At 33.8% G+C, this 139,121-nt stretch overlaps 8 protein-coding genes, 1 long non-coding RNA gene, 2 other non-coding genes and 1 pseudogene across 17 annotated transcripts; 8 read left to right on the top strand and 4 right to left on the bottom strand.

Annotated features, from left to right (window-relative positions):
* Nucleotides 1-40,637: 40,637 nt before the first annotated feature.
* On the top strand, nt 40,638-41,260 carry LOC148554596 (uncharacterized). Its single transcript, XM_088490394.1, has 2 exons — nt 40,638-40,741; nt 41,002-41,260. The coding sequence occupies exons 1-2, from the start codon at nt 40,638-40,640 to the stop codon at nt 41,258-41,260; spliced, it is 363 nt and encodes a 120-aa protein (XP_088346520.1).
* A 3,112-nt stretch (nt 41,261-44,372) lies between these two features.
* LOC107648043 (transcription factor JAMYB-like) lies at nt 44,373-46,018 on the top strand. Its single transcript, XM_016352069.3, has 3 exons — nt 44,373-44,657; nt 44,745-44,874; nt 45,265-46,018. The coding sequence occupies exons 1-3, from the start codon at nt 44,474-44,476 to the stop codon at nt 45,740-45,742; spliced, it is 792 nt and encodes a 263-aa protein (XP_016207555.1). The 5' UTR covers nt 44,373-44,473; the 3' UTR covers nt 45,743-46,018.
* A 6,581-nt stretch (nt 46,019-52,599) lies between these two features.
* On the top strand, nt 52,600-56,298 carry LOC148554595 (protein FAR1-RELATED SEQUENCE 5-like; annotated as a pseudogene).
* A 10,464-nt stretch (nt 56,299-66,762) lies between these two features.
* On the top strand, nt 66,763-68,756 carry LOC107646050 (uncharacterized). 2 transcript variants are annotated; one of them, XR_001621614.3, is made up of 2 exons: nt 66,763-67,848; nt 67,930-68,756. It is a non-coding gene; the product is annotated as an uncharacterized LOC107646050 (long non-coding RNA). The 2 variants fall into 2 exon arrangements; XR_015886045.1 differs by having other exon boundaries at nt 68,019-68,658.
* Nucleotides 68,757-69,608: 852 nt separating this feature from the next.
* Nucleotides 69,609-69,718, top strand: LOC148554594 (small nucleolar RNA Z107/R87). The gene has a single exon (XR_015888443.1). It is a non-coding gene; the product is annotated as a small nucleolar RNA Z107/R87 (small nucleolar RNA).
* An 85-nt stretch (nt 69,719-69,803) lies between these two features.
* LOC148554593 (small nucleolar RNA R30/Z108) lies at nt 69,804-69,906 on the top strand. Its single transcript, XR_015888438.1, has one exon. It is a non-coding gene; the product is annotated as a small nucleolar RNA R30/Z108 (small nucleolar RNA).
* Nucleotides 69,907-71,325: 1,419 nt separating this feature from the next.
* Nucleotides 71,326-77,609, bottom strand: LOC107646591 (gibberellin 2-beta-dioxygenase 2-like). Its single transcript, XM_021103918.2, has 3 exons — nt 77,097-77,609; nt 72,180-72,582; nt 71,326-71,586 (listed from the first exon to the last, which is right to left on the bottom strand). The coding sequence occupies exons 1-3, from the start codon at nt 77,513-77,515 to the stop codon at nt 71,326-71,328; spliced, it is 1,083 nt and encodes a 360-aa protein (XP_020959577.2). The 5' UTR covers nt 77,516-77,609.
* An 18,715-nt stretch (nt 77,610-96,324) lies between these two features.
* On the top strand, nt 96,325-101,154 carry LOC107646051 (SWR1-complex protein 4). Its single transcript, XM_016350241.3, has 16 exons — nt 96,325-96,747; nt 96,827-96,892; nt 96,966-97,025; nt 97,129-97,185; nt 97,356-97,485; nt 97,602-97,669; nt 97,841-97,933; nt 98,040-98,087; nt 98,515-98,664; nt 98,974-99,084; nt 99,663-99,758; nt 99,978-100,049; nt 100,197-100,233; nt 100,330-100,364; nt 100,481-100,558; nt 100,722-101,154. Exons 1-15 carry the CDS (start codon nt 96,550-96,552, stop codon nt 100,541-100,543), a joined length of 1,284 nt encoding a protein of 427 aa, XP_016205727.1. The 5' UTR covers nt 96,325-96,549; the 3' UTR covers nt 100,544-100,558; nt 100,722-101,154.
* A 9,670-nt stretch (nt 101,155-110,824) lies between these two features.
* LOC107646052 (patatin-like protein 2) lies at nt 110,825-113,554 on the bottom strand. Of its 3 annotated transcripts, XM_016350243.3 has the most exons (7): nt 113,266-113,553; nt 112,645-112,862; nt 112,248-112,500; nt 112,015-112,158; nt 111,608-111,931; nt 111,315-111,511; nt 110,825-111,139 (listed from the first exon to the last, which is right to left on the bottom strand). In XM_016350243.3, exons 1-7 carry the CDS (start codon nt 113,419-113,421, stop codon nt 111,091-111,093), a joined length of 1,341 nt encoding a protein of 446 aa, XP_016205729.1. In that variant the 5' UTR covers nt 113,422-113,553; the 3' UTR covers nt 110,825-111,090. The 3 variants fall into 3 exon arrangements, with proteins under 3 accessions (XP_016205729.1, XP_088348242.1, XP_088348243.1); XM_088492116.1 differs by having other exon boundaries at nt 111,097-111,511; nt 113,266-113,554; XM_088492117.1 differs by having other exon boundaries at nt 111,097-111,511; nt 111,608-111,895.
* Nucleotides 113,241-120,909, top strand: LOC107646055 (long chain acyl-CoA synthetase 1). 3 transcript variants are annotated; one of them, XM_088492114.1, is made up of 19 exons: nt 113,241-113,372; nt 116,600-116,746; nt 116,821-116,884; nt 116,960-117,049; nt 117,130-117,186; nt 117,302-117,350; nt 117,449-117,525; nt 117,615-117,654; nt 117,729-117,823; nt 117,900-118,067; nt 118,143-118,253; nt 118,332-118,419; nt 118,509-118,575; nt 118,668-118,743; nt 118,888-119,005; nt 119,380-119,765; nt 119,858-120,040; nt 120,463-120,591; nt 120,689-120,909. In XM_088492114.1, exons 2-19 carry the CDS (start codon nt 116,601-116,603, stop codon nt 120,734-120,736), a joined length of 1,992 nt encoding a protein of 663 aa, XP_088348240.1. In that variant the 5' UTR covers nt 113,241-113,372; nt 116,600; the 3' UTR covers nt 120,737-120,909. The 3 variants fall into 3 exon arrangements, with proteins under 3 accessions (XP_088348240.1, XP_020959571.2, XP_088348241.1); XM_021103912.2 differs by lacking the exon at nt 113,241-113,372 and having other exon boundaries at nt 116,480-116,746; nt 120,463-120,582; XM_088492115.1 differs by lacking the exon at nt 113,241-113,372 and having other exon boundaries at nt 116,486-116,746.
* On the bottom strand, nt 114,126-115,305 carry NFU1 (NFU domain protein 1). The gene is made up of 2 exons (XM_088492118.1): nt 114,693-115,305; nt 114,126-114,595 (listed from the first exon to the last, which is right to left on the bottom strand). Exons 1-2 carry the CDS (start codon nt 115,146-115,148, stop codon nt 114,392-114,394), a joined length of 660 nt encoding a protein of 219 aa, XP_088348244.1. The 5' UTR covers nt 115,149-115,305; the 3' UTR covers nt 114,126-114,391.
* A 560-nt stretch (nt 120,910-121,469) lies between the features above and the next one.
* LOC107646056 (putative pre-mRNA-splicing factor ATP-dependent RNA helicase DEAH2) lies at nt 121,470-125,444 on the bottom strand. 2 transcript variants are annotated; one of them, XM_016350247.3, is made up of 7 exons: nt 125,068-125,444; nt 124,364-124,566; nt 123,145-124,229; nt 122,602-122,727; nt 122,253-122,491; nt 122,009-122,127; nt 121,470-121,866 (listed from the first exon to the last, which is right to left on the bottom strand). In XM_016350247.3, the coding sequence occupies exons 1-7, from the start codon at nt 125,335-125,337 to the stop codon at nt 121,740-121,742; spliced, it is 2,169 nt and encodes a 722-aa protein (XP_016205733.1). In that variant the 5' UTR covers nt 125,338-125,444; the 3' UTR covers nt 121,470-121,739. The 2 variants fall into 2 exon arrangements, with proteins under 2 accessions (XP_016205733.1, XP_016205734.1); XM_016350248.3 differs by having other exon boundaries at nt 124,364-124,513; nt 125,068-125,418.
* Nucleotides 125,445-139,121: the final 13,677 nt, after the last annotated feature.

The following is a 139,121-nucleotide window of genomic DNA, read 5'->3' as shown; positions in this document are numbered from 1 at the left end:
AGAAAAATTATTTTTGAAAAGATTTTAGAAACAAAATTCCCAATTACCAAGAACATAAGCACACTGCTCTAGCCAATTGAGCTATAAATTTAAAGTGTTTTAATAAAGGTATTTAATGTATAATTTTTTTTTGAATACTGATAATTTGAAAATGCACAAGAAAAACAAGAAAAATCACAAAACAAGAAAAACTAAAGATCAAACAAGGAAAATAAACAAGAACAACTTGAAGATTAAGAAAGAACAATGAACACAAATTCAAAAATTTAAAAGGAAATAAAAACATGCAATTGACACCAAACTTAAAATATGAAACTAAATTCAAACAGAAAAACTCAATTATCAGTTTATAAAATTTTCGAAAAATTTAAAAAGAGAAAATAAGGATTTTAAAAAAAATTTCAACCAAAAACAATAATAAAAGACTCTAAACCCAAAAAGAAAAATTTTTCCTAATCGAAGCAACAAAATAAACCGTCAGTTGTCCAAACTCAAACAATCCCCGGCAACGGCGCCAAAAACTTGGTGCACGAAAATTATGATTCACACTTTTCACAACTCCGCACAACTAACCAGCAAGTGCACTGGGTCGTCCAAGTAATACCTTACGTGAGTAAGGGTCGATCCCACGGAGATTGTTGGCTTGAAGCAATCTATGGTTACCTTGTAAATCTTAGTCAGGAGATTAATTATGATTATCAGTTTGAATTGCGAAAAATAAAAGAGCATGAAATAAATACTTGTTATGCAGTAATGGAGAATATGTTGGAGTTTTGGAGATGCTTTGTCTTCTGAATCTCTGCTTTTCCCCTATCTTCTTCTTCACGCACGCAAGGTTCCTCCTATGGCAAGCTGTGTGTTGGTGGATCACCATTGTCAATGGCTACCATCCGTCCTCTTAGTGAAAATGGTCCAGGTGCGCTGTCACCGCACAGCTAATCATCTGTCAGTTCTCACTCATGCTGGAATAGGATTCATTGATCCTTTTGCGTCTGTCACTACGCCCAACCCTTGTGAGTTTGAAGCTCGTCACAGTCATTCAATCCCTGAATCCTACTCGGAATACCACAGACAAGGTTTAGACTTTCCGGATTCTCAAGAGTGCTGCCAATGGATTCTAGTTTATACCACGAAGATTCTGATTAAGGAATCCAAGAGATACTCATTCAATCAAAGGTATAACGGGAGTGGTTGTCAGGCACGCGTTCATAGATTGAGAATGGTGATGAGTGTCACGGATCATCACATTCATCATATTGAAGTGCGAATGAACATCTTAGATAGAAACAAGCGTGTTTGAATAGAAAACAGAAATAATTGCATTAATTCATCGAGACACAGCAGAGCTCCTCACCCCCAACAATGGAGTTTAGAGACTCATGCCGTCAAGAGTACAAAGTTCAGATCTAAAAATGTCATGAGGTCTAAAATAAATCTCTAAAAGTTGTTTAAATACTAAACTAGTAACCTAGGTTTACAGAAAATGAGTAGACTAAGATAGATAGTGCAGAAATCCACTTCTGGGGCCCACTTAGTATGTGCTGGGGCTGAGACTTGAGCTTTACACGTGCCTAGGCTATTTCTAGAGTTAAACGCCAGGTTGTAACCTGTTTCTGGCATTTAACTCCAACTTGTAACCTGTTTCTGGCGTTTAACGCCAGAATGCAACATGGAACTGGCGCTGAACGCCAGTTTACGTCGTCTATCCTTGAGCAAAGTATGGACTATTATATATTTCTGGAAAGCCCTGGATGTCTACTTTCCAACGCAATTGAGAGCATGCCATTTGCACTCTTGTAACTCCAGAAAATCTACTTTGAGTGCAGAGAGGTCAGAATCCAACAGCATCTGTAGTCCTTTTTCAGCCTCTAAATCAGATTTTTGCTCAGGTCCCTCAATTTTAGTCAGAAATTACCTGAAATCACAGAAAAACACACAAACTCATAGTAAAGTCCAGAAGTGTGATTTTTATTTAAAAACTAATAAAAATATAGTAAAAGTGACTAAAATATATTAAAAACTACCTAAAAATAATGCCAAAAAGCGTGTAAATTATCCGCTTATCAGCAACACTTTCTTTTTGTCGAATTATATTATCAAGTGCTAACATTCGCTCTGAGTCTAACTCATTTAACTTATCTAAAATTGCATTCCAATAATCATCGACTGGCAACTCATTCTGTTTCGATACTCTCAAAGTATTCAGATTAATTTCCAATGGTAATACTGCGTCATGACCATACACCAATTTATAAGGTAAAGTCCCTGTCGAACCTCTTGGTAAATTTCGATAGGCCCATAATACTTGACTTAAAGTCTCATGCCATGTTCGAGGCTTGTTCCCGATATGCTTTTTAATCAAGCCTATCAATATCTTATTTGCTACCTCTACTTTCCCATTAGCCTGTGCATAATAAGGAGTTGAAGTAACCATACTAATGTTCCTTGAAGCCACAAAATTTTTAATTCGCTGGCCAGTAAACATAGTTCCTTAGTCAGTACTTAACATTTGAGGAATTCCAAATCGATGAATAATATTTTCCTCGACAAAATCAATTATCTTTGTTTGACCAACCTCTACCAAAGGAACTGCTTCAACCCATTTCGTGAAATAATCAATAGCCACTAAGATAAATTTGTGCTGCTTCGATGAAGGGGGGTAAATCAATCCAATTAAATCTAAAGCCCAACCTGTAAATGGCCATGGCTTTATTATCGAATGCAGTTCAGCCGTTGGAATTTGTTGCATCGAACCATATTTCTGACATTCTTGACATGCCTTTGCATAATCAATACAATCTTTTATCATAGATGGCCAAAATACATGATTGCGATATAACACCCATCTCATTTTCTTTCCTGCCTGATGAGCACCACATATTCCATTATGAACTTCACCCAAAGCAATGTTTTGATCTTCTCGACTCAAACATCTCGACAAACTTCCATCGATCCCCTTTTTTGTATAACTCATCAGCCAATAAAACGAAGTTTATTGCTCATAACTTTAGTTTTCTATCAACTGCAATATTGGAATCTTTCAAATACCGAGCAATAGGTTTTCTCCAATCGGAATCCTCCCATTCATCCATGCATAACGCCTCTCTCTCTCATTTGCTGGTACCAAAATTTAATGGATACTAGATAATTTCTTAATAGTTTCCGGACCAACCCGATACTTCGAAGCAATTTGGGCTAACTCATTAGCAATCTCATTATGAATTCGAGGAATATGCACCAAAGAAACTTTTCGAAAAGACGTTAATAACTCCCAAGCAGTTACTAAATATTTTTGTAACGTCTCATTATTACACTTAAATTCCTTCGACAACTGCTTTAAAACTAACTGTGAATCCCCTAGAATTTGAACTTCTAAAGCTCCTTTGTCGATTAAAATCTCTAGACCCAAAATCAAAGCCTCATATTCGGCTACATTATTGGAACAAGGATACTTTAGTTCGAACAAGAATTCTGATGGAATGCCCTCTGGTGAGATAATGAGGATCCCAACCCCCGCACCATCTTTATGTTTAGATCCATCGAAATACAATTTCCAATAATTAACTTTTACATTTGCCCCTTGGTCATTCAGATCTTTCGAATTGTCCACAAGAAAATCTGCAATGACCTGTCCTTTTACAGCCTTAGCCGAGACATATTGTAAATCAAATTCTATTAATGCCAACATCCATTTTCCTAAACGTCCTCTCAACATAGGAAAACTTAGCATATATTTAATAAGATCGGTTTGTGCTATCACTTTCACCGACTTAGCCACCATGTAACATTTTAACTTCATACAAGCATGATATAATGACAAGCACAATTTTTCGATCGGGGAATACCTTGTTTCGATATCAGTTAAAACTTGACTAAGGTAATAAACTGCCCGTTCATGCCCATTTTCATCATCCTGGGCCAACATACACCCTATAGTGTTTTCAGATGCTGCAATATATAATTTCAAAGGTTCAGATGAACGCACATTTGCCATAATTGGAGCCTTTGATAAATATGACTTAATCGAATTAAACGCCGGTTGATGTTCTGTGGTCCGTTCAAATTTTGAACCATTTTTTAATTTCACCAAAGGCGCGAATACCCTAGTTCGATCTGAAAGATTCGAGATGAATCTCCGAAGGTAATTCACTTTTCCCAAAAACGATTGCACTTCTTTTTTCAATTTGGGTGGAGATAATGCCATTATCACATCTGCTTTATTTTATCAATAGCTATCCCCTTTTTATGAACAATAAAGCCTAAGAAGTTTCCAGCCGATACCCCGAAAACACATTTCAAAGGATTCATTTTTAATCCTTTCTTCCTCATAGCAATGAATGCTTTTCTTAAATGGTCTATATGCTGACTCACAGAAATCGATTTTACCATTACATCATCGATATATACCTCCATAAACTTCCCAATAAACTCATGAAAAATGACATTCATGGCACGTTGGTATGTTGCCCCAGGATTCCTCAAATCAAAAGGCATAACCACTCATTCATACGTACCTAACGCCCTAGGACAACGAAAGGCAGTTTTAGCCACGTCATCTTCCACGATAAAGATTTGGTTATATCCAGAATAACCGTCCATAAAACTAAGAATTTCATTTCCTGCTGCAGAATCGATTAACATGTCTGCAATTGGCATAAAATATTCATCTTTTTGGGTGGCATTATTTAAATCTCAAAAATTAATACACACCCTTAACTTCCCATTTTTCTTCATCACAGGGACAATATTCGATACCCACTCCACATAATGTGTAGTTCGAATAAATTTTGCTTTGATCAAACATTCTATTTCTTCTTTTATTTTCACATTGATTTCAGGAGCAAAACATCTTGGGGTTTGCTTCACAGATCGAGCGTTGGGATTTAATGCTAATCGATGCTCTATTAATGAACGATTGAGACCAGGCATCTCATGGTAATCCCACGCAAAGCAATCTTTAAACTCGTGTAACAAATTAAAAAGGTCAGTTCGAAAAGGATCAATAAGATCTTTACATATATATGTAATTCGAACATCATCATGAGTCCCCAAATTAATTTCTTCTAAAGGATCTTGAGATTCAAACCCTTTATAATGATCATCCTCTTTAATTGAATATTTTTCAAATCCCAAAGGCTCCAAATCATAAATACAATCGAAAGTAAAATCAATAGAATCATGAGAAATAGAAGAAACTTGACTTTCGACTAAATTATTACTATTTTTATTTTCTACACAATGGGTCTCTGCTATTAAATCGGCAGTCTGGCTCACATCATTAATTTCATTACAAGAAGTAGGGAAATCATAACTAAATTCGACTGGAAGCATCGAATCAAACACACTACCATTAACAATTTTATTAACCCTATCCGATTCAACTTCATCAGAAGAATCATATTTATTTTCTAAAAACTGAAAATTATTTAAATAATTATGTAATGTTACCAGGTAATCAGGAACTCCATCACCCTGACTCATGGTGCAGTCTTCAAAGTCTTCAAGAGAGACAGTCCCAACCAGTCGGTTCGAAACCCACGTCTGGATAACGCAACTTTATCGAAAGGCCTTCTGAAGTCAAATAACAACCTTCACAATTATAAGGATTTAGAGATCGATCAACATTTAAAGGCTTTACTTTTCGATTATAAATCCTAAAATCGACATGCATCTGTTCGACATACAGACTCGAATCTGCTTTGACAATTTCAGGTTTGCCTTCCTTAGTCCATAGAAGCACGCTCTGATGCACTGTTGAGGGTACAGCACCCACACCATGGATCCAATCTCTCCCCAGTAAGGCATTATAACTAGCCTTTGATGGTACCACCACAAAAACAGAGTGTCTCTCTGAAGATCCCACTTTTACAGTCAAAGTAACCAGCCCTCTCGCTGGTGTAAAAGCCCACTAAAGTCAGTCACAGCAATATTTGTAGGGACCAGATCATAAGGATGCTTTCCTACTTTTTCCAACATCCTCTCGGGCAAAAGACTAATTGCTGCCCCACCATTAATCAACACCTTATTTATTTTAAACCCATTCAATATTGCAATAACATGAAGGGGACGCAGATGAGACATCTGTCTTTCAGTAGGACGAGGAAAGAAACCTGGCTCATCCTCTATATGAATGAAAGAGAAAGCCCCTTCATCTTCCTGATCATAATCCTCATCTGGATTACTCTCGTATTCTCCAAGGTACTCAGTCGGAATATTCCTTCATCAACATCAAGTCTCTCCATTAGAAGGAAAAACTATCTGAGAATGCACAGAAGGCATTGCCCCCTTGCTCGTCTCTTTTCCTGTCTCCAATTGAAGTTTCTTATTTCGATTTAAACTTCTTCCTCCACCTCTGCCTCTTGGATAACCTCTGGCTCGACTCTGATAGAAAGCATACTGATTCCGAGAAGGTGCCCGATGCCCCCATTAAGGGTTACGTCGATACAGATGATCACGCCTTTGGAATTCTTGACAGTTTCTAATCCACTGAACACCTACAGCTTGGGATCGACTTAAAGGTGGAGTGACATCATGCTGAGGGATTTTTGAACTAGAACCCTCCACACGTCGAATTGGCTGTCTCTGACATGCTTGCTCCTCCCTATGAGAAAATTCTTTTTTCATTCTTTCTTTTTCAAAGATTGCTACCGCTTCAGCATCTAACACAGCATTACACCTTAGACACAGAGATACGTCCCGGTCTTTTATCTTCTGTTGAACCAAGAAATCCAGCAAGCCATCTCCTGTTCTGGGGTATACAGTACTTACCTGTGATTCAAAATCATCAAGAGCCACATTGAAATCATAAGCCATGCCAACCATATTCACCCCCAAGTAGGGTTCGACACAACTGGCATCAACTTCAAAAGGATCTACATCAACCTTCATCTCCTTTTTGCCATCATCAAATTTCAAACGTCCTTCCATGATTGCCTCTTGAATCAAATCCCTGAAACGTACACAACTGTTAGTCGAATGACTAGTTGCTTGATGAAATTTACAATAAGGCTTTCCTTTCAAATCTTTTACGGAACGTAAAGTTCTACCCTCAGGCAAAACTAATTGTTTATCCTTAAGCAACACATCGAAAATCTGATCAGATTTCGAGATATCAAAACTATACTTCTTTCCACTTTTAAGTTTTGAATCATTCAACTTTTCATTACTAGGAAGCTTTTTCAATAAAGAGCAAACATATGGAGGACCTTTCTTAAGTTCAGCCAAATCAACTTCTGTTTCGAAATCAAATTCCTCCTCTGAGGATTCCATAGTTACATATGCCACCTTTTCTTTACGAGTAAATGGTTTACTCTTCGACCTCTGCTCACTCCTATATTTTTCTTTTTCTTTTTTCATAAGTTCGGTCTGTCGAACTTTTTCAGCCAAATGGGCCAAATCGGGAATATGCACATTAAGCAATTTTCTGCACATATAAAATTCCAACCCCATAGTTGCTATTTTCACTATCTCATTCTCAGGTAATGACACATATCATCTACTTCTAGCATTTTTTAAATGTATTAAATAATCATCAATGGTTTCACCATCTTCACATTTCAAAGCCACCAGATCAGTAATTGCCACATTCATCTCACCTCGATAGAATTGAGCGTGTAAAGCAGTTTCCAACTGATTCCATGTTGTAATCGAATTTGGTCTAAGATTCGAAAACCAGGTAAATGCATTCTTCGTAAACGACGAAGGAAAAAACTTCATTTTTAAATTTTCATCATTAGCTAAATTCCCGATCTCGACCAAATAACGAGCAACATTTTCAGTAGTTGATTCTCCAACTTCTCCAGCAAATTTTGTGGTTATTTTCGGATTTTTCATCCCTCTTGGCACTTCTACCATTTGAACTACTTGGGGAAAAGCAGACACAAAATGAGGTTGATTTATAAAACCAACATTTAGCCCAACCCGATTTAAAACCTCTTCGACAATTCTAGTGACCTGATAACGATCACCACGCAATCTGGCTACAACATCATCAGCATTTTGATCTCGACGAACCACACGAGGATTTTCTCGATTCGGAATATCATTTTCATTTTGAAAAATATTTTCTATCCTCTCGTTGTTTCCTCGGGCATTGTGCCTCTCACCATCATCATAATCGACGATTCGAGCAATCCTCTCGACTTGTCTAGCAAGACGCACGAACCTCGATTCATGATCAGCCATCATGGGATTCAGAATTGTAGTCATTTGCTGAGTCAATAAATTGACCAAGTCATGGTGACTTTCCTCCACTTGTTGTCGATATACTGCCATTGAATTCATAGCATTCAAACTGGAACCCACATGATAATCACGAGAATACTCGGATTGTTGTGGGTTTTGAACATTGTTTGCTCCATTTATATTCCCAAAACAGATAGGCGGCATAAAACCACCCACCGGTGGGGTATAACCGGGAGGAAGACCGTAGGGGGGCCAACCAACGGTTAATGGAGGTTGATATGGTGGTACAGGACCACGTGGATGAGTATTACGTCCAACATTTCCAGTTTGAATAGTTGTAACGACTATACTTTCAATCCCGACTGCGCCTTCTGAACGTGAAGACATATCGGCCTGTTGCATGGATACTGGTACGCTATCATTGGTGGATGAACCACCATTCACATTCGATAATTCAACAACCATGTGAATGATCTTTCCACTTCGTAATCGCATACACTAGACAAATACTGGAAAAAACAGTTATTTTGACACACTTCAATTTAAAACTGTCCCATCGGGAGTGCCAATTTGTTTTGTCGATTTTTAGCAAATCGATGGTGGTTCGATTCTAATGGTCTGGGAGCGAAACCTACTCCTCTGTGCGAGTACTAGTTTTCTAGAAGTGCATCAAAAGCGTCTTCAATTAGACCAAATTTGAAAATTAAAATAAAGTAAATCTGTAAATTAATAATTGAAACTTAGAAATTGAAAGTTTTGAAAACTAAATAAATAATAAATGGAAAGATTTGCAATGAAATTAAAAGAAGACAATAAAATGCCCTTGATTGGATCGAAAGGACTTCAACATAAAAGATTCAAATTCAGAAGGATAAATTTAACAAACAAAAGTGAAGGACATTTAGTAAATAAAATTAATTGAAATGATAAGTTTACAGAAAGAATAAATTAAAAGAAAGGAGAAGGTGGAAGGAACCCTACAAAAAATGTAACTTGAATGCAAACTCAGGAATTCGCTGGGATGTGAGAGTGCTAGAGTGTTTTTCTGAATAAAAGTTCCCACCCCTCTTCACTAAGATTTTCTAATATTTATAGGCTAATTTTTACATAACTGACGATTAATTGGTAATTAATTAAAATTAAATACAACATTTCAATTTTGAAGTGCAGTCTCCCTTGGTAACCGTTCCCGCCGTATGATTGTAGATATTCCCCATGATCTCCTCGTGCAATAAAAGCTATTAACTTCCCACTTTCACAACTATTCGACCGGCTCTTTCAAAGGCCTTACTCGATTTTCCGAATCGAATCTTCTCCTTGATTTGACTTACTCGATCAACAAAACAATCGAAAATCAAATCGGCACCAATCACTTCCAACTTTATACTTACGCGTGTGTCTTCTCGAGAAACCATACTTGACTCGTTTCGATTCCACTTACTTTTATCGAAAATATTTTTTCGATCAACAATATTATTTTATTATATTCGGTTCAATTTTAGTTGAACATTTAAACCTTTAGTCTCTAATTTTTCGATTTAATGACCAATTCAATTTTCAAAACTTTGCTTTTGAGATTAAAGTAAATATTCAATTCAATTTGTCTATTTATATAAAGGATAACATGACTCTTAGTAAAAAATGAGACAACGTGACTCTTAATCTTATTATTTTGAGATAACACGATCTTTCCATAAAAATATCCGTCAAAACTAATAGAAATTGAATTTGTGATAGTTTTATTTGTAATATTTGGAGTTTTAAGTTATTAACAAATAATCTGTCAGTTATAATTCGACTAAAATCATCCTAAAAATCGGCAATGTAACAAACTAACAAAATGGATTTATTCTGTTACAAAGTATAGCACATAAAAGGTAGTTACGCATCTTAAGTTAAACTTTTCTACCACAAGAATAGCTCAAATTGCATAACCGCACTATAGGATGTTTGAAATTAAACGCTCTGTAAAAGGAAAAAAAAATCCTAGAAGGATGAGGTACGATATTCACTCATAATATTCTTGAACTCGCCTTTTAATCTCATTATTTACTTGAGTATCGGAGTGCCTTTACAAATATCTAACGCCGCTTGTTTTGTCAGAGTCGATGTATACCTAATCCACCACCCCAGGAGAAAGCGAGCTTACACTTAGACATGACGAGTTATACATCATCAGCAAGGCTACACATACAAGAACATTTGGCGCCCACCATAGGGTTGACCTTAACGTAACCCCACAGTTTTCATTCCCATTTGTTTTTCTCCTCTTTTGCATTGATTCGACAAAGGCAGGCGAGTATACTCCACCTCCTCCTCCACCAACTTACGCCGAGTTGCTAGCTATGAATGTGGCGCTGCAAGCCAAAGTTCAAAGAGTGAGCAAATTATTGGCCCAACGACAGAACAGTCGAGATGATGATGAGCATCGGAAGAACATAAAAAATAGCGATAATCGTGAGACCATATCTTTAAAGCCAGCACTGGGGTGGAGGTCACCCCCGGTAAGAGGGACAAAAAGAACAAATCCACCACCGACAACAACTTATTAGAAAAAGTATTATTCCTCAAATATTTTCAAAAATATATTCTTCTGCCTCGCCCATCTTTTCCATGCCCAATATCTGCCTAGGCCGAGGATTCTAACACAATTGAAATATCATCATTAAAAACTCATCAAGGTAAAAATGATAGTTATCCTCAGCCAACCTCATTTTTACAAACATCTCCTTAAAACCCTTGTGAGATAATTTGTAAAGGCTAAAAATGGCTCGGCCAGAAGTACTATTGATATTTACCCATGTGCCTTTCTTAACCTTTTCGCTTGAAAAATAGCAAAAAACACCTCTAACGAAGAATCTAATTCTAAAAACTCCATCAAAATTTTAAAACCCCTTACAAATGTCCAAGCATTAGGGCGCATTTGGGTGGGTGTACACCTCAACTGTGTTAACACACCACGCTCAAAGTTTGTGAAAAAAAATTTACTTTCAATTGCACAAAAAAATCACACAAATACATATAAAAATACTTGAAACCCTTTGCTTTGTGACACACTCTATTAGTAGCATTAATTTTCAAATTTTCTTCTTCCCTCACTCAACCCTGATGACCCAACTGATCTAGGCTTTACTTATCATATAAAAGAAAAGCACAAGACTTGACACTACTATTTACCCAAGAATAAGGGTTAGCTTCATCCAAGACAAGCTCTTTTTCTTCTTCCAACTCTTCTCCCTTATCCTTATCTTTCTTTTTACCCATCCTCAAAATCTTAGAATAACTAAGTAAAAGAGAAACACAAATTAATAGAAGTGGCAAAAATATTAACCTCTGTTTCTCATTTTTAATTTTTCTCTTTGAAACTTGATATAAACTCTAAAGAGAAAAACGAAAATCACAAAAAGACTTATACTATTTTTTGGTCAAGTAACTATGTATACTAGTTATCAAAGGAATGCTCTTGACCGAAGATCTTTCAAATACAAACCCACACAAGCTATTGGTCAAGGCAACCCACTACACACATCTTGAAAATTGGCCATGATGACCTCCTAGATAACGGTAAAAGTAACTACTGACATTTATGATCATCACTCGCTTTCTCCCTCTTTCATGTCACAATTTTAAACCTATTTTAGTTTATTTTTGGCTTTGTTTGTATGCCCTTTTAACTAATTTTAAGTTTTGTGAAGCAAGTTGTCATGACATTTACAATGTAGTCAAATTGAGCTTGTGTGCTACTCCTCATTATTACAATGTCGATTTATAGGTCAAAAAATCATCTAAATTCAATTTGTCTTATTGAAAAATACCACAGGTCAAGTTTGGGCGCTATGATTCGTCAATATAGCTTGAACCAAACCACCCTATAAACCGACAACATGACAAATTAACAAAATGAATTGATTCTATTACGAAGTATAGGACATAAAAGGTAATTATGCAGTATAACGTTAAACTCAGTTACCACAAGAATAGGTCAAATCACATAACTGCAATATAGCACAATCGAACTTAAACCCTCTATAAAGAGAAAAAATCCATAGGAAAGAAGTACGCTATTCACTTAGAATATTCTTAAACTCACTTTTTACTCTCACTAACTTGAGCGTCAGGGTGTCTTTGTAGGTACCCAACGCCGCTTGTTCTCTCGAAGTCGACGTATACCTGATCCACCCTTAGATGAAGGCGATCTTACACCTGGACAGAACGAGTTATACATCATCAACAAGAATAAGTTTATTTTTTAAAATGTTCTGTCATTGGTGGTGCTCAGATGGAGAAGGACCCTTGTAGGAAGAAAAAGTATAATACAAAATTATTTCGAATAGAAAAAAAATTGTGAGACTAGAAATAAAACTAAGGGATGGTGATGTTGGTATTAGTGCTGGTGGTGTGATATAGGATTTAATAACCATGATGAGATAGGATGGTACAACAGAAGTAATAGAGATAAAAATTATGATTATTGGAATGAGAGATGTGGTGGTGATTGATCCTTTTGTTACATAAAATTTTGTAGAATTTAAAATCCCACATATTGCAAAATAAATCATCATAAACTTAATTTCTGTCAATATTTGACAAAATTTTCAACAAAAAAATTTGCATTGTTGGTGCACGAAATCGCAATCACACTTTTGTAATTTCGCACAACTAATCAGCAAGTGCACTGGGTCGTCCAAGTAATACCTTACGTGAGTAAGGGTCGATCCCACGGAGATTGTCGGCTTGAAACAAGCTATGGTTATCTTGTAATTCTTAGTCAGGATATCAGTAATGATTCTTAGTTTTAATTGCAAAAAGTAAAAGAACATGAATTAAATACTTGTTATGCAGTAATGGAGAACAGGTTGAGCTTTTGGAGATGCTCTGTCTTCTGAATCTCTACTTTTCTACTGTCTTCTTCTTCACGCACGCAAGGCTCCTTCCATGGCAAGCTGTATGTTGGGAGATCACCGTTGTCAATGGCTACCGTCCGTCCTCTCAGTAAAAATGGTCCAAATGCGCTGTCATCGCACGGCTAATCATCTGTCGGTTCTCACTCATGTTGGAATAGGATCCATTGATCTTTTTGCGTCTGTTACTACGCCCAACACTCGTGAGTTTGAAGCTCGTCACAATCATCCCATCCCAGATCCTACTCGGAATACAACAGACAAGGTTTAGACTTTCCAGATCTCAAGAATGCTGCTAATTGATTCTAGCTTATACCACGAAGACTCCGATCTTTCGGAATGGAGGCTAAGAGATACACACTCAAGCTATTGCAGATAGAACAGAAGTGGTTGTCAGGCATGTGTTCATAGGTGAGAATGATGATGAGTGTCACAGATCATCACATTCATCAGGTTGAAGTGCGAGTGAATATCTTAGAATAGAAACAAGCGTGATTGAATGGAAAACAGTAGTAATTTCATTAATCCATCGAGACACAACAGAGCTCCTCACCCCCAACCATGGGTTTAGAGACTCATGCCGTAGAAAATACAAGTTCTGATATAAAATGTTATGAGGTACATAGTAAGTCTCTAAAAGTTGTTTTTATACTCAACTAGTAGCTAGGGTTACAGAAAATAAGTAACTAAGTACAGATAGTGTAGAAATCTACTTCTGGGGTCCACTTGGTGTGTGCTTGGGCTGAGCATTGAGCTTTACACGTGTAGAGGCTTCTCTTGGAGTTAAACGCCAGGTTGTAGCCTGTTTCTGGCATTTAACTCTGGTTTGCAACCTGTTTCTGGCGTTTAACGCCAGAATAGGGTAAAGACTTGGCATTAAACGCCAATTTGCGTCGTCAAAACTTGGGAAAAGTATGGACTATTATATATTTCTAGAAAGCCCTGGATGTCTACTTTCCAACGCAATTGAGAGCGCACCAATTCGTCTTCTGTAGCTCCAGAAAATCCATTTCGAGTGAAGGGAGGTCAGAATCCAACAGCATCTGCAGTCCTTTTTCAGCCTCTGAATAAGATTTTTGCTCAGGTCCCTCAATTTCAGTCAGAAAATACCTGAAATCATAGAAAAATACACAAACTCATAGAAAAGTCCAGAAATATGAATTTTGAATAAAAACTAATAGAAATATACTAAAAAGTAATTAAAACATGCTGAAAACTACTTAAAAACAATGCCAAAAAGCGTATAAATTATCCGCTCATCACAACACCAAACTTAAATTGTTGCTTGTCCCTAAGCAACTGAAAATCAAATAGGATAAAAAGAAGAGAATATACTACAAATTCCAAAATATCAATGAAACTTAGTTCCAATTAAATAAGCGGGACTAGTAGCTTTTTGCCTCTGAACAGTTTTGGCATCTCACTTTATCCTTTGAAGCTCAGAATGACTGGCATCTATAAGAACTCAGAATTTAGATAGTGTTATTGATTCTCCTAGTTCAGTATGTTGATTCTTGAACACAGCTACTTTATGAGTCTTAGTCGTGGCCCTAAGCACTTTGTTTTCCAGTATTACCACCGGATACATAAATGCCACAGACACATAACTGGGTGAACTTTTTTAGATTATGACTCAGCTTTGCTAAAGTCCCCAATTAGAGGTATCCAGAGTTCTTAAGCACACTCTTTTTGCTTTGGACCTCGACTTTAACCGCTCAGTCTCAAGCTTTTCACTTGACACCTTTACGCCACAAGCACATGGTTAGGGACAGCTTGGTTTAGCCGCTTAGGCCAGGATTTTATTCCTTCAGGCCCTCCTATCCATTAATTCTCAAAGCCTTGGATCCTTTTTACCCTTTCCTTTTGGTTTAAAGGGTTATTGGCTTTTTTGCTCTTGCCTTTTGGTTTAAAGAGCTATTGGCTTTTTCTGCTTGCTTTTTCTTTCTCTTTCTCTTTTTTTTCGCAAGCTTTGTTATTCACTGCTTTTTCTTGCTTCAAGAATCAATTTTATGATTTTTCAGATTATCAGATAACATTTCTCCTTTTTCATCATTCTTTCAAGAGCCAGCAAATTTAACATTCATAAACAACAAATTAAAAAATATGCACTGTTCAAGCATTCATTCAGAAAACAAAAAGTATTGTCACCACATCAATATAATTAAACTAATTTCAAGGATGAATTCGAAATCATGTACTTCTTGTTCTTTTGTGATTAAAACATTTTTCATTTAAGAAGGGTGATGGATTCATAGGACATTCATAGCTTTAAGGCATAGACACTAATCTTTATTTATTATTTAATAGAAATAATATAAAATAGGCATAGAAGCAGACAATTGGTAATAAAAGAAATGAAATTAATGACATAAAGACAAATGACTCTAATACTAATACTCATGTACTCTTAAAATGGATAAAAGGTTATCACAGAGTTAGGACTCAATAACCTTTATTTTGGGAGATGGATGCTCCTTTAGTCTGTGGGGTGCTTGGCCCTTCAAAAGATAGCTTCTGGCACTTCAGCTCTTGTAGCTCACGCCCCTGCTCCTCTTGTTATTTCAGCAGTTTGCAAAGCATGCTATTTTGAACTTGCTGTTCTTCTTTCAATTGATCCATAGCTTCTTGCAATTTGATGACAGATGCTTCTAAGCGGGTCCAATAGTCAATCTGAGGGATTTCTGGGAGGAACTCATGTGCCCTCCTTTTGATGGAGTTATCCTGCACTTGTCCTTCCATGAACTTTTTGGTGATTGGGTGCTCAACTGAGATATACTCATCCACTCCCATCTTCACCCCAGCATCTTTATATAGCAGAGAAATTAGGCTTGGGTAAGCCAATTTGGCGTCAGTGGAGTTCTTGTTTGCAATTGTGTAGAGCTCACAAGAAATCAGATGATGAATCTCCACTTCGTTACCCAGCATAATGCAGTGGATCATCACTACTCTTTTGACAGTGACTTCAGAGCGGTTGCTGGTGGGTAGTATAGAACGCCCAATGAAGTCCAGCCAACCCCTGGCAATTGGTTTGAGATCTCCTCTCTTGAGTTGATTTGGGACACCTTTTGTATTGGTTATCCACTTGGTTCCAGGGATGCATATGTCCTCTAGAACTTGGTCTAAGCGCTTATCAAATTTCACCATTCTCCTATTAAAGGATTTTGGATCATCTTGTAGTTGAGGCAGCTTGAAGACCTCTCTTATTCTGTCCTGGTGGAAGTACATAATCTTCCCTCTGACCAAGGTTCGAAAGGTATAGAAAGCGGCTCCAGTTAATCTCTGCTTATCTGTTTGCCATAGATTTGCATAGAATTCATGAACCATGTTTCTACCCACCTTTGTCTCAGGATTAGCCAGAATTTCCCAGCCTCTTTTTCGAATCTGCTCTTGGATCTCTGGATATTTGTCTTTTTTCAGATCGAATTTAACTTCCGGGATCACTGATCTTAGACCCATTATTCTGTAGTAATGGTCAGCATGTTCTTTGGTTAAAAACCTCTCTTGATTCCAAAGTGATTTTGGAATATTCTCTTTCTTGCCTCTTGAAGTGGTTTGTTTTCCTTTAGGAGCCATGATCTTAGTGAGTCTTAGCTCAGTGATCACGAAAAGCACACCAAACTTAGAGGTTTGCTTGTCCTCAAGCAAAAGAAAAGAAAGGAGAGGAAGAGAAGGAGAGACAGATTCGAAATGTGGAGGAGAGGGGGATGGCCGAATGTGAATTTAAAGAGGGGGGGTGGGTTCGAAATTTTTGAAAAATATATGCTAGAAGATATGATTTGTAAAAAGATAATTATGATATGCAAAAGATGTAGTTTTGAAGAAGATTTGAAAAGAAGTTGATGGAGAATGAAGAAAGGTTTTAAAAAATTTTATATATATATTTTTTGAAATTGAAATTGAAAGATGATGATATATAACATGTTTATGCAAGAAATTATGGATGAAATCATGAAAATTTGAAAAAAATTGAGTTGAAAAACAAAACTTCCTCCCCTCCACAATCCTGGTGTTAAACGCCCAACTGCTGCTTGTTTTGGGCGTTTAACGCCCATCTGTAGCCTCTTTTGGGCGTTTAACGCCCAGCTGTTGCTTCTGGCTGGCGTTAAACGCCATAAATCTTTTATCACTGGGCGTTTTTTTGAACGCACAGGATGCTGTATGTTTGGCGTTAAACGCCCAGAATGGTACCCATTCTGGCGTTTAACGCCCAAAAAGGTATCATTACTTGCGTTAAACACCCAGTAGAAGCTTCTTTTGGGCGTTTAACGCCCAAATGTACCTCTTACTGGCATTTTCTTGCCAGTGAGCTCCTTTTTCCTGTTTTGTACTCTGAATCCTTCTGTAACTCTGTGAACTTATGCAATTGATACTCTACCTTGAAGATTATTTATATTAAACTCGTATAATTATTATTTAAATAACAAATAAGCCCTGCTAATGGCTGGGTTGCCTCCCAGCAAGCGCTTCTTTATTGTCTTTAGCTGGACCTTGCGGAGCTTTTAATCTAGCCTCAGCTTTGAGCACTCTTGCTCGACATTGCCTTCAAGATAATGCTTGATTCTCTGTCCATTAATAATGAACTTCTTATTAGAATCAATGTCTTGAAGCTCCACATAGCGATATGGTGACACACTTGTAATCACATATAGTCCCGTCCACCGGGATTTCAGTTTCCCGGGGAATAGTCTGAGCCTAGAGTTAAACAGCAAAACCTTCTGTCCTGGTTCAAAGACTCTAGATGACAGCTTTCTGTCATGCCACCTTTTGGCTTTCTCTTTGTAAAGCTTGGCATTTTTGAAAGTAGTGAGTCTGAATTCCTCTAACTCATTCAGCTGGAGCAATCTTTTTTCTCTAGCTAATTTAGCATCAAAGTTTAGGAATCTGGTTGCCCAGTAGGCCTTATGCTCCAGTTCCACGGGCAGATGACAGGCCTTACCATACACAAGCTGGTATGGAGAGGTCCCTATAGGAGTCTTGAATGCTGTTCTGTATGCCCACAGAACGTCATCCAAGCTTCTTGCCCAATCCTTTCTACGGGTACTTACAGTTCGTTCCAGGATTCTTTTTATTTCTCTATTAGAGACTTCAGCTTGCCCATTTGTCTGTGGATGATACGGAGTTGCCACCTTGTGGCTAATTCCATATCGGACCATACCAGAGTAAAGTTGTTTGTTGCAGAAGTGAGTGCCCCCATCACTGATTAGTGCTCTAGGGACACCAAATCTGCTGAAGATATGCTTCTGGAGGAACTTCAGTACTGTCTTAGTATCATTAGTGGGTGTTGCAATGGCCTCTACCCATTTGGATACATAGTCGACTGCCACCAGAATGTAAGTGTTTGAATACGATGGTGGAAAAGGTCCCATGAAGTCAATACCCCATACGTCAAACAACTCAATCTCTAAGATTCCTTGCTGCGGCATGGCGTAACTGTGAGGCAGATTACCAGCTCTCTGATAGCTATCACAGTTACCCACAAACTCTCGGGAGTCTTTATAGAGAGTGGGCCAGTAGAAGCCACATTGGAGGACTTTTGTGGCTGTTCGCTCACCTCCGAAATGTCCTCCATATTGTGATCCATGATAATGCCATAGGATCTTCTGTGTTTCTTCTCTAGGCACACACCTACAGATTATGTCGTCTGCACATCTCTTAAAGAGATATGGTTCATCCCACAGGTAGTACTTTGCATCAGTAATTAATTTTTTCTTTTGTTGCTTGCTGTACTCCTTGGGTATGAATCTTGCAGCCTTATAGTTTGCAATGTCAGCAAACCATGGTACCTCCTGAATGGCAAAGAGTTGCTCATCCGGAAAGGTTTTGGAGATCTCAGTAAGGGGGGGGGGGGAGGAACGCCCCTTCTACTGGTTCTATCCGAGACAGGTGATCTGCTACTTGGTTTTCTGTCCCTTTTCTGTCTCTTATCTTTATATCAAACTCTTGCAGGAGCAACACCCACCTTATGAGCCTGGGTTTTGATTCCTGCTTTGTGAGTAGATATTTAAGAGCAGCATGGTCAGTGTACACAATCACCTTTGATCCTACTAAATAGGATCTGAACTTGTCAATGGCATAAACCACTGCAAGCAATTCCTTTTCTGTAGTTGTGTAATTCTTCTGTGCATCATTTAGAACACGGCTGGCATAGTAGATGACATATAGAAGTTTATCATGCCTTTGTCCCAATATTGCACCAATGGCATGGTCACTGGCATCACACATCAGTTCGAATGGTAATGTCCAGTTTGGTGTAGAAATGACTAGTGCTGTGACCAGCTTAGCTTTCAGAGTCTCAAACGCCTGTAGGCACTCTGTGTCAAATATAAATGGCATGTCAGCAGCTAGTAGATTACTTAGAGGTTTTGCGATTTTTGAAAAATCCTTTATAAACTTCCTATAGAATCCTGCATGCCCCAGAAAGCTTCTGATTGCCTTAACATTGGCAGGTGGTGGTAATTTTTCAATTACCTCTACCTTAGCTTGATCCACCTCTATTCCTTTGTCCAAAATCTTGTGCCCAAGGACTATCCCTTCAGTCACCATAAAGTGACATTTTTCCCAGTTTAAAACCAGGTTAGTCTCTTGGCACCTTTTCAGAACAAGTGTCAGGTGACCAAGACAGGAGCTGAATGAGTCTCCATATACCGAGAAGTCATCCATGAAAACTTCCAGAAATTTTTTCACCATATCAGAGAAAATAGAGAGCATGCATCTCTGAAAGGTTGCAGGTGCATTACACAGCCCAAATGGCATCCTTCTGTAGGCAAATACTCCAGATGGACATGTGAATGCTGTTTTTTCTTGATCCTGGGGATCTACTACAATTTGGTTGTAGCCTAAATAGCCATCCAAAAAGCAGTAATAATCATGACCTGCTAGTCTTTCTAGCATCTGGTCTATGAATGGTAAAGGAAAATGATCCTTTCTGGTAGCTGTATTGAGTCTTCTGTAGTCAATACACATGCGCCACCCTATAACTGTTCTTGTAGGAACTAGTTCATTCTTTTCATTATGAACTACTGTCATGCCTCCCTTCTTAGGGATGACTTGGACAGGGCTCACCCAGGGGCTATCAGAAATAGGATAAATAATCTCAGCCTCTAGTAGTTTAGTGACCTCTTTCTGTACCACTTCCTTCATGGCTGGATTCAGCCGCCTTTGTGGTTGAACCACTGGCTTAGCATTATCCTCCAAGAGGATTTTGTGCATACATCTGGCTGGGCTAATGCCTTTAAGATCACTTATGGACCACCCAAGAGCTGTCTTGTGTGTCCTTAGCACTTGAATCAGTGCTTCCTCTTCTTGTGGCTTCAAGGTAGAGCTTATGATCACAGGAAAAGTGTTGTCTTCTCCCAGAAATGCATATTTTAGGGATGGTGGTAGTGGTTTGAGCTCGGGCTTGGGAGGCTTTTCCTCCTCCTGAGGCATTTTCAGAGGTTCTTCTGTTTCCTCTGATTCCTCTAGATCAAGCTGAACATCTTTAAAGATGTCCTCTAGCTCTAATTCGAGACTCTCAGTCATATTGACTTCCTCTACCAAAGAGTCAATAATATCAACTCTCATGCAGTCCTTCGGTGTGTCTGGATGCTGCATAGCTTTGATAGTATTCAACTTAAACTCATCCTCATTGACTCTCAGGGTCACTTTCCCTTTTTGAACATCAATGAGAGTTCGTCCAGTTGCTAGGAAAGGTCTTCCTAGAATGAAAGTTGCACTCTTGTGCTCCTCTATTTCCAGCACTACAAAGTCAGTGGGAAAGGCAAATGGCCCAACCTTGACAATCATGTCTTCAATTATACCTGATGGGTATTTTATGGAGCCATCAGCAAGTTGAAGACAAATCTGGGTTGGTTTGATCTCTTCATTCAAACCAAGCTTTCTGATAGTGGATGCAGGAATTACGTTGATACTTGCACCAAGATCACATAGAGCTGTCTTGGTACAAATTCTCTCTAATGTGCATGGTATCATAAAGCTTCCGGGATCCTTAAGCTTCTCTGGTAAGCTTTTCAGAATGACTGCACTGCATTCCTCAGTGAGAAAAACTTTTTCAGTTTCTCTCTAATCCTTCTTATGGCTTAAGATTTCTTTCATGAACTTAGCATAAGAGGGTATTTGCTCAAGTACTTCTGCAAACAGAATCTTTATTTCAAGGGTCCTGATATAGTCTGCAAAGCGGGCAAATTGTTTATCCTGTTTCGCTTGGCAGAGTTTCTGAGGATAAGGTATTTTGGCTTTATATTCTTCAACCTTGGTTGCTGCAGGTTTATTTCCTACAGAAGCAGGCTGATAAGCCTTCTTGAGGGAGTTATTATCAGCACTTGCAGGTGTCTGATCTCTTACTGGCATTTGAACGCCAAAATTGAACATGGAATTGGCGTTTGACGCCAACTTTTCACCCTTTTCTGGTGTTTGAACGCCAGAATCATTCCTCTCTGGGCTCTTACTGTCCTCAGAGGGATTTTGGGTAGCATTCTGCTCATCCTCTGTCAGTTGTTCTTTCCTTGGCTTTCTGCTGCTTTGAGTTGATGTATTTAATGTTTTTCCACTCCTTAATTGAACAGCTTGACACTCCTCTGTTATCTGTTTTGATAACTGCTGTTTTGTCTGATTCAATTGGGATTCCATATCCTTGTTAGCAATTTTGGATTCTTGTAACATCTCCGTAAATTCTGCCAACTGCCTTGTTATAGAAGATAGTTGCTGATTGAGTTCAGCAACTTGCTCCTGAGGACTAAAGTCAGTTAATACTACCTTAGCTTCTTCTTTCATGGAGGACTCATTACTTATGTATAGATGATGATTTCTAGCAACTACATCAATAAGCTCTTGAGCCTCTTTAATAGTCTTTCTCATGTGTATAGATCCACCAGCTGAGTGGTCTAGAGATATCTGAGCTTTTTCTGTAAGCCCATAGTAGAAGATGTCTAGTTGCACCCACTCTGAAAATATTTCAGAGGGGCATTTCCTTAGCATCCCTCTGTACCTCTCCCAGGCGTTATAAAGGGATTCATCATCCTCTTGTTTAAAGCCTTGGATGTCCAGCCTTAGCTGTGTCATCCTTTTTGGAGGGAAATATTGATTCAGGAATTTGTCTGATAACTGCTTCCATGTTCTTATGCTTGCTGTAGGTTGGTTATTTAACAACCTCTTAGCTTGATCTTTTACAGTAAATGGAAACAGTAATAATCTGTAGACATCCTGATCTACTTCCTTGTTACGTACTGTGTCAGCAATTTGCAAGAACTGTGCCAGAAACTCAGTAGGTTCTTCCTGTGAAAGACCAGAATACTGGCAGTTTTGCTGCACCATGACAATGAGCTGAGGATTTAGCTCAAAACTGCCTACTTTGATGGGAGGTATACAGATACTACTCCCATATGCAGTAGTAGTGGGATTACCATACGACCCCAGAGTCTTTTTGGACTGTTCATTTCCACTTAGATCCATGATGGAGAAAGGGAGATGATGTGGATTGTAATAAAAAAATTTATTTATTTATTTATTTTTGAATACCGAAAATTAAAAGGAAAATAAAATAAAATAAAATAAAAAAATTAAATATAATTTTGAAAATTAGAAAAAAAGATAAAAAGGAAATTGAAAATTAAAATAAATAATTAATTAAAAAGATTTGAAAAAGGTATGATTTTAAAATTCGAGATTGGAAAAGATAAGATAAGATTTTGAAAAAGATATGATTTTAAAAATTTTGACCAAATCAACCTAATAAATTTGAAAATTATGAGCAATTAAAGGAAAGGATATTTTTTTTATGAAGAAAGAGAAGAACACACAAAAGACACAAGACTTAAAATTTTTAGATCTAATGCTCCTTGTTTTTCGAAAATTTTGAAGGGAAAACACCAAGGAACACCAAACTTAAAAATTTTAAGATCAAAATATAAAGAAGACTCAAGAACACCTTGAAGACTCACAAGAACAACAAGAATAAAATTCAAAGACTCAAGAACATAAAAAGAACACCAAACTTAAAACTTTTAGAAAACTAAAAATAAATTTTCGAAAATTAAAGAAAAATAACAAGAGAACACCAAACTTAAAAGTTTGACACAAGATTTAATCAAAGAAAAATTATTTTTGAAAAAGTTTTAAAAGGAAGATACCCAATTACCAAGAACATAAGCACAACGCTCTAGTCAACTGAGCTATAAATTTAACGTATTTTTTTAAAAAAATGGTATTTAATGTATATAAAATTTTTTGAATACTGATAATTTGAAAACGCACAAGAAAAACAAGAAAAGATACAGAACAAGAAAAACTAAAGATCAAACAAGAAAAATAGCAAGAACAACTTGAAGATCAAGAAAGAACAATAAACACAAATTTCGAAAATTTAAAGGAAAATAAAAACATGCAATTGACACCAAACTTAAAATATGAATCTAAACTCAAACAGAAGACTCAAAGAAAAATTAAAAATTAATAAAGAAAAATAGTATTTTTGAAAGGAAAATAGCAGATGCAATTCTAGTGACTCTAAACTAACAAAAATAATTTATTCCTAATCTAAGCAACAAAATAAACCTTTCAGTTGTCCAAACTCGAACAATCCCCGGCAACGGCGCCAAAAACTCGGTGCACGAAATCGCAATCACACTTTTGCAATTCCGCACAACTAACCAGCAAGTGCACTGGGTCGTCCAAGTAATACCTTACGTGAGTAAGGGTCGATCCCACGGAAATTGTCGGCTTGAAGCAAGCTATGGTTATCTTGTAATTCTTAGTCAGGATATCAGTAATGATTCTTAGTTTTAATTACAAAAAGTAAAAGAACATGAATTAAATACTTGTTATGCAGTAATGGAGAACAGGTTGAGATTTTGGAGATGTTCTGTCTTCTGAATCTCTGTTTTCCTACTGTCTTCTTCTTCACGCACGCAAGGCTCCTTCCATGGAAAGCTGTATGTTGGGGGATCACCGTTGTCAATGGCTACCATCCGTCCTCTTAGTGAAAATGGTCCAAATGCGCTGTCACTGCACGGCTAATCATCTGTCGGTTCTCACTCATGTTGGAATAAGATCCATTGATCCTTTTGCGTCTGTCACTACGCCCAACACTCGCGAGTTTGAAGCTCGTCATAATCATCCCATCCCAGATCCTACTCGGAATACCACAGACAAGGTTTAGACTTTCTGGATCTCAAGAATGCTGCCAATTGATTCTAGCTTATACCACGAAGACTCCGATCTTTCGGAATTGAGGCTAAGAGTTACACACTCAAGCTATTGCAGATAGAATAGAAGTGGTTGTCAGGCACGCGTTCATAGGTGAGAATGATGATGAGTGTCTTGGATCATCACATTCATCAGGTTGAAGTGCGAGTGAATATCTTAGAATAGAAACAAGCATGATTGAATGGAAAACAGTAGTAATTTCATTAATCCATCGAGACACAGCAGAGCTCCTCACCCCCAACCATGGGGTTTAGAGACTCATGCCGTAGAAAATACAAGTTCTGATGTAAAATGTCATGAGGTACATAGTAAGTCTCTAAAAGTTGTTTTTATACTCAACTAGTAGCTAGAGTTACAGAAAATAAGTAACTAAGTGCAGATAGTGTATAAATCCACTTCCGGGGCCCACTTGGTGTGTGCTTGGGCTGAGCATTGAGCTTTACACATGTAGAGGCTTCTCTTGGAGTTAAACGCCAGGTTGTAGCCTATTTCTGGCATTTAACTCTGGTTTGCAACCTGTTTCTGGCGTTTAACGCCAGAATAGGATAAAGACTTGGCGTTAAATGCCAATTTGCATCGTCAAAACTTGGGCAAAGTATGAACTATTATATATTGCTGGAAAGCCCTGGATGTCTACTTTCCAACGCAATTGAGAGCATGCCAGTTGGTCTTCTTTAGCTCCAGAAAATCCATTTTGAGTGCAGAGAGGTCAGAATCCAACAGCATCTGCAGTCCTTTTTCAGCCTCTGAATCAGATTTTTGCTCAGGTCCCTCAATTTCAGCCAGAAAATACCTGAAATTACAGAAAAATACACAAACTCATAGTAAAGTCCAGAAATATGAATTTTGAATAAAAACTAATAGAAATATACTAAAAAGTAATTAAAACATGCTGAAAACTACTTAAAAATAATGCCAAAAAGCGTATAAATTATCCGTTCATCAATTGTTTTAAAATAATATCAAGAGTTGTATTGTCTCTTTTTATAAGAGTCGTATTGTTTTTATATGAATAGACAAAGACCAAATTAACATTACAAGAAAAATGCTGAGTACTGTCAGGTTTATCGTCAGAAAAACTAATAAAATTCGACGGTAATTTAAATATCGTCGGATCTACCATCAGAAATAATTAGCCGGCATAAACTTCATCGGTAAATATTTACCATTAGATTTTTTTGTCCAACAGTAATTACCATCAGATTGAGCAACGGAATATAGCAATCGTGAAAACAGATCGTGTTGGACTTTATCGTCGAAAATTTCTAACGGTAACATTAGCGCTACCTCATTTATTTTCCCGTCAATCTTTAGTATATCCCTATTAATTAAAAATTAAAATAGTGCTTCAAACCTGATGTGAAGTACAAGAAATATAAATTACAAATACCAAGTGATGGTAACTGAAGTATTTGAAACAATGGTAACTATTTTAAAATCACAGAACTATGTTTACAGTCACTGAAATATATATTACAAATACAATTAGGTTTTTAAAGAAATACATATTACAGAACAATATTTATATTAACCTTAATCAGATTCATCATCTTATTCCTTTGGTTCATCATCCACCTCTTTCGATGTAGTTACCTGATTATCATCGAATTCATCTTTCCCTTCTTTGTTGCCATCGTCCCTATCTTCTTCTTGAAGATCGCCATCGTGTGGTGTAAGTGTGTCGGCATCTAGTCCAAGGTCAATGATGTCATCATCCATAATCGTAGACCTAAGGGTGATGGGCTCACTGGTATCAACCACCGTTCTCATAAAAGTAGGGTAGTCAATCTGGTAAGGTTGTTGACCCTCTGTCCTATCATCAGACTCGATACGACCTCTTGGTTTAGTCTTAATCACAACCACCCAACAAGACTTGCATGAACCCAGATAAGGCAAATAGTTACCTGTCGTGCATTTTGAGGTGGAATAAAATGATTGTAGTGCCTATATTTTCTAGTTACATTAACTTCAGTAATATCGTAATCCTTGTGCTTTCGGATTCCTTGTCGCGAACTGTGTTCATACCATTCACATTTAAATATGCATACCTTGTACGTAGTGCGACAGAAATACTCTAACTCAACTATGTTGTGCAAGACACCAAAGTAATCAGAGTGACCCCCGCCTGAATCCTCACGAACCCAAATTTCGGTGTTATCTGTTTTCTTTCTGATCGACCACTGTAAGGTATGGAACCGATATTCATTAATAGTGTACATCGGGTAGCTAGTGCCCTTATTCATTGGATCTCAAATAAGTGCAACTAGTTCTAAATCTGTTGTGTTAGTTAGCTACACCCTGACGTATTAGGATCTGCCTCTTGGAATAACCTATATGATTCATCAGAGGATAAAAAAGTTTTAATTAGATTAAGAAGTTAGTATCTTACTAATTGCAGTATTTGTCAAGACTTAAAAAAATCACATGAGGTATGGTAAAATTTTGTCACAGTTAAGCAACACATGCAGATGTGCAGCATCGATTTTCTTCTGACTTTTTAACCCAGCAAGCCTACCCTATGACACGTTTACAAACCTGCCCAAGTTGGAGGTGTAACCATCAGGAAACCTTAACCCTCTAATCTACTTACAAATATTTTGTCTCTGCTCCTTTATTAGAGAGGACACCGCCTTTGGTTTAGCCCACCACCTGTTATCAGGTCTCCTTAAGTTCAGATCTGGTCGCCTGCAAATTTCTTTCAAGTCTAACCTATCCTTATCGTTGTCCTTTGTTCGCTCATCGTCCATTACTGTGTGCATGATATTATCAAACACATTTTTCTCAATGTGCATCACATCAAGACAATGTCGCACCAAGTTGTCTTTCCAATAAGGCAACTCCCAAAATATACTTTGTTTAGTCCAATTATGCTCTCGGCCATATCCCAAATCAGTTAATTCCATGCTCGTTCACTTTTCCATACTCCGTCCACATTCAATACCCATCCTTAAACCCGTTACGGTAGAGGTGAAGCGTTGTGTCCGCCGATCCTAACCACTTAGTCAGTCGACACTTTTGACACAGACACCTAAAATCCCTTTAGACATAAACGGTTCCATGTTGAAAACATGCGTGACAAACGCGTCAACCCCCTCAAAAAATTCTGGTTTTAAACCCCCCGGCTGTCGTTATCCCTCACATACATCTATAGACGATAACTCGGAATCATATCGAAACACACACCCTAGAATTCAATGAACAACAAAAATATTTAAGTGTTTAGAAAATTTAGCAGAGTATCCCCTATAATTAGAATCTCTCGCCGAATACAATTATCAGTTTCTGACATACCAAAGACATAGCAAACAATTTAAACGATAATTCATAGACCTTCTCGTTAATTTAGCAACATTCGTTAAATAAAGACAACAGTATTTACATAGGAAACATCTGCAGGCATAAATCACTGACATACAGGCATTCAGTAAAACATCAAATCCTAACCGTTCTAGTGTGCAACTCCTTATAACTCCACAATTTTCTAGCAAACAAGGGTTTCTAGAAGGTTCCACTATGCGACCTTCTCCCACTTCTGTCTTAAAACTCTATTCTAGGAAAAGTAAGTCTAACATAAAATTTAAACAATTCATTATATTCAGATATAGAAAACTAACGTGAAATATTACTACACAGACAACAAAAGAAGAAAACTCCAATTGAGCTCAGAGGCAATGGCACCGTCCTAACAAAAAAGATTACTTATTAAATTCACAAGCCGAAACTAATTCAAAAACTAATTTAAAAAATACATAAAATTCACTATTCTAATGAATTAAAACTTAATTCTTAATTCAACCAAACTTACAAGAGGCATGACTATTTTATTGTTTACTTACATTAAATTAGCACAACAACTCCTAATAACATACTTCATTAAGCAAATTTAACCACTGATTTAACAGCCACTAACCCTAACAAAATGTTAAGCTCACAAAATAATATGAAAAACTATAATAATCATACCAACAAACTAATCTGATGATAGTGGTTGCAGGCTCTCTTTAATATCGTCGTGACAGAGGCAGCGACGACGGCAACGTGAACCTCAACTGCGACAGAAGATGAGACGGGAACAGCAGCAGTAGATTCGTCAAGCACGTGTAGCGATGGTGATAGCGGGTGCTTCCTCTTCGCTGGTGACATTGGCGGCAAGCTCCGGCGATGGCCACATTGACTACTGCTGTCGGAGGTGTGAGCAGATGAGGGAGAGAGAGAGAGAGAGAGAGAGAGAGAGCACCTTTGTAAAGTGAGGGGAATGGACTTCGCATTTGAATTTATCCCCAAATTTACTGTTGGATTTACCGTCAGATTAATTCGACTGTAACATCCTTCACGTGCCCAAAGCGCAACATTTCGCTAAACAACATTACCGTCGGATCTAGCCCCCGGTACCGACGGTAGTGAGGCGCACCGAAATTTATTTTTTTCCCACCAAATATTACCATCGATGTTACTATCGAAAATAATGTTTCCACAGTAAATATGACTGATACTAAATCCGATGGTACTCTGCATTTTTCTTGTAGTGTAAGTGTTCACTTTTTAAGGTAATTAATTTAATACTACATTTCGGGCAAATAACCTAAAGAAATGAAATGAAAATCAAATTTACATGGATCCCCTAAAATAAAAAAGGTTACATGCATGCCCTCATACACAAATTCATGTAAATCAAATTGAGCAAATTCGATTTATCCATTCCAGTGGTAAATTGAGTCAACAGGATTCGAACTACTAGGGATTTAAGTAAATCAAATGAGCTTGTTTCGATTTAATAGGGTTTGAAGTCCACCCATGATAAATCGAATATGTGGACGTCGAATTATATCCATGGTTTTTACCCATAGTAATCTGAATTGAGTGGATTCGAATTGGACTTTAGCAAATCGAAATAGGTCATTTCGATTTACTTAAACGACAGTATTGGTAAATCAAAGTAGGGTGCTTTGATTTATTGTGTGTATTCCTATATAAAGAGTTCGAATTCACATGCTTTTAATTACATTTCACCTTATTCCAGAGAAAGTTTTCACCCGAAAACACCCTGAAATTCAGACTGTGAAAATGGAAGACGATCCGAATCGTATCTATCGGTTAGACGGCAACGCCTATATTGCTGGTTCTATCCATGAAGAGGTTAGTTTCTAAAATTGAATATCTTTAAAAAATAAATAGTAGTTTGTGATATTAAGTCGTTTAGAATTTTATTATGTGCGCTGTTGAGATTTTTAAACTATAAATGGTAGTTTGAGTAGTGATTTGGTGGTTGTTAGAATTTTAAAAGTACAAATGTAAGGTGAAAAAGTTTTAAACGATGCTTAGTTAGAGTAGTGATTAACTAGATTAGAAATTTTTTGGGAGTTTAGGGTTTACTAATGTAAGTTTTGAATATTAAATTAAATGGATAGCAAAATTTCGGCAAGAATTTAAATTAGTTTAATTTTTTTTAATTTAATTTAATTCCTAAACATTAGGTTAACGGGCAGTAATTTAATTTATTTTTATTTTATTAGTTAAAATTAATTTAGTTTGGGTTTAGAAATTTTTTTGGCGAATTTAATTTATTTAATTTATTTAAAATTAATGTAATTTAATACTTAAATGTTAGTGTTTAAATTAATATAATTTAGTTTAGTTTGTTTTTATAGTTTACGTATTGAATATTAGATTAATTACGTGCTGTTAGAATTTAATTTAATTTGGTTTAATGCAAGTTAATTAAATTATTTATCGTTAGGTTATCTATGTCCAGTGATGCAACATAATTTACATTAAAGTTTATTTTTAGTAGAATTATCCATTTTAGGGTATTAGAAATTAAAGTTGGATATGATTTTGTTGAGAACGGCCTGTATTCTGTGATGATCTTTTGGTGAATTTTGGTTTGTTAATTGTGATTGTTCTAAAAAATTTTTTTATTGTTGTGCAGTCACATCAATGTATACTAGTATGAAGACGCAACATGGTATGCCCCTAGACGACAGGATCATACCGTACCTGCAGATGTTCGGCTTAGCCCATCTTACGAGGCTCAATGATCGCTGGTTTAGGTTGGATGAGCCGCTGGTCAGTGCATTTATTGAGCGGTGGTGGCCCGAGACTCATACCTTCCACATGCCATTTGAGGAGTGCATGATTACGCTTTAGGATGTTGCGTGCTATTTTGGCCTCTCCATCGATGGATAGTACGTCAGTAGATGCCTAACGGACTTCGAGCGGTTCATTGATGGCGGGCGACTTGCATGTGATTGGTTCCAAGAATTGTTGGGTGTGTTGCCTCCAGCGGACTACATTGACAAGTTCAATGTGAAGTGCACTTGGATGTAGGAGACATTCAGTCACCTCGCTCACGACACAGACGAGGAGATAGTTAGGAGGTACGCGAGGGCGTACACTATGATGCTATTATCTACCCAGCTTTTCGATGACAAGTTTGATACACGCATGCATATCCAGTGGCTATCGTACGTAGTGAGATTAGAGGACATGGGTGGATACAGCTGGGGATCCGCCGCTCTGTCGTGGTTATATCGGTGCTAGTGTCGTGTAGCTAACAAGAATGTGGTTAAGTTGGCCAGTCCGCTGTAGCTCCTCCAGTCATGGATCCTTTGGCGCTTCTCGAGTTTCAGGCCCAATGGTTTTGAGGCCTTTCATTGGCTGTTGGTGACAAAGTACTCACAGTTTATAGTTGTCATGTTTAATAATATATATTACAGATTATTGCCATTGTTAATAACAAGTTTTGGGTCAGGTGGTCCGGTTATCAAGCCACATCGAGTGAGAAGGGGCCTAGAGTTGGGTATTGGGGCTCAAGATAGATTTACTCCGACCAAAGGACATGAGTGTTTTAGCTTTCAAATATTCATTGTTGGTGTTTCTTTAAACTACTTATTGGATATAAATTGACTTGTAATACTCTTTATTTTTTACCAGTTCATGTAGATTCCATATAGCATATCGGATGTGGTTCAGGTAGTTCATTTCGAGATTTTGGAGCTCCGATATATAACACTATGGAAAACTTTTACGACATTAATCTACTTTGTCGTGATAGAGTGGCACTATCGAATCCCGATATATGGCACTATGAAGGGCTGTCATAGTATCAAATTATATTATTTCGATTTACATTAACTAAAGATAAATCCAAATAAATTACTTCAATTTATATAAATTTATGACACTCACGTAACATTTTTTATTTTAGAGGATGTATATAATTTTCTACTTCAATTCATTTCTTTATGTGATTTGCCTCTACATTTCTTTCGGTATAAACCAATGAAAGGAAGTAAATTGGCTAAAGAGCATCAATTCAACGTCCAAAGGAATATGATCCCTTACCCTTATAATACATGGAAATATTATTATTAAGTATAGCATCAAACTATGACTTAGTTTAATAAAATTAAATTTGATTTATTCTCACTCGAAAGATGTGGTTGAATGAAAAGGACTCATAATTTTTTTGACTAAATATTAAGAATTCAATCTTCATATGGAATACAAAAAAATATAATCCAACAAAAAATTAGTTATTGTATTCGATAGTAAATATACTCTGATCCTCGACACCAAAAAAAAAAAGAATTTATTCAAAATATAATTAACATATTTTGTTAAGATTATAAGTTTTAAAATATATATATATATATATATATATATATATTTGACCAACATTTCTTTTTCTTATTTTTATCTTATACTTAAACCACTATTAACTATTTTCTCAAATTTTTCTCCTAAAAATATTGGTCCTAACTAAGGTTGTCAAACTCGCGAGTCTAAGTAAACTTGTGGAGCTGACCTAGACTCGACTCGCGAGTTAACTTGTAGACTCGTACGAGTTCACCTGTTATGAAGTTATATATATATATATATATATATATATATATATATATATATATATATATATATATATATATATATATATATATATATATATATATATATATATATATATATTCAATTCTAACCCTTAAAATTAATAATATCAATCTAAAAGCACATAATAAATTAAAATAATAGCATACATTATAACAAATACTTTAAAATACACATTCAAATCCTCTATAACTATTCTTATATAAATACAACATAGAACACACAAAATTAAAAATTCTAAATCTGTAATACTAAATCTTTAATTGAACATTGAACAATATCAAATAATCAAATTAACTCTAATCAAAATAATTAATTACTAATCAGCCATGAATGGATGAACTATCTGGCCATTTAACATAAATGATAAGCAATAGACTAAAACTAGAAGCAATAAAATTAAAAAAAAAAAACTAAATCAAGAAGCAAAGGCTAAAAGAAAGGGCAAAAAGCATACACAAAATAGAGAATACAGAAGAAAAGAAGGGGCAAAGTCCCAGCAACAGCATATCGAAGACAAGGCTGCAACAGCAGCATGAAACGATGGCGACAAAGAGTCATGGATTTTACGACGGCACAAATCAGAGCAGAGATAGGATTGTAGGAGAAGTAGTCAAACTCATGAACGGTGATAGCACGATGGAGTTGCGGATAGTGGAGATGTGAAAAATATAAAGCAGAGGGCAACATAGGCAAAATTCACAAAGAAAATGGCGCAAATCGGAGCAGAGGTAGCAGACGCAAGCGAACAGCAGCAACTCGACGGGGAACGGCGACTGCGGCAGAACATGAAAAAAGTGAGACTTAAGAGAAACAACGCAGATGAGTGAGTTGTGAGTGAGTTTTCTTTCATTCTTTGGGAGTGTTATCGTAACCCTAATAAAAAAAAGTGTTTTTTTGGTTTCAAAATGACGTTTTTTTGAACAAAAATGAAGAAAAACACAAACTCGCTAACTCGGTCCTAAACTCATGAGTTTGTCCAAGTTTGACTGAGTCTATAGCCGAGTCAATTCGATTCTATATCTAAACTCGTACGAGTTTACGAGTTAACTCGAGAGTTTGACAACAATGGTCCTAACATTAATATTGGTTTCTATTGGCTTCCTTACAAAACCGCCGCTTGAAGAATTATACATCCAATTCTAAGATTAAGACCGGAAAGACCTACAAGTCATAGCTCATCTAAAATCTACATAGACGCACGAACATGAAGCGAATTTAGTTTGCAAACGTCAATGCAAATTCCTTTCATACAATTACTGGTTCCACTTATAAAGTTGCCTTCATGTACAACGTACACTTTTCGCATTTTGGTAAACAAAGGTCCTACCATCTCTGTTTCTCACAACTGGGAACTTAAAATGTCAGCGCTCAAGCTTCATATATATCTATATCCATGAACATACTTTGCAAATTAAAGGGTGTTATTACGTTACACATGGCTGGCGTTTATTAATTGGTGTGTGTGTGTCATGCATCGAACATTCAAATCAGTGATATATATGTGATCAATCTCTTTTGTCAAGCACAAACAATGGATATTAAGAATATAATCATGAATATACAAATCATCTTACAGTAATCATATGTTCGTATGATGGGAAGTACATTTAACCACAAATAGACACCAAAACGTATTCGTAGGTCCACTTATTTCGAATATCCTAAAATAATGGTTCCTTTTGTTCTAAAACAAACCCAACTTTTAATTTAAAATTAAAGTTTAACAACAATAAACAGTGTTTTTGTTATTATTATTCCAGTGCCGGCCGGCCACTACAATATCTATGTGCAATTCTTTCTGTTTTCACTTTTCACTCTGATCATCACCACAATTACATATTCTCTCTGTTTTATTTTCATATATAATTTAGAAGTTTTTCTTTTTTATTTTCTCATATCTTTATTTGTTTGGAAAAATGGCCAAAATAAAAGAAAACTACGACATGAAAATGTGGCAAATCATCACTAAACAAAGAAATAAACTCTCTAAAGAATAAACATGAAGACCCAAATTTGAAAAACAAAAATGCTACTTATCCTTTAAAATTCAGTCTTTGATAAATTTTTTAAAAATTTATTATTATTTAATTAATTTGAATATCCACTTTCAGATATCAGTTATTTAAAAAATTAAGAAAGTTACTTGTTTTTTATTTTTTTCTCTAAAAATTAAATAAATGACAATATTTAAAGAATACTTAGTTACACTGTTTTAAAAATATCTCTTGTTACCATCTGTTACTATATATGTTAACTTCTCAATAAATTTCTGATATCTGAATTTTTCAATCACAACTTAATGGGAGTCTAATTTTTTTATTTAAACAATAAATTTAATATTAATTCGTCTCAAAACACTAATATTTTTTAATTAATTTTTTCCAATAATATATAAATTAAATGAATCTTTAATCGTTATTATATTCGTTACTTACATAATTCTGTAAAATGTGAAACCCATATAAATTAATTCGATTTTATCAGAATACAAAAGATGCATGTACTAATGAATAATAAAAATATTATATTAAAATTAATTATCGAAATTAGTCATCATATATTTATATATAAATATATGTATAATTTAATTTATTTTTAATATAAAATATATATTTTATATTAATCACTGATTTTAGTATACAATAAGTGCAATTGCTCCAAAAGAATCAAAGGGAATACAAGAACAATTTGCGACCAAAAGGATAGCATGATAATGTGAGGTAAGACTAATGACTATAACAAAAGGGAGGAAGAGTATCAAATTAAAAACAAGCATGGTGTAGAAAAACATAAGAGACCAGGGGAAAAATATAGGAATATATGTATAGTGATTTACTTTTAGATATAATGTTATGTTATTTGGGATTAGGAAAAAATTATTCGCCAACTTTGTGCAAGTAATTAGTGATGTATTTTTTGAAGGGAAGAAAAAACATTATTCAACAACGTTAAGCTATGATAATGACAAAAATAATGCAAAAGTGAATTATGTTCAAAGAATTGAAAATTGTGTATAGTATTTTCGTTGTATTAACAATATTGTAAAAACTCACGTAGAAGATTAGTTTTTGTACGAAATTGGTAGTTGAAAAAATAAAATAATCATTAATTTATTATACAAAATAAAATTAAGTAATTTTATAGGTATACGTTTTACAAATCAATTCTATTAGAGAATTAACTAAAAATATAATTAACTAGAATTAATTAGTTAAAAAATAAAATGTCTAAACTTTTCTTTACCCAATAAAATACTACATACACGCAATTTTCAATTCTTTGCACGGATTCACTTTTGCATTATATATTTTTGAAATGGTCATCGCCGAAGCAGGGTCATCAACTACTTTTCCTTGGATCATAAATTTATAATCCAAAAAATGATATTGATCTGTTACTAACAAATCGGCCTAAAACAAATTAACAACTTCGGACTGGGATTGGAAACTACCAAACTCAACAATCTTTTCGAAGATGTCTCTAAACGAATTACTAAGGTTCAGTCACTACTGGAAGATTTGCAAAAAAAAACTCAGAAAAACAAGCAAGAGATACGAATAACTCCCTCAAATAAAAAACAACTCAATATATATAAGTAACTCACTAAGTTACTGGTATGTGATTTATTTTATATTCTTTTTGAAAAACTCACACTCTTTTTTATTTAAGCATTAGAGTATTTTTGTAGGTATCCATTGTCGTCGTTCTTGAAGTAAATCAATGTATCATCCTTTTTTTATCCAAACATCAGAAAAACGAACTACACCTTAAAATCAGTTATTCACGCAGAGACAGTGTGATTTAATCATTTTTATCTCTATTTTTATTAAAACTTTAATGTTCATGTTCTATCCGCTGAACATATAATATTCATATCAAAACTTTTCAACTTAATTGATACTTATTTCTGAATACCCACAACCAGCGCCGGGGATTCTTGTTCTTGAAATTGATGGATTTTAACTTTTGACCCAATCGAATTCATAAAGTAGAGGTTCATCAGTTGAAATTTTTTACTAATATTATCAGTAAAAAATAACTGTTTTCTATTATATATATAGATATGATGATGATCTTTTTATTTGTTACTTGAAGTCGATTAAAAACGTATTGTATTATTTTTATATAAAAAGTATAAAATAGGATAAAAATTTACATGCACTTGTCTGATCTTCATATGAAATTGATAGTTGAGAACGGTTAGATGATAATTTAGTCAAACTTGTCAAATTATTTAACCATTTTTAAATATCAACTTTATAATAAAACAAACGTGAGTTTCCATCATAAAATAAATATATGTGATGGAAACAATACAAATATCATTTTTCGCTTTCAATGGTGATATGATATTGATCCAGAAAAAAGTGCCTTAACTTTTGACGAGAATATAGAATATTTTAGACCACTAACCCGGCCACCATTGACGAGTTTGGTATTTGTTGAATGCCATGGCTTGGTCTCTACTATTCTTCTTGGCATTTATTCTCAAAGAACTCCAAGCTCATAATATAATTTATAGTTCTATTTTACTCAGACATTTTGACCATTATCCACAGTCCTAAAATAATCTTTTCTCTAATGATCCAGTTCAATATTATTTGCCGGTAAATATAAAATTCATACATACATACAAATGTTCAAATATAAATCCCATTGATCTTCTAATTCCCAATCCAGTGTGTAAAATAAATGCAGAAAACATACTAAAAAATCTTATTTTTATTAATATTAACTAATGTTTTAAATTAATATCTTATTTTTATACGAATAATATTATCTGACTAATAAAATTTATTATTTTTATCAATATTTAGCCACGCTAAACATTATAGGCTAAACCCTAAATTCCAATTTCGCATGCATTTGGTTCGTGACACGCAACAAAGGGCCATACTTTCCACGGCCTTACAACTCATGTTTCTTGCTCTTGAGAAAGATTTTGATGTATTATTAGACCGATTCCTTAACATGTGAAAATTCTTTATAGGCAGCATATATGTATGTGTGTTTTGTTTATCCCACTCTTTAATTTCTTTTGTAGTTTTATCGGTTAAAGTCTAACTCTCCCTTATTTTTCTTTTTGTCAATTGACTAATTTAATTTGTTTTTAGTTGGTTATTCTGATTCAAAAGAACGTTTGACCATATGCTTTTTGCTTCTTGTGAGAGAGAATTAATGGAAGTGTGTTTTTTCATACCACGGTGAGGAAAAGATTGAAAAACAAATATCTGATTCAACGCATTCATGTTGACTTGAGTCGTCGCTTGAAAGACTCGGTCAACAATATAATGTATTAAATTAACAACTGACAATAACAACGTACCATCTATATCTTTTAAAAAAAATATTATTTATACATTAAAATTAAAATTAAAATTAATTACTAATATATTTGTATATAAATATATATATAATTTAATTTATTTTTAGTATATATTTTAGTTAAAATCAATTACTATATATTTTCATACATGATATGATGACGATTTTACTTAAAAAGAGAGAGAAACAAAACTCGTTTCCTTAACACCTTTCCATGTAATTTTATATGCACAATTTAAAAATTATTTAAATAAAGACGTTTAAAATATTTTTTTAAAATATTTTTTAATAATTAAATTTAACATATATAATTAATTAAATCGTATTATTTCTGTTATAATTAGATTAGACAAATTAATTTAGCTAAAAAATTAATAAATTAAATTTTAAATTGATCTAAATTATTATTTTTTATAAAAAATAATTATAATATTTTTATTATAAAAAATATTAAAATAATTATTTTATATATATTAAAAATTTTAAATCTCAATTCCATGAATGATGGTGAGAGAAAAAAAATTATGATTTAAAATTTTTAAAATTAATATTAATATATATATAAAATAAGAGTATTTTAGTTATTTTTTATAATAAAAATATTATATTTATTTTTTATAAAAATATTAACTTAAATAGATTTAATATTTAGTTACATTCATTGTTTTTTTGGCCAAATTAATTTATATAATTTAATTTTAATAAAAATAACACAATTTAATTAATTATATATATTAAAATTTAATTATTAAAAAAATATTTTAAATATTTTTATCTAAATAAGTGTCTTACTTCATTTTCCCGGACCTGAATTTCGGTAATGGAATTTTATATAGCAAGACGAGGAAAAAGGAAAACAAATGAATGTAAGGGTAGATGCCACAAATGTTTTGCACGTGTTTGAGGTTTATTGCCACAAATATTAGATAGCTGGATATCACATTAATATAGACACTTAGCTTCTCAGAGAACCAAGATCTAAAACGAGTCACTGTGATAAATTAAAGAAAAAAAATGTATATAAAATATTTTTCTTCTAAAATATGTAAAGATAAATTAATATTTTAAAAAAATTAGATATTTCACATTTGAAAAAGTAAAAACATTTTTATATTTTTAATTAGTTGATAATTTATTTATCTTTAAAATAAAAATTTATTCTAAAATAAATTTAAGACTAAACTAATAAATATTTGGTACCTCAAAAATGTAACGTGGTATTACTGTGGTGAGTATAGTCTCTAAAATATTTTCTCTATAGTTTAATTAGTCTTTGAAAAATATGTATATAAAATCTATATGCTATAGGATCAATACTTTTAATAAAAAAAAGTGTAAAAAAATAGTTATAGTTAATATTGATTTAAATGAAAGACAAAAATTAAAAAATATTAGTCACCTAATGCTATAATTTAATTAAATTAAACGCACTCATTTATTTTCTCACTCTCAATCTAATCTGTCAAAAAATACATGTTATGTATTATTTTATTATTTAATCTTTAAAAATTCATGTCACAAATATTTTCTCTTTAATTACTTATGCTTTCTAAGCACCAAAAAAGATAATATAAGGTAGCTAGTATACCAAGCCTGTTAATATAACATCCAAATTCAACTTCTAATTACGTATATGTATGCGTATGCATAGAAAAGTGATGATCATATAATAACTCATCCACGAGTTTTAAGAGCAGAAATTTCAAAAATAAAATTATGTTAGTTAAAAGAATTGTAAATAAGATTATAATGATTAAATAATAAAAATTGTGCACAACAATTGCAAATTATAAATTTTGTAGTTTAATTTACTTCTTGTATCCATTATTCCTCCTCTTATTAATTTGTAGAGATATGTTCTTAGACTAGTGCTATGCAAATTATAAATTTGTAGTTTAATTTACTTCTTATATCCATTATTTCTCCTCTTATTAATTTGTAGAGATATGTTCTTAGACTAGTGCTACAGTGCAATGTATTTTTTAATAAAGAATATATATATATATATATATATATATATATATATATATATATATAAAAGAGTACAATAAAGAGTACATTTAATAATATGCATAATGAATTCAATAGAGTATATTCAATCATAAATAAAAAATAATAATTATAAATATTTTTTATAAATTATTAAAAATCAAATATTTTCTAAAAATATTATTAAGATTTAGAATTTAGTCTTTTATATTTAAAATTAGTGAAATATTTGTCAAAAATATTATATTTTGTTGGTCAATTAGTATTATTGAATCTATTAACCACGATAATATGCAGATGATTGATTGATTTTTATATAAAAATATTTTTATTCTATTTAGTATTTAATTTTGATAAAACATTAATTAATTTTAAATTTAGTTATTATGAATTCTTATATCTAAGAATACAAGTTAAGATTGTTATTAAAAAAAATTTAAATTTTTTATTTTAATAAATGCTCAATAAATTATTAAAATAAAAAATTATAATTTAAAATTATAATTTTGATAAAATTACAAAATTTTGAATTTTTAATGACTTGTAGAAAATATTTTTAATTATTATTTTTAAAAAATGTTTGATTTTTAATTAGTTCCGAGTATGATTTTATTTTCGTCTTTTACATCCATGTTTGAATGCAAATTTAAATGCCAATAAAGTAAACAAGAAAATCTTATTGATAAATTTGTTCACATGAGTTAACATATATAGCTTATTTAACTTGTAAATTTTTTTTACGTAAAACGAATGTAGAAAAAGCGTTACGAATTTAAGTAACAATGATTTAAACATATGTAGCTTAAGATAGTAGTGTTTACTTAACTAGATTATATCCAGATGGTTCTTACTAAAGAAAACATTGCAACATGTGGTAATACGCATTTTGCGGCGGTTTAAACAAAACCGCCGCAAAATGTAAAACAATAACTCACATGACGGTACATATAGCGGCGGTTTTCGAAAAGACGTCGCTAAATGCAAGCTTGAATAAAATATAGCGACGGTTTGAGAAAAATCGCCGCTAAATGTTGTCCTGATTGCAGCCCCAACCAATAACCACCGCTATATGTGCCGCAGGTTGCCGTTTTGCGGTGATTTTATAAAACCGCCGCAAAATTTCTGCCGCTATCTGCCGGAATTGTTGTAATGAACGCTTATGCTTGTATAGCCGTTAGACGGAGTTCTGGCCAATTGGAGGATATTACTGTTGCATATCCCGAGTCAGAAGTCTTTAAAGAACTTGCTAAAAGGTATTTTTTTAGGCTCCATGTTAATCGTTTTAGAAATTGTTAGTAATTATTCTAGGGTTTACATATTATATGAATAAAGAATTGTTTTTTATGAAAATGATTGATGTCTATATATGAGTAGCATTATTTATTTTCACCCCTTCCCTTTATTTAATCTAAGTTTCTTGTTTCTTGGTGTTTTCTATTTAACAGTAGAAGAAATTTAAGGCGTATGAAGCTTAAAGAATGCATCGGTAGATTAAAGATGCTTGGTTACTTAGGTTAGGTTTATCAGCTGTTGAATTAAGAGAGGCTACTAATGGATGTCTCTTGTCGGAGGAGCTTGAGGTTTTTGGTCGCGATCTTTCTAGGACTTGTCTTGAAAGTATTGGCCAAAGCTGTCCTCTTCTAAAGGTGTTGAAAATTGTCGACAAAAGGAAGTATTTCCGATTCACTCTAAGTGGAAATGTTGGTTTGCTTGCCATCCTTGACGGATGCCATCGTTTGGACACTGGATCTCCGAGGATGTGCAAATCTTAACCTGCACGAGTATGCTTTGTGGGAGAGACGTGTTATGCAAATCAGAGACGTACAGCTTCCAGACAGGTACTTTTCTTATTCTTCTGAAGGCACTGAAGCTAATGCTGATGATCCCTTATGGCACTATGGTTGATCTTAATACCTTGTGTGACTATGATATGCTACAAGGGTTCATAATTGGGGGTTGCCCAACCACAAATGGCGGGTAGTTTAATATTCCAAGAACTTATTATTTTTGTTTCTTTTGCAATTTTAGTGGAACTAGTGAACACTTCTTTTACTATTTTGTATTTTGATTTCATTTAGTGTTCGCTTCGAATTCATTTTGGACCATAGTAAATCGAATTAATTTACATCTATTTATACATGATCCAAGTGTATATAAAAAGTACAATAAAGAGTACATTTAATAATATTCATAATGAATTCAATAAAGAGTACATTCAATCATAAATAAAAAAATAATAATTATAAATATTTTTTATAAATTATTATAAATCAAATATTTTCTAAAAATATTTATTAAGATTTAGAATTTAGTCTTTAATATTTAAAATTAGTGAAATATTTGCCAAAAACATTATATTTTGTTGGTCAATTAGCATTATTAAATCTATTAACCACGATAATATGCAGATGATTGATTGGTTTTCATATAAAAATATTTTTGTTCTATTTAGTATTTAATTTTGATAAAACATTAATTAATTTTAAATTTAGTTATTATGAATTCTTATATCTAAGAATACAAGTTAAGATTGTTATTAAAAAAATTTAAATTTTTTATTTTAATAAATGCTCAATAAATTATTAAAATAAAAAAATTATAATTTTGATAAAATTTTAAAATTTTGAATTTTTAATGATTTGTAGAAAATATTTTTAATTATTATTTTTAATATTTTATAGAAAATATTTCTAATTATTATTTTTAAAAAAATGTTTGATTTTTAATTAGTTCCGAGTATAATTTTATTTTCGTCTTTTACATCCATGTTTGAATGCAAATTTAAATACCAATAAAGTAAACAAGAAAATCTTATTGGTACATTTATTCACATGAGTTAACATATATAGTTTATTTAACTTGTGAATTTTTTTTTACGTAAAACGAATGTAAAAAAAGTGTTACGAATTTAAGTAACAATGATTTAAACATATGTAGCTTAAGATAGTAGTGTTTACTTAACTAGATTATACCCAGATGTTATTACTAAAGAAAATATTGCTGTGGTAATACGCATTTTGCGGCGGTTTAAACAAAACCGCCGCAAAATGTAAAACAATAACTCACCCGACGGTACATATAGCGGCAGTTTTCGAAAAGAGTCGCTAAATGCAAGCCTGAATAAAATATAGCGACAGTTTGAGAAAAATCGTCGCTAAATATTGTCTTGATTGCAGCCCCAACCAATAACCACCGCTATATGTGCCGCAAGTTGCCGTTTTGCGCCGCAAAATTTCCGCCGCTATCTGTCAGAATTGTTGTAGTGTATTAATAAAAACCCCATGTCCTTGAACACCTATATACTTCAATTACTTGTTCATTTGAAACATTAAATACTAGTTCATAGACCACAGATAATTGGCTCTTTTAAGCATTTTTGTTAAACTAATTAATCCTAATCCTAGCAGTGTGTATGGAGAAACATATCCATTTTTAATTATTTTTATTTTTTTTAAATTTGATTAAGAACATATTTATATTATATTATATTATATATTTATAAAAGAAAATATCCAATAATATTATTTTAGGCCCTAAATGATCAGTTTTGAAACAAGGTATAACATTCTAAAAATATTTGTCCAAATGTTATAAATGACCTAGAAAAATCAATAATGTATTAAAATCTAAAAATTAGTTATTTTTATTGAATAATTATAAAAATGCTTACGAAGAGAAGTTATTTTTCATTATTAAATAGATAGATAATCAATAACTTTTTAGCCATTATTCAGTCAATAGTTTTATTTTTATCCTTTTCTTTACAAAAAAGGAGGGTATACTTAAATGAATATATCACTTTTGTATATACTTTTTTTAGTATACTATTTTTTTTTCGTAATAAAAATGAAAAACAAAAAAAATGTACCGTAAAAAATATTCATAAAAGTTGCTTAATTAGTTGATTTTCTTGTTCTTCCCCTGCGTGACTGAGAGTAACACATAATGTTGCCTACGAGCGTTATTGTTATATTGTAGCTGCTACTTATTTAAAGATTTTACTAAGGTGCATTTTATGATCATGATGAGTGATTACGTTGGTTTATAAAACTTTTACGATCCTTAAAAAATGTAACTAACATTAATATCATATTCTTTTAAGATTTTTTATTTGACCAAATAAAAAATAGAAAATATGATCACTAAAAAATATTGTCAAATAATTAGTAAATTAAAAAATATAACTTAAATTTTGGCTACACTTTTTTAAATACTTTTTATACACTAAAAGGTCAACACTTCTAGTTAAAAAAAAATGAAGAATTAATTAATATTAATTCAAATATAAAATAAAAATAAAAATAAAAATATTAGTCATTTAACCTTTTTTTATTTAAATTTTATAGACTATAGTGACCACAACTACATTATTCTTCTTGGAATTCACCAAATAATAAAAATAAGAGAAATTCGTAAGAGTCATTAATATAATTTTTAGTATTTATTGTTATTATTTGATTAATATAAATATATTAAATTATTTTTAATAAATAAATTTTATTAATTTATATATGTAAATTCTAAAAAATATATGTACAGTGTAGTTATAAACTGTATTGATTCATATATATAAATTTTAGTAAATATAAACGTAAATTATATATTTTTTATAGAAAATTCATATAAATATGACCAATAAATTATACTTCAAATGATATAGTTTTTTTATACTCATCTAAAAAATTGTGGATTCAAATCTACTTATCTTTAGTAAAAAAAAATCATATAAATATGAGTGTAAATAAATTATTGTTGACTAAATACTAACAAAAAATAATAATATTTATTGATCATATAACATTAACTTTAATAATAATATACGAAAATAAAATAGTGGGAGCTGGTTATATATTCTTTCTTAAGTAGCTACTAGAGCCTATAAATATGTATGTATAGATTTGCAATTTTCCACGGACTAGACCCCCACAAGAAAACTAATACATACATCATACATGTACACACTAAAATAGTGAAATATAACAATAATGGAAGCTAATAAGAAGAATAAGGTAAAGAAATTAGGATCAGGCAGTATAGAAGAAGAAGAAGTGGAGAATGATAAAGGTATGATAAGAAAAGGTCCATGGAGCGTTGAAGAAGACGTGATTCTGAGCAATTACGTGGCCACTCATGGTGATGGTCGCTGGAACGCCCTCGCCCGCTCTGCAGGCACAAACCTATACTCTATGTCTCTAATAATTATTTTGATTTCTTCACTTTTCTTTGTGTTTCTACACTGATGATGCAATTAAACAGGACTTAAGAGGTCCGGGAAAAGTTGCAGGTTGAGATGGCTAAATTATCTTCGTCCTGATGTTCGCCGCGGAAACATCACACTCCACGAACAAATCACCATTCTTGATCTTCATTCACGCTGGGGAAATAGGTACAGCTGCTCACTCATTCAGATTTCTGTAACTTAATACCGTTAGATGATTAATATTTTCTTTTAATTAATTCCCTATTTTGGATTGGAAAAGTCTAGAGGAAAGTAACTTTTGTGTTTTGTGCCAGCACTTAATCATAAAAAAAAAAAGTGAGTGATCTCTCACTATTAGATCTAATCTCACACCATTAAAAAAATTATTAATAACTAATTGATGATTACAAAACATAAAAGTTGCTGCCCCTAGCACTCCTCTTTCGGATTTACTATTTTGATTATCGAAAATATTTAGTAAAAAAAAAATTAAAAGTTGTTTTATTTAAATTCATTAATAGTTGAGTTCGGACTGTTTTTTGTCATCCCTAATATTATAGTTTGATTATATTGTAGATGGTCAAAAATTGCGGAGCACTTGCCAGGAAGAACGGACAATGAGATAAAGAATTATTGGAGGACCAGAGTGAGTAAGCAGGCAAGGCAACTCAACTGTGACGTCAATAGCAAAATATTCAGGGACGCCTTGCGTTATGTTTGGATGCCTCTTTTGCAAGAGCGACTTCAATCGAACTCGCAAATGGAGCATCCAAACGCAACACAAGCCTACTCCTCGGACTCATCATCATCAGCATCCCTTGGCATACAACAATTCTGTTCTGAATCTGATCAACAAGTGATGAGTAATCATGGTGTTTTGGTGCATAGTATTGTTGAAGATGAGCCCGGAATATGCCCGAGTATGAATAACGAAACGTTTGAATATACCAATATACCCTTGGGGGATAGTGGGGACTTAATGCTGGAGAGTTTGTGCAACAACGATGACAACATATATGGCTTCTGTCACGACTTTGTCATGACCTTGGAATAATTCCATTGCGTCACGTATCACCTCGCACCACTATAATATACCTAGTGAAATAAAGTAGTTGACCGTTAATTAAGCATCTACTAATTCTGTGATTTTACATTGTGACATGATCTGGTGTACAAATTATGGATCTATAATTCTATATAGATCAGAGGCTATAGCATCATCAGGGACATGTATGTAATATAAATATATATTATAACCCCTCCCAAAAAATTGACGTCATGAACAAGTGGATGATAGTGTTCCTATAGAATTAAATTATTGGCACAAAGTACAAATACTTGAAAATTGTCTACTATTATTATTTGTTTTAAAATAGAAAACTTCTTTTGCCAATAAAGGTAATCCTGTTTTGTGATTATTGGTTTTTGTGCTCATTTCGGGTTATTATTGGCGACTTAATTAGAGAGTGAAGGGTTTGGAATTTCGTCTACGTTTGTTAAAGTTGTGCTTGATCATATAGGTTATTGGTTTGATTAGTGCATATTTTATAGGTTATGTAAAAAAGTCTAAAAGTTAAAAGTTTTATTGTTCTTTCTATTTAAGTAAAATAGTTAAATTTAAAAATGCATGATTTTTAAAGCATAATATAAAAAGTGAGAGAAATTGTTCTTTTAAAATGATTGAGAATGATAATATTTATAAAACTTCTCCATATATAAAATTAATTGTTTAATACAATGCTCATATAAATAGGATTAATGTAAAACAATTTATTACTGATGTTCTACATCATGAAGATAATGTAGAACAATCTATTATTGATATTATACATCATGAAGATAATATTTTAGTAGATCATATGGCGAAAGATTAAACTATTCATAATAAAAATATTGTTCAAGAACAATCTTAAAAAGAGAGAACCTGCTATGTCACTACATTTACAAGAGGTAGATGATGCAATATTAAAAAGATTAATTAGAATAAGAAAACCTACAATTTCTAAGGACTATATAGTGTATCTTATTGACTTTGACTATAATGTTTGTGATGAAAAAGACCCAACGGCGTTTTCACAAGCAATGAAAAGTCGTAATTCCAATTTATGACTAGATGCTATAAAGCATGAAATGATCGAAATCTATGACGTATAATCAAGCTTTGAACCTTGTAGAATTACTTGATGGAAAAAAGACCATTGGATGTAAATGGGCCTTTAAAACCAAGAAAGATTCATCATACAATATTGAGTATTACAAGGCTCGACTTGTTGCCAAAGGGTTTACTAAGGGAAGGAGTTGAGTACAGGAAAACTTTTTTTCTTGTTTTAAAGAAAGACTCTTTCTACATCATTATGGCATTGATACTACATTTTGACATAGAATTGTATCAAATAGATGTGAAAACAGTCTTTCTTAATAGAGATTTGGAAGAAGAAGTCTATATGAGACAACCGAAAAGATTTATCTCAAGTGTTAATAAAAAGTTAGTTTGCAAGCTTAAGAGAGCAATATATGGTCTTAATAAGCAAGCGTCATAATAGTAGTATTTGAAATTTCACGATGTGATTTCTTCATTTGGATTCATTGACACTACAAGAAAGTCATTGATTACTATCGGAATTACCGGCGAATTTAGCGGCAGAATAAATGTGACGGTATAAACCTTACCGAAAAATACTTACCTGCAGATTTTTAGAGTCCGGCACTAATTTTCGTCGGATTTAACGACTGAATATATAACACAATCTGTTGAAAGTTACGGATTAATCTGACAGTAACGTTGGCGCCATGTTATAAGTATCCTTGCCATTTTACCGTTGGATTAATCCGACGAAAAATTTTTTAGAGATTAAAAAAAAGAAGGGCTGTTACCGTTGGTAAATTCCAACGGTAATGCCGACAGAAGTATTTTTATTTTTTAAAAATAGTCATTTTCCATCCATTTTTACCGTAACTTGGTAACAAGCATAATTGGAACAGTGCTTTAAACATGAAGTGAAATATCAAGCATACAACGTAAAATTACGGAATGATGGTAATTGATATATCTGAAACAATATTAATTACATTACATTTTTCTCAAAGTTTGGTAAAAAAATATACATATCATAGAACTATATTTACATTATCCCTATTCAGCTTCATTATCTTCTTCATCTGGTTCACCATCCTCGTCTTCCGAGGTAGTTTCTTGATCATCGAACTCGTCTTCCTCTTCTTCATCTACGTCGACCTTGTCTTCTTCTTGAAGATCGCCGTCTTGTTGTCATAGTGCCTCGTGATGTAATCCAAGGTCAATGATATCATCATTCGTGGATGCCGAGCTAAGGGTAATTAGCTCACCAGTATCAACCTCCGTTTTCAAAGGAGTTGGGTCATCAATCTGGTAAGGTTCCTGACCCTCGTCCTATCATCAGACTCGATCTGGCTTCTTGGCGTAGTCTTAACCATAACCACCCAACTAGACTTGCATGAACTTGGATAAGGCAAAAGATACACCTGTCGTGCATTTTGAGGTAGAATAAAGGGATCGTAGTGCCTATATTTCTTAGTTACATTAACTTCAGTGATATCGTAGTCCTTGTACTTTCGTGTTCCTTGTCGCGAACTTGGATCATACCATTCACATTTAAACACGCACACCTTGTACGTAGTGTGCAGAAATACTCTAATTCAATTATGTTCTGCAGCACACCAAACCAATCAGAGTGACCCCTGCCTGAATCCCACGAACCTAAACTCTGATGTTATTTGTTTTCTTTCCAATCGACCATTGTAAGGTATGTGTATATCGAGTAGCTAGTACCCTTATTCATTGGGCCCCAACTAAGTGCAACTAATTCTGAATCTATTATGTCAGTTAGGTGCACGCTGACGTATTCTTTAAACATACGTGAAAAGTTGTTCAATAAGGTATCAGGATTTGCCTCTTGTAATAACCTATATGATAGAATAGGATAAAGAAATTTTGATTAGATTAAAAAGTTAGATTGTTACTGATTGCAATATTTACTAGGACTTAATAAACTCACATGAGGTACGGTGAAATCTGGTCACAGTTAAGCAACACATGCAGATGCGCGGCATCGATTTCCTTCTGCTCTAACCAGTAGTCACTGCCCGCACCCATTGCAGCTCCATCCAGAGCAAAGATTGGGTATGTTGTTCCACTTGATGAGGATTCTCCCTTCTCATCGTTCCTTGCAACCCTTATTCTACATAACTCAACATGAGGCTGAAAGTAGAATGAGCAAAATGTGGATGTTTCATTAGCTAGGAATGCTTTGCAAATGCTACCCTCAATCCGAGCCCTGTTCTTCACGGTGCGCTTGAATTAACCAATCTTCCTCTCAAATGGGTACATCCACCGAAATTGGACCGACCCACAAAGTAGTGCTTTGAATGGTAGGTAGACTATTAAGTATTCCATAAGTCAAGAAAAGATGGAAGAAATATCTTCTCTAGCTTACAAAGTATTATGGGAATGTTCTTGTCGACGACTGTGAGATTATTGATGTTAAGTTTGGTAGCACATAACTCCCTAAAGAACTCACTTATTTATGCGAGGGATTTTCAGATGTTGGTTGGAAGTTTTCTAAATACGACCAAAAGCAAAGACTCCATGAAAACGTGACAATCGTGGCTCTTCAACCTAGCAAGTCTATCATGTGATACGTTTGCACACCTGTTCAAGTTAGAGGTGTAACCATTAGGAAACCTTATTCCCCTAATCCACCTACAAACATTTTACCTCTGGGCCTTTGTTAGAGCGAACACCACCCTTAGTTTAGCCTACCGCCCGTTATCAAGTCCCTTAAGTCCAGATCTAGCCACCTACAAATGTCCATCAAGTCTAACCGTTATCATTATCCTTTGTTCGTTCATCGTCCATTACTGTGTGCATGATATCGAACACGTTTTTCTCAATGTTAACATTAAGACAATATTGAACGCAGTTGTCTCTCCAATAAGGAAGCTTCCAAAATATACTTTGTTTAGTCCAATTATGCTCTCTGCCATATTCCAAAGGTCTCAAACCTGCCCCTTTTTTTACGATCATTGGGATTCAATTGACGCGATTCCAAACTTGCCTACCATTCAACTTTACGGGTGTTTCTTCGTGTTCAGTTGTATTCTTCTTGAAAAAGTCCCTATTGCGCTAAAAAGGATGATCAAAGTCAATGAATCTTTGATGGAAATCAAACCATGAATTCTTACCGCCATTCGGTAACCAAAATACCTTCGTATCCTCATGCAAATGGAGCATGCCATTCTACCATGAGTGGACCAACCTTACAACATGCCATATGCAGGAAAAATCATTAATGGTCCACATCAACGTAGCCCGCAGTTGAAAGTTTATCTTCGTCGAAATATCATATGTTCCTACATCAATCCACAGCTCCTTTAACTTATCTACCAAGGACTGCAAGAAGACATCTATTTTGGCCTTTGCATTGCCGGGACCAGGTACGATGCAAGTTAGGAACATATATGGATCCTTCATGCACATTTCGAGACTCATATTATACGGTGTCATGACTACAGACCAACAAGATTACGCGTTATTGAAATTGGAACTCAGTGTGAACCCATCAGAGCACAAAGCTAGTCTAACATTTCTCGGCGCGCTCTCAAATATAGGATGGACCTGATCAAAATGCTTCTAAGCTTTTTCGTGTGACAGGTGCATTATGATTCCATCACCCCTTTTATTGTTACTATGCTAAGTCATGTGAGGGACCGAACTCATCGATGCATACAATCGTTTCAGCTTAGGGATCAAAGGCAAGTTGTGCATCTGTTTCATTGGGACTCTCTTTAACCGGTGTTTACCAATATGTTTTCTCTCCACTTGGAACCTTGGTGATTCACAGAATCTGCATTCAGTTAGGTCTGCATCCCTCTTGTAATACAGCATACACCTATTCAAACAATAATCAATTTTCAATGAATTTAGACCCAATTTTGAACCTAACTTCTTTGCTTTGTAGTTGTTTCAGGGGATGCCAAAGGTTCTGACAGGTACCAGTTAATTGCAAAGGATGGCCAACTTATCAAAAGACTCTTGCATATGAATTGACTCCAACTTAATAATCATCATTCTAACACATGCAGACAACTCTGAATAAACGTAACCCTCAGACAATGGTCTCGTAGCAGACTCTAACAGATGATAAAATATCCTTGTCTCTGGGTTAGGTTCTTCTTCAGTCTCTTCCAATTATGTAACACATATTGCATGAAACACCATCTCATCCCAAGTCATGTCTTCCATGTTTAGATCTCTTTCCACCCAAACCCTCCTTGACCGACAGTCGAACATATTCAAATTGGATGCAGACCCTGTTAATTCCTTGTTCGCCAGCTTCTCGATGCTCCGTCCATATCCAATACCCATCCTTGAACCCGTTACAGTAAAGATAAAGCATTAAATCCACAGGTCCTAACCACTTAATTAGCCGACACTTTTCACACGGACACCTAGATACCCTTTCAGACATACACAGTTTCATGCTGAACACATGCCTGACAAATGCGTCAACCCCCTCAAAGAATTCACGTTTTAATCCCCCCCGGTCCACCGTTATCCCTATCATAAATTCATAGACGATGACTTGGGATCATATTAAATGACACACCCTAGAATTCGATGAATAAGGCAAAATTATTAATTTTTTTACAAAATTCGATAGATCATACCCTATAATTAGAATCTTCTGCAAACCAAACAAGTTTTAAAATAAATCACATGAAATTTCAGCAGAACTTTTCCTTAGTTCAGAGACATCCATCAAATAAATATAACAATTTTCATAGTGAAAACAGCTACAATCATATATTAGAACAAACACAAATTCAATAACATATCAAATCCTATCGTTCTAGTGCGTAACCCCTTATGACTCCACAATTTTTCAGCAAACAAAGGTTTCGAGAAGGCGCCTCTATGCGACCTTCTCCCACTTCTGTCCTAAAACGCTATCTTAGGAAAAGTAAGTCGAACATAAAACTTAAACAATTGATTATCATTAGAGATAGAAAACCTACCTGAAATACGAATGCTCAAAATACAGACGAAGCAAAATTCAATTAATCTTGAGAAAACCATCGTTCTAATAAAGAAGAAAACTTATTAAACTCATAAGGTAAAACTAATTAATTCAACAAACTACACAAAATAAACCAGTTACGTATCGTATTATTAAACCAATTTTTCTTAAAGATGCTTACATATCGTATTATTAGTTGACATATTAATGAGCCGGTTATTTTTTAATTTCTTAATAAACCAAAATAAAATCAGTTTTTATAACAATAACAATGAACCCAATTAATATCAAACTCGATCGAAATGACCAATTTACATGACTCGGACTAGACCATGCTTTTTTTTGGTTTTTTTCACTTCCACAAACGACATCATTTGGCAATCCTAAACCAATTACACAAAATAAACCAATTTTTCTTAAAGACGCTTATGTATCGTATTATTAGTTGACATATTAATGAACCCGTTATTTTTTAATGTCTTAATAAACCAAAATAAAATCGATTTTTTATAAAAATAACAATAAACCCAATTAATATCAAACCCGATCGAACTGACCAATTTACATGACTCGGACTAGACCATGATTTTTTTTTTTTGTTTTTTCACTTCCACAAACGACGTCATTTGGCAATCCTAAACTCTCAAACTCCTCCCTCAACGTCACTAGATTGAACCTCGAGCTCTCTCATCCCTATCACTGTTGTCGTACCCAAACTCCCACCCTCTCTCAGCTTTGGTCTCTCTCACTATTTTTGGTGTAGCCATCAAGCTCGTCATCTCTCTCTCTCTCTCTCTCTCTCTCTCTCTCTCTCTCTCTCTCTCTCTCTCTCTCTCTCTCTCTCTCTCTCTCTCTCATGGTCTCGCGCAGCTTTCCTGCCCTCGTCGTCGCTGGTGGCAGACGCAACAGGTTCTGGGAGTTAGTCCTACGTCTTCGTTTGACTCGCAGTCGTCTAGGCCCCCTTGTGCCACAATTCCTCTTGGTATGTTGCAGTTCCTCTCCATAATTTGATTTTAGTTTATCAATTCCTGCTTTAAGGTTTGATGGTCTTGATGTGGTTACTTCTAAAGATCCTTTAGTTGGGGCTTGTCGTTTCATTTTGGGAGTTGGGGATAAAGATTCTGATTCATCTGCTTCTCATATAACAACAACAACAACAACATATAAATATCATCTGTGCATTCTGCTGGTAATTTTAATCATCCAATGGGTTTTTTAAGTAATGTGTGAATTTAAAGGTTTCATAATCGGGTTTTTGATGGATGATGGATATAGAAGTTAAAGTAAAATTAGCTGATGTAATTTGTGTAAACAATTAGAAACATACTAAAAGCATTCTTGGTCTGTAGCTCACCATATATGATTCACTCGATGTATATCATAGTACAAGAGATGAAACAAACACTGACGTATGCAATATTAAAGGATTATATCAATTTTGACAGATAAATGTTATATCATTTATAACAAATCAAATTAATTTTCATATCTCATATATTCTAAACAAAGAATTTTTATTTGAAAATCATGCTAAATATACCATATATGCTTTGTCTTTGCGCTTATATTGTTAATAACATGACCCAGGATACTTAGCTCTTATGGAAGCAACTATAGTAGTATTAAATTATTTTTTTTTGTTTGATTTGTTTGTGGAGTGGGCTTCAATTTTATGCATGTTTTTTTTAATTCTTTGTCCAATCTTCCTTCAACTTTTTAAAATAAGGATGATTTTACTAATGGCAAGTGTCTAAATCTTTGTGTTTGCCTTGCAAGTTTCCCAGGAATTAAGTTGTTTTTGGCCTACACTTGCTATTGCTACATATTAAATTGCCACAAAAATTAATTTCTCATATTGCTCCTCCCCTAGTAATGTTTTTTCGATTACTATTATTCCTTTTTACAGTTAGTTTTGTTAGTTTGCTAGCATATAATTTCTTTTTCATTATTTGTTCTCACTTGATAGTTGTGTGCAAGAATATATATTCTTGCATAATATAAATTAAATGATATTTTATCAAACAATGGTATGGTCCCTTATTTTTTTAACCTTTTTTAAATAATCTATAATTTAATGAGACAATAACTACAATTTAAAATTTTGGTTGATTATCATTGAAATTTACGATGAATTTTGTTATTTATTGTGATTGCCTTTAGTTATTTATTGTCTTTTGTTTATTTCATCTCATTAGGATGCAATAGATGTTGATTCAGAATCACTCAGTTCACAAGACAACGTTCAAAATTATATAATGACTGGTGTAGAAGAGAATGTGAATTGCACTTGTGATTGCGGTGGCAGTAGTAGCAAGTGCATTTTTGAGACGGCCGATGATATTATAAACTAGACATTTAAAACATTGGATGCAACTTATAACTTGTATGTAAGTTATGTGAGGTATGTCGGGTTTGGAGTTTGCAAGGGTGATACAGCGAGTGGAAAAGATGGAACACAGCGTAGAAGGTGATTTTTTTGAAACAAGGAAGGAAAGAGAGCCGAGAAATACATCTCTAATTCAAATAAGAAGAGGGAGCATAAGCGCTGACTCGTACTGGTTGTGAGGCCATGCTTGCGGTGTAATTTGATATGAAAACTTCAACTTGGATGGTTTAAAAATTAGTTGAGAAGCACAACCACGATCTTGTCCCACAATGCTTGGTACACCTAATTCCAAACCACCGAGGGTTGACTGAGTCACAAAAAGCTCAGGTGAACACCATGCATGAGAATGGTCTTCTAACCTCTAAAATAATGGGACTAATGGTAGGCCAAGCCGGTGGTTATGCTAATGTTGGATTCACAAAGAAGGACTTGGATAACCACATTCAAAGAACTCACCGTGCAAAGCTCATTGGTGGAGATTCCAATGCGACAATAAACCATCTACTTGGAAAAGCCGATGTTGACCCCATTACCATGGCAAGGCATAGTGCTATTGATGAAAATCAGCTAGCAAATTTATTTTGGGTAGATGGCATTTGTAAGGCTGATTATCAATGCTTTGGAGATGTGCTTGTATTCGATACAACCTATCGAAAGAATAAGTACAGAAGGCCGTTGGTAATCTTCTTGAGTTGTAACCATCACCGCCAAACATGCATATTTGGCTTTGTCTTGATAGAGGACGAACAAACGGCAAGATATATGTGGTTGTTGTAAAACTTTCTAGAAGTTATACTGAACAAGTTTTCCAGTGTTGTGGTCACAGACGGTGACAAGGCAATGAAGGTAGCAATACAAGAAATGTTCCCAAACACAACTCACCGATTATGTGGTTGGCACATTTAGAAAAATGTAACAGCAATCATAAAAACCAAAGGTTTTTTCGACGAATTCAGAAAATGTTTGTATGCTCCATGGCATCTGGATGAATTTGAAGAATATTGGAAGAATATGCTAAAAAAATATGGGTTGGAAGAAAATTCTTGGGTTTTAAATGAATATGAAAAGAAGAAAAGTTGGACAAGTGCTTACTTGAGGGATAAATGTTGTGCTGGATTTAGAACAACATCAAGGTGTGAGGCAATAAACAACTTCATCAAGAGGTTTATTGGCATTCGTCAAAGTCTTCTAGAGTTGGTCCAAAATATTTAACATGCTCTTAGGAACTATAGACACAATGAATTAATTTCTCAAGTTAAGACGATGTATAGGGAGCCTGTTCTAACTACTAGGTTAGAAGCATTGGAACTTTGTGCTGCAAATTTTTACACAAGGGAGATTCATGGAAAAGTAAAAACAGAGATTCAAGGAGTGGTCGCATTAGATATAATTAAGGAGGAAAACATATCAACTATTGTTGTGTTAAAAATTAAGGAGTGTGAAAGGATGCAACATATATACAACGTACTTTATGACCACAATACTAAGAATATGGAGGGTGAATGTAGTCGGTGGAGTAGTGAAGGCATTCCTTGCAGCCACATGTTTTATGCCATGAAAAGGGTAGGTTTACAAAAGATTCCAAAAAGTCTTCTTTTGAAAAGATAGTCCAAGGATGCCAAGAAGTATCTGGACGAAAGTTCTATTAGAGGCACTGTGCAAGACAGAGAAAGAGAATTTTTAATGCGCTATGGCGCATTATTAATGGAAACTATGTGGATGGTATTCTTAAGAGTTCAAGATAGTCCTTCTTTCCATGACACTATGAATGAAGTTTGTCGGTTGACCAAAACACTAGAGCAAAAATCTTACTTGAAAAGACAAACAAGAGATTCTCCCATACTGAACTTTGTTGGTGACCTTTCAGTGGTCAAGACAAAAGGTGCACCCAAGGGAAGAAAAGAGAAAGGTAAACGGAGGTGCACTAAATGCAAGAGCACTGGTCATGTGAAGAAGAAATTTCCTGTGAGGAATGACGATGATGATTCGGGTGATAAGACTAGTAGTGGCACGCAAGCTAGCTTTGGTACAAAAAAGGTCAGTAAGATACAATATTGCAGTAGGGGTTATTTGAATAAAAATAAACTGGTAAATTCTATGTTGTAGTTATACTTGATAGCAACACACTACTCTCATATTTCATTAATCAAGACATGTGTTGGGTTTTAATATGTGCCACAATGTTAGAAATAAAACGGCATGGGCATAAAAAATAATGTATAAATCATTATAAATAAAAAGATCAACACGTATCTAAATAGTCCAAAAAAAATAATGTATAAATCATTATAAATAAAAAGATCAACATATATCTAAATAGTCCAAAATATAAAAATAAATTATTCTTCAAACAAAATTAAAATGGCCTAATTCAATTCATAACTATTTTAACTAAATAAATGTGTTATTGAAAGACACGATACGATTGACAAAGTTCTAATAAGAAGCATCATAAAATCCTAAGTTTGAAGGACAGATTGCTGCATCTTTTTATTCCAATCAGTAACAGGGAACTCCTTTATCATATCCCGCTTCGGGTTGTGCTCGTCATACACCAAATCCATAGCCAATCGCATCCTTGAGTAATCATTGACAACCTAACAAACATTAATAATGATATTAGATAATGGAATAAACTTAACTTCATTAACAATGGCATTTTTCTTACCCATGTCTTATCGGGTCTCCAATAGTGGTTGAGGACCATCCATTGAGTGACCCAATTACCACAGTCATTCTTTCGCCACAATTCAAGGCACACAATAACAAAGCAATATAATAAAAGGACAAACAGCCAAAAAATTGAATCTGTACTTTAAAAATTCGTATTTTAAACTTACGATTTGGCAATTGTTGCGAGACAACTAGCTCATTGAATTTATACTTAGAAAATTGAAGGTTTCTAAACAAAGGTGTTTCTTGGAAGTTATTGTCAGGTAAAAACTTCTCAAGGTAATTTAACACATCGTCAATGACACGCTTACGCTCTGTCATCAATATGCAACATTTAAACGAGTCCATATATCTCACGGTCTCAGGAAGCAAATCAACCACAATCAGAAACCAATGGACATTAAGGTAAATTGGCACAAAAATCTACAACAACATTCAGAAGATAATTTTTAATAAAAACAGCAATGAAATATTACTATACTAATTAATTGAATGTTGACCGAAATTAACGAACCTTGTGTAAGCCGCCGAGGTCTCCCATGAAGTTATCCTGATGTATTTCATTGTGCCGGAACAATTCTGTTTTGGGTTTAAAACAATTTGCTACATTGAATATTGAACTAAGTGAATATTATTATTATATTTCTAGTATATCTAGGAAGATATATTAATATTGAAAACTAAATTTCGAACTACTAATAAACTTATGGAGAATGTCGGTGGCAAATACCATTGGTTGCCATATTTGTTTTCACTTGGCTCAAATGGCTCTTTGGCGAGCATCAAACAAACTAAGATAAGGACCTATGAATTACAGACAATCATGGTTATGCTGCACTAATCCAAAATTTATAATTTTGTAAGCATAATAAATAAATACTATAGAAATACTCTTACATCACCAATTATTGTCTTGCCGGGCATAATAGTTAGAAGAGTCTTGCGTGTGCCATGATAATGATCGTTTGGAACAAGCACTTCTCTAAAATTATAAAATTAGAGTATTATACTATGGTATTAGAAAAGGTTAAAAAAATAATTACGTGACAAATTAGCAATTAAAATGAGAAATAAACTAATTTTACTTACTCTGGATCCAAATTGTTTCCAAAGATGTAAGTAGCAATAGCCAGTTCTTTATAAAAAAATTTCATCTCTTTAGTTAGCCAAAATAAAAGGTCCAAACACCATAAAAATAATGTCAACATTAATTATTTAATCAAAATATACACAAAAAATTATACATAATACTTTTTTAGTGCATAAAAAATAAAAAATTTTGTTAATACTAATGTTATCCGAAAAAACGAAACTTACACGTGACATGTCATCCCCGTCCATTTTAGATTGTAATTGTTATAGTAAAACCATGGACGACATGGAAGAAGTTTATCCCCAAAATACAATTCTTTCTGCAAATCCAAAAAATATAACAATTATTTTAAGCATTGCTAGACTTTATTTACTAAAGGTAATATTAGATTTATAATAGGGAGAGAGATATTGTCTTTTACTATCACCAACTTAATCAGTTAGGAGTAAATAATAAGTAGGGCAGAGAGATTGTCTTTGAGTGTAGGTTAAAGTAAAAAATATTACAAATGTAGTGGTGTAAAAAATTAGACAAATAAATTTTAGTATTGGTTAAATTTTGGTGAAACACAATTCAGTGGGATTATTACGGACTTTACTCGGACATGGTCTAACATCTTCCTGCTGAGAGCATGAGATTGACACTGTCATCATGTAGTGTGCGAGATGTCTTGCAACTGTCGCGCGTGCTGTAGTGAAATTTTGGGGTTGCTTACAAAAGGAGAGACTGGGGTTCTTTATGGGTGAAATTATATTCCAAACTCTTCAGAATTTTGCATGCTTAATCTCAGAAAGTGCTTTTTTTTAATAAATAAAACTTTACTTGCACAAAATGGTAATAAGAGATAACAGTTCAACAAACATATACATCAACATCATATCAAGATCTATACAAGCTTACAAAATCATAGAACAGAGGAAAGCAATATTCAAAAACAAGATCATTGACACAAAAAAAAAGAAGCATAACGTAAGACAACATAAAATCCACTATAATCATAAAGACTTCCCATATTTCACGTTTTCAATTCATATTTTAAATCGCTAATCACTGGTGTGCGAAATTAGAACTTGCACAACTTCATCGGCAAGTGCACTGGGTCGTCCAAGTAATACCTTAGGTGAGTGAGGGTCGATCCTACGAGGATTGTTGGATTGAGCAAGCAATAGTTATCTTGCCGGTCTTAGTCAGGCGAAATAGAAAAAGAGTGGTTGTTGTTGAATTCGCATAAACAAATTAAATAAGAAAATAGTAAAGAATTGGTGTAGAAACAATAATGAGAAACAGTTAAGGCTTTGGAGGTGCTTATCTTTCCGGATTAATATCTCTTACAGACTACTTTAACAAAGAATATGATTCATTCTATGGCAAAACTGTAAGTGATTAAACCCCAATTCTTTGGACCTTTTAATCTCCTCTGATTCTCATCAAAAGCCAGGGTCAGTGGTCATTCGAATTGAATGAGGGTGAAGCTCAACGCAATTCAATCTCTCTTGATCCTACTTAAAGTGCCACAGACAAGGTCAGATCTTTCAGATCAGAGAATGAAGCCCAGTATTCTAGTTTTAACGCCACAAAAACCTCAATCACCTAAAGCTAACCAGATTTTATATCACTTATCTAATTAGCCCATGCAATTTACAGTTTAGGAGATGTATTCTCAAGCTGTAGTTCAATACGATCCGGTCAGGGACTCGCAAGAACTCATGTAGAAAAAGGGGTCATACTTCCGTTCTACCCCAGATTCATTTAAATGAAGAACGATAATACATCATAGAATGAAATCAAACATATACTAAAATAGAAATGTAATAATATTAATTCATAGGAATAAGCAGAGCTCCTAACCTTAACCAAGGGGTTTAGTTACTCATGCTTTACAGAGAAAACAAAATAAAACTAAGAGTATCTGTCTGTGTATGGATTGATCTCCGTAGACCTAGGTGATCTCCTCTTTAAATAGTAAAATACTAACCCTAAAAGATATTAATTTAAATTTAAAAAGTACAAAGATAAGACTAGGTAAGCTAAGGAGTGCTAAAATCCAATTTGGGCCCACTTTGGTCATGTGCTTCGGTCAAGCCTGGCATTCAACTTGGGATATGGGCATTGAACGCCTATTAGGGGGTGAGCTCACTGTCTTATGCTCCCCAGTTTTGGCAATTATTCTAGAAGAGAAGTATAGACTATTATATATTGCTGGAAAGCTCTAGAAGTTATCTTTCTAACGTCATTGAGACCGTATCAATTGGACCTCTGTAGCTCAAGTTATGCTCGTTGAAATACACAGAGGTCAGGATTGACAGCATCTGCTATCCTTTCTTCGTCTCTGAACAAGATTATGCCAAATTCGCCCAAAATTCACCTAAAATCATAAAAATAACATAAAAACTCAAAGTAGCATCTAAAAGATGAATTTTATACTAAAAAATACTAAAACTTAATAAAATATAATTAAAAACACTATAAAAATGCTATGAAAAGGGTATAAAATGCTCACGCATCAATCACCTCTTTAATAATAACCCAACGAGAACCCCTAAATATTAGCTAGTTATCCAAAAAAATTGCCTCCGTACGCACTTAAAGAAATTGCCCCTAAAGAAATTTGAAGATAAAAAATTATGCATTTAATTAAAAAAAAGTTTATAACTAAATTTTTAATAGTTGTTATTTAAAAAAAACATAAAATCTTAACTTCGGAGACCGGTAGTCCACACTTTTTTCCCTTACACCTCGGAATCCTCTTCTTCGTTACTGGTTCGTCATCCAAACACATTGCGGAGTTAGCGTTAAGTAAGCATTTTAAAGTATCCGACAGTGGTGTAACAGCTGGAGTGGAGCAGTATTCGAAAGCTTTACACCGTGACTCCTATTTTTTGACGAAGAACCAATCGTTTTCACAAACTCTGGCAAAACTATTGTTATCACATGCACAACAACTTCGCGTATCATCGTCGACAGTGTCTCAGCAACATCCTTTCCAAGTTTCAAGATGCCATAAAATATAGACATGTGTTACTAAATAATAAGATAACATAACAAATATAAACATTATAAAAGATAACTAAAAACGTGTTAAAAAAGTATGCTAAGAACGTAAGGCATTTTCGGCTATCATAACCAAAAAATAGATTACCTTCTCGTCCAAGGTAAAAAAGTCTATGTTAGTATATATATTTATAATAAAAATTATAACTTATAATTTTAAATAAAGTATTTTTTTATTCAAAATTTACACCCAAAATATCTTTTTAATTTATTATTTTTAGAAAATTATGAAAAGAACTCAATTCTATTATAATGTACTAATTATGTGTATCACCGTAAAATTTTATAATCAAGTTTAATTGTACAAGGTTAATAATAAAGAAACAATTCACACTATCTAACAACAATATCAAAATTAAATCTTTACAACAAAAGGCGACAAATTTAAGTTGAAAACATGTATAAATAATTATAATAACGAATAAATAATAATAATAATAATAATAATAATAATAATAATAATAATAATATATTTTATATTCATCATAAAGTGAGCTATAATTTACGTATGCATTTCAAGTTTTAAAAAAAATCATTTTTATAAATATTATAATAATTAATCTTTTTTAATAATTTTTATATTAAAATTATTTTTAATAATTAATATTCCTAATTGTCTTTTAGAATAATTTTTCTAAATTAAATCTTACAAAATTTTTTAATTCAGTAATAAAAATGGATAGAAGCTCCTTCGATCATGCATTAGAGAAATAAAAATCTATCTACCTATGCTAGTTAAATAGTTATACTTTAAATATATACTGATGTCATTAAAGTATAATCTAGAGGATGCTAATAAGTAAAAATCATAATTTTAGAAACCAAAAGCGAACCTATTATTATTTTTTAAAAGAATTTAATATTATAACTATTAATAAACTCTCATATTTTTTAATTTTATTTTTATTTTCTATATATATTAATTTTTTTTGTAAAAAAATAAATCTATGGAATGGTTTTTTTTATTCATTTTCTTTTTTAAATATATTTTTTTCTAATTTTCTATCATACTCAAGAGACAAATATATCTTTAGAACATCGATAAAATGGCCTTTTTAGATTGGTATCCATCATAGACCAACGAAGAACTAGTCGCATCCTACAACCATACCGATCCTTTTAGAGTCTGGATCTTATCCGATCCGATGACAGTGCGAATCGGATAATAGCCTCCATTGTCTTCATGAACGCTTCTGTTAGAGAATGTGATTCCATATTTGATTTGATTGCACAGAGAGAAAAAATTAATGTAGTTGAGTATCCAGAGTTTATATTTTCTTGAAAGAACCTTCATATAATTGTTCTTAGTAAGACAGAGACTGCATAGGCTAGAACTATTTTGTTTTCTCCTTTTCTTACTTTAACTTTATTTTATGTCATAAAAAAGATATTAATTTTCTTTTAATACGATTAAGTTCACATTAATATATAAGTTCAAATTATAGTTCAAAATCCGCCCCCAACATCATAACCTTAACATATCAAACTGTTAACGAACTAAATTCAAATTGACTAACGCTCTGTCTTAACTCAGTTACAAATCTATAAACGAATCATATTCATGATGTCACTATATTAATTCAACAATAGTTTATCATAATTTTATTTTAATACTTGATTAAATTTGCATTAAATTGCTAGTATTTTATTTTAAATTTGCTCCTAATTAAAAGTATTATCTAAATTTTTTAACATTATAATATTATACCACAATTAGCATAAATAATAATATTAAGCAAAAATAATAATAAATTAAAGAAATTATTTTTCTTCTACAACTTGAATTAATAGTTGGCCTAACTAATTTTTTTATTTTTTAAACAAATTAAAAAGGTATTTCCAATAACCTTTTTACCTAAATGAAAGTATTTTATAATACACTATTAATATTTTGTAAAATAATATAATATTATAACTATTTATAATATCTCAGATTTTTTTATCTTTATTTTTGAGTAAACTACTATTTCTACCAACGAAAGTTGAAAACACTGACATATCTACCCATAAAAGAAGGAAATTACCATTTGTATCCATGAAATATGAGTTTCGCACAATAAAATTATCCAAACACTAAAAAATCATCTAAAATTCCTAAATTACCCTTATCTTCACCACCACTTTTCTAATCTCAAATCCCACCACACAAACTCTTCTTCACCACCACTCTCATCCCAACTACCACCATCACTGCCGCCATCCAAAATCCACAATCTTCCCAGACGACCTCCCTCCACGCAGTCTCCGCTCTCTTGGCCTTCCCTTCCTCCTCCCTCTGCGAGCAATCATCCAATCGTGCACTGTCGTCACCGCTGTAGCCGCAGCCGTAACCATCTCCCCGCGCCTTCAGCTGCGCGCCCTAGAACTCTTTGTCGGCATGTCCCTCGACCGCCTCCCCTCCTCCAAACCCTCATCGACCTCCTCCACCGCCGACGACGACGGACCTCCAGTGTAGTGCTCCCTCATGGCGGCCATAAAACGCTCCTAGGAGAACCAACGGTGCCACCCGGATACCTTCCACTTGATACAAATCCACAATCTCCAAAACCCTAAGTTCAATCAAGGAATGGCATCATTTCTGAAATTTGAGCTCAAACACTTCGTTCTTTCAATCTTCAGCCTCCTAACCCTCTGCTTTCTTGTAAAATCTTTTCAAGAACGCGCTACCTGCCCCCTATCTTCCTCTGCAATCTTGACTCGGTGGTGGTAGTGGTAGAGGTGGAGGGAAGGCTAGGTTGGTTGGGATGGCGGAGAAGTGTGATGCATATTCGAAGTTGTTGAATTTCTTCCCAAATAGGAAACAGATTGGGATCTGTATCCTATGACCGTCACATATGCTACCCCTTCAATGGAAAGAATCTACCCTAAATCCAGGTGCGTCTCTTTCTTTTCTTGGAGTTACAACAAGACATGGTTAAAGTTTGTACTTGTTTTGTGTTTGGTTGAAATAATCCGACAAGAAACGTAGGGAGATACAGAGCAAGGGAAGACTAGAGGCGTTGGATTAGTGTCGTTGTTTCTGGAATGTTCGTCAGAGGCACGGGAGGCATTTTGAGTGATGGTGGTAGTTAGGGTTTAGGGTTGTAGTGAGGAAGAGTTTCGGTGGTGGTAATGTTTGGGATTGGAAAAGTGGTAGTGTGGAGTAAGAGAAGAAGTTAGAGATGGGTTATATTAGAGGATAATTTGAGAATTTCAAATAATTTGTTTGGATTTGGATAGTTTTGTTAGCAAAAGTTTATGTTTCATGGGTACAAATAGTAATTTCCTTCTTCAATGGATAGATATGTCAGCGTTTTCAACTTTCGTGGATACAAATAGTAGTTTACTCTTTATTTTTTATAACTAGTAACCTTTTTTGTAAGAACACAAATATATCCTTAATTTATTTTTTATTCATTTCTTTTTTGTAAACATATTTTAGTTGTTAATTTTTTATCGTATTCAACATGATGGTCTGATGTACATTCAATCTAATCAAGCTATTTTCATTGGTTGTCGTTACAAAAATAATTCTAATGTATAAATTTGGAGCTAGAGTTAGGGTGTTTTTTTCGAGGGATCTAATTGAATTTTTAAATTTTTAGGGATTTAAATGTCTGCGAAACAAAAAGTCGGGGATATTTTTATCTTTTTTTCAAAATATTTAAGCATGATTCAGTTCATATTAGGTAAATTGATCAAATCAATCGGGTCTGATAATTATAATGTGAAAATTTGAGTTTATTATTGTTGCTATAATAAATCGATTTGTTTTGATTTATTAAAAAATAAATTATTAATCAATTTAATAAAGACATCTAATAATAACATGACACATGTAAATGTTTAAAAAAAATACATTTTTAATGTCTTGATTAAAGTGCTCCCTATAATTATATATATTAGAGTTAAACCCGAAAATGGTCCCTGAGATTGACGTCGTACACTAAAATCGTCCCTGAGATTTCAATTGTATTAAATACGTCCCTGAGATTGACAAAAAATGCACTACATTAGTCCATAACCCATTTTCCATTAACGACGTGATAACATGGCTTGATGACATGGCATGTTAGTGACACATGCCACTCCATAATTTGGCCATGTGTAATAGTATGATGATGTGTTGACAAGTGACACGTGACATGTTGACGTGGATGGTTGTGACATGTGTCACAATGCTATTTGACCACATGTCTGTTTGTGCCACGTGTTGTAACAGTATTCGTCCACGTGTCATCCATTATGTCATCATTGTAGATGCTCTAAATTAGTCCCTCACTTTGCCTTAAGTGACTCATTTTAGTCCTTGAAATTGAATGTCGTGCACCAAACTAGTCCTTTCACCAGTTTTTTCTCATTTTTTTTAAAATTTAAAATTTTCAATATTTTAGATGCATTAATTTCAATTCTATTTTTTCATAGTTAGTTTAAATACAAGTGTTTTTATAAAAACTTTTAAAATTTTAGTTTTAATTATATAATTTTTTTATAATAATTTAACATTGGTAAATTTTGAAATATATAAGTATGTTATTATAAAAAAGAAATTATATGATTGATTAGACACATTTTTTCATTAAAAAAATGTGTTTTTAATAAGAAATCAAGAACTAACATACACATTTTTTTCGATTCTTACGAAATATACGTTTTCAGTGTGTGTAAATGGGTTAGATCGAAGGCATTTTAAGCACCCTCACTACAATCTCCGATCTCTTCAGTCTAGACGAAAGAGGTCATAGATGGTAGTGGGGGTGTTTGAAATATCTTCATGTCAACTCTAAGACAGCGATTCAAGGTATCCGCAAAAAAAAAATATTTTATAAAAGCACTTGTATTTAAATAACATGTGAAATAGAATTGAAATTAATGAATTTAAAGATATTGATAATTTTGAATTTATAGAAAAAAAAAAGGAGAAAAAACTAGTGAAGGGACTAGTTAGGTGCACGACATTCAATTTTAAGGACTAAAATAAGTCACTTAACACAAAGTGATGGACTAATTTAGTGCATCTACAACCATGACATAATGGATGATACGTAGACGAATACTATTGTGACACGTGACGTAACTATTCACGTCAGCATGCCACGCATCACTGGCCAACACATCATCATATCATTATACGTAGCTAAATCATGGAGTGACATGTATCACTAATACACTACATCATCAAACCATATCATCACGCCGTTAATAGAGAATGGGTCCAGAATTAACGTGGTATATTTTTGTCCATTTTGGAGTTTAACTCATATATATCACCGTTCGGGTAATTGTTGAGGACAAGATTGTGAAATATACAAATTACTCTCTTTTATTCATATCTCTGTATACTAAGTTCTCTGTCCTTTTTCTCCCAATTATGAAAACTCAACCGGTAATCTATCCGCTCAAGGTGTTGTATCAAAGCTAGTGGCTTAAGGTTTGACTTCTAAGGTCCCACGTTTGAATACGTTACTACCAGACTATCATCAGTTAATCTACTCTTACAAATGAATATTAGTTGCATTTCATTCTGGAGATTATTACTAATTAACCACTTAACATTAATTTAATTTCCGAAATTCTTAACAGCAGTTGTCACGTTACTAAAATATTCAATCTTGGTTAGCCAGGATGATTGGGCAAATAAAGTTAAGTCAAAGAAACGACGATGTCTATTCAATTGGTCAATATAAGCCGCCACTACCCCAGTGAGTTTAACTTCTTGTTCAAGTTAATTTCTTGCTCCCCACACTACCGCGCGCCAAGAGTTCCGATCCACATAAAACAATATATTTTTCTCGAAAAATATATATTCGTCCAAAACCATGTTTGCACCACAAAAATTAGCAATAGCTACTCTGTGCTCCATTATTCATGATTCAAAAAATATAGTCCACAAATTAAAATGCTTTCTATTAACTTAGAATGTGATAAGCTTAGTCACCAAAAAAAAAAAAAAAGAATGTGATCAGCTCCGCCTTTGAGGACACTCTTCATATGAATTATTCTTTCTAAATGAAGAAGAATAATAATGCTTTGTGCAGGATCTTATAATTTATTTTTCTTCCTCACTTGAATATTGTTAATATATCTATATATCATTGATATTGATGAGTTGCTTTTGTTTGCACCTAACATTGTTGTTTCATATTGCTTTCAAAGGGTTTGCACTTTGCACATTGCTGAAACAAAGCTACTTAGATTCTCTGAAACTTGTTCAAGATTGAAACTCTTCTAACTTCACCCATTAGTTGCATCGTCAACACTTAATTCGAACGTGTTATTTTTTCCTACCTACGTTTTGATTTGATTATGTTATTATTTAGAATTAAACCATCCGTTCTGTTATGGTAATTGCACGGGTTGTCCCCGTCTCTAACATTTTATTAATAATTTGATGCGGGTGATGAAGTCAATGATGACTGAGAAAGTTCAGATTGCCGACATCAGTTGATAATCTTGTTCAAGCTATGATTTAAATATCTAAATTGTCTGAGACTTTCACACCGATTTCTGAGCTGAAAATTGATATGATTTAAATTAAATAAAATTATGTTATCTTTAGGAGTTTATTTATTTTCTATGTGTTTGGATAAAAAAAATTTAATAAAAATATCCTTTTTTAAAATTTTAGTATATTTTTTTAAGTGAAAGTAAATTCACTAAAAAAATCAGAAATTTTTGTTTTAAAACAACTACGATTATTTATTTATTTATTTTACTTAAAAAATGTTTTATCATGATAAATGAAAAAAAAATTATATTATTGTATCCAAATCTAATTAATAAATAAAAAAATATTAAATAAAATGAACAGCCACTCATACTTACACACAGAAACATTGATGAATTTCCAACCACCTACCTGGCCGACACAATATTATACTACTATTTCAGTGAACACCATAACTGCTTAGAGAGGCCTCAAGGTGAGTTATGTTGTATTATTTCTATTTTCTCTTCTTTCTCCTCTTAGTTTAGTTTGTTAATTAGTTGCCATCACGTTGAAGCACCCTTTCCCCTCATTTCCGGGCTTCTGCCTGAAGCTCTCCTATGCTCTGCTCTCCATGGCTCAATTAATTGGAAGCTTCCTGTGCAGGTTAGGTATTCATGCTCTTCACATCTTGTACATGTATGGAATCTATCCTCGTTGTTAGTACGGTATTGTGCTTAAAGCCTTAAACCTAATCCTATTCGCTCTTTTTGACAATTACCTTAGCTACTGGATTAAGTCATTGCTAATTTGCTTGCTACTAATTCAATTTCTATTTTTAATTTGCTTGAGAGAATGATTGGAAATTTGGAATGGAATATTAGGTTCATTTCATTGCGTAGTACGGGTTATATACAAATAAAACATAAAAAAGGACACAGGAAAAGCTATACAAATTGCTGAAGTTGAGGGTGCTAAATAATAAAATTGAGGTGATGGCGGTGAAAGTGGAGATGAAGAGTATGAACAAGTACTTGTGGTTGATGATAGCACTCAAGCTATCCATGACTTTGAGGAAAGCAAAACAGAGGAACTTAACTTTATAAGTTTATATTAAATGGTCGGTAAACATTTAGAGACTAGCTAGGGTAGATATTATTTTTTTGCTTCAATAGATATGATTTTTACTTAGCAGTGGGGGCTTATGGTGGTGTATGTTCACTCTTTGAATTTTCCATTTCGGTATTAATTAGTAGACGGATATGGATTTGATTTCGTTTCTTCAAGAAGATATTGAACTTAACTATGTAATTACTTCAGAATTTTTAAGCATTTGCTGTACATGCTCAGTGTATACTTTGATATTTAAGAATTTGATCATATACATCAGTATGACTTTCTTTTTATTTTAAAATGTATGACTTATTTTCTTAAACTTTAAAAATAAATAAAGATTAAGAGAACAATTTAGTATTTCCAAAATTTTTACATGTTTTATTTTTAATCCCCCTGTTCAAATAATATATTTGTGCTAATCTTTAAATTAATATTATCTCTTAATTTGAGTTAGAAACGAAATATCAAAACTAAATAGGTTTAATTACTCTATTGGTTCATATAGTTTTGCAAAATTTTTAATTAAGTCTCTATACTTTTTTTTTTTAATTGAGTTCTTGTACCATTTTTTTTAATTGAGTCCTTATATTTTTTTTTTCTTTTTAATTGGATTTCTGTACCAATTCTTTTTTTTAATTGGATTTCTATATAATTAAACCAATTACTGTTAAGAGAGACTTAATTAAAAAAAAATTGGTATAAAAATTTAATTAAAAAAAATTTAAAAATTTAATTAAAAATTTTACAAAATTATATGAACTAACAGAATAATTAAACCAATTAAATATATATAGAAAGTAAAACTATATTTTTAGCAAGGAACAAAATCAAAACTCCCAAGTCCCAACATTAATTTATAAGGGAAAGGGTCAAAGGGGAAAAACGGAAAACCTAGTTAAGCACTTGACTTGAGGCAAGGAAACGACGGCGTTTAGTATTCTCTATTCTGTGTACAATAACCCTAATTGCATCCTATAAATTCAGACTCTTGTCATCTCTCATCACCGTCCTCATGTGATAGCACTCGGCACAGGTTCCTTTCAACAATTTCTTGTTGATTACCGATTCATGATTCTAGTGTTTTTTCATCTTTGAAAACATATTTTCTCTTTCGTTTTTTTTAATATAAGATGTTTGTGAGATCACGGTGATGACTCCATGAAATTCAAGCTCAACAGACCGGAATGCAGTGCTTTCTCTCTTTCTTGAGATTGCTTTGCGTGTCGACCACCCCGCTGACCTGAGTGATCTCTTACGCTTCTTCGTCCTCTTTTCTTTACTTTTATTTTAAGCATTTTCTTTCAATTTTGTTTTTCATTTTGAAACGGGGGAAGGAGTTTTGACAATGAGGATATAAAAGCTCCCTCTTCTGAAATCTTTAGTTGAGGAACATTGCTGGCAGAATCGAACCATAAAAACCTTTGCCATCACTGAGTTATCTCCTTTCCCCTCTTTTACAAGTTTTCTGCTCTATTGTCTTCTTCTGCTCTTTCATTTTTCCTGTTATCACTGTGTTTTTTTTTTTAACTACAAGTTTTAAAAGTGTTCAAAGTACATTATGTACATAAAATCGATTTCACTTTTAATTTCTCTACTAATATTGATCTAGCAAATCTATAATATGGTTTAGAGGGAGGAGATAAAAGTAGTGATTTAACCGATAACTGCACCTAAGATTGACGAGGATGAGAAATTGAGAATTTCATTCTAGCATCTGAATCTGAATTAGAAGCAGCGAAATGTAGTGTTTTCTCTTTCTCTTAAGATTTCTTTGCGTGTCAATCACCCTGCAAACCTGACTGATCTCTTAAGCCTATTCTTTCAGTTTGTTTTTGTAATTTTGAAATGGTTGAAATTGGAAAAGAAGTTTGACAATGAAGACGCAAAGCTATCTCTTCTGAAATCTTTATTGCTCGTTTTTTGCAGCATTATTATTAAACTCTCTTTGATTGGTTTATTGGATCACCCACCCATCCAATTTATGCTATTTATTTTGATTGAATTCTGCATCTAAAATTGATTGAATAATTATCAATGAGATTCGTAAAATTGGGAAATAGTGTTGATAACTTCGCCGATTAGTTCGAAGTTTAAATCATCTTTGAACCTCGTAGTAATACTTGCAACTGCAAACTAACCACTGAAAACGGTGGAGATTAATGTCACACTAGCATTTCTTTTGCAAGGCTTAATGGGCTTTGTGGCTAATAACGTAGCTCATTTGGGCTAATAAATATTACTGGACCCTACATGTGCGCCAAAGACACCAAGCCACTTACAATATTAATTAATGGAAAAAAAAAGTGCAAAAGCCTGTCTGATAGAAAATGAAGTTTTTAACTTAAATTTTAATGTATTCAAAATTCATTATAGACATAAAGTTGTTCTCACTTTTCACTTCCTTACCAAAAGTAAAATCAATAATAATATTAATAACAAGATTAAGAGGGAAGAGGTAGGAACAGGGAAGTTGAATTGAAGCACAAACAACATGCAAAGGTCCTATTCAACCAAAACATTTTTAACTTTCTTAACATGAATTAAGTGACCAATCCTGAGTTCATCATTCAAGTCATAATCAGTAAATTTAAGAGACTATATCATATCAAAATAATAGTAAACAATATTGAATAAAATTTGATTTAAATGCTTGTTTATCTTTAACAAGCATGGCCGATCAAATGATCTTGTCTTCTCGAAGTATATCATAATCCCTAAATCGAGTTTCTTAAACACTACCAAAATCTCTCAAAGCCATAGAAGAAACTATATGCTAAGAACAACAAACTAGTATTACTTAAAAAAAGAAACAAAAATCAAGAAATCAACATATAAAATTTGATGGAGAAGCAAGCAGCTAATAAGGGGTGTCATGGTGAACCTTAAACTGGTCAAGCCGAGAGTCCCCAAGTCTAAGAGAGTATACAGCTTTCTTGTACTGACCCCATGTGAAGGGCTTATACCGACTTGGGTTTTGCGGTGATGAAACCATCTCCGGCAGCGGAGTGATCCACCAATTCAGTGGCGGTGCTCCGAAGTACATCATTGACATCCTTGCCTTCAGTGTGTTAGTCAGCACCCTGTGTCTCACACTTGTAAACCTTCCATTTGTAAAAACCTTCATTCATGTAACCATACTTGGTCATTCATAAATAAATGGCATAATAACTTATCACTCTATATTTTCATGCAAGTTACACCAATTAATATAAATAGAATTTAACTATGAAATATCCTTAGAAAGAAAAGGAAATTTTCATTGCAAAAACAAAAATTTTGGAGGTTGAAAAATAGTGTTTTTATTTTATGCTTCCTTACCTAAACGCCAACTTAAGAATATTCATTTAACAATGTAATTTGTTGTCTTTATGTAAATTTTATAATTAAATTATTATCTAATAATTTTCAATTATCAACAACTTTACGTAAAAATAATTACACGTAAGCCTTCACCTATTTAAATATTGGTTTACTAATAACAACACATGCTAGCTAGTAAATTACCGAAACTGATTCCCTCTATTTTTATTTTTTCAATTAATTGATGTGGTCTTTTACCATATATTTTTTAAATAGGACAAAAAAATAAAAAAAATATTAAATGATTAAACATCACACATAACAATGTCAATAAAAAAAATTGAGAGGATTATTTTTGGAAGGTACACATTTGCCCCATTAAATAAGATTTGAGGTGAGAAGAAACAAAACCTGGAGGGCATCGCCGACCATGACGAAGAAGTGAGGCGGGTCAGGAGGGACAGTGAACCAGATGCCGTGGTGGGTGGTGGCCTGGAGGCCGGCGACGTCGTTGGAGCTCATGATGGTGAGGATCTGAGGGTCAGAGTGTTCCCCAAAGCCAATGGCATTGTTGGTGTTACCTAGTTTTGAACTTGAAGTAGCACATGGGTCCATGTCCCAATCCCAAGTACTTTGTTTAATTTTGTTCATGTTGGGAGGGTAGTGATTGATCCTCAGCACTGAGTCACTTTGCACGTCTTTGATTAGCTTGCTAAGTGCAAACTTGTCTTGGACCCCCAAACCCTCTACCACAAGATCAAGAATCTCACATGCTACTCTTTTGGCTCCTTCTATGTAATCATTCACAGCACCGCTGCAATTCATCAATCAATTTTCACATTAAGCCAATAATAACTTTGACTTTTTCCCCAAATTGTATCACACAACCTTTAATTTAGTGCTCATCTTGCTACCTTGTATTTTATATTTTTGTTGCTTTGTTACTTTATTTATTACAACGTGAGACACAGAATAAACCCCTTTTTGAATTTCTATATTTTCTATGCATATATACTATATATATTATGCTTTTGGGTTGTGTCGTTTATTAATTGATTTCTTCTTGACTTTGCCAGTCCTACATTTGCTCTATTTTTTCGGAAGCAGAATGATGATATCAACATTGATACCGTACTAGCATGCAATAAAAAAAAAATATTATATATGTAGGGTAGTCAAAGAGAAACCGATTATGTAATTATAGGGTATGGAATATCTTGAGTTTTTTCTTTCTTTTTTTGTCTGACAAAAAAAATTATATATGTGCCACTGAACAATAGATTATTATATACCTAAGATAAAATTTAAATGTTTAATACTTACTTAAAAAAATGAATCAGTTAATCATTCACTATTTGATCAACCTAAATTAGTTTAAAATATCTAGGTTATGTTATTAGTGAAATCTAACAATATAAGGCTACATCGTATCTTAGTATTATTTATTTATTTCTTTATTTTTGTAAGTGCAAATGTGAGTGTGAGATATTGGAATTGTGTATACATGGAACCATATATGATATGATGATTATGATAGAGTACACCAATAACATAGTAAGGTCCCTGTCTTTTCTAAGGAATAAAATATACGTAACATAGTTTCATGAAATATGACAAATAATGGATATAAACGGTTGCCTTTTCATCACTTTTCAGCTGGGTATATAATTCTGCTTATAAATGAAGGCATAATTCTACTCCGACATAAGGCTAGGAAAATAAAAAACAATCCATCCAAATAATTTAAATTTATTTATTATAAAGTATATTAAATAAAATAAAAAAATAAATTTTAATAATTTTTTTGAATATATTTTTGTTACCAAACATTTTTTATTCTATCTAGTACAAAAAATACCCGTTTAGTGGGGACAGAGGTAGCAAAACGGGTTGAACCCGTCGGGCCGACCCACTAAATCCGCTAAAAAGGCGGGTCGGGCTAGGATTTGAACCCACCAAACTCGCACCACCAAATTGGCGGGTTTTGGCGGGCGGGGCGGGCCGGTCCGCCGGGCCGAATATTTTTTTATTAAATAAAAGAGTGATTACTATTATAAAATTAATAATTATAGAATTTTCAAACACTTTTTTGTTTTTATTTTTATTCTTTTTTTAGTTATTAACTTTATTTATTTTATTTTACAATTTCGTATATTTGTTCGAATTATGTGACTTGTTTTTTTAAAATAAAGATAGTTTTATTGACAAATATTATTTTGAACAATTTTATTAAAGTTAAAAAATAATAAAAAAATAATAAAAAATTATATTATAATTTGACTATTTTTTATTTGTATTTGATTTTTTAATTATTATTTTTTAGTTAATTTTAATGAATTTTATTTTTTTAAAAAAAAAATCAAGCGGGCTAGCCCGCCGACCCACCAATCCGCCATAAAGGAGGGTGGGCTAGCATTTTAAACCCATTTTAGTTGGCGGGGCAGGCCGACTCACCCCGTTTATAGGGCGGGCCTAGGCAGAACGGGATAGGTTGGGGCGGACCAGCCCGTTTTGCCATCCCTAAGGGGTAACAGTCAATTTCAGATATAAAGCCAAAAGTTATGCCTGTCTAGTTAATTGTCCATGTCTTTCTTCTAGAAATTAGGTTTAATTTTGAATTTGATTTTAAGTACTTTAGATTGATATAGGTCAGGGGAGTGGATCCGTAATAAGTCATATATCCAAAAAAAAATATCATTTAAACCTTAAATAAATTGTGTTATAGATAAGGGAAATATTAGGTGATTAATATTTTTATTTTTATATTTGGATTAATATTAGTTTATTTTCTATTTTTTTACATTAAAAGTGTTGATTTCATAGTATTTTCAATTTTTCATGTATTATATTAAATAATGGGTAATGATATCTGTATAAATCTAAAATTTTATCAAGCAAAAGAAATTATTTATTGCATATTGTATTATTGTAGTAAAAAGAGTATAAATGTGCGATTGAAAAAAAAGTTTGCTAACCTTTTTTTTTTACTAAAGATATGAGACTCAAACTCGTAACCTCTTAATTGAGTATGGAAACTATTACTCATTGGCAAGTTTGCTAAGCCTTTGTTTGTTAACAAAGTTGCCACTTAATAGAAATATCATTCCTCATAAATAATGGACATCACATCAAAATACATAAGTGATAAAGCATATGTTGGTAAAGTATTTTTTATAGCTTAAATGTTGAATTGAAAAGCATTTTCTTAACCCAAAAGGCAGGCTATATGTATAGCTAGGTTTAATGGCTTATGGTAAACCTTATAGGTAACGTGATTGCAGTTCATATAATATATACTTTAATTTATTTTGATGTATATTTCACCTTTTTTAGGAAGTAGGTTACATATTAACAAATCAATTATCTCACATATTTTGCCAATTTAAGATACAATATAACTTAAAGATAAGGTTCTAATTTCATGATTATATGCTACTTTCTGTCAAATATAGTTTGTTTTAAAAGAATCACATCACTCTCGCGCATAATCGATTGACCCATCAATTTAATAATGTAGAAATTAAAATATAAATTAAATTAAGAAAAAAAGTCGGAGAATAACTCATTATTTAATTAGTAAGCTATAGAAGTACTATAACACCTTCAGTAGGTTAATTAAATTGCTGGAAAAAATTAAAATTGTTTTTTAAAGAATAATTATAATAAACTTATAAATAGGGTTACAAAAATATTATATATAAATTAATTATTATATATTTATGTATAAAAATATATATAATTTAATTATTTTTAATATATGTATGTATTTTATACAAATAATTGATTTATTAACTGGTTATATATATATATATATATATATATATATATATATATATATATATAAGGTCAACATTACACTATGTGTGGATCGAAAGTGAAAAACATTGATCAATCAGAGTGGCTCTTAGTTAGCGTTTGTTTTGAGGTACTGAGACAGAGATTGAGGACTGAGATTCAGTATCGTGTTTGTTAGTTCAGAGACTGGTACTAAAATTTCTGTCACTGTCTCTAAAATTTCAGTATTTCAGTACCTCCAAAAAGTAGAGACACAGGGACTGAAATTTTTAGAGATGGAGACTGAAACTTTAATAACATTTTATACCTAAAATACTTTCATTTTAATTAATTAATTCTAATTTTACCCTTTGTGCAAATTAAATTAGAGTTTCATTCTTGTTTCAATTCCTGTCTCTCATTTTGCACCAAACAGAATACTGAGATTTATTTCAATCTCTGTCTCTTAGTCTCTGTCTCTCAGTCTTAGTCTTTCGGTCTCTATCTCTCCACCAAACGCTACCTATTAACTAATTCCAACGTGTAACAGTCTTTATCACGTATGTGTGTGTGTGTCTATATATATATATATATGTGTGAAAATAACTACGTAATACACTATATATTGATTCGTGAATGCTAATATATATATTTATTGATAAGTTGACTTCACCATACCTTGTTTTATTTAAAACTTCTACTCCGATCCGTACATTATCTAAATATATCTATGATAAGATATGGCCATTAAGAGGCATAGCCCACTGTAATTCTTCCAAAATATTAATTACTGGGTTTTCCTTCTGATCTTCCTTCCTTTTTCTTATTATTATTATTATTATTATTATTATTATTATTATTATTATTATTATTATTATTATGTTTGAGTAGTCTTTCAAATGTTACGTCTCACGTGAGGAATAATAAGAAAAAAGAAATCAAAACTTGAAGATGCCAACAAATAAGAGAAAATTAAGGAAATTAAATCAAGTGCATGTCAAAGTCGTAACAGTAGTCAGAGCAAAGTCCCCCTATCCTAGCTATATAATGAATCTAAACTATGAAGTGATGATATATAAACAAAAATATTTGACTCAAATTATATATTTGTGTTGATCAGGGACGACAAGACAATAATAAGATAAAATACTAAATTTCAGTCTTACACATATTATATGACTTGTTTTTACTCTATTTAAAAAAATTTAATGTAACTAAAAATATTTATATATATCATATACCACATCTATATATGTATATTTTGCGTTAGAGAAACCATATTTGTATAATTTTTGTATGATATGAATTTTTTATCAATCACTTCTAATACTAAAAATAAAAAATAAAAAATATAATATAAAGTCACTACATTTAATTATATAATGTTACATCAATAAAAATAACTATTTTTTATATTAATCGTGTGAATAATAAATACAGATGCGATAATAATACGACTGTGTAATTGTCTGTACATCAAAATTAGACATACTTATAAATACGATGCATATAAGATTTTGACCTAATTTTAAAAGGAGGTGAGGACATAAATACCTGAACTTGTTTGGGTGATTGGAGATGGATTTGGAAGATTGAGAGATGAAGAGAGGATTGGTGTGAAGAAGGAGATACTCAAGGTCACCGACATCGCCATTGTTACCAATGTTGTTGCATCCATAGCCAAAAGGGTTTGGTAGGCTAGCTTGTTGCTTCTCCGAGCTGGTTTTGGCAAAGAACTCAGCACCTTCCTCTTCCATTCTCAAAATCACTTCTCTTGGAACTTTGTGATTCACAACCTTAAAGATTCCGAATTCCTCACACGCCTTCACCACTTGTTCCGACAACTCTGACCTATTTTCCATCGATAGGTCAATTCTTGGAATTGCCATTGTTGTTTCTTCCTTTGTTTTCCTCTTTGTTCTTGTAGCCTTCGAATTCATACTAGTGTCTGTGTTTAGAGATGGCACTATCATATTGCTATATATATATAGATCAATATAAAAGTTATTATAATTATTAATTAATATAACGGAAGAAATAATTATGAAGCAACTAATTAACGTTGGAGTGGTATATATATAGTAACGTTTTGGTTGAAGAAAGGTAGCATCATATATCATAGATGTATATATATATAGAAGCTAGCTAGTTAGCTAAGTAGGGAAGAGGTGTTAAAGGGATGAGGAGAAATAACTAGAGTCTTGTTATGATTAATTATTGAAGAGTGTTAAGGCTAATAGATTTTGTGATTTGTAATTATTAATTAATTATTATTAGTATTTTTAATAGTGTAAAATTATATTTAATGATATAAAATTATTTTTTTTTTTTATTGATTAAGTGTTAGCTAAATTTTAATAAAAGTACTGGTCTCTTAAATTTTCTCTTAATTATTATTATTATTATTATTATATGAAAGGATTACCAAGATATCTTTAGATGGGGTATGGTGATTAATTAAAAATAATATAGCAATAGAATTCGGTTTTATTCTAATGTAAAGAGGCGTGGACTTTGGAAGACAAGAGTGACAGGCCAAGACGGTGAAAAAAAATATATAATAATATATAATGGACCTCAGAGAAGAAGGAAGGAATATATAAAAAAAATTGTAATCTGTGTGTATGAATTGATAGTAGAGGGGAAGGAATCTTCGATTTTTAACCTCCATAAGCGATTGACTATGAAAAGAAGTGTAGCACAACGTAATAGCTAGCCACTTACTAATTATGAAAAGAGAATTGCAAATTGGGGGAACATTATTTATTATATGTCAATCCACTTTGACAAGTTATCCTTTTTTTTCTAAACTATTTTGAATTATTCTTAATTTTTTTTATAATATGATCATTTATATACTTTTATGCTTAAATTTTTAGGATAATTAATTTCATAATATCATTTCAAATTTTTATAAAAAAATTACATAAATTTAAAAAGAAACTTTTATATAAAAAATGTGTTCGAAATATAATTATTTATGTGTGTTTTTTCATCAGTTTAAATTTAAAAAAAAAAGTAATTTTATAATATATAATATAATCATTTATAAATATTTATCTAACAATAATTTAATTTTTTTTAATATAAATGGGTTCACGATCGTTTTGTACAAAATTTATAGCTAATTTTTATCATGAATGTATTGAAATTTTAAAGTCGCAACAGTATATCCAACTATTTTAAAAAGAATAATGCTAGGGAGATAATTAATAGCATAAAATTATTTTATTTTATTTAATATTTATAATTATATATTTATTATATTTAAAATTATTTATTTATTTTAAGTTTTTAACAGTAATTTAGGAATACAAAACTAAAAACTGAATGCATAAAAAATATGGCTCCAAATATTGTCATTTGAAAATATATCAGTATTTTATCTCTCCCATATAACTACTTCACCATGCAATAAAATGAAGTTGACCATAATAATCTAAAATTTATCTTGATGATGAATTTATTATTTTTCTTCAAGAAATTAATGTAGTCTTCATAAATATTAAGTTGTATATTAATTAATTAAGGCTACTATATTAGTAAAAGTACTTCTAACATTACTATTAATTTTGAGTTTATTAATATTTGTTTTTTTAGCCAAGATGTATGTGGATAAAGGGGTAATAGAAAAAAGGTATAGTATAATAATACTCTATTCTAAATCATTTATACATAATTTGATTAATAATTATGTATAAAACACATCTCATCCTTGAAGGATTACCATGTGTTTATAACACGCAGCGGAAGAAAAGAAAAAAATTCTAAAGATCTATTTTGTACTTAAATTTTATTCCAATAATAAATATATAGTAGATCAAATCTAAATATCTGAGTACGTTAGTAAATAATTTTTTTCTCCTTCGATGGTACGAAGGCGCTATGCGTATCCACACCGAGATCAACCTTTGCTGTTAACTTTTTGACCAATGGATATCTGATCTAAATTGAGAACCTCTTTGCAACCTTTTGCACACCATAAAATTCTTCTCTAAGAATTAGGCTCACATACATTTATGTGTGTAGAAGTAAAGGAATAAAAACCCTTGTTATTCTCTCACCTTTCCTCTACTCTTGGCATATATATATATATATAGTATGAGATTTGTTACTGATTTTAAATTTTGATTCTCAATTCAAATTTAAATCATATATTGAAATTCCAAATCTGAATCCTTCAAATTTTATGAATCATATCGTAACAATTTAAAACATAATCGATTTGGATCTCATCCAAATTTATAATTCAAATTCAGAAATAGAATAACTAATTATTCTCAAATCTCATTTAATATTCTCAATTATCATATTATTATTATATTCTTAGTGCTAGCAAAGAATACAATAATATTCCATTTGAATTAATAAATTATTTATTTGATCAAATCAAAATAATAATTAATCTACAACAAAGATTAGAACACTCGTTAGTGTGTGGTCCCATAGGTTCAATACTAAGCGGGTAGTAAATTAGTCATACTAAATTTACTAATCAAGGTTGGCGTCTAGCAACAATCCTCAACGACTCGATAGTATGAAGTAATATATTTTTACTAAGAATATCAGAAGAATAAAGTATAATTCATTCTATCTTTCCAACTCTCGATTAACCTTTAGAGTATGGTTTAATTGTCAAACTCCAACTTATTACCATTATTATAATGAATTGTGAATGACCTAAGAACCAAACTTGGGAGCTAGTGCCAAAGCCCCTTTCTGGCACAGCCCCTGTAATCGGCAACAAGTGGGTCTTTAGAATAAAAAAGCACCCAAATGGTATGTTCCAAAAATATAAAGCATGCTTGGTGACCAAGGGGTTCCACCAAAAAGAGGGCATCAACTTTGATCAAGTGTTCAACCTTGTAATTCGAACTCCCACTGTCAGAGTGATGTTGAGTGTGGTACTCGCTAAGGAATGGAAGATATGCCAATTCGATTTCAACAATGTCTTCTTGAATAGCAATCTCGAAGAAATAGTGTTTATGATGCAACCTGAAGGCTTCGTCTCATCCGCTATTCCTCACCATGTTTGCAAGCTTCAACGATCCATCTATGGGCTTAAGCAAGCCCCAGAGCACGGTTCACCAAGCTAAAGCTCGCCCTTAACAAATTCGGCTTCGACAACACACGGTCAAACACATCTCTCTTTACAAAGTTCACACCAACTTCGGCTACTTATGTCCTTATATATGTAGATGACATCCCAGTAATAGGGAGTTCTCAAACAGAAATTATGACCCTAATCAATCAGTTGCACTCAGTGTTCTCCCTCAAAGACTTAGGGAAAGTGAATTACTTTCTTTGCATTAAAGCAATGAAAAACAGTGACAATGTGACACAAAGTTCATAAAAGAACTGTTGACTAAGGCAGGAATGCAAGATGCAAAGGCAATCCCCACATCAATGGCATCAGACCTAAAACTCTCAGCTTACAATGGGGAGAGATTTCAAAACTCAGCTCTCTATAGATCAGTAGTAGGAGGACTCCAATATGCAATTATCACCCGACCAAAAATCTCCTATGCAGTCAACAAAGTGTCGCAGTTTATGCACCAATCCTTATAAAGTCACTGAAAAGCCATAAAACAGATATTGAGAGGTACTTGGTAGGGACATCCCAACATGGTCTGAAATTTCAAAAGTCCAATAAGAGTAGAATTTATGCATTCACTGACTTTGACTGGGGAAGTGATGTGGATGACAGAAAATCTACAAGTGGATTTTGTGTATTTTATGGACCCAATCTAGTCTTGTGGTCTAGTAGAAAGCAACATGTCGTGTCAAGAAGCACCACTAAAGTTGAGTACAGAGAGAAAGCTGCTGGGCTCACTGAAGTCGTTTGGATACAAAATTTGCTCCATAAAATTAGAATACCTTGCACCACTAAACCCAATCTGTACTGTGATAGTCAAAGTGCAGTGTTACTTGCTGCCAACCCAATTCTTCACAACAAAAACAAGCACTTTGAGCTCAACTTACACTTTGACAGAGATTATGTCATTCAAAAGAGAGTCAATGTAATACACATTCTATCCTAAGATCGGATTGTCAATTGCCTAACCAAACCTCTGTCAAGTCCCGCCTTTCTCAAATTTAAGGTGAAGCTGAGAGTAGCAGACAGAAGCTGCTGTGGCAACATCATCCAAGGCTTAGGCAGTAGAGTTGATGTTGATAATTCAGAGAGCAATGCTTGGTAAAACAAGGGAGAACCAAATTTAAAAGGATTGAGAGAGCTCATGACAGAACACATACACCCAGACAAAGTTAGTTACTTGTTGTCCAATTAGTTCAGTCAGTTACAGTGTTAAGTGATGAGTTAATTACAATTAGATGATCTACTAGAACTTCTCCTCTCTTTTCTCTAGAACCTCCCATCTCTTTCTATATATAACCAGTTGTACACTGTACCAGTTTAGTTTTTCAGTTTAATATACAATAACAGTACTTCTCTCATGGATTTTCTTGCACTTCTTCTCTTTAATTTTCTCTGATTCATTCTGTTTTTTTTATTCGTCAACCTTTGGAGTCTGATACCTCACATTTTGGCTATATGTTTAAAAACTTTGCAAATTACAACTTTAAAAATCATTTTAGTGTATGTGAGAAAGATATTAATTTGTGTTCTTGACAAAATTTTTTATCTAAGTCCAATGAAACTAAACGTCTTCAATCTTGTGCACTTAGCTTGTTCTTGTTCCATTTTATGCTTTTATCATTTATCGCTTAAATACTCAAACTTCAGTGGTTGTCATTCATTAAAATTTAATACAATGAATTTAAGTATATATCAACCAACCATAGGTTACATATATAATTAGCTACTAATTAATAATTTATAAAATATATATTAAAATGTAAAATATATATTAAAAATATATAAATAATAATAACTTAATTTAATATATATATATATATATAATTAACAGTGATTTATATTTTATACGCCTTATCTTGATGCGTCACCCAACTCTCTCCAAGAGAGACTAGCAAAAAGATAAAACAAGAAAGCCACTTAAAATGGAAAAAATAAAAAGCAAAGGAAAAATGAGAAATTTGGGTGTTACGATATACTTGGGTGCATCTAATTCAACAACCTACCAAAAATAGACAAGAGTTTCTCTTAATAGTTAGTTGGGCCCTTAAGAGTACGATTGTATGGTTTAGGGTTTATGATAATTTTAGGGGTAGATTACAGGTCATCAATTCTCAAAAATTAGATATATAGTTATAAGTATTTTTTAACAATCATTTAATTTTATGTCTCATAAAAATATATAATTTTTGTAAAAAATATTCGTATAATGTTTTTTTGTCACTTATTTAAATAAAACATTTTTTTATAAATATATTTTATTTAAAAAATATGACTTACTTATTTAATTATATTAAATAAAAATAATATTTTTATAACATATTAAAATCAAATTTTATCATCTATTATTTAAAAATAAAAAAAATTATTTTCATATAAAAATAATTATAGAATTTTTATTAGAATATGTACCTTTCTTTTTTTAGACAGCTCAAACATATCATATCATCATTCTTGTTATCTTCTTTAGAGTTGAATTTATATCTATCTAGTCTATCTAGCTAGAATTGAAGGTGAGCATAAACACTCTTACTAAAGGACAAAGCATGGACGATGCTGGTGGGTGGTGTTCAACAACTTACAAACATAAGAATATGACTTTGTCGGATATCTTTCCCTCCTCTCATGAGGTTCTTGTTACCACGTACATTTCTAGTGATGCTTCGTTTTAATATATAAAAACTTTTTAGTTGACGAAGCTTCAACTATGAATGTTCATCTCATAGAGACCAAGAGACCGATCAACGATCGAGTACATTAATCATTCAATGCTACATTTTCACTTTCAAATCTCTATTTTGGTTTAAAAAACTTTGTGTACCTTTTTTAATTAACTTTTATACATCACCTATTGATATTGATTCATGAGTAATAAACTCGGTTGTAATATGAAGTGTAGTTCGGTATATAATGGCTGCAATTATATTTTTAGTTTTGCAACTGAAGCAGATTTGTCTTCTTTATGCCCACTTTTATCCCTAATCGTAATTAGGAGTGTACATGGTTCATCCGGATTCGAAGATTTGGCCCGGTTCTGAATATTTTAGGGACTAATTTGGCATGATTTTATCTGATCTAGGATTAGGTAAGGATGTCAAAAATAGACCCGATCATTATTTAGAGTAAGATCTGGATCAAGCGAATCGACTTTACCCGGCCTATATGCACTTTAAGGGGATTAGAAAAAACATATATGTTTTAAATTAATTCTAATATTATATTATATTAATTATAAGCTTATCGTTTTGTTTTTAATCACATTTGTTGAATTAAAAAATAAAGCAAAAAAGCATGAAATTAGAATTTATGGACAAATTCAAGTTCAAATATGGATATCAACTTCTCGGTAACAAATATGTTTTTTTTCTTCTTTATAAATAAGTGCACCATAATTTTTTGACATAAAATTTATCAAGATCTGGACTTCACCAGTTTAAACTCGGTTTTAGTGTGACCCGAAAGTAGTAAGATTTTATCAGATCTAGGATCGAGTAAGAGTTCAAAAAATAGATCTGGTCATTATTTAGAAACCTAATTTCACCTGATTCATATACACCCCTAATCGTAATAGAAGATTCTCAAACAGTAAACTCAATAGAAATAATCTCATTTGATTATCACTTAAAAAAACTATTTTGTATCTCTAAATTTGTCTGAAATATATCTCATAAGTTGTTATTGCTGAATAATTTTTTATAAGTTTTTATCTTAAAATATTTATTTATAAAAAATACTTCGATACTCAAGTAAATATATGTTCAAATTTAAAATATCGTTCATGGCAATGTTAATAAGAAGGAGTTAGAATCGTTCTCTCTCTCTTTTTTATTATTTATGTATTTTTACAGAAATAGCAATGTTAATAAGAAGGAGTTAGAATCGTTCTCTCTCTCTTTTTTATTATTTATGTATTTTTACAGAGATGTTGCTTATCATTATTGTATGTTTTTATTATGGACTTTGTTAGGTAGATAATGATTTTTGTGAACAATGTGAACAATAGACTCTAAAATTGGTCCAATAAAGTAAAAACATACTACAGTGATACGAGTATAGCTGAATGCAAGGAAAGAAGTGAGAGGCATGCAACATTAGCAAAAGAGGTTGCAACTAGCTTGGGACAGATGGCAGCCGATCCACAAATTCAGGGCCTCAGAAGAAGCGTGAGAGAGAGGTCAAATAGCAGGTTGCTGAGGAAATTCTGGCACTAAGTGTATTGTGGTATTTTTCTTCCTTCTTCTCTCTCTCAACTCTCTTTCTTTTTTGTCATTCTCATTCTGCTGCTACGTAGAATATTCCTTTCTATTCTTCTATTCTGTTATCTTCTCTGCCACCTTGCTGATTCCAATTCCATCTTTCTCAGGTTATGGATTCTTTCCACTGCTGCAATCTGATTCTACAGATTCTGATCTCCCTATTTCTTTCAATTCTGTCGCATTTAGTGTTACATTGAAGAACTCTATTTTGTTTCTTTTATTAGAGCTCAAGTCACTGATGAGCTTGATTCCTTTTTTATTGTTCTTAGTTCTGAACTCTAAACTTGTGTTTCTGGCGTAATTCCTCTATTCAATATACATACCACTTTACTGTTTTTTTAGATCATCTATCACCCTATCATTTGGTGCTTTCATCGTGCCTTGGCAGAAAATACGAGGCTCAAAACCTTGGAGGCAGAGCTGAAACGCTTGGGTCAGCGCATCGAGGAGGTCTCGGATGAGACTCGCGCTGAACGCGTGAGAGCCACAAAGGCTACGAGCTTGAAGTTTGATGCCATTCAATCCTCGTTGATGCAAATCATGCAGGAACAATCTCAATCTCGCTCTCCATAAATGGGTTTTTCCCATGGTTTGAACTCTGGTAACGGGGTGGATACTATGAATCGATTGGCTCAGCATAGCCGAGTGAAGTTTGATTTGTCCAAGTTTGATGGCTCGGATGCTCTTGGGTGGATATTCTCCATGGATCAATACTTTTAGTTTTTCAAAGTGCCTGAAGATGAACAAATTGGCATCGCTGTAATCCATATGGTTGGGCCTACGATTCTATGGTTTCAAATGTCTCAACGATTGGCTCAATTTCGTTCTTGGACACAGTTGAAGAGAGTAATTGAATTGGAGTTTGGCCCTTCTCTTTTCAAATCACCTAGAGAACTCCTTTTCAAATTGCAGCAGCAAGGTACTATAGGTGAATATTACGCTACTTTTGTTGCCTTGCCTAATCGATCTCATATTGAACCTCCTAGGGCGTTGAAGGATTGCTTTATTGGTGGTTTACGAGCTGATATTCACAGGAAAGTGAGGCTCAGTGCCCTCTTTCGTTGATGCGCGCTTTGACTTTGGCTAGAATGCAGGAGGAGAAGTTTGCTTCGACTCCAAGAACCACCTATAATACGTCCCAACCTCACTCGGTGAATCCTTCTTACTCGAGTTCTTAGCAGAATCACAGTCTCCTGAAGAGTCCTCTTCCACCTCTTCTTCCTACTCCTGTGCCTCGCCCTCCGCTTTACCACCATCGAAGACTACGGTCTGGAGGCTTTCCCCTACCGAGATGCAGAACAAGAGGGATAAGGGTTTATGTTATTGGTGTGATGAGAAATTTTCAGCTACTCATCGCTGCGCCAATAAACAATACCTGCAACTTCACCTTGAATTGGATGATTCTATTGATGCTGACCTAGGAACTACAGATGACACTGATGTTGATCTTACTTTGGAGGCACTAGAACAGGAGGTTGCTGCCTATCATCTCTCTTATAATGGCATGCAGGGAACTAGGTGACCTGCTATGATCATATTCATTGCTGTTATTAATGGCCATGAGGTGGACACGTTATTGGATTGGGGGGGGGGAGCTCGGACTGCTTTATCCAACCCCAAATTGCCAAGTTTCTAAACTTACCAATTGAACTTGTTCCTGGCATTAAGGTCATGGTTGGTAATTTTCAAATTCTTCCAGTGGAAGGAGTGATTCGCAGTTTGGATATCATTATATCGGGCAATACTATCAGCATACCTGAGGTCTTTGTTCTTCATGTTGCAGGGGGTGAGTTGGTCATTGGATCCAATTGGATAGAATCTCTTAGAGCTCACCTTGCTGACTATGATTCTTCTTTTCTGAGGTTTATGCATGATGAAAAATTTGTCACAATTCAAGGATACAAATAAGTTCCTTCGTTACAGGCTCAATTCCATCATATTAGGCGAATGCTCACTACTGATGCACTAGCTGAGATGTTTACCTTGGAGGTTCAGCATTCGACGGTGCCTATAACTAAACCATTGCAATTATCCGATTCACTTGACCCAGCTTTGGGCAAATTACTTCAGCAATATACGGGTGTATTCAATGTTCCTTCGGGTTTACCCCCTCAAAGGTCATAAGATCATGCAATTCCACTAATTAGTGGTGCTGAACCAGTGAAGGCTCGCTCTTGCCGTTATCCCCGTCATTTGAAGTCTCGGATAGAATCAATGGTGAATGAGATGTTGCAGGAGGGTATAATACAGCCTAGTAAGAGTCATTTCTCTTCACCAATTCTCTTGGTTAAGAAAAAGGATGGCACGTGGAGATTTTGCCCAGACTATAGAGCTTTAAATGCCATCACTGTTAATGATGGATTTCCAATTCCTATTGTAGATGAACTCTTAGATGAATTATTTGGGGCTAATATCTTCTCCAAATTAGATTTGCATTCTGGCTATCACCAAATACTAGTCAACCCTGATGACAGATTCAAGACTGCTTTTGGACTCATCAAGGATTATATAATGGTTGGTTATGCCATTTGGCCTCACCAATGCTCCTGCTACATTTCAGAGCTTAATGAATAAGGTGTTTAAGCCTTATCTTCGAAAATTCGTGCTTGTATTCTTTAATGATATACTAATCTATAATAATGACTTTACTAAACATCTTGAGCATTTGGAAGTGGTCTTAAAGCTGTTGCAACGGGAGTCTCTCTTTGCCAAACTATCCAAGTGTATTTTTGGCTCAACCGAAGTGGATTACTTAGGACATACGATAATGGAAGGAAGAGTACATATGGAGTTGGCTAAAGTGCAAGTTGTTATGGATTGGCCCCAGCCCACCAATGTTAAACAGCTTAGAGGGTTCCTTGGCTTTACTGGATACTACAGAAGATTCATTAAAGGCTACGCTTCCTTGGCTTCCCCTTTAACGGATCTGCAAAAGAAGGATGCTTTTGTATGGAGTACAGAAGCTTCTAAGGCTTTCAGTCAACTTCAACAAGCTATATATCCAAAACCTGTGTTACAATTGCCCGATTTTGATCTACCATTTGAGGTTGAAACTGATGCTTCGGGTTCTGGACTAGGTGCAGTTCTATTGCAGCAAAAACATCCAATAGCCTTCTTTCCAAGAAGCTTCCCCCAACTCTACAGAAACAATCAGCTTATGTTCGGAAATTTTATGCTATCACTTAAGCGTTGGCGAAATTTCAACATTACTTAATGGGAAAGAAATTTTTATTGCGTACAAATCATCAGAGCCTTAAGGCGCCGTTTGAGCAGGATCTATACACTCCAGAGCAACACAAACGACTGCATAAGCTATTGGGATATGGCTTCGAGATTCACTACAAATCTGGTGCTAAGAACATGGCTACAGATGCCCTTTCGAGGAGTTTTCTTGGTGCTTGGTCTGCACCACGAGCTGATTGGCTGAGGCAATTGAAGGAGAATTTAGCTCAAAATCATGATCTTCAAGTAATAATAGAAAAGTGTAATAATCATACTTTGTGGGATTTAAATTACTCTGTCCATAATTACCTTCTTCTATGGAGGAACAGATTGGTGATACCTACAAACAGCTCTTTGATACCTAAAATTCGCATGAGTACTATGATAGTTTTATTGGAGGTCATGCTGGCATAGCAAAGACCGTAGAGTGAATTTGTGCAATCTTCTATTGGCCCAACATGCAGCGAGACATTAGGTGTTATGTTCTAAACTGTTGTGTATGTCAACAAAATAAAGTGGACACCAAGGCCCCGACAGGGTTACTCAAACCATTACCAGTTCCTTCACAGCTTTAGGAAGACATTGCAATGGACTTTATCGTAGCATTACCACTGGCAGCAGGGAATTTAGTGATTATGATGGTAGTTGATAGACTAATCAAATATGCTCATTTCATCCCTTTAAAGCATGATTTCAATAGCAAATCGGTGGCAGATATGTTCATCAACAATGTGGTTAAGCTTCGTGGTTTTCCAAGTTCTATTGTCTCTGATAGAGACCGGGTTTTCATCAACAAATTCTGGCAGCACCTGTCTCGAAGTCAAGAAACTACATTAGCAATGAGTTCCACTTATCATCCACAAACTTATGGTCAGAGTGAGGTATGTAATAGGACATTGGAGATGTATCTACGTTGCATTTGTTCTGATAATCCAAAGTGTTTGGTTACTCTTCTTTCGTGGGCAGAAATTGGTATAACACTTCTTGGCATAGCAGCATCAAAATGACTCCATTTAAGGCATTGTATGATTGAGAACCTCCTACTTTGGCTTAATATGAGTTTTCAGCTCAAGATGATTCCTCCCTACAAGAACTGTTGGAGGACCGTGATCAACTGCTGGACACGTTAAAATTTAACTTGGAAATATCACAACAGTATATGAAGCAGGTTGCTGACAAGCATAGAAGACACTATGAATTCAATGAAGGAGATTTAGTGCTTGTTAAGCTGTAGCCCTATCACCAACACTCAGTGGCTTTGAGAAAGCATCAGAAGATTGGATTGCGGTATTTTGGACCATTCCCTATAGTGAAGAAGTTGAGCGATGTGGCATACCATTTGGAGTTGCCACCGGAAGCACGTATTTATAATGTATTTCATATCTCTGCCTTAAAACCATTTCGAGGTGAAAGAACCTCGCAATATTTTCCTCTACCATTAACTACTACAGATGCGGGGCTAGTTTTAGAACCTTGTAAAATACTGCAGACTCGTTCAATTAAAAGGGGTTATCAAGTAGTGTCTCAAAGCTTGGTACAATGGGGCCATGATGGTTTGACAGATAACTCTTGGGAGGATGCTGCCCAATTCATCAAGTTATTTCCTGAATTCAACCTTGAGGACAAGGTTGGTTTTGATGGGGAGAGTAATGATACGAGTATAGCTAAATGCAAGGAAGGAAGTGAGAGGCATGCAACATTAGCAAAAGAGGTTACAATTAACTTGGGACAGATGGCAGCCGATCCACAAATTTAGGGCCTCAGAAGAAGTGTGAGAGAGAGATCAAATAGCATGCTGTTGAGGAAATTCTGGCACTAAGTGTATTGTGGTATTTTTCTTCCTTCTTCTCTCTCTCAACTCTCTTTCTTTTCTGTCACTCTCATCCTGCTGCTACGTAGAATATTCATTTCTATTCTTCTATTCTATTATCTTCTCTGCCACCTTGCGGATTCCAATTCCATCTTTCTCAGGTTATGGATTCTTCCTACTGCTGCAATCTGATTCTACAAATTCTGATCTCTCTATTTCTTTCAATTCTGTCGCACTTACTATTACATTCAAGAACTCTATTCTGTTTCTTTTATTAGAGCTCAAGTCACTGATGAGCTTGATTCCTTTCTGATTGTTCTTAGTTCTGAACTCTAAACTTGTGTTTCTGGCTTAATTCCTCTATTCAATATACATACCACTTCACTGTTTTTTTTTTTTTTTTTGAGATCATCTATCACCCTATCATACACCCCCCAAATTACACCTAAATCTTAATATTAAGATAACCATTCGTACACCTAATAAATTGAACATCCGATATATCCATTATTCACATTATTTAATATTTTTATTGTCTACCTATACTTTTTCTTTCGGTATTAAAGTGCAACTCGTAGTTTATTCAAAATTAATATTCGTTTTATAATCGATTTTTTTCTAAGTATCCGTTTGAATTTCCAACTAATTCCTCGCGTGTGTTAGAAAATAGAGCGTGTGAGTTGAAACACAAAAGATTACACAATTAACATAAAAAAACATTAAATATTTTAATTAATAAAAAATATATAATATAAGATGGTTATAAAATTAGATAATTACTACTCTATCTTAATCAAATATCTTCTTCTAGAGAGTTTCTAAATGAATAATTATTCTATCCAAACCAAATTTTGACATAGTAATATAAAGTGATAATTTATGATATTTTATCTAAAACTAAATTTTAAATATACTCACAACACCTATAAATATTAAATTAAATCGTATAAATATTCAACTCAAATATAAAAAGAAGATACTAAAAAATACAAGACAAATTTTCTAATTAAAAGAATGGTTAATAACTTAGTAAACAAAGTAATATAAAATCATAACAATCAAAATAAAATTTTACTATCAACAACTTTAACTATCACCCATAACTCTTAATTAAAATGACATACCTAATTAAACTTGAAAGTCAAACCACTTATTTATTATTCTTGTGGCGACAAGAAAACATCCAGCTATGCATCTCTTTTGTTCTTGATTCTTCTGTGTTTCTATAATTCTTTTCTAATTTGTAGACAAATTACATATTGCTGGGCATAATCATAGTCATAAGAATTACTAAATTAGTCAACATTTTTAACTATATCACAATATGACACATGTAGCTGGACATTTGCAACTAGGTTTCATAATTCTTCTAATATATTCTTTAACCATTCAAATTGATTTTGACTCTTTTATAAATCTACATTTAATCAAAATCAATTTTGATAATATCTTCAAAGATTTTATTTAAAATAAAATATTAACATTTAAATCTAATTAATACGAAATATCAAAATAAAATCTCCATGAATAATCAATCAATTTGGTTGATATCTAGAGAGCATTTTCACTGTCTTAATTTCAACAATATTTGCTGAAGTATTTAAGTTATTTTTTTCTCTTTAGTATAAAAAAATTTATCTTTCTAAAATAATCTTCTTATTGATAATGTCTACATCTTCTATCTCGATATGTAAACTCAAATCTAGACTTTTCTTTTTGATATGAACATGAGAGATGCAAAATAAAGAATAATTAATTTTATTTAATTAGTTAAATTTATATAGATTATTTAGTGGATATTTAAACAGCTTTTTTATTATTCTTTTTTTATGTTAGTTTATATATAAAAATATTATGTAACTAACTTTCTTTATGTTTATTACTTATTTTGTATTTAAGTGAATATTAACTAATTTTTTATTTTTTTTTTAAATATTGTTACTCCAACATTCCTAAAAATTTACATACAATTATTTTTATATAAAATTAATAATTAGAAACGATCCAATAATTTAATAAATTTAACTAAATATTCATTTAATAATTTTAAATTATAAAATTTACCATGAAAATAACGACAAATGAGTTAAATAATCTACAAAATGCATGGAATGAAGACAGACGAAAAATTAAATGAATGATTATTAGAATTGATTGCATTGTTGACCAAAACAGAGGTAATTAAAAAGCTGGAGATGATGAGGACCATCCTGGATTTAAAACATTATTCCTTAAAAAAACCAAAGAAAAAGAAGAGGGTAATTTTCATGATGGTACTAGTTTATCGAGGAGAGAATCTCATCACTAATTACACATAAGATTAATCATGTAGTAGTCGTATCATATATTTTAGGGTTTTACTTTAATTTCTCATTGGGAGGACCCATGTCTTGATGAAGAGAGGGCCGGCCTAGGGAGAAAGAAACAAGAAGAATTTGGAACCTCATAATAACATAAAATAATGTTTGTGTCTATCTCAAAATAAATCCAAAATAGTACACCATAAAATAATGTTTATGAAACCACCCCTCACCAATCATAGAGCAGGTGGGTTTATGTTTGAGATGTGTCACACCCTATGGAAAGAGATGCCCCTCTGATTCCCATTATGAGAAACTCTTTAATCAATTCATCATCTTCTTTTTTATTCGTGGTGGTGTCGAAGTACAACTTGTCCATCACTTTCATTTTGTTGCATTTATATATTTGTTTGAATAGTAGTTGTTCAACAGTAATTAACATTAATATCTATAAGATTCCGATATTCAAATTAGTTATTATCATCTAAAAAGTATAATAATTAGAAAAAAATAACCATACTTTAAAGGTAGATATTTTACCTTGTATTTATAATGTATATATCTAAATATATTTTAGAAAAATAATTGCCATATTTATACTGATTTGGCGAAATTTTTACAAGACATGATTCAAACTAAGTATCTTATGATCCAATTATGTCTCTAAAAAATAATGTGTTTGAAAAGAATAGTATTGATCGAATAATGTCACTTCTATCATCCCCTCTCTCTCCCTTATTTAATAAATACATATATTGGTATCATTATCACTACTTAGCTATATGATTATATTCTTTAATTTCATTCAATCAGAGAAAAAAATATTCTTTACTCTATAATCGTCATTTGACATATGAAACTGCGGCCATATATAGGGACATAATAATTAAAGGTAGTTTAGTCAAGTGTTGCTTGCTGAAAGCTGCACTGGGCTTGAATCTTGGATTAAATTCAGGAAGTGGAATATAGAACTTATAATAGTATGTGAAAGTGAGTAAGTATGTATTGTGTTAAGACCAAGAAAAAAAAAAGTCAAGTGTTGCTCCTGCTCAGGATTATTATCAGAGGAATGCTAGGACCAGCAACTTTTGTGATTTGTAGCTATCAAATAGCCATCAATAATGATTTTAATGGTGTGAGATTGGTTTGGAATTTCATCTAATGGCTCACTTTTTTTTGCTGGTTACATGCTGGTCAGAATTTAACAAAGTTGCTGGCCCCTAGACTTTTCCTTATTATTATTGTTAGCTTTTCCGTATTGATCAATTAGTTAATAGAGACAGAGTTAAATCAAGTTTAATATATTAAATGAGGGAGAATTCAGAATTGTTTAGTTTATTTCAAGTTGAGTATATATAAATGAAAATTAAAGCCGTAATAATTCATAATAAGTGAAGATGCCGATTCTACCTAGCTAGGGCTTCATGAAGTAGTAGTATATATATGTATGTGATGCTCAATGTTGACATAATACTATTAATAATGTATTGTTTGCAATAGATATTTCGATACTAAAGTCAATACAAATGTATTTATTATTAACAATATTTTTTTTTAAAAAGTGAGGTATGTACTACTATTGTTTGAATTATAATCGGTTACAGTTGAATTATAACATTCGGATAAAATTTTTTCTTCACTTTAAATTTTAAAATGCGCATGCGGATAAAAGAAGAGGAGAGGGGTGGGGGGCGCAAATGCAAGTTGATCGTTTTTCGTAGACGATCCCCACTCATCATGACTTTCAGAAAAGCAATAATGAGTACAAATAAAAACTAAAGATCAATCATATAGTGTGTCCTTGCAATATCGTGACAATGTTATTGGAATCTCCATCATCAGTGAATGAATGAAATACTCGTGCATATGCTTCAGCGAAGGCCAAGTTATAGACTTATAGTTAAGAGCAGACACAAAAGTATGACGAACCCAATTCATTTTTTAATGTTCACAAAAATTAAATTTAAATGTTTCCATCATATCATATCGTATCGTTTGCCCTGCCCTACTGCCGACTTATTACTTTATCAAAAAACTCTGAAAGATAACCAATATTAATGATTCAACTTTATTTACCGCCGGCCCGAGGAAGGGAAAAAATGTTCATAATATGATACCATAAATTTATTTATGCAAAGAACACTTACCGATATGCAAACTTACAAGTGTAGCTGCTTATGATCAATAATATATATGTAGAAAAGTGATTGTTGACACAGAATTGACTAGTTACCTTATACGTGATACTGTTCATCAAAAGGAAAAACCACATGGGTCAAATATAGTTTGTCACATTATCAAAAGAGAAGTTTTTAACATTTTTTTAATAAAAATAATTCCATAAATGGAAAAAAGGTTGATGGATAGTGTCGGGGGTTTGCTGTTCCCTCTTATTTAGTAATCGTAACTTAGTATTAGCTAAAACTCTAAATTAAATCATTCCTAAATGAAATATATATATATATATATATATATATATATATATATATATATTAAAGTTTATGATATATTCTTGTGGCTATTTTTTTTTGTTATGAAAGTAATAGTAGTGATATATCTTAACATTGTAATTTTTTGTGTTTTTTAAAAATGTGAAAAGTACACGAATTGGATGGTCCGATTTCTGTATCTCAAATTTTTTTATTTTTTTTAACACAAATTGAACGGTCCGATTTGTGTACCTCTAATAAATCGAACGGTCTGATTTCTATTTCTCTAATAAACCGGCTCCACATTTAAAAATAACACTCCAACAATCAACATTTTAAAAAAACACCATTACTACTCCAATATTAAAAATAAAAAGTTCTATTCTTGTACACCAAAAAAAAATTATGATATACTCTTAGTGTTATTTCTCTAGCTATAATAATGATACTATGTTTGGTTTTTCACAATATCTTCCAATAATTTGGACGGCCCAGAACTAATTGGTCGTGGTACTAAGCTCCATTTAAGTTGCTTAAATAAATTAGTGAGTTAACCATTAGACTAACCCAATTTAATTATAATAATGATGCTATTAATTAAAAAGGTTTAGTTTGGGAATCTATGCCTACACTTGAGGTTTAAGTCTTGCTAAAATATACATTTTAAAAATGGAAAAACTCTTTTGGGACTAATAATTTTTAGTATTTTTTACTACTATTTGACCAGCACAAATATTTAATTATTTTTAACAAATAAATTTGACTAATTTATGTGTACAGACTCTAAAAATTATGAATACAAACTGTATTGATTTATATGTGCAAACTCTGGTAAATATATGTGCAAATTATATGTTTTTTGTGTGTAAAATCTATCTCTATAAATATGGGTACAAATTATTGCTGGCCAAGTATTGGTAAAAAATGATAATAGTTACTGGTCATGTAACATTGTTTTTTAAAAATATTATAAATTTTTTTATTAAAAGTTATTAAAATACAATTTTTTATATTTTAATGAATTGAATATATGGAAACTTTAAAAATTGAATAAATAAGACTGCATTTGTTTATTGGCACAGGACAAGAGACAATAACACAAAGATATAAAATTGTGTTTGACAGATGAAATATGTACAGAGACAGTATGTCCAGAGATACTGAATTAGTATATTTTGTGTCAATCATGACAGAAAAAATACAGAGACACCAACAATTAATACTGCTTATTTTTTATTTTTTCTTTCATTATATTTTTTATTAATTTTTTATTATTATATTTTCTTTTCCATATTTTTTGAATGAAAAAAAATAAAAATAAATTAGACTTTTATAATTTATTTTAATTTATTATTAAATAAAATATAAAAATATTAATTTTTGTGTTTTGTGTTTTATTCTCAATGTTTTGTTTGGTCTTGGTTTTAGAATTAAATTAAATGTAGCCTAATAAATAAATAAACAACACAGTTAACACCACCTTTTTTTTTGGACAGTAACACCACTTTTGGTTTTGTCTTTTTCTTTTGGTATGAGTATGAGGTCCAATAATGTAATAATATTGGGCCTCTCGGCCTGCGTAGAACTCTTAAAAGTAGTTTGGATTTTGGGCTTTGGCCTTAGACGGTTAGACCTGTGTCAATAAAAAAAGTATCATGAACTGTGAATCCAACAGAAATGGGAAAAAAAAAAAAAAAGAACGTGGTTTCCGACTTTCCGTTGGTGCGATCGAGCAGCAGTTGGCAGTTGAGGAAGTGAGGGAGGAAAACACAGAAAAAGATTCATTAAACCGTTCCAAATGCAAAAGCAGATAGCGATTTGGAGTGATAGAAAGTTGAACAAACCCTAATTGATTAATCGAAGTGAGAATTTGCGTGAGTTGAGAAATCCATTGAATGGATGCGAAGGATATACTGGGATTGCCCAAGAACTCATTCCCAGCTTTGGAGAAGAAATCTCGTCCTCACAAAGAATCTCACAGAAAACCCGATGGAATTTCCCGCGAGGTTTATGCTCTCACTGGTGGAGTGCCACCTCTTATGCCTTCACTTGATTCTTCTCAATTGAAGAAAAAACCTCCCTCTCACGAAAAGGTTCCTTTTCTCTATGCATTTTCGTTTCTTTTCTCCCATTGTTATGCTCAATGCTCATTCAGTAATTTATTTGGTTCAGATCACTTGGCAATGGCTTCCTTTCACGAACTCAGCCCGTAAAGACAATCTTCAACTTTATCATTGGGTAATTTCTTCTTCCCTAACGCACTCACATGCCACTGTGGAAGTTGTGTGTTTATTATGTGACCGTGTTGCAGGTTCGAGTGGTCAACGGTGTTCCACCTACAGGGGACTATTCTTTTGCCAAGTATAACAAGGTCATTAAATTCAACTGTGATCTTTCTCTAAACGCATCTTCTGCATTGCTTTTATTCTTATAGTTCACATGATTGAATATTTAGTTTACATGGTATGGTGCAGTCTGTTGATGTTGTTAAATACACGGACGAAGAGTATGACAAGTATTTGACAGATCCTGTACGTATTGTGTTTAATTAGACATTGTGTTTGAGTTTGCTTGAACTGCACAATTCCATGATCTTTTCAAAATTGAAAGTTGAGACATATTATTAGTACTCTCACACCTATTTCTTTTATCTAGTGTTAATTTCATTCGCACTCTCTTCAATTATGTTTGATCTATCTAGATGTGGACCAAGGAGGAGACAAATCAACTGTTTGAGTTGTGTGAGAGGTTTGATCTGCGATTTATTATAATAGCTGATAGGTTCCCATCTTCTCGTACTGTAGAGGAATTAAAGGATCGATATTATAGCGGTATGTCTTATTTGCTTACTGAAGTATTAGCTGTTCCACTTTTCCATCATCCTTCAAGTTGATAATTTGGAGAATGTGATACTTAAACTTGATTTTTAATGATGTCCCCGTTGCAGTATCCCGGGCTATATTGATTGCTAGAGCTTCATCTACTGGGGATGTTGCAACACATCCACTTGTTAAGGTGCAGTATACCTTTTTAACAACACCATTGTATGTGGCTTTCAAGTTACTTCTTTTGTTTGTTTGGGCATCAGTGTTTGTAATCATATAATTTTTGGTTAAAAACAAACTTGTATCTAGCTTAGGCCATTACCATGTGATCATAATAAATAGCCTTTCCTCCTCAATGTAGGAACCATATAATGTTTCACAAGAGATCGAACGAAAACGAGCACTATCCATGGTCCTCTCTCAAACAAGGCAACAAGAGCGAAGAGATGAGGAGGTTTTAATTTTTTTTCTCTTTAGCAAAAATTAGTTAATTCTGCTATCAGCATACCTTTCATTCAGGCTGTCCACCTTCTGATTTATTTATTTTTAATTTTCTGCAGGTTCTTGTTGAAGCAAAACGGATAGCTGAGTTACGTATGCCTGCTAAGGTAACATTTCAAAGAGTTTTATCTTCTTTTTTTTTTTATATGGCACTGTTGTGTGTTAAATGTCAAAGTTAGTTTTGGATTATAGGGTTGATGGGTTCTGATTCTTGATTAATCATATTTCTGGATTCATAACCACAACTTAAAATATTGAGGATTGTATCTGATTGCTGTGTTAATAGAATGCATGTACTTTTTAATTTGCACTGTGATGTTAGGGCTGTGAAATTGCAACTTCATTTAGTTTTTACTGACTATAAACTATGTGTTGAAGAGTGTCAGTGCATCAATTCTTCCCAGTTCATAATAAGTAATGATCAAATTCAGGCAACACAATATTTGGAATATATAAAATTTGTTCCCTTAAGTTGTGCAGTCACTTGTAAGTTGTAACTATCATTATTCATGTGTTTGAATTTATATGTTTTAGGCTGTCGAAGAATCCCAGTTGGCTCCTTCAAATGCTGGTGCAGAAGTTACAGGGAGGGCTGTCCCTGGTGAAACTGCGACTCCATCAAATGCACAACTTCCATCAATCACGTTTCCTGATAATGCATCTACTCTAGCTTCTCTTCGCATAGTAAGTATATAGAATGTTTCTGTCATAGATCGTCTTCTTTTTTCTGATGTTTTCTATTGACAATTCTGTTCTCAATACCTTCCAAAACCCACCCACCTCCTGCCCCATGCTCCATCCCCAAGGCAGTGAGCCATTGACAAAGAAGAAGAAAAAGAAATTTTGTTGTTGAAGTGTATTAGAATTTGATCTTGCATTGATTACCATATTCCAAAATGCAAATGACTACTTTTTCATGCAACGCAATTCAATAATTTTATAATGCTTATACAGTATATTTCAAACACAATCTCATAGTGAGAAATATTTCAGCTTCGTGTATATTTGAGGACGTATGCACTTGACCAAATGGTGCAAGCTACAAGCTCATCTGCTGGGCCGCGGACTGTCAAACGGATTGAACAAACTTTGCTAGATCTTGGGGTTTGTCAAAACTCATTGAACTTATAATGCAATTTAGATATTTTATTTTATTATTTTCCTCCAGTCACAGTCCTGTGATAATGTCACTGCTCTGCATTTGCAATGTATAAAGCCCATACTTCATTTAGTTAGGACTTATTTATATTTTTAATGGCATTAAACTATTAATCTGATTAATCTGATGTTTGGTTTTGAGCATGAGCTCAAGGCTCTAATGTGTGTGTTTCAAAGCTATATAGGCTCAGCTTGCATAGCTGTATTGGCTTGTCTCCGTGAAATAGTTCAATTATGACTTGGGATATTATAAAACAATTTTTACCCAAATGAAATACAAACTATTATATATAAGCATAAAATTTTCCTTGAGCTCATTTAAGCTTGAAATTAGCTTTCTAGCTGAAGCTTTCCATTTTCAAACAAAATAAAAATCTATCCATGTTAAATCTCAGCTGAAATGTTTATTGAGTTGAGCTTGATCATATATTTGAATATATGTGCAAAGCCCAATGTTACTAGTAAATTTCAAATTCTCTTCCTAATGGATATCCCTTTAATTTATAGTTTGAACGTGATTACAGGTCAATTTGAAACCAAGGGTTCCAACTAAAGCTGTATGTGCTGAGCATCTTGAACTAAGAAAAGAAATGTTAACTTTGCTGAATCTTCAGAAACAGGTGAATGAGAGTTAAGAGGCATAATTTCGGCAAAAGTGATTATTAATATTCTAGTATGAGCAGAAATATGAGGTCATTAATTAAAATGTAGTTTGTAATATGCCTTTCAACGTGTGCTTTTTCAATTTTGTAACAGGTTTTATGATAACACCAAAATTGGTTTGCTTTTTCCAAATATCATTTTCTTCTGGGTAATCAGTTGTTAAGATTTTTTTCCAGGTGCAATACAAAGAGGCTGAAGGTTCGCCTTTTCGTGATGGGTCATACAATGAAGCACCAGGCACACCAAAGGTTATAAATCTGGTTTTATTATTGGTTCTTTGCCCGCCTCTTTTATTAATATTTTCAGCTTGTAATGGTCCAAGCATTCAGTTTTTTATTCAAACTAAGTTGTGATTCGGAAGCTACTGACAACACTTGCATCACGTTGTGTATCAGGACTGGACGTTTATTCCAGACACAATGAATTTCGGAGGTAATTTTTGGTTTGCACCTGTTACATAATTATCGGCAAGTTATCAGAATTTGATCTATTTGTTATTAACTCTATTATTCATGTTACTGGTTTCAGGTGAAAGGGTTAGCAAAAAGGACCAAAAGCGCAAGGTACAATGCATAGTCTTTTGCTAAGCATTCTCTCCTTGATTGGTCATTTTCGCCTAACCAATTTAGTGATGAATATTATTTTATGTTTGGATTTTTTTTTTTTCTTTTTTTCTCAGGGACATGGACATCCATCGTCATCAGCTCATAAAAGACCTAGAAAAAAGGCCTCGGAGTTTTAGTTTCACTTGTAACTAGTAAGCCCTTGAATTTTGCTCAGATAATACAAATGATTAAGTGCCATGGACTCATGATTTTATAATTCAGTATCTTATCCTTGTTTTCTTCTACTGCCTTCAATTCTTTGAACCACCTTTTGGTATACTTATTTATTAAGCGGTGTTTTGGGTGCTACATCAGGTGGCAACAGGGAAAAGGTTGATTCAGTATGCAGAACTCCTTTAATTATGAACCTTGCAGAAAGCTGCATTGAACTCTAAGCGCCTGCAAATTCTGATCGCTAGAGTTTTATTCCATTTGGAATTCAGTGCAAAGTGGAACATTGAAATCCCTCTGATGAGTGGAATGTCACATCTACACCATGTTTGGCCTTACGAAGAAGCTGAATTAAAAAAAAAAAAAATTGTAAAGCTTTGTTAAGGTAACCTGGTGTTTGAGGGAAGGAGTTCCTTATAAGAATGCGCTGTGAGTAAATAAGTTTAGATATGGGCATTCTAGTTCTAGATGTCTTGGTTTATCTTGGTATAAGCCCATATTAGGAATTTGGGATGTGGATATTGGTATGTTTTGGGAAAAAAATTTTATATAAATAAATTAAATATTTTATTTATCAATATATATAATTTAGGAGGTATTTATCAATTTATATAATATTATATGAGGAGTGCTAGGGGTCCGCAATTTTTGTGATTTATAGTCATCAAATAGCCATCAATGATGATTTTAATGGTGTGAGATTTCATCCAATGGTTCACTTTTATTTGCTGGTTACATACTGGCCGGAATTTAACAAACTTGTTGGCCTCCTAGACTTTTCCATATTTGTAAACGAGATAAGTGACGCTTTTATCTGGCTTTATCTCGTTTACAAACGAAAAGTGTAAACGAGATACATTTATAATTATCTCGTTTATACTGGAAATGAGATGTATATTATTATAAAAAATTACGATTTAAATGATATTAATTTAATTTTTTTAGCAATTACTAATATCTTGATACGGTTGCCAACGAATTATAACTCAAATGACATAGTCTTCCTATACTCACCGTCTCATTTAAAGGTCGCGGATACTCAAAATGGTACATAATCCAAAATTAAGTGTTTCTTGAATTAATATCTCAATTAATTTTTAAGAGAGTACATTGGACGAATGGTACTCTTTTGGGTGTAAAATTAAATTGTATTAAATACATAGTGTAACCGTTTTAAGATATTAGATAACCGTATCTAAGATATTAGTAATTGTTAAAAAATTAAATTAATTTAAAAATAAAAATTAAATTAATATCATTTAAATCGTAATTTTTTTTTATAATTATACACATATCTTATTTACAGTATAAACGAGATAATTAAAAATATATCTGGTTTATAGATATGTTCTAAAACTCCACATATCTCTTTGTAAACGAGATAAAGCAAATAAAAATATCACTTATCTCGTTTTATAACTATCTCGTTTGCACTGTAAATAAGATAAATAATGTTATGTAAATTGGTAAATACCTTTTAAATTATATATATTGGTAAATATAATATTTAATTTATTTATATAAAAAAAAATTCTATGTTTTGTAATACTTATTAAATAGAACTCAAAATTTAAAAGGGACAAAAAATATTAGAGGTAATGACCAAATCAATACCCGAAAGATTTAAATGCTGACATTTTGGTATCTGACTATTGTTATTGACAAAATGGTATCTGAATGTTTTAAAAATTTGTCAAGCGTGTCTTCGAACTCGCCGGAGCAAATCTTCGGCAAACACAATGCTGACATGACCACCATATTTTGATGACATGGCAAATCACCCCCCGAAACCCTAAGCCCTCCCTCCCCAACGCAGATTCCCCCTCCATCTCCCTTCCCATCGCAGCCCTCCCCTACCCAACGCAGCCCCCCTCCCCTCCCCCTCCATCCCATGGCAGCCCCCAACACACTCCCCCTTCCCTTTCTCTCCCCATCGCAGCCCCCTTCCCTTTCCCTTTCCCTTTTCCTTTCCATCGTTGCCCCCTTCCCTCTCCCTCCCATCGTAGATCATATAAAGGCACAGATAGAAGCATGCACAACAGAACACAATATCACAATTTAAATTACAATCTACTAATACCATTTGTGTTTCTTTCCAAATGTATTACACTATTCCATCAATTACATTAAAAAAAAAAAGAAGAAAAAGAAAAAATCCACCTACAAAACCTCCAAATTTCTTACCAAGATGATCATGTGCAGCACTATTATCAATCCCTTGGTGATGGTAACTCTTGCAAATAGTAAAAAATATTCTACACCAACAATCCCACCAAATTCACAATGACCAACACACCCACAAGCGTGACCCAGAGGTAAGTGATGAACAAACGCTTGAAGATTTTGGGGATTGCAGAGATGGTGGAGGAAAAGGAGACAACTTTGTTGGTGTAGAGAACGCGACGGTAAAGATGGCGGTGGAGAGGAGAGAGAAGGCGAAGAGGAAGAAAAGGTAACAGATTTCTGAGATGTTCAGGAATTGTAGCTCCTCTAGTGCTAGATCCATTATTCCTTCTTCTTCTTCTTCTTCTCAGATTCTCGTTCTGTTCTTCTCTTATTTGAGAGAGAGAATCAAAAGTTTTGGTTTGTAGTTACTTTGAAATGATGAAATTTTGAGATATTAGATTGTTGTTCTTTTTTATTGCAGAAATGAGATGAGATGAGATGAGATGATATGAGAGGGAGGGAGAGGGAAGGGGGCTGTGATGGGGAGGGAAAGGGAAAGGGGGCTACGATGGGGGAGGGGGAGGGATTAGGGTTTGGAATACTATTTTTAATTACAAATTCCAACTCAAAATAAACTTCTCTTGTCAGCAAAAACCGGTGAACACGTAAGCATCTTACTCACCGGAGCCATGGTCCGGCAAGCACGAGGACACGCTTGGCAAATTTTTAAAACATTCAGGTACCATTTTGTCAATAACAATAGTCAGGTACCAAAATGTCAGCGTTTGAATCTTTCGGGTACTGATTTGGTCATTACCTAAAAAATATTATATATTTTTATCACTAAATTTAGGCTCGTACAATCCCAGAACCAAAATGAATAAATATTTTTGAATAAGAATTCATTTAAACCCCTCATGAGTTATGTTCTGGGAGTTTCCTAAAACTGGATGTGGATTGGGCTTGCTTATGAGGCCCAAACGTTCAATGGAGTGGCCTCTGACTTGTCCTACGTTCTGAGTTGTGTGTTTGAAAGGGTGGGGATGGTACCTACAAGACACTTCGATACCTAAGTCAGCAAGGGGTTAAGCAGTTTTAAGTATATTGGAACTTAAAGATACCTGAGAGGTGTCAGTGTATTTATAGGTGATATATCAATAACCACCGTTGGAGTAATTCTACTTCTAATAGTGGATAACCGTCCCTTTATCTTAGGGTTGTTGAGATTTTCCTTCTAAAAGTGGGCCAGAGTATGAACAAGTTATAATTTATTTTATTATGTTTTTTTTCACAATAAAAGATAGAAATAAAAATTCTTCCCTTGAATATTTTTACCCGTCACGAATGATCAAATGCTATCAGTGGGGTTCGATGGAGTAAGTTGAGTTCTTTCGAGAAGGCGTAAATCCATAATAAAATCTGAACATAGGTGATTTAATATAAATAAACAGGCATAGAACTATTAAAGATATGTTCAACATCTTTAATGATGTTAGAACTCAAGAGAAAAGACTAAAAAAAAAGAGTAAAGTTTTAATCCGGTCTCTATCTATTTTTTTGAAGGACATAGCGATTTTTGTCAAAAAATGGTATTTTTCGGTCCTTGTCCTTATTTGCTGTGAGACATAACGGTCTTTCCGTTATTTCCAGCATCAAAACCTAACGAAATTTGCGTATGTGGCAATTAACGTTGATGATGTGGTCGTTAGATGCTGTGCTGGCTAATTGGAGGTTAGACAGGAATCAATTTGTCTTTTTTTTAGGTGGCCAAATCGTTGCCGTTTTGCTAAACATATAGGGTTGTATGAAATGATTCTCATCACCTAAACTCTCTCACTCTCTTCTCCGTACATCCCTTCTATGAACCCTAAAAAATAATGTTGGAGAGCGGTGAGCATTTGTCACTCTCAAATCGGTGAACTGGAAGAGATGCATCTGACTCCGAAAGTTAGAGTCGAAATTCTGGCGCGACTTTGGGAGAAAAGAAGAAGAGGAAGTGGGTTGCCCCAGAATGTAACTGCGGGACTCATGCCATTCTCTTCATGTCTGGAACGGAATTAAACTCGAGCAGGCTATTCTTTGGCTGCCCATACTTCAAGGTAGTTTATTTTTTTTTTTTCCATTTATTTAGATTTCGATCGAAGGGTTACAATATCTCCCTAGGGTAACAATCTTCTTCCCATGTTGCAGACTTCAGCACCTCATTGCAAGTATTTTGCATGGCTTGACGAGTATGTTTCGTCGTTTAATGAGGATGCTAGCAAGAATTTTTGTTTTGGTGGGCTGATGCAAAATGAAGCTCATTTTGAAGGCCATAATCATGTTATTCATGACAAAGTGAAGGAGTTTAATGAAAGATTGGCTGGATTAGAAATTGAGTTATACAAATCTAAAGTGGATTTGATTCAAAGTAATGCAATGATGTTGGATTATTGTTATGGCATTTGTTGCAGGAGTTGTAATTGCAAAGTTCCTGAGAACTTTTGGTTAGGAAGGAGTAGAATTTTGGTTATTTTATTTTGTAGAAATGTGATCATGGTTGATGAAAATTTATAGTTTAAAACATGGCTGTGTTTAAATATTTAAATATGCAGTTGCTAGACTTGGTATAATTAGTATAGACAATGACCAAACTATAAAATGGTAATATGAAGCAACAAGAGAAATTCAAAATATGAAACAACAAGAGAAATATATATATATATATATATATATATATATATATATATATATATATATTAAAGTAGTCCGTTCTTGGCACATATTTATAAGAGATGATGTATCATTCCTGTTGTTGCAACCTAATATAATGATACAAAGTCGATATTGATAGTTCCAAAAGGCCACAATTTTGCCAAAGAGAACAACTATAACAATAGCAGGCATGGAAAATGATCCCAACAAAATACTAAAGATGAAGTCAAGTTTCTTCAAAGCTCCAAAAAGCCACAATAGTAACTTCCAAAATATGCATATCCAAGTAAACTAAAAACAAAACAAATTTATAAAGTTCCTAGCTAAGTCAACAAAACACAAACAACTATTTCAAAGTCATTATTTCAATTCTCCTTAGGTGGCCTCATTCCTGGAATGGGGATGAACTTCAAGATCCTTGAGGCAGTCCCCAAATTTGCTGCGAAATTGTCTCTGCGAAAACAGTATTGTTGGCAGTGGTATTCTTGGGACAAGGGAGTCTAAACCCTTGGGTTGGAAGTGTTGGAGCCATGGATGTGAACGGTGGTGGTCCCTGTGTTGGTGTGGACATATATGTGGGTCTAAAAATCTGTTGTTTTTCTCACACAGATGGCATTGGATTCATCTGCGTGTTATCTATCACAGGCTGGTCCAAAAAGTAACAAAATTTAACATTATAAAAAATTATAGTGAATGTATTAGCGGATTTGGGTTAACATGTAAATGTATTTACGGATGAATAGTTTACCTCCTCCACATTGGGTGTAGATTGTGATAGAGGAATTTCCTCACTTTGGTATGTGCCAACTTGCCCTTCTTTCGATGTGGTTTTGGGGAGTTTTTTCTTGTTCTTCTTGGCCTTAGGCTGTATCACTCGACACAAATTTACATGTTAGCCAGGCTAGCATCACCATTATATAGTTATATATTGGATCCATGCCACAAAATATGTTATACTCAGCATAGCATCTACCCGAATTTTACCCTGAGGAGCATTTGAACTGTTATCTGTGTCTTGGGGTGCCTGCTAATCATCACAACTCAATTAAATATTAAGTTAGCAACGTTAATAAGTTTGAATATAAATAAATCTATTCTTAACAATTTTTAAAATAGACATATAAACCCTTGACCATAATGAGCTAGAACAGTTAAACCCCTAAACATTTTGTTTAATACTTATCGAACCCTATAATAAGTTAGCAGTGAAACTTGGTCAGTTCTTGGTTGGGTTGACACCATAATCTATTTGTTGATGTTATCCCTCATTTGATTTATCTCAGCATCACCTTTGAGAAGATGCAACCCAATTTTCATGTCATGTGCAGTCATGTCAAGTCAATACAGCTTTTATACTCTCTATATCTCAACTCCTTAAATAAAGTATCCAAATCAACGAAGTTAATGAAATCTAAATCCATGGGTGGATATCTATGCACCTTTTTATTAACATAATTTAGTACCCTCTCTGCGTTCCTTTTAAAAGAACCTCCATAATTAAATATAGGAACTACCATATCATCATCCATCTACATTAAGATTAATTATAACAAAAAAAGATATGTGAAAAAACCTAATTATCACAACCATTTTAGTCAAAACAGCACAATTATTAAGAGTTCCATTCAGTCATGCAGAGTTCAGCTTAGTTTAATGATGCAACAATAGAGAACAATAAAAAAAAATTCCTGCCAACCCTTCAGTTCACCCTAATCTTATGCAAAACTCTTTGCATTAACTAAAAACAAAATGAACAGATACAAAATGCAGCTTTCCTAAATGAAAAAAAAAAATTAGACAACTTCCATGTTTGTAACATCGGAAAAACAAGCACAACAGTTCAAATTCACCAAATTTTTTAATACCCTAACCCTATTGTTTACCTCTACAGCTTCCACCTTCAACTTCTGTCGACGTCGTCAACGAGTCCGTCATTGACGTCGTCAGATCCCTTTCCTCGCATCTTGTCAGCAGCACAGTCAAAAGTCCACTCAGGAACATCACCACGTGCACCATCCTAGAGTCGACTTTTGGAGGGAGAAGAGGAAAAGATTCTAGAGTTTTCTGTAATTAGGGGTGAGGGATTAGGAATTATATAGAAAGCCAATATGCACACTCAACAAGCTGTTTTCTCCATCTATAAAACGACAACGTTTCAGTAAAAAAATAAGGACAAATCGATTCCTGCCCAAATTTTACTTGTCATCATGGCACTAAACAAACAAATCCTTGACACATCATCAATGTTAACTGCCACATACGCAAATTTCGTTAGGTTCTGACGCTGGAGATGACGGAAGAACCGCCATGTCTTACGGCAAGCAAGGGCAAGGACCGGAAGTACCATTTTTTTAGACAAAGATCGCTATTCCCTTCAAGAAAATGGACAGGAAGTGGGTTAGTTGAGACTTTATTCCTTAAAAAAATAATATGTATTTAAGTGTGTATCATTCAAGAAATAAAGGTATTTATTTATAGAAATATTATATTATTATTATTATAAGGTGAATTTTACCATACCTTTTGTAAAGTAACATATAACTTACCTATGTGGTGTGTCACTTTTTAATTGGTTATTAGGTTAACCATGGTTAGACTATTTTATAATTGGATTTTGATCCTCTAAATTTTAAGTTTCACTTTAGAGGATAAAGTATGATCTTTCACCATTTATTTTATAGGTGGGACCAAGAAAATATATGAGAGAGAAACTATTCAATGATGAAAGATCATACTTTACTCTTTAAAGTAGAAATACAAAATTTAGAGAATCCAAATTCTTTATAATTAAATTAGTTTTTAAAATAGGTAATTATGTAATTTTTTAAAGTATTAAAAATTGAAACATGACTTGTTTCCCAAATCATTTCTAGAAGATGTATCCTAACCCTCTGTAATGGCTTTCGGCCTTTCGCTCTTCCTTTATTCCTTCATCCTCGTCGCACCTCCCAAGCAGCACCGTCTCGTTGATTGTAATCAAATTATAAGCCAACTGGATAACTAAAAAGAACTGATAGGGAGTTTCAAGAATGCAGAGAAGAGAGAAAACCAACCTGTCTAAACACGACGAAGTAGACCCTGGCCAGGGGTGACAGTAGCGACGGACGAGGACGCGACGACGAGAGACGCACCGGAGCAAGGAGACGCGACGACGTAGAGTAGGGGAGCCACAAACGCGACGGCACAGTATTAGAAACGCACCGGAGCTAGCAAGACGAATCAGAGAAGCTGGCGATCGTGACTTCTGGACTCTGGAGTTTGGCCGTTCGAGACTTCAGGGGAGGCTGACTGGTGAGGAAGAGTTGCTGAGTGGCATTGAGAGAGAACGAGGAAGAAGAATTTTGGATTCGGGCCACCGTTAACGTGATTTAGAAAATTAAAAAAATCAGTTTCTAATCTTTTAATAAATTATACATTTTCCCCTTTTAAAAATTTAATTACAATATAATCTAACTATGGTTAATATAATAACTCAAATTAAAAGCAAATATCCAATTAAGATGTGACACATCATAGGAGGTAATTTACATGTTATTTTAAGGAGGATTGGGTAGAATTCACCTTATTATAACTACTAACATAAACATTTAACTATTACTAAACTACTTCTCAACTACTCTAATATCTCTTCTCAAATTCAAATGATAACTTGAGTTCAAAACTTATTTAAAATAGCATAAATTAATGGAATAAAGCGCATACGAAATTGTTGGTACAGAAATGCAGATGAAACTGTCGAAAAAGTATAGACAGAATTGCTAAAGGAGCATAGATGAAACTATCAAAGGAGTGCAAATGAAACTGCCAAAATGGAACGCAGACAGAACTACCAGAAGAAAGCACAGATAAAATTGCCGAAAGAGTGTCGAACTGCTGAAAAGATGACGAATTGTCAGAAAAATGGCGAATTACCAGAAAACTGCCAAATAGGAAGCAAACTGTCGAAGAGATGACAAACCGCTGAAAAACTGCCGAAGAGATGGCGAACTGTCAAAACGATGGTAAAAACATATGGTTGAAAAGCAATTGGTTTCTCCATGAGGATAGATAAATATCCCACATAAAGATGAAAAACAACAAGATCGGGATGAAAATTGTGAAAATGGAAGAAATAATCAAAAAGAGGACACCAAAAAACCTTAAAAATGGATCTTACACAGGTGCCACATCATCAACCATGTAACACTAGTACACTACCACATCAACATGCTATGACACATGGCATCATCGTGATGGAGGAAGAAGACACGTCATTGTGCTGATGCATCCCTAGGATGATGTATAGCTAGTGGGGTAAAATTCAGGTCATATCCAAGTTGGTGAATCGGGTCGCAAATCAAGTCTAAAAGATCATAGAAAAAATTATGAAAAATAAAAAATAGCAGACTAATAGCAGCTGAAAGTTAGAGACAAGATCCTTGGAAGAAATTGGCAGTGCGAAGATATTGAATAACCATTCGCTTGAGAGTGCGGGTAAACGCTAGTCAACAAAATCAAAACCGTTGCTTTAGTCATCTGATCGGATGGCTTAGATGCCATGAAATCAGAACCGTTGATCTTCTAATAAGCTCTGACAGTTGAGAACAAATCTGAAAAACTGATGGAGATGATGGAGGCAGCGAAACTTTGGCCGGAGCATGGCAATGCTTCCAACGTCTATTGGCGATGAGGTTGGGTCCATTAGACTTGTAACGTCGAGACGAGTACGATGGTGTGGTCATTTGTGCAGAAAAACATCAGAAAGATTACCAAAAAGGGTAAAAAACGCCGCCAATGGTGATGAAGTTAGCGGTTAATGGCGACATCTTTAGTCAGCGCATGGATGGAGAGGCGGATGGCAACGGAATTGGGTGCGTTCAACTTGGAACGACACGACAGACACAATGGTATGGTTGTTGATAGACAAAAACATTTGAAACTGGCTCAAAATGTGACTGAAAGAAGTACGATAACAGAGGTGGATAATGAACTTTCAGTATCGTGTGGAGGCGTGTTTGGCAGTAAATGACAATGATTTTTGGCTCGTTAAACTCGGAAAGATAGGATGGAAAGGATCGATTAATCGTTAAAGTGAAAAACATTAAAACAATGACAAAAGAGAAGGAAAAAGCAAGAAGTAGAAGTATTTGTGTGGAAAGGAAACATAGTAATTTTATCGAACCGAAAAATGCCTATCATTTTCAAAAAAGATACTATGACTCTGATACTGTATAGAACTCGAGAAGAAACTAAAAAAAATGATAATATGTACTCAAGTGTGTATTATACAAGAAATACACCTAGCTATTTACAGAAATATTATAATACCACTATTACAACTACTAATTAAAATATCTAACTACTACCGAAATACTTCTCAACTAATATTTAATTATTTATTACTCTAATAAACGGAATATATCACTTATTTTTTATTTTTTTATTTTTTAAAACAAAGCAACATCAAATGTTCTTGATTAATACATGATCTTTCCAAATTGAAGGAATGAATGATATATATTTATTTTAAATTTGTTATAGACGTGTAATAATGAAAAAGCAGGCGATACAATCATGCAACCAAATAAATGGCGGGAATAAACGATTGATCATTGATGAGCTAACTCCCTAGTCCTTCCCATATATGAAGCAATGCTCAAAGTTCCAACTTAAATCACTGTTCCGCACGGCGCCTTCTTTCTGCCGACAACCTTCTTGCAAAGCTGCCAAAGTATGGACACAGCACACACACATATATATATATATATAGGGTTTAGAGTTTAGAGAGAGAGAGAGAGAGAGAGAGAGAGAGAGAGAGAGAGAGAGAGTCAGCAGAGGTAAAATTGAACTACGATCAACAAGAATGAAATTGTACGAATGGTAACTAAAAGTTTATACCAAGTAATTGCCTCGCGATTGGTGGGCACCCTTCCATTTACAAACAAGCTTCCATTAGGCGTTTCGTGCAATCCTGATGCTGGGTTAACCACTTTAATGGACTGATTCAGAAGCTCTTTGGCAATGCTCTCCAAGGCATCAATGTTGTCTTTGCTTGCATCATGTAACTTGGTTTGGTTGCCGGGCAAAGTGGAATCCTGGTGCGGAACCATGCATCATTGCCTCATTAAGCAGTTGCAATATCAATAATTGAAAATGTGAAATGCTAAGTTTACTTTATGGGGTCGACATACCTGAACTCGGAGGAAATTGTGCAGACAGTTGTGTCGCCCTAGTATAAGTGACGTGCACCTGTCTACCATGGCATCAGAAGCTCTGAAGAGAACGTCAACCAATGGTGGCGATCCTGTTAGCGGGTTAAACCAACCTAGTAAACCTCCATCTAGAACTTCATGACCATCTAGCTTTCCACTGCCCGTCCCGAGAGACAGAACCAAGAATTTACTGTAATCTGGATCTTCAATTGCAGTACTTGTCTTGTGTGCATTCATCCTTGACACTTCATTCATGGCAAAGATTGTCTGAATGATCCATAACATCATATTTGATGAATCACACTTAGACAAAAGAGTGCGAACCCACACACATTAATTGGTGAATTGTAGAATGAAAAAGAGGAGGATAGGTTATAGTGTATTACAGGATTGTTGGCTGCTATTCCGCCATCAATTAGAGTATAATTTTCACCACCAACAGAGAACTTATGTGGACGGAAATAATAAGGAGCAGCAGTTGTGCTCATGATCACATCAGCCAACTTTACAGCAGATTTCTTCCTCTTAGCCTGCATGCATGGATTTGGCATTTGGCAATGTAGCAACGGATGGAACTCAACAATATATACAAGCTTAGGAAGACCATAACCATACCCACCTGCTGTGTAGAGAATATGACAGGCTGGAGGCGAGCCACGTCATAAGCAGGAATAACAACATTTGTCAAAGTATCAGCCAAGCGAAAATCTCCAAGAATCTCAGTGATTGCTTCTTCAAGAGGCTCGCTGCTATATAGAGAAGCCAATGACTTTGCCCCAAGCCACGCCCCAACTTTCATAGCCCGTGATATACAGCCCTTTATCTTCTTGCGAAACCACGTTGATTCAGATTCTTCTAGACGAGAGACATAACTGCAAGTCATAAATAAAATCCATTGGAAACCAGCCATTAATGCTGAGAAGGCATGGCACTTGGTAACATAGAATCAAAGCTAAGCCACACTATCTCCTCACGATTTAATTAGCCACACTGAGCCTAAATTAGTATAATTATACCTTTCGACATATTGTTTGGAGATATTCAAATTCTCTGCTTCTTCAGAAAATATTTTTGGGCCTTTTTCACGATAAAATGTATTGATTTCTTTTGCAGCACAGGGTTGGCCATCTTGTGTGGATGGCTTTGTAAGCATTGCTGTCACGATCCCCCCAGTGCTTGCCCCTGCAATATAATCAAAGTAGTCCACTATCCGCGCATCTGCACCATCAAGTTTCTGCAGAGAAAAATGGGAACAACAAGGTTACCCAGTCCATACTGAAAGTAGTGACAGTGATGACTCCCACATATTCATTCAATTAGGAGTTGTGCACTAATATTAATGTTGTTAGATTGCCCAATATTCTAACGAAGGTGCTCTTTAACTTGAATTAATTGCTTTCATCCATCTATTATGTTCGGTTGGATCTTTGCTAAAATCCAACCGTGCACAGAAAACTTATTCATGTTAATTCATTTGGATAGTAATTCTTTACTTCACTTGAATATTTATAGAAAAGAATGTATTTTTCATTAGATGATAATGTCAACATATCAAAATTAAATTCGACTTATTCCTCACACCATTTTGGTGCCTACTTTCCTTGAAGGATGGCAAGAAAGTAAGCTAAGTATCCTACCTGAAGTTCGGCCTCAAGGAAGGCTAGAATATACCCTGGGATAACACCACGTACCCCTCCTCCATCAATGCTAAGTATGGTAACAAGTCGTCCGTTATCATCATCAGGTATTGGACTTCCATCCATCTTCTCTACTTGATATCCAACTTTAGGCATAAAATATTAGATGCACCTGGAACTAGATAAAATGGGAAAGAGCATCCCTTGCCTTGCATATTTATAAAGAAGGCAGAGAATATTACTATTAACACATTCTTAGTGGCTTAGTACTTGGATACAAGCAAATAATAATTCTTTAATATCTCAGAAAGTAACTTTTGCCTTACTTCCCAATTCTGGTAATAGGAGAATTCAATGCCTTGTCATATGTCTAAGCCAAAGCCTTGAATTAATCCCCCCGCCCCAACCCCTCTTTTTCCTTGAAATGATACCATACCTCCAAAGCACCCGGATAGTTGTAGGGTACATTCCTTTCTTTTACTTTCCACTGTGAACCCAGTATTTCTTCCTTGCCACTGGTTGAAGCAAACAACCCACAATATGAAGAAGGTTGTACACTAAATGTACTCTTCATTAATCAAGTGCTGTAAGCCTGTAACCAATTACTGCCAGTTTTCCAGAGGCATGCTTTCTTATTTTACAGCTGTATGTCTCTACCAGATTGATATTGTTATTGTAATAATGTTGACTTCCATTATCAATGCTCGTTTCGCATTCATTCACTCTGGTATTAAACTGAAACTTTGTGCCAGATATATTGTAACTACTTTCTGCAAAAGCCTTCCCTTGTTGCGAAATTATTGATAAAGACATAAAGTCTCTCAGGTTATACTATTTCAGGTCTCTCTAATCTCTATATATGGAGTTCTAACATACTGTGAATGCTATTATTAAAACAAGTCTAATTAAGGGAAGTTTACAATGCTATAGATACCAAACTTAATGCAAGAGGAATGAACATTTTTAGTGTCACTAATAGAACAATAAAGAAAAAAAAAAAGACATATATAAAAAAAATTCAAGCAGTACATGACTACATGTAGCACATAAACCAAGAATATAATGATACAACGTATATGTAGTATGATGATTGGCACAGTGAAGTGAATGGATAAATCCTCATTCCTTACTGATGGGAATCCCAGGCTTGGAAGGTGACATTGAGAATGTCAGGGAACCTCTCCTTGATGGCAGCTTTGATGCCAGAAGCAATGGAGTCAGGTCCAATATACTTCACAACGCACTCACCGCCTTCAATGGAAACCACTTCCACGCTTCCTCCGTAGTTCTTAATGGCAGGTCTCAATATCTCAAGATGATTATTCACCGCCTGAAAATTAAATTGCAAAAAAAAAAAAAAAAAAAAAAGTCAAAATCAGCAAATCAAAAAGAGAAGAGAAGAGAAGAGAAGAGAAGAGAAGAAGGACCTCAATGGTGGTTTCCTTGGGTTCAGCATCGTATAGTTGCTGAATTTCTTTGACGGAGTCTCCGAATTTTTCTTTGAGGACGCGTTCGATTCCCATCTTCATGGTGGTGGTTGAGCTGGGACAAGACTCGCATGCTCCTTGGAGTCTGAGAGATATGACGCCGTCTTCCACAGAAACCACTTCCACGTTGCCGCCGTCAGAAATCAGGTAAGGCCGAACGTCCTCTAGAACCATGTCCACGTTTGCTGCCGTCAGTTCATATTTCTGAGCAGAGTACAATCCAGAAGATGAAGATGAAGAAGAGCTTGTGTTGTTGGATGCAGAACAGGTCAGTGAGATTCTTCTCTTGTTCTTCCAAAATATCAGAACCGAAAACCTTTCACCACTGAAACTCCTGATTGAAGACGCCGATGGTGTCTTCGGCAGCGCCGTGCCTGTAACTGTTACTGCCGCCATAATCAGAGAGAGAGAGAGAGAGAGAGAACCAATGCAATACGCACCACACAGACAGCGTGCGGCGCGTGTGGTGGTTCCTGCAGTAAGCCCAACTATCACTATTTTTGGGCTTTGGACCTTTGTTTACATGCTTAGCCCTGTTCACTAAATAATGTATAAAGAAAATTAATTTCGGTAGTTGATTTTATTTTTATATAACAATAAATTTATTTATGTATTATTTTTTTGCAGATTTTGTTAAAATGTATTCTAAAAATTACTAATTGAAAATATAATTTAATAAAAAGATACGAATTAATATTAACTAAAATATTAAAGGATATTAGCTACTCTAAATTTTATATATTATTTTTTTTAACCAAGTTAAATATTAATATAAAAAAGATAAACTACTTAATTTATGTATATACTAAGTAAATTAATTTTTTTCGCTAATGAATTATAGTTTAAATGGCATAGTTTCTCTATTTTTACATAGAAATTTTTGTTTGAGTCTCATTTTTAACTTTAAAAAAAAGTAAATTAATTTTTTCTAATAAATATATATTGATCTTTTTAAAGGCAAACTATACATAAATATAACAAAGTAGATTAATTATAAGATATACTAGTATTGTGTTATAGTCTTTATTATAATAGTCATGACTCAATGACCTATTTATTAAAAAAGAAATGCTAGAGAGTTAGTAGGATTTATTATTTTTTATTATTATTTTTAGTTATTAGTCAATGCTCAACAAAAATAATAAATTTTTTTGATTTTTTAGTATTTTTTTTTGTTACTAAAACGGTTGGCCGTATTTCCAAAAAAAAAATAAAAGAAACGGTTGGCCAAGGTCTTAACCTTCATTCATATTGCATGTCTTAACCTCCAAAGTTGACATATACACATTTATCACTGTTGAAGATACTCGACATTATCGTATGCACACGAGAGGGATGGTTTTGTTTATCTATCTTAATGATCAAACATAATATGAGATAAATTAGTTTCCTTTATTTGGAAAAATAAATATCCAATAAAAAAAATTTAGAACATTTGATTTCTATGGGCTTTAATTTTATGATTTTCAATGCGGCTTCAAGTTGGATTTAAGCTTTGATAGAATGAGAATCAACTCCTGTGAATGGTATCTGACATTTTATTTATTTATATCATTAGTTGGCTAAACCAACGTAGCATAACATTGAATTATATATTATCCTTAATGCATGTTACTGGGTGCTAGGAACCCGGTTTCCACTTTCTACTCTCTAGTACTTAGCATGTTTTTTAACACGTATATGCAATGCCACATCTATCTATCTATCTTTCACGTCATGCTTTATTCCTCGTCACTTCTTTTCTGCTGAATATCAATTAGAGAAGGCATAGGCACTGTTTCTTAATCATCATTAGTTGATTGATTCCAACTTCACAGATATTAAGTTATTAACTGAACTTTTTGTAGAATGAAGATTTTTGCAGCTGAGGTTGAGGAAGGAAGAGAAGGCATAAACGGAAAGCCGTGTGTTGGTCCGGTATACCGCAGCCTCCTCTCCAAAAATGGATTCCCTCCAATTGATCCTGATTTGTGCACAGCTTGGGATATTTTCAGGTAATTTAAGTTCAATCATATCTTTAATGTTTTTGAAAGCAACCAGAAGTTCAATTTTTCTATGATGATTGCAGCATGTCTGTCAGAAAGTACCCTCAGAATCGAATGCTGGGGTGGCGAAAATTTGTTGATGGAAAGGTAATTTTTATTTTATGGCAACTCATTTACATGTCAGAAAGATCTTTAATTGATATGAATTTGTTATGGTAATAGGTAGGACCATATGTTTGGAACACATACAAGGAAGTTTATGATCAAGTTCTGCATATTGGTTCTGCTTTAAGAGCATATGGTGCTGAACCTGTAGGTTTGTTTAATCATTTCACTTTTGAATGAAATCATATCAATGTCTATTGTGGTAATCCTGTTCCTGTCATACATAGGGGTCCAAAATTGGAGTTTATGGATCTAATTGCCCTCAATGGATTGTGGCAATGGAGGTTTTGGACTACTTCTGCAGTTTGCTGTCCATTGTGTTTGTGTTTTCTTCAACTTAAAACTTTTTCACTATCATAGTTCTTGATCATGTTTGTCTTTATGTTTATGTTCATGTAGGCTTGTTGTGCGCACAGCTTGGTTTGTGTGCCTTTCTATGACACACTTGGTAATTTTTCCATGAATTTATTTTGCATATGCTATGCCTCTTTTATTCTGTTGGTCACTTTATAATGAACCGTCATGAGTGGTTCGAATTTGTGTCAGGGCCTGGTGCTGTAAATTTTATCATAGATCATGGAGAAGTAGATTTTGCCTTTGTCCAAGACAAGAAGGTTAAAGAAGTAAGAATCATTGAGTTACATATTAAGATAGATCACATATCCAAGAATTTAGAGATAGGTTCTGATTAGTTGCACATGCTGTGTTGAAGCTTTTGAATCCTGAATGTAAATCGGCTCAACGGCTGAAAGGTAACTGGAAATTCAGCATTGCTATGCTGCAATTAACTGAAGGAATTTTCAACCGAGTTTGGTTGTTGTTACAGCAATAGTGTGCTTCACTTCATTAACTGAGGAAGAGAAACATAAGGCAACCAGCATGGGAATCAAGCCATATTCATGGGAAGAGTTCTTGAACATGGTTGGTGTATAAAACTAAACTCTGCATATTAATCATATCTCTGTATATCAATGTTTCATTAGTTATGATCTTTCAGGGCAAAGAAAAACCATCAAGTATTGAGCCACCTCAGGCTCAGACAATCTGCACAATAATGTATACAAGTGGAACCAGTGGAGATCCTAAGGGTGTTGTTTTAACCCATGAAAACATATCAGCTTTGGTTAAAGGACTAGATCTTTTCATGGAACAATTTGAAGAAAAGGTAATATTTATAGAATTTTTTACATGATTCAATTGCTTAGAATGATATGATTTCTGCTGATACATTTCTTTTTAGATGACTGCGGAAGATGTGTATCTATCCTTCCTCCCTTTGGCTCATAGCCTTGATCGCACGGTTGAGGAGTTCGTTTTCCATAAGGGTGCTTCTGTTGGTTACTACCATGGGGTATGTTCATACATGAATGATCATTGTTATGAGAAATTATTGATCCTCTTAACTGATTCTCCTAATTACTAAATGAAGGATGTAAAAGCATTGAGTGATGATTTAATGGAGTTGAAGCCAACATTGTTTGTTGGGGTCCCTCGAGTTTTCGAAAAGATCCATGAAGGCAAGGTCTTGCACCAGCAGGACATTAATTCTTTTTATTTGAAGTTCACAGTCAATGTAAATCATATTAGATTAGATCATCTATTTCAGGCATTAAGAAAGCAGTAGAAGAACTCAGTCCACTGAGGAGAAAAGTTTTTGAAACCCTCTACAAATAGTAAGCTAGCATTATATGATTACATTTCTTGATTGCATAAATTTTGGTTATTGATTTTCAGTTAATGTAACTTTGTCAACTCACGTTTACAGCAAACTCGGTTGGATGAACAAAGGATATAAACAAAGAAAGGCATCACCTCTAGCAGATCTATTAGCCTTTAGAAAGGTTTTATATTCAATGCTAATATTGTTCTTCATTGTATGCATATTGCAAATTTCTTAATTCATAACCTTCACCTCTTTACATGCAATGATGAAAACTCTCTCTAGAAACTTCACCCTTCTCCTTCTTGGTGCTTTTGTGAGTCAGGTCAAAGCTCGGCTAGGTGGGCGTATTCGACTAATAGTATCTGGTGGTGCACCCTTGAGCCCTGAGGTTGAAGAGTTCTTGCGTGTTACTACTTGTTCCTTTGTATGTCAAGGTTATGGTAAGGAACTCTCTACATATTTGGTGTCATCCAGAATAGAATTTGGACTAATTGAAATGCGAGCCAAGATGGTGTTTGTTAGAGATACAACCATTCATGTTGCCTCCTCCTATTAACTTAAGCTTTTGGAATGAATTGTTTCATGACATGGTATCAGAGTTCTATGTCCAAAAGGTCTAGAGTTCGATTCTTGATGAACTCCAAAAGTGGAGAAGTAGCATAAAGCAAATAAAAGAAGAAATAAAACCTAAGCAAAAATCAAACAAACCTAAAAAAAAGCTCTTGCTTGAGGGACAGTATTAGAGATATAACAATTCATGTTGCTTTTTTTGTATCCCATACAATATAACTCATAATGACAAGATTGTACCCAGGTTTAACTGAAACTTGTGGTTCAACTACTCTGGCCTTTCCTGACGAGATATGCATGGTTGGAACTGTTGGTCCTGTTTCTGTGTACAATGAAGTGAAGCTTGAGGAGGTTCCAGAGATGGGTTACAACCCTCTTGGAAATCCTCCATGTGGTGAGATATGTTTGAGAGGGAAAACCGTCTTCACCAGCTACTACAAGAACCCTGAGTTAACAAGAGAAGCCATAAAAGATGGATGGTTTCACACTGGAGACATAGGAGAATTGCTACCTAATGGTGTTCTTAAGGTCATTGATAGGAAGAAGAATCTCATCAAACTCTCTCAAGGAGAGTATATAGCACTGGAGCATTTGGAAAATATCTATGCTGTTACTCCAATAATAGAAGATGTAAGTATGCATCTTATAATTACTATGCACACTTGTATTCAGTTCTTGGATTCTTAACTATATGTTGCTGGTGCCTTGTTTATCTTGTAAAGGTGTGGGTTTATGGGAATAGCTTCAAGTCAGTACTGGTTGCTGTGGTAGTTCCAAATCAACAAATTACTGAAAAATGGGCCTATTCAAATGGCCACATGGCTCCTTTCTCTCAACTATGTTCCCTTCCCCAATTGATGAATCATGTCCTATCAGAGCTCAAGCTCACTGCCGAGAGAAACAAGGTATCAATTCTTATATAGGATCTTAAGAATACCATAAAAGCATACTCTACGAATACCATAAAAAAAATATTTTATTAAAAGTCATTGAAAAAATAAATTCTTTTACATGATAAAATCTTTAAAAAATTTCATTATTATATTTTTAAAATGTACCCTCGAGATATAAAATAACTCAATTAGTAAATTCTTAAATATACTTACATAAATGTTGGTAGAATTTATAAATAAATAAATGATATTTTGAATAAGAAAATCGACGTCAACTTATATTATATTGAGAGTGTGTCTAAAGATAAAATATTAAACTTGTGGGTATGTAAGAATATTTCAACTTCTTATTGAATATGGATATAACAGACTACTATTAAGTATTTCAATTTCTTTCTATTTTTCTTTTTTTTTTTTTTTCCTCGATGAACAAGTTGAAGGGCTTTGAAAATGTAAAAGGGGTGATATTAGAGCCTCATCCATTTGATATGGAAAGAGACTTGGTGACAGCAACAATGAAAAAGAGAAGAAACAATATGCTCAAGTATTATCAGGTAATCCTAGTACGTATGTCACTTTCTCATCTTCCTTTCTCATTCTGAAGTTTTGTTAATGCTGTAATATATCACAAACCATCTTAAAATGTTGAAATTCTAACAGGCGGCAATTGACCAAGTATACAGAAATTTGAATGGAGGCAAAGCATAAAATTTGAGGATCCATGCCGAGGTTCAATTGTTCCCGATCGAAAAGTCCTGTTAACGTTGTACTATAAATATATCTAAGCATGTGTGGAGAACAAGGAACCGAATTTTCAGTGTATATATTAAAACAAGAAGTAAGAACGCAATATGAATGAGATGAAGTTTAAGTTTTCACTTTTGACACCGCTAATATAAACTGTATAATAAACATTACTACGTTAGTATTGTTTTTAACTTTTTATATTAAATAAGTAGTTTAAATGACTTAAAATCAAATGAATACTTTCAAAAAATTTTAATGACTTCACCAGTAAGAAATAAGATGATGTGAGTTTAGAGATTAAATTGGACAAAATTTAAAAGAGATTAATCTTCTTTTCTAATAATATGAAAAAGGGATACTCTTGTAAATAATATAAAAAAGAAATGACTTAAAGGTAATTTCACTTGAATTCATTATACACATTATATTATATAATGTTAAATGAGTACTAAGGGGAGTAAACATGTGTCGGTTATATTTTTGAAGAACTAAATGACTGCTAAGTAGTTAATCTTGTATTTTTAAAATAAAAATGCCCAAATTACTCAAAAAAAAATTGTGATGTCCGGGTAATTGTTAAGTCTTCTTCCATACCATCAATATTTTGTGACATTGTGTGTAACTGGAGAGGGGGAGAGTTATGCAAAGTTGTCTTAAATGATCACTCTACCAGTTTACCGAGAAGAATTTTAACTGAACGAAAAATATTATGTTATTAAATCAAAATCTAAGTGGTGACTAAGCTTCATATTTGGGAAAACACCAAGATGCGAAGTTACATGGAGAACGATTAGATATAAAATACACCAGAAATTGCTACAAGGAACTTCGCCATTGTTTATTTAAATTACTGAGAATTCAGCTTTGGTAACTCTGGCTTGCAGGAGGGATCATATCTTCAGCTGCAAGAAAACGAAACAGCCAATGCAAATCCAAAGACCTAAAAATGTTGATGGCAAGGATGTCATTTGTGCTTCCTGGCTTCCTCCTTTCCCTTCTTTTTCTTCTTGTAGAGTCTCTCAAGAACACCCTTGGCCTCGCAATGAGGAAAATTTGACAAATCATAGTAGTGTGGTGCTATATCAACCAACCTGAGTCAGGTATCAATGATATCATCATGAAATTCGGGTTGATATTAAGTATTAACACGTTATACATGAAAAACACGTACAACTTTACCAGCAAGATGGAATAAAACATCAAAATCCACATGCAAAGAGGAAAAAATCTTACCACCCCCCACGAATGTCCGTCACAGTGCGAATAAAATTTCGACTAGTAAGAACATATTCATTATAGATAACCCATTCAGGTTTGTGGTCAAGACAAGTTGATGGATGCAAATGCACCACCTACAAAAGAGGATCATCATTAGAAACCAAATAAATATAATACTACATGCCTAACATTCTGACACACTACATATTTTGGTGATACAAATAAAGAAGATGAAGAGAAGAAGCTCGTCTTAACAAACCTGATTGTCTTTCACTGTCAAGTAATGTCCTGTTCGCTCCAGATGAGCTACCTGCATGAAATATCCAGCTAACATAGCTTTCCTTATGTTGATGTAGTAGTCACGACTATTGAAGTCGGTGCTGCATAACTTGAGGCTAAACCGGGCCATGATACGCACTAACTGTTGTCTAACATTATCAGCTGATTTCAGTGCCCTTTGATTAACAAAGTTATCGTAGCACCAAGAGGGATCCTCATCTGAAAAGCAATTTCGAAAATAATCAATAAACTGGATATTTGAAAACATGTTAATAGCAAATATTTGAGAATAATTTTTCTTTTTGAAGAAACCAAAGCAAAGTACTTACTATTTTGCTTGTATGCATGGTAGACATTCAAGAGTGTGAGATGATCCCCATCAATGTGCCCAAACCTAGCTTTAGCTTCATCAGCAGCTTTTTGTGCTTCCCTAGGCCGGACAAAGCAATTGGGGGCTAAAGAAAGAAATTGATTATCACAGAGGAGGCCACGGTAGGTCAGCAGATGCATAGAGGCGAGACCAGAGCATTTGCTTCATGAGAGAAGAAACTATCTACATCAGCACTTAGTCATAAACCCCGAGGTTCATGCTACCTGGAGGCCGGTGGGCGGTGGCATGGAACCCAGAGGAGAATAGTTGCTGATGGCAACCTAACAGGACATTCCACTGGTCACACTTGTGCAACAAAGTACACATATAAACAGTCAAATGTCCCCTGAGATATACACAAAATTATCTCTGTGCAGATACATGCACAATTGCAATGAATCCATTTATAAATGGATTCCAGCAGAAGAACATTACCTTATTATAACAGTTGACAACAAACTGACACAATCACACAAAATCGAGAAAATAAAAGGAATAATACCTGAAAGCATGGCACACATTGACAGAATCTCATTTGAACAGTTGAATTCGGGACTCACAATAAGCATCTTTGACATCTGTGGATCCAAGGGAAATTCACTCATAATCTCTCCCAACTTTGTTAAGGTACCATCATCGTCCAGTGCTCCCAAGTAATTCAACACTTCCAATGCACGCATCAAGGTCTCAGGGGCAGGAGGGTCCATGAAATCAAAATGCACTAAATCATCTATACCCAGTTTCTTCAAGGTAAGAACAGAGTTGGCAAGATTTGATCTCAAAATTTCGGGATAGGTCTGAGGCTGTAGATCGTTATTGAAACTTTTCTCAGTATAAAGTCTAAAACATTTCCCTGGTTGAGTTCTTCCAGCACGTCCTGATCTCTGATGCGCACTTGCTTTTGATATTGGTGACACTAATAAAGACTCAACACGAACTCGTGGGTTATAAACCTTCTGCTTAGAGAAACCAGGGTCAATAACATAGACAATGCCATCAATTGTTAAGGAGGTTTCAGCTATGTTTGTTGACACAATAATTTTCCTTCCAGGAGGTCCACCCTCCTTTAGTGGAGGTGGAGGTGGTTCAAAAATTTTCTGCTGCATAGCTGGGGGAAGAGTGGAATAGAGGGATACCACTTTCACAGGGCCCACCTGATCTCCCAAATTTGAAATTTCTTTAGATATTTTGCGGCATGCATCTTCTATCTCTTCCTCTCCCGTTAGAAAAACAAGTATATCCCCAGAAGGTTCGCCCATGTGTATCTGCATCACCGTCCTAATAGCAGCCTCCAGGTAATCTCTTTCAGGTTCCTGAGTATAAAAAATTTCAACAGGATGCAGCCTTCCTGGAACATTCATAAGAGGGGCACCACTAAAGTAGCCCTGGAACTTTTCAGCTTCTAGAGTCGCACTCATTACGACTAACTTTAAGTCATGTCTATTTTTAAGAACTTCCTTCATAAGGCCAAATAGCACATCTGTAGCCAAAGTCCTTTCATGTGCCTCATCGAGAATAATTACTTTATATTGTTCCAAGAGTGGATCTGTCATTGCTTCTCTTAAAAGCATACCATCTGTGAGATACCTACAGACAAAACATCCCACTTGAGACTAGATGCAAGAGAGGGGAAATGAGCTGAAAGAAAACAATATATATTACATAGGACATCAGCTCTGCCTTAATTATAGAAAGTAATTCTATGGTAAAATTAGACATACTTCAAAACTGTCCTTGAACTGCTGCAGTCTTCAAATCTGATACTATAACCAACCTCTTCTCCAATCGTTACATCCATCTCTTCAGCCACACGCCGGGAAACAGACATTGCAGCCACTCTCCGAGGCTGAGTGCACGCAATCATCATCTTCCTGCATTTATCTGGTGTTTCTAAATCAACAGCATTCAAAACAAATTGAGGAATCTGCCACACAGCAAATAATTAAACAACTGTCAAATTCAAGACACAGACTCACAGAACCAAGATGTAGCGCTAGAATAATTCTATGTTTATAAACATGACACCAGAAGAAAAAGTGTTCCATTTAATTACAAATATATAAATAAAAATCACGCTATAACATTATGATGAGAAACTATTGCCAGGGCACACCACCAATGAGTCCAACACAAGCAGGCAAGTGATTAACTAACAAATTTAGTTGTCACAGACTCACAGTTCAACAATCCTCAAATGCATTCTGTATTTTGCTATTTTCCCAATTTACTATTCCTTCAACAACAGAAGTGAAAGCAACTAGATAAAATGACTATCGATCAAATGAAACGACACCATATAAAATCAATCACACAACCAACTAGCAAATAGTTTCCGAAACTATAACCTAGAAAACAATAAAGCATACAACTCGAAGAAGTAAGATGAACAATAAGCTTAAGATATTTAAGCATTATAAAAAAAAACCTGCGTGGTTTTGCCACTGCCAGTTTCACCGACGAGAATGAGAATCTGGTTATGGGCGAGAGTTCGCAAGAACTGGTGTTTCTGGTGCCAAACGGGAAGACTCTTCCTCTTCTCCAGAATCTCAAAGTACCTCTGCGAAAAAGGCCTCCCGGTCCACCGATTGATGAGGTGGTTGTTGTTGGTGGCTCCACCGCCGGATTCCGACATCTTAGCGGTGCCGTCGTCAACCACGTCGAACAAGCACGCTATCCTGTTTCTCTCTGTACCCATTAAAACCCTAATTCCCGCCAAAAATAACTTCCATAGACCTTGGGTTAATAATGTTCAGCGGAGGAAGAAGACGTGCCTTCCGACTCCAATAGTCCAATGTCCAACCCATAGTTATCATACTCGAACCGATAATTGATTCGGTCATACGACTGGATCACCGGGTCACTGGTTCAACCGATAGATCACTGATTCATTCGGTTGACCTGGTCATAATTAAATAAAAATATAAAATTATAAAAATAAATTAGAGTTAAAAATTAAAATTTAAAATGTATGTCTTTACTCTTTACAAGTATATTAATAACGCTACGTCAGTAAAAATAATTATCTTATATATTTAATTGTATGAATAGTTATTTAAAATAATGGATATAATAAGATAACTGTGTAAAATATTTTATAATGTCAATATATCAAAATTAAATTATAAAAAAATAAATATAATATTATTATTGAAGAATAAAAATAATATTTTATATTATTTAAATTTTATTATTTTAATATGATATAATTATTAATTTTTTTAAGTTGATAAATGTGTGGTAAACAAAAGGTATTGGTTTATTATATATATAATTATTAGCATATTTAGTTGCCAAAGAATCACTAGCCTAGTGGATGACTCAGGTGCATTACATTGAAAGGATCCAAGAGTGTGCTTTTTGAAATAATACTACAAAAAGCTATTTTTTACTGTGAACCCGTGAACTGATGGTGTACGTGGAGGTGCGCGGGTTACATTGACCCGACCGGGCTAACTTGACCAGTTATGCTCGGGTTTGTCTGGTTCAGTGCAGGTAGACCAGTTTTTTACGGGTTAATTGCGGAAACGGTTAGACATTTAATCCGGACCGGTTAAGGGTTCGGTTCATCAGTTTTTCGGTCGAATCGTTCAGTCCAGTCCAGGTTTGATATCTATGGTCCAACCCCTTTTTTTGGCTATTTTTTTTTCTTATCGAAAAAATGTTAGTGTAGTACAATGAAATGGATGCGTATATAAAAAAGGGTTATGCTATGTGTATATTAAAATTAGCCACTAAAGTCAGTCATCAATATAAAATACATGTTGAAATATAAATACACATTAAAAATAAAATAAACCACATGTATTTATATACAAATACATTGGTGGTTGATTTTAGTAGCTAATTTTAGTGTACAAATAATATTTTTCTATACTACTGTTATGATATCGGTTCAAAATGCAACTTGCATTTTTACCTTTTTCGTTTGTTTTTTATTTTTTTCCATCAAATTAAATAAACGCAATTTGCGTTTTTTAGTTTCTTTTGCAGGTTTTAAATTTTTTTTTACTTTGTTTTAGGCCAAATGCAGCCTACATTTATTGAGGGGGCAATATTTTAAATTTAAAAAAATTACCATTTGTATCCATAAAGTTTACGAATGCTGACAAAAGTACCCATAGATGACGGAAAGTGACTTTGTACAAAAGTACCCATAGATGACGGAAAGTGACTTTGTACCCATGAAAGGCTGGGTCCGTTTGTCGATAGTACCCGGACGTTAATAACTCGTTTGTTCCGTTAACTTAAAGCCAACATGGCATGTTAAGTGCTTACATGGCTATGAGACAGCAATCTCATGTGTCTAAGCATGTTATTACCGTTATAACATCACTCATTTCCTTAGTTTGTCCTCAATTGTTTCCCAAATTTAAAATTGAAAATCCTAGAATGTCTAGGAGAAATAGAGGGAACCATTTTTCTTCGAATGAAAGCATCAGCGGAGAAGGGACTTCGTCTTCCAAGAGGAGTGAAGAGAAGACTTTGTCTGGGAGATGCTTTTGCGGACAGGATGTGGTGTTGCTACAATCTGGAACCTTAACAAATCCTGAGAGATGGTTCGTTAGGTGTCCTCTATGGAAAGTAAGTCTTTTTGTTTTTGTGCTTCTGTTTAGGTTAACTTATTGTGAAAGATTCCTTATTCCTCCCTTTCATGCTACAGACGATGAATTGCAAGTATTTTCTATGGGTGGATGAGATTAACGGAGGCTGGGAGGGATTGGCAAGAGCCCTTGTTAGAAAAAATCAAGATAGCTGTTGTGCTACCCATGAGGTCAATGTTATTGGGCAAAGAAGAGAGATTCAAGAGAATAGTGTGAAGATCTTGTTAAAGATGGAAAAACTCCAGGGTGAAATTAGAACCATTAGGTCATGGATTATAACAATTTTCTTTAGTTTGTTGATTTGTGTAGGCTTGAATCTACTCCAATTAACCAATATGTAATTGTGCGTATAGTGTATGTTGTCTTGGGGTTTTTTTTGTAGCTATTTGGTTTCAATGATGGTGAACTTAAAAACTCTGTTAATATCTTCACTTGTTATGAAAAAGTCAAGTTGTGTTATGACATTAACACCCATGATTGTTACTGTATTTGATATCTATGATATTGGATGTAACACAAATTTGACAAAACAAGACATATAAATGTCGTGAATTGACAAATCTAGCCGGAAACCTGGTATGGTATACTAAATAACGAAAATATAACCTGGAAATAGAACTAAATAAAAGACTTTCATTCCATATGCTATAATAAACCTTGAAATAATTTTAACATAAGCATTTATCAACAAAAGCCTCAAAACAAGTCTATGAGTTTGATGTGAAAATAGCAAATCCAAATTACCTAAAAGTATCAATACAAACCATGAACATGAAAGCATCAAGTAGTGCAATATAAACACTAGGCATAACTTACAAAAAAAAATCATAGTATCAGAGTTTTAAAACTCTCATTACAGTAAGTCCTTGATCAAAAAACAAAGTCACACTAGAAAATTCTATTTGTTGGGTGTGGAGTTGCTGCTGCCACTAGAACCCCATTATGGTTGCCACTTGAAGATGCTCCTGTTGGTGGGCGAAACCCAGGTACTGGCCATCTGCTTGCTGTTTGAATTGTGGATGGTGGGGTTGGCATGAATTGCATAAATCTTGTAGTGGTTCCTCGACTTGCACAATGTATTGTTTGTCTGGTAACTCTTGGAGGAGGTTGGTTAGTAGGTGGTGTAGGCCTAACATCAGAAGGTTGTGGTGTGGTAGGCGTTATGGAAGTAGGTTGTGGTGGGACAGGTCTGAGGGGAGAAGGTTGTAATGGTGGTGGCCTCTTAACGTTTCTCCTCCTAATTGGTCTGTTGGATATGGTTGGCTTCATGATAGGTCTAAGTGGCACATATATAGTAGAGGACTTGGAAGGTGGAGGTCTTACTGCCATAGGTTCTTCAGAAGGATTCACAGAGTTCAACACATCGACATTCACCTATGTAGAATAATTGCATTAAGTCAAATGTTTAGTGCAAGATAAATTTATTTTATTGCTAAAAAGTGGAAGAAGAGAGTGAATACAAAAAACTGACATTAGGTGAATCTGAAGCTGATGCTTCAGCATCTGCAGCCTCCAAAGTCTCTTCCCAATACATCTCTTGCTCCCTAGCAGCATCGTCATCGAGATCATCAACAGCCATACCTTCAGTTGTTGCTGCTGCACCCTAATGCTGACTACCACTACCTGCTGCAGCTCCTCCGTTAGCCATAGCTTCTTTCTTCTTGTCACATCTTCTGCTGTTATGACCAGTCTGAGAACACATAAGCAATTTTTACAATTTTAATTTTTTAAACAGATAATCAATATGCACAAAGTAAACAAAATGAGACATGGAATGTTAGGTTATACCTTCAGACAATATTTACATTTAATGGGGCCATATCTCCTCTTTGCTCTATGGGGATCAGGATTCTCTCTAGGACCATCTCTACGAGTATCTCTCTTTTTAATAGGTCTTCCAATAGATTTTCTATACACAGGAGGCAACAATGGATAGTGATTTCCCTTCTCCTAGTATTTCTGGCTTGGAACAGGTTGAACAGTCCACTGATATGCTAAGTTGTATGCTCCCATAGTAAGCCAGTTGTGTAGAGGGTTGCACATTTGGTTCAGCGAGTTGAAAAGGTGTTTCTAGCGGTTGAGAGGTGATATTTGGTGGTGGTTGTTTGTTCATAAGGTCCTCAAAAATCTGCTTGTTAGGTTCAGGTATGGTAGCTAAGGCTGAGGGATTTGAGCTAGCATCTGATTGGGCCTTATCTGTAACATGGGTTTCCTCTGCACTTTGGGCCTCAGTTTGTACTCCTTCCAATTGAAGAGTTCTTCCAGGACCTTTTGCCTTCTTTGGAGTTGGGGTTCTCCTAACACAAATTTTCTTCCTCTTCCTTGATGGAGTAACATTAACCTCACCAGGTACTTCTACACCGCCTTTGTCATTCGTATCTATAACATCTGCTTGGCTAATGGGGTGCTCTGTGTATAATTCAATCCGATGCCCATTCTCCACAGCAGCTTCATACATCTTAACAATATCTATGTCAAGTCGCAGAAGCTTCAAACCACCATCAATTTCCATTCCAGGCTGTCGCCAGTAGAAATCGGAGATAATTGGATAACCAATATCTTTCAGTAGGTCACTAATGAAGAAGCCATTTAGGGTATCTACGTTAATTCTCTCCACCTCAGTAATTTCACCTTGTTTATAACACAACTTGCCATCTAACTCCCTTTGAAGTCTACCTCTATGGTGTATCACTATCATGATATGTGTGATGGTAGCCATTTCTGTGAATAACAAAAGAAAAAATACATAATCATATCTTCTAATATTACCCAACACCAAAATGAATAAATTATCAAAAAGTGAATAAACCATCAATAAACATAATCAGTGTATAACATTATCCAACACCCAATTTTTTTCAAAATTAAGAAGACATGAATAAAACATAAAAAAAAAAAGAATAAACCATAACAATACACCTATTATTTTTCCAAATTTTTTAAACTGAAACACAACCCCCACAGTGACAAACTCTATGCGACCAGTGAAACGAAAAAACCCTAACTTTAGTTAATAATTTTATGGTGTACGAGTTCAGTGAAAGAAAAAATTGGTAACTAAAATGAGAAATTGGGCACTAGAACTATAGGAAGATGGCTTACCCCTCACTGTGGGAGTGACGACGGTCTTCCAATCGTCTTGACACACCCACACCACGAAAAGATCACCCCAGGATCACGATTGTAGATTTTGGAGTGGCCGCCTTCAACCTTTAGATCAGTTTTGTTGGAGCCCAGTAGATGATTCACGTCTCTCTCTTTGCTAGGGCATGCAGAAAAGTGGTGAGGAAGAAGATGGAATGCCGCAAAGTAACCTCTGACTTCTCTCTCTCCCTTTCCTATATCCACCTTGAACGTTCTCAAAAAAATAAAAATTAAAAATCAAAAGCCATGTAAGCACTTAACGTGCCATGTTGGCCTTTAAGTTAATGAAGTAAACGAGTTATTAACGTCCGGGTATTATCGACAGACAGACCCAGCCTTTCATGGGTACAAAGTTACTTTCCGTCTTCTATGGGTACTTTTATCAACGTTCGTAAACTTCATGGGTACAAATGGTAGTTTTTCCTTTAAATTTTTTTAAAACAACAAAACGTAGCTTGTCTTTTCTTTTTTGTGTCAGTTTTTTTTTTTTTGAAATTCCAAAAAGAGTTTATTTTTTTGGTTATGAAAAGCACATTGGTGTAGTGCAATGAAATAGATACGTGGAAAAAATTTTTAGTGCTATGGTATCAACCCAAAATACAACCTGCGTTTTACTTTTTTTTTTATTTGTTCAACATACTAGACAAACGCAGCCTGCGTTTTGTCTTTTGGAAGGTTTTAAATTTTTTTTAATTTCGTATAAGCCCAAATGCAGCCTGCGTTTAGTGATGGACAATATTTTTATTCTTTTTTGAAATAACAAAATGCAGGGTGCGTTTTTGTGGTTGTGTCAGCCTTTTTTTGGGAAGACCCAAAATACAGGTTCTGTTTTCCAAATGTCAGAATATTTTTTTTGAAAAACATAAAACGTAGGTTGCATTTTGTTAAAAAAATATTTTATTCGAGAGTCTTGCCTATAAATACGAAGCAACACTCTTCAAAATGGCTCACTCCACTTCTACTCTTCCTATTCTTCTTTCTTACACATATGTGATAGTTCTAAATTTTTTTGGCAGTTAGTTGTGTCAAAAAAGTCGGCTTAGGTGAGGTTGAAGTTATGGAAAGTATTATAAATTTGTGAGTGTATTATAACGGTGAGATTATACCAAACACACATGAAGGAGTAACTTTTGTTTGTGAATGTCCGTTATCATTTGCTATTTCATGTACCATGAGTTTTATAGAGTTACAAAATGGGCTTTGTAATAACATACAAAGCCACATTTCAAAAAGGGTGAGCAACATTTTATACAGAAATCTTATACAAGTATTTGGTGGGCTGATACAGTTTCAAATAATGCCCATCATTGACGATGCCAGTATGCAGCAGATGTTATGTATTTATCAACAAACTCGATTTCACGTGCCGATGATAGAGTTGTATGTTGAGTTCAAACAGCATTCAGGGTTGGGCACGGTTGGCGAGGAGGTCAATGTTGATGAACTTAGGGATATAGATTGGGAAGAAGATAACAACGACAGTGAAGAAGAGTTTGAAGCCAACTATGAAGTCGATGACGAAAATGATGACGGAGACTTGGCAGACAATCCAGCAGTACAAAATGAGGCAGATGTGATTGCAAGTTAGCACCCCTTTAGCATTCTGTCTTTTATGCGGACTCTGAATCTCAAAGCCATGCATGCCCCAGAATTTTATGAGTATGCGAATATCGGTATGTTATTTTTATGGTTATTAATTAAAGTTACCACTACCATTAAATTTATTTACATTGTACTAACAATGGTTCGTTCGTCGCAGGTGGAGGCAATGTTCCGGCGGAAGATGGCGAGTTGAGTATCGGAATAGAATTTAGTTCCAGAGTCGGTGATATCTGCAGTCAAAATTTACACTATCTCTAGAGGAGTTGATTACACTGTGTATGAGTCTGAGCCACAAATATTCTATGCGAAATACAAGGGTTATGGTGCAAGGTGTGATCGGCTTATCCGAACGAGTTTAATTCGAAAGAAGGGTTGTTGGAAAATCAGAAGATACAATGACAAACACACATGCACCATCGGTACGATTTCACAAGATTATGCCAAGTTAAACTCAAACACAATTGCAGAAGCTATTAAGTCGTTGATGCTAATTTTGTGGACTATAAAAGTCAAATGCTATATTTCTTTTATTTATTATCTTATAATAATATAATATAAAGGTTTAATGTTAAAATTAATATGTGCTAATATATAATAATTAGCACATATTATACTAAAGGAACAAGCAGTCTATTGGCATGGCATATAAATTATATTATTGATGTATCCTATAAATTTTTGCTTTTCTCCCTTTTTCATACACAAGGAGAGAGGGAATATTAAAAAAAAAGAGAAAAATATACACGATAAGAGTTCCGTATGGCAACATAAAAATTAATGAAAGAGATCACATATTATTGTTTAAAATTTTTTATTTGTATGCATAATTTTAATTACTTAAATGCAATAATATTTCATCATCGGATATATATTATTTTTGAAAAGTAAAAAAAAAATTAATTATTTACACCATAAATATATTATTTTTTTATCTAAAATGACAATAACTTTAAGTATATTATATATACTATATATAATATAGTATATATAATAATTTTAACATTAAAATTATTTAAAAATAATAAATTTATGGTGTAAATAATTTAGATTTTTTTTTTTTTTTTACTTTTCAAAAACTATGTTGTGTTAATCTTTCTCTTTTATTCTATATAGAATGGGGAAGATTGAGATTCCCACTATGTCTTGATTATTACTTATATGTGTATCTCTCCGTCTTTACGCTAGTGGTTGTTCCTCACTGGTATCTATACTCTTTCTTTTTATTAATTATTATAATATTTATACAAAAATATTAATTGATTTAGTGACTAATTATAGATCCAACAATTAATGATATACATGTATGTATCTATAATATTATAATATTTATACATCGGATAATGCTACACCCAAACAGTTGACTTCTTTTTTACTGCACTTGTTTGCAGAAGCAAACTCGTCGATAAAGATGAAGTCTATTATTGCAGACGTTCAATCTAGGTTCAACTACAATGTAAGTTACCGCAATACTTGGCTGGCAAAGCAGAAATCTGTTGCAAAAGTTTTTGGTGATTGGAAAGTTTCTTACCAGACTCTGCCAGTATGGTTGAAAGCAATGACTGCGAAGATACCAATGTCCCGTGTTCAAATAAAACGCTCCCCGTTTATCGTGAGAGTGAGGAAGTTAAAGGTATAAGAGTAATGCACCGCATTTTTTGGAACTTCTATCCGTGTATTGTAGCATTCAGACACTGCAAGCCACTGGTGCAGGTCGGTGGCACGCACCTGTATGAAAAATATAAAGGTGCACTTTTGGTTGCGGTTGCACAACATGGGAACCAAAACATTGTGCATATTGCATTTGCGATAGTCGAGGGCGAGACGGCAGACGCATGGGAATTTTTCCTAACCAATTTGCGTAGATATGTTGTTACCGTTGATGGTGTGGGTATTATTTCTGACCGCCATACCTCCATCGATGCTGCAATAGCTCGCAGTAACGGTGCATAGTCACCACCAAGAGCGTGGCACATGTACTGCATCAGGCACATCGGGTCCAACTTCTTAAAGAGGTTCAAGGCTTCGTATTTGCATAAACCCATGGTGAACACAGGTATTTCATTTCGCTGTTATGGTTCTATTCATAGTAATTTTATGGCATCTGCTTATTATGATTAAATGGTTTGTTCAACAGGCTATTCTAGGACGGAACAGGAGTACAACAAAAACTACCAAAGACTTAAAGAGAAGGGTGTGGCATATACTCAATGGTGCGATGACATCGGTGTTCAGATGTGGGTGTTGGCATTCGATGGGGTCATCGTTGGGGACATATGACGATAAACTTGGTAGAGTGCATAAATTCTGTCCTAAAGGGTGCAAGTAACCTTCTGTTACTGCCATTGTTAGGTCTACTTTCTATCGGATGAATAAATTGTTTACTCGGAAGAGCGCCGAGGCTCATGAGCGTGTCCGCAACGAATTCACGTATTCAAAATTTGCACCGAAGAGAGTTGAAGAAAACTTTCGACATGCATGAAACAGTGTGGTCAACCGGTTCGACAGGCGCAATGAGATGTTTGAAGTTCGCGAAATGCAAGATGTTTCCATTTACACTGTTAACCTTGCGCAATGACACTGCGACTGTGGCCATTTCCAGGTCGAGCGACTCCCATATCGCAACGTTCTTGCATGTTGCGCTAACCAGCGTCTTGATTGGCAAGTATATGTGCACGACGTGTACAAGATGTCTAAAATTTGCAAGGTATACAGAGGCGAGTTTATTCCGATGGGTGACCCATCTACGTGAGATAGATATAAAGGAGCGAAGGTGATCGCCAACTGGACATTAAGGCGCGTGACAAAAGAAAGACCGAAGTCAACCCACTACTTGAATAAGATGGATTCGCGAGATATGCGTGGTCCTCGCCGGTGTACTGTATGTGGACGCGAGGGACATAGCCGCAGCCGATGTCCTCAGCGCGCATGTCCAAGCTCCGCTGGAGGTCATTAGTGGTTAAGCTTTTTAATGTAACTTTGTTATGATCTACTTCACAATTATATGTAACTTTTTATGTAACCTCGTCATCTATTTTAAACAAGTTAACACTTTTTAATAAATAAAGTTTTTAACCTCGTTATGTAACTTTTTATGTTATTGCGCAGTTTATGTATGTATGCGGTAAACACTGAATAATAGATAAATATTTCGTTACAAAAGTGCAATATGATAATCTCAAACAGAGTTATACGAGAACAAAGATAAATATATAATAACAATAATACTAAACATAATCACCTAAATATAAGATACAACACTGAATACAACACTGAAAACAAATAAACTCAAGCAGTACAAGATCAACTGCAACAGACTACTTCCTCGGCGCCTTCTTCGAATACAAGGATGGGGTGTATTTATCCGGTGGTGCAGTCTGTGTCCGTAAGTTATACGGATGACCCTGAGACACACCGGCTTCCAGACCACTACCGACGTCAAAACCACCGAAATCTGGCATGCTCGCACCACCAGTGTCATACAAACCGGAACCACTCATTTCCGGAGCACTCTCTCCACCAAGATCATACCAGTGCTGCAAGTCATGTCCCAAATCTCCTTCTTTCTACTGCGGGTATTCATTCAAATCAAACAACTGGATACGCGGTAGTGCGGAAGGACCGGAAGGATCTACATGACCCATCAATCGATCAAAGTTGAAGTCAACTGCATGACCTGATGTGGCGCGACAACCACCAGACTGCTGAGAAGGAGCAGGCCCTTCCTGCGGTGGCGTCGGAAATAAATAATCTGTATCTCTCAGGATTTGAGACAAGTTGAGAGTGTCAAATCCACCCAACGGATTAAATTGACCATCGGCTGGAATTACTAGCTGTGGTATGTAGGGCTCAGGTGCCTGATGTGGCTGTGGTTCCGGTATGTATGGTGCCTGCTGCTCATATGCCGGCCACTGCTGTTGCTGTTGGCCATGTGAGTTTCCGACCTCTACCATTCCACCAATGCACTCAGCAGTGCAGAATGGCCTCTCATTTCGCCTACTCGCGAAACGTGTTGAAACCCAGTAAATGCCAGTGACGCTCTTAGGTGACTGAGCAACGCAGATCCATATTTGTGGACAACAAGTATTTGGTGGGTAGATGCAATTTCAAATAACGCCCATGACTGACGACGCCAGTATACAACAGATGTTCCGTATTTATCAACAAACCCAATTTCACATGCTGATAATAGAGCGCTGTTCGTTGAGTTTGAACAGCATTCGGGGCTGAACGCGGTTGGCAAGGAGGTCAATGTTGATGAGTTCGGAGATATAAATTGGAAAGAAGATAACAACGACAGTGAAGAGGAGTTCGAAGCCAACACGTGGCGTAAACTCTCTCTTTACAACCCTTTAATTTCAACTCTTCCTTCCTGCGTTTTACGTTTGTTTTGCGTTTTAAAGACCCAATCACCACTCTCCTCCAACACATGGCGTTCATGCAACCAACGAGCCTGCCAAACACAACCTGCGTTTTGCCTTTGACAGCCAAATGCAACTTCTGTTTTGGGAGTTCCCAGGCGGTCAATACAGCAATTCTTGTCTGTATGCAGAGGGTACGAACACATTTCGAGACTTGAAGCTCCTCCAATGCCAAACGCAAGCTGCGTTTTTCAGCTTGCATGTAGTTTTTACGTATTCTATTGCAATCAAAATGTAACTTACATTTTGCAGGTTACTAACTTTTGTAGATTCACATTTGTGAATTACACGCCATGCAACAATATAATTGAACAACAACATTTTTACTTCCATTAATTAATTAATTTCTGTTTTTTTTAAGGTCATTCCAACAATCTTTCTCTATTCTCAATTCTTCACTCTTTTTACCCCCTTTTATTTTATTTTTTTTAGGTGAATTACCCCTTTTTAATTTAAAGTGAATGATAGTATTTAAAAAGTAGTGTTTATTTACTTAAAAAGGTTAAAATTAATAATAATTTAAAATATATAAAAATAAATATTTTTTATAAAATTAAAATTTATTATAAAAAATAAATTAGACAAAATTTAGACAATAACTTATAAGCATTATATATAAAATTAGCCTTAATTTAATTAGGTACGATACAAATATTTTTATGAGGCCAGTATGAATCTTAAAGTAACTTCTGGTTGTTGACAGAAAGGGGAAAAAAAAAAAAAGCAGCCATTTCTGGATTAAAAAGCATTATTTAATTTGCAGCATAAGCTTGAATCAGGTGGTAGGATTAGAGGTCTCATAGGGTGCATTTGATTTTTGTAATTAAGATTAAAAGATAATACTGAATATTGTATTTGATGAGTAGAAATTGATACTAAATTTTTAAATTTTTTTGTATTTTTTAAAAAAAAATATAGATATTAAAATTTTTAGATATAAAAATTAAAATTTTAATAATATTTTTTAAATATATTTATTTAATTTTTTAATTTTTATATTTATCTTAAATTAAATATAGTACTAAGATTTAAATATTTTATACCCAATATAATATAAAATTTTAATTTAAAATTTATTTTTTAATCTCTATCTTTCAATTTTCATGTATCCACTCTATGTCTGTTCTAAATAGAGCTATAAAAAATTGCATGGGAATCGAATTCTGGGTTAAACTCAGAAAGTGGAATATAGTAGTGGGTGAGAATGTGTGACTGACTGTATTGTTTAAGAATAAAAAATATTATTTAAAATAAATTAAATTGTTTGAAATTCTGACGGCACACTGACCAAAGAAAAGAAAAGAAAATCTAATAATATATGTCACGCTTAGAATCAATTGTACAAATTGAGATCTGAGGTGAATTATGAACTAAATTACTATGTTTGAAGTTCAATTAAATAAAGGTAAATTCTTTAGTATAGAATGGGAGATAGTTCTATACAAGTAAAAATGTGTTAGATTCTGTTCTTGTGAAATAAGTGTCTTAGTAAGAGACAGTTTTTGGCACTGCACAATACTCTTCTTCGGTGATTGTCACGTGATGGGTTTAGGTAAGAATTTATTAATTTTGTTTAGGTTTAAATAATTAACCTAGACTAATTGTTGGGCTTATAGATTGGCTGTTTGGGCTATAATATTAGAAGGATGAGATATTTTTGGCGAATTAAAATATCTCTTAAAAATATATATATATTTTTTATTAATTTTGAGTCTTAAAATGTAATAGTCTGTGTAAATAATGTGTGAACACCCAATAACTGAAGATAAGTACTTAGTGGTATATATAATTTAGGTGGATCGAAAAAAACTTCTCTCAAGTGATAACTAAATTTTCAGTTTAAAAAATATTATGTTTATATTTGTCTATACATATTTAATTATTAGTAGTTTAGTGTTTGAAATGAATTTTAAATATATAATTTAAATAAATCATGATTAAGACAAATTTATTGAATAAAAATAAAATTGATTACGTATTTTAAAATATGAAGAATTTTAAATTATAAATAATTTAAAAAATGGTTAAAAATAATTTCATTTAACCACTTTTTAAATTACTTATAATTATTTTACATTCAATTAGCCACATTTAATTATTTTATGCATTTTTGCAAAATTATTAGAGTACCACTCACATACAGAATACATAAATACGTACATAGGGTATATAGTATTGAGATATTTGGTAGTGAAATTATTTTTTATTTAAAAAAATAATAGGATAGATCCACATGTTTGATTTTACTTTTACGTTTATTCTGTATTTTCTATACAATTACAATCTGAATGAGAGTGTGTACCTAATTATTATACAGATGTGTATGTAAAACAAAAACAAAAAATTTATAAAGTTGAAGATATATATGTGTGTGTGAGAGAGAGAATCTGCAATCGCTATATTGACCAAAATAAAATAAAATTCTATATGATTAGAGGTTTTCTTTATTTTCTCTTTATGCTCCGTGACTAGATGCTAATTGCTGGGGAGCATTTCTTGTTAAATCATATTATTTTTAACCATTCTCTAAATTACTTATAATTTAAAATTTCTCACACTTTAAAATACGTAATCAATTTTATCTTTATTCAATAAATAAAATTTTCTTAATCATGATTTATTTAGATTACATATTCAAAATTCATTTCAAATACTAAACTATTAATAATTAAATATGTATAGACAAATATAAACATAATAATTTTTAAATTGAA

The sequence above is a fragment of the Arachis ipaensis genome, chromosome B6 (assembly GCF_059453495.1).
Source record: "Arachis ipaensis isolate K30076 ecotype BB chromosome B6, ASM5945349v1, whole genome shotgun sequence".
NCBI classification, from domain to species: domain Eukaryota; kingdom Viridiplantae; phylum Streptophyta; class Magnoliopsida; order Fabales; family Fabaceae; genus Arachis; species Arachis ipaensis.
This window is presented reverse-complemented; position numbering and strand designations above follow the sequence as displayed.

What these genes read in the sequence shown, in the direction of transcription:
- LOC148554596 (XM_088490394.1), top strand. Translation starts at nt 40,638, where the DNA reads ATGAACGCTTATGCTTGTATAGCCGTTAGACGGAGTTCTGGCCAATTG. An exon ending in TTTAAAGAACTTGCTAAAAG is followed by an intron (nt 40,742 to 41,001) that starts GTATTTTTTTAG and finishes TTGGTTACTTAG; the next exon opens with GTTAGGTTTATCAGCTGTTG.
- LOC107648043 (XM_016352069.3), top strand. Translation starts at nt 44,474, where the DNA reads ATGGAAGCTAATAAGAAGAATAAGGTAAAGAAATTAGGATCAGGCAGT. An exon ending in CGCCCTCGCCCGCTCTGCAG is followed by an intron (nt 44,658 to 44,744) that starts GCACAAACCTAT and finishes GCAATTAAACAG; the next exon opens with GACTTAAGAGGTCCGGGAAA. An exon ending in CATTCACGCTGGGGAAATAG is followed by an intron (nt 44,875 to 45,264) that starts GTACAGCTGCTC and finishes ATTATATTGTAG; the next exon opens with ATGGTCAAAAATTGCGGAGC.
- LOC107646591 (XM_021103918.2), bottom strand. Translation starts at nt 77,515, where the DNA reads ATGATAGTGCCATCTCTAAACACAGACACTAGTATGAATTCGAAGGCT. An exon ending in AATCACCCAAACAAGTTCAG is followed by an intron (nt 72,583 to 77,096) that starts GTATTTATGTCC and finishes GATGAATTGCAG; the next exon opens with CGGTGCTGTGAATGATTACA. An exon ending in TGGTCGGCGATGCCCTCCAG is followed by an intron (nt 71,587 to 72,179) that starts GTTTTGTTTCTT and finishes ACATGAATGAAG; the next exon opens with GTTTTTACAAATGGAAGGTT.
- LOC107646051 (XM_016350241.3), top strand. Translation starts at nt 96,550, where the DNA reads ATGGATGCGAAGGATATACTGGGATTGCCCAAGAACTCATTCCCAGCT. An exon ending in ATCTTCAACTTTATCATTGG is followed by an intron (nt 96,893 to 96,965) that starts GTAATTTCTTCT and finishes ACCGTGTTGCAG; the next exon opens with GTTCGAGTGGTCAACGGTGT. An exon ending in AGTTACGTATGCCTGCTAAG is followed by an intron (nt 98,088 to 98,514) that starts GTAACATTTCAA and finishes TATATGTTTTAG; the next exon opens with GCTGTCGAAGAATCCCAGTT.
- LOC107646052 (XM_088492116.1), bottom strand. Translation starts at nt 113,421, where the DNA reads ATGCCTAAAGTTGGATATCAAGTAGAGAAGATGGATGGAAGTCCAATA. An exon ending in TCCTTGAGGCCGAACTTCAG is followed by an intron (nt 112,863 to 113,265) that starts GTAGGATACTTA and finishes TTTTCTCTGCAG; the next exon opens with AAACTTGATGGTGCAGATGC. An exon ending in ACAATTTCCTCCGAGTTCAG is followed by an intron (nt 111,512 to 111,607) that starts GTATGTCGACCC and finishes GTTCCGCACCAG; the next exon opens with GATTCCACTTTGCCCGGCAA.
- NFU1 (XM_088492118.1), bottom strand. Translation starts at nt 115,148, where the DNA reads ATGGCGGCAGTAACAGTTACAGGCACGGCGCTGCCGAAGACACCATCG. An exon ending in CCAAGGAAACCACCATTGAG is followed by an intron (nt 114,596 to 114,692) that starts GTCCTTCTTCTC and finishes TTTAATTTTCAG; the next exon opens with GCGGTGAATAATCATCTTGA.
- LOC107646055 (XM_088492114.1), top strand. Translation starts at nt 116,601, where the DNA reads ATGAAGATTTTTGCAGCTGAGGTTGAGGAAGGAAGAGAAGGCATAAAC. An exon ending in GCCTTTCTATGACACACTTG is followed by an intron (nt 117,351 to 117,448) that starts GTAATTTTTCCA and finishes AATTTGTGTCAG; the next exon opens with GGCCTGGTGCTGTAAATTTT. An exon ending in TTTGAAACCCTCTACAAATA is followed by an intron (nt 118,576 to 118,667) that starts GTAAGCTAGCAT and finishes TCACGTTTACAG; the next exon opens with CAAACTCGGTTGGATGAACA.
- LOC107646056 (XM_016350247.3), bottom strand. Translation starts at nt 125,337, where the DNA reads ATGGGTACAGAGAGAAACAGGATAGCGTGCTTGTTCGACGTGGTTGAC. An exon ending in TGACAGTGAAAGACAATCAG is followed by an intron (nt 122,128 to 122,252) that starts GTTTGTTAAGAC and finishes CCTCTTTTGTAG; the next exon opens with GTGGTGCATTTGCATCCATC. An exon ending in ACGGACATTCGTGGGGGGTG is followed by an intron (nt 121,867 to 122,008) that starts GTAAGATTTTTT and finishes TACCTGACTCAG; the next exon opens with GTTGGTTGATATAGCACCAC.